Source organism: Geotrypetes seraphini, chromosome 6 (assembly GCF_902459505.1).
Source record: "Geotrypetes seraphini chromosome 6, aGeoSer1.1, whole genome shotgun sequence".
NCBI lineage: Eukaryota > Metazoa > Chordata > Amphibia > Gymnophiona > Dermophiidae > Geotrypetes > Geotrypetes seraphini.
This window is the reverse complement of record NC_047089.1, coordinates 121214006-121358184: the sequence shown is the minus strand read 5'-3', so window position 1 is coordinate 121358184 and position 144179 is coordinate 121214006. Positions and strand designations below refer to the sequence as shown.

The 144179-nt window shown below is 43.8% G+C and overlaps 2 protein-coding genes across 6 annotated transcripts in view; one reads left to right on the top strand and one right to left on the bottom strand.

Annotated features, from left to right (window-relative positions):
• Nucleotides 1-3253, top strand: part of TPP2 (tripeptidyl peptidase 2) — a 1323399-nt gene extending 1320146 nt beyond the window's left edge. For all 4 annotated transcript variants that reach the window (XM_033947626.1, XM_033947627.1, XM_033947625.1 and 1 more), the window contains one exon: nt 2471-3253. In XM_033947626.1, coding sequence (XP_033803517.1) covers nt 2471-2560 — 90 coding nt within the window. In that variant the 3' untranslated portion in view covers nt 2561-3253. The remainder of the gene's footprint in view (nt 1-2470) is intronic.
• Nucleotides 3254-46265: 43012 nt separating this feature from the next.
• On the bottom strand, nt 46266-116073 carry METTL21C (methyltransferase like 21C). Of its 2 annotated transcripts, XM_033950332.1 has the most exons (5): nt 115961-116073; nt 115652-115817; nt 103494-103636; nt 47111-47228; nt 46266-46916 (listed from the first exon to the last, which is right to left on the bottom strand). In XM_033950332.1, exons 2-5 carry the CDS (start codon nt 115716-115718, stop codon nt 46522-46524), a joined length of 723 nt encoding a protein of 240 aa, XP_033806223.1. In that variant the 5' UTR covers nt 115719-115817; nt 115961-116073; the 3' UTR covers nt 46266-46521. The 2 variants fall into 2 exon arrangements, with proteins under 2 accessions (XP_033806223.1, XP_033806225.1); XM_033950334.1 differs by having other exon boundaries at nt 46783-46916; nt 47124-47228; nt 115652-116064.
• Nucleotides 116074-144179: the final 28106 nt, after the last annotated feature.

The following is a 144179-nucleotide window of genomic DNA, read 5'->3' as shown; positions in this document are numbered from 1 at the left end:
AAGGTAAATCGTGCCAAACGAACCTGATTGAATTTTTTGATTGGGTGACCAGAGAGCTGGATCGAGGACATATGCTAGATGTAATTTACTTGGATTTCAGCAAAGCCTTTGATACAGTTCCTCATAGGAGACTGTTGAACAAACTTGAAGGGCTGAAGTTAGGACCCAAAGTGGTGAACTGGGTCAGAAACTGGCTGTCGGACAGACGCCAGAGGGTGGTGGTTAATGGAAGTCGCTCGAAGGAAGGAAAGGTGACTAGTGGAGTCCCTCAGGGTTCGGTGCTGGGGCCAATCCTGTTCAATATGTATGTGAGTGACATTGCTGAAGGGTTAGAAGGAAAAGTGTGCCTTTTTGCAGATGATACTAAGATTTGTAACAGAGTCGACACCGAAAGAGGGAGTGGAAAATATGAAAAAGGATTTGCAAAAGTTAGAGGAATGGTCTAATGCCTGGCAACTAAAATTCAATGCAAAGAAATGCAGAGTAATGCATTTGGGGATTAATAATAGGAAGGAACCGTATATGCTGGGAGGAGAGGAGCTGATATGCACGGACGGGGAGAGGGACCTTGGGGTGATAGTGTCCGAAGATCTAAAGGCGAAAAAACAGTGTGACAAGGCAGTGGCTGCTGCCAGAAGGATGCTGGGCTGTATAAAGAGAGGTGTAGTCAGTAGAAGGAAGAAGGTGTTGATGCCCCTGTACAGGTCATTGGTGAGGCCCCACTTGGAGTATTGTGTTCAGTTTTGGAGACCGTATCTTGCGAAAGACGTAAGAAGACTTGAGGCGGTCCAGAGGAGGGCGACGAAAATGATTGGAGGCTTGCGCCAGAAGATGTATGAGGAGAGACTGGAAGCCCTGAATATGTATACCCTAGAGGAAAGGAGAGACAGGGGAGATATGATTCAGACGTTCAAATACTTGACGGGTATTAACGTAGAACAAAATCTTTTCCAGAGAAAGGAAAATGGTAAAACCAGAGGACATAATTTGAGGTTGAGGGGTGGTAGATTCAGGGGCAATGTTAGGAAATTCTACTTTACGGAGAGGGTAGTGGATGCCTGGAATGCGCTCCCGAGAGAGGTGGTGGAGAGTAAAACTGTGACTGAGTTCAAAGAAGCGTGGGATGAACACAGAAGATTTAGAATCAGAAAATAATATTAAATATTGAACTAGGCCAGTTACTGGGCAGACTTGCACGGTCTGTGTCGGTGTATGGCCGTTTGGTGAAGGATGGGCAGGGGAGGGCTTCAGTGGCTGGGAGGGTGTAGATGGGCTGGAGTAAGTCTTAACAGAGATTTTGGCAGTTGGAACCCAAGCACAGTACCGGGTAAAGCTTTGGATTCTTGCCCAGAAATAGCTAAGAAGAAAAATTTAAAAAATAAAAATTTTTTTTTAATAGAATCAGGTTGGGCAGACTGGATGGACCATTCGGGTCTTTATCTGCCGTCATCTACTATGTTACTATGTATTACAATCTTGTTTCTCAAATTTTTAATTTAATCCAAACTCCAGCATGATCTGATAAAACAATAGAATCTATGCCAGCTTTGGTTACCTGTTGAACTAATTGATCTGATACAAATACATAATCTATTCTTGAAAATGATTTATGAACCTGATTTATGAAAAGGAAAATTCCCGAACATTAAAATGGAGAATTTGCCAGATATCTTTTAATCCACAAGATTGAACTAAATTATCCAATCCCATTGATTTCAAGATCCTACTTGGTTGTTTATCCAACATTGGATCCATAACAGCATTGAAGTCCCCAGCTACCACTATATTAGAGGCAGCCAGTGGCAGAAGTACCTGTTGAAGAGTCTTAAAAAAATTCTGCCTGATTCGAATTAGGGGCATAGACACAAAACAGCGTCAGAGCTTGTTTCCCCAAGATCATGTTAACCTGAACCCACCTTCCTGGAGGATCTGAAAAAATAAAATTAAATACAGCTGGACATTTCTTATGGATTAAAATAGCCACTCCCACCTTCTTACCCACAGCCGGCGCAAAAAAAACACTGCTTGACCCATACTCCTTCTAGTTTTTTAGATTCTCCCACATTCAAATAAGTTTCCTGTATCATAATATATCCGCATTTTGTTGCTTTAAGAAATTGAGTGTTTTCTTCCTCTTAACAGAATGATTGAGGCCATTAACATTTAAAGAAAACAATTTAAAATTAATTGCAAAATCTTAAAGAGAACCCCCCATAATAGTATACCAAATACACTATGCAAATACATCCTTTGTACAATACATGTCCTATATCCCTTAAACTCCCCTTTCCTCCCCCATTCCGTATCCCCCTTATCATATGATTACTTGAAGACATATATTTAGACTAGCAGCCATATTCTTCCCCCAGGAAACCCAACTCATTACCTCCCCATATCTTTCAATATCTGAAGAAAATCCATTCATTGACATTCCTGTTTAACATGCAGATTTTTTTTCTATTCTTCACAGCTGATGAAGTTACTTGGATGGTCTCATTGTGCATCGTTTACTGAAAATTGGCTTCCAGTTATGTATCCCCCGGATTATTGTCTCTTTTGAAATTGCAGTTGAGAGCTTATAATTTAATTGATATTATTACAAAGGTGGTGAAAAGAAACTGGTTTTGATAATTTTTATATAGCATGTTTTCTTCTAGTTTCAAAGGCTGTTGACTAGATTGTATTTATCAAGAAAGACACTGGGGTGCAGATTAATACTTGTTAAAACTGGGTTGTGATTGGCTGCTTGCATGAGTGGTAGATGAATTGCTGTTTTTCATGGCATATGTATGAAAACTTTTGCTATGAAAGCTTTTAAAATTGTTTATATTTTCTTTTGTATGACTTCGTAATATAATTTTTATCTTTAATAGCTAGGATTTTATTTATTAGTCAAGAAGCAGTAAACCTTTTACTGTATTACCATTTACATTTTTGAGACATATTCTCCATCTCAGTATATCATTCAATCACTAAGAGAATATGTGCTTTTTATAAATTTTGAAATAAGAATTCTAGCAAATCATTTAAGTGTTAATATGAGGTGCACAAAAGACTAAGGAAGGATAATCTTGTTCAGTTCCAAACATTTAATGCTTCTTAATCAGGTACTATAATATTATACATATGATTGTATAAGGAATACAATATTATGTGAATTTCAGCAGAATAAATGTGCAGATCAAAAAATTATATGCACTCTGATGCTTTAAGATTTTTTAAATAATTATAATAAAAGCAAATATGGAAAATCTTTAATTGTATTTCGTATTTTATAAGAATTGAGTGTTGTTAGCGAACTTCAACAAGCAGAGGAAGGAGGAAGAAGTCCTCCATTTTACCCCTGTTCGGCCCAACAACCTCCAAGAGAAAAAACAACTGCCCAACCCCTAGAAAATCACTTACAGCCGCACTCCCACATACTCCTACCTCCCATCTTTCACAATGAAAACAATACCACAAAAACAAACACAAGCTATCCTACTGATTACCCTGCTCCTAAACCAACTGGAAGGTGGCAGCAAACAACATCTCCCCAATACCTATTATCTCAACTACTAACAGAATTCACCACCCAGCCAGACGAATCACAGTGGACAGAAACATAAACTGCCAGACCTGCATTCACCACACCATCACACCAACAGAGGGAAGAAGACTGACAAACCCTTCCAAGACCAAACCACACCTTCACCCAAGATCACTCATCTACACAAAGACATCTTACAGTACCCAAACAGATTACATCACACTAACATTTGCCTACTTAAACATCAGAGCTTTAGGCCCTAAGACAGAACACATAAAAGACTGGATAGAAAACAAGAATCTAGACTGCCTCTTCCTCACAGAAACCTGGCTGCCATCAGAATCAGATCCCAGGATAACAGAAGTCTGCTCAAAGGGATACAAGATAAGTGGTCTGCAGAGAAAATAAAAGAGGAGGAGGTCTAGCCATCTTAGTCAGAAACGCCCTAAACCTAAATGTACTAGATAAAATGTCCACCCCATATATGGATCTACTAGCCTGCCAACTCTCAGACACCACACTCAAAGGATCCATAACCTCCATGCTCTGCTACATAACACCAGGGAACTGAAACACAGCAAGACCAGAATTTGAAGATTTTATTTACTAAAACTCACTAACAGCAACATACAATCTGATCCTAGGAGACTTAAACCTCCATCTCAAAGACCAATCCTCCAAACAAGTAGAAAACTTACTATCATACCTCAAAGCCTTAATATACAAGATCTTAGACCCACAATCCACACATGAGAAATGCCACCAACTTGACATTGCAGCCTTCATGATCCAACAGCCCATTCAACCAGAGATTCAAACCTCAAATTGAAAATGGTCCCAATTCCTCTGGTCAGACCACTATACATACTCCTGCAATATCAACTGGGCCAAAAGCAAAAACAAACCAAAAGCTCAAAAAACAACCTACAACTCATGTAAATACATCAAATTCTGGAATAAAACAGACACAATAATCCAAGATTGTAACCCCAAGGACTTCATCTCACAATGGTACAGTCTAAGTACAGCTACCCTGGATGAGCTAGCCCCAATACAAACAAAAACCAGAATCAGCAGATGATCAGACAAGTGGTTCAACAACGAACTACTCCTACTCAAAAGACAATGCAGACTAGAAAGAAAATGGAGAAAAAGTAATCAAGAGCCCACAAAAACAGCATGGAGAAAACTAAACCAACAATACAAACTAAAACTGAAAGAAAAAACAAAGACACACTACTTGAACCAAATAGGCAGGGATTCCCAAGACACTAAAAAACTATTCTAATTACTAAAAGAACTCACAGACACCAAACCCTACCTGGCCAATAACGTCACCCCTCCACCCTCAGCCGCCCTTTTAGCTGAATACTTCAAAAACAAAATCACAACTGCCAGGACTACCTTCACTGGAACCCCTACTCACCTAGAAGAGATCATATTGCCCTCCACAGAAAAAAAATCAGTTGCAGCAGACAGAACCTGGTCCCACTTCTCCACTATACAATGGTCAGACCTTAACAAACTCTATAAAAAATACAACCACGCAGCCTGTGACCTCAACCACTGCCCACCATACCTGTTAAAAACCTCCAGTACTTTATTCCACGCCCTCCTCTTACAATGGATACAAACCTTGCTCACAGATGGCCTTTTCCCGCAAGACCTCAGCAAAATCATCACCCCGATCCTTAAAGACCCCAAAGGAGCAACAGATCAGCCATCCAACTACAGATCCATAGCCTCAATACCACTTTATGTCAATCTAATGGAAGGCCTCATAGCTAAACTCACCAACTACCTAGAAAACCACAACTTACTCCACACTAGAAAGTTGCGCGGGGACAGAAATCCCACCAATCCCCGCCAATATTCTACCCGTTCCCATGTGGAATCCCACCCGTCCCCACCCATCCCTGCGAGGAATCCCTCCATCCCCACCCATCCACGTGAGGAATCCCCTCTGTCCCCACCCATCTCCGCGAGGAATTCTCTCCGTCCCTGCCCGTCCCTATAAACTTCAGAAATAGTTATTTCATTTAATTATGCTACTGAATTAAAGGCTATGGTAGAGACCCATTTACAAATAAGCAAATAGACTTTATTAATTTGGAACTATTAATTGGGAAGAATACATACTTTGTAAATGGGTTTCTACCAGAGCCTCTAATGTAAATATAAAATATAAATACTCAGCTGATGAGAACCCCCAAGCTGTCAGCTGAGGACTTCCTTTGCAGTTGGCCGGGGGTCCCTTTTGTCAAGCTTGGCAGGCAGCAGTAGTGTCCCTGAGTCACAGATGCTGGCATCTCAGTGGCTCATGGATGTTGTCAGCGACTGCTGTGCTTGGTGGAGGGGAGTTCTGGCCGTCTCTAGAGGAGGTCCTCTGCTGGCGGTGCTTGGGGATCTCCACCAGTCACAGCATGGGTTAGCAAGTACCAGAAATGCATTTCCTTTTCTTTTTAACACAATACAAAGACATCGTCTATATACATTTCCCAAAGCTAACATATTTTAGTCAATAAATTCCGTTCTTTACCTTTGTTGTCTGGAGACTTATTTTTCCATAAAGGTGGTCCCAGTTTCTTTTTTCCGCTTTCCCATCTTCTGCAAATTCTTATGTTGCTGTCCATTGGTTCCTCCTACCATGGTCCAGCATTTATCCCTTTCTCATCTTTCGTGCCTGCCCACCAGCCCCATGCCCAACATTTATCCTTCTATCACCCCTCTCCAGCACCATGCCACATCTCTCCCTCCATTCCCTTCACCACTATGTCCAACATTCCTCCCTCTTGCATCCATTTCAATCTGTCCCACTGTTCCCTTTCCACCACAATATTTATTCCTCTCATCTGTACCTCACTCCCTCCCTATGACCAAAAATTCTCCTTTCTTCCATTCCCGTGTACACAACTATCTCTTTCCCTCCCTTCCTTTCCCAAGTTCATGCCTTCTGTGTCCAAAAACGCTTCCCTCCCCCACCTCAGCATCTCTTCCTCTCCCTTCCTCTCTCCCAAGTCCATGCCTTCTGTGTCCAAAAACGCATTCCCTCCCCCAATGCATCTCTTTCCCTCCCTTCCTCCATCCTCTTTCCCAAATTCATGCCTTGTGTCCAAAATGCACTCCCTCCCCACCTCAGCATCTCTTTCCCTCCCTTCTTCCATCCTCTTTCCCAAGTTCATGCCTTGTGTCAAAAAACGCATTCTTTCCCCCTTTTGTGTTCCGCGTTTGCCTCCCAGCCCTCATCTGCAAGTAAATTACCAGCAACTTTCTCAGCCAAATGGAGCTCGAGCCGCGAGGCTTGTCTTCTATTTCCTGCCTGCACTGCCCTAGCACACATAGCTGACCAGAAGTCTTCCCCGATGTCAGCGCTGATGTCAGAGGGAGGGAGGGCTTTACTTAAGTGCTGACATCAGGGAAAACTTCCGGTCAGCTATGTGTGCTGCGGCAGGGCAGGTAGGAAAAAGAAGAGCCTCGCGGCTCAGGTTGTATCGAACCCCGCAGGATCCCCGCGACCCTAGGAGGTGTCCCCACGGGATCCCCGCGACCCTAGGGGGCGTCCCCACGGGATCCCCGTGACCCGAAGGGGGAACCCGCGGGATCCCCGTTCCCGTTCCTGTGCAGCTCTCTACTCCACACTACACAGTCTGGTTTCAGAACCAATTACAGCCCGGAGACACTATTGGGATCCCTCCTGGACACAGCTAGATAACGCCTCAGCACAGGCAGAAAAATGCTGATTATACAACTAGATCTCACCGCAGCTTTTAACCTGATAGACCATGACATCCTACTACAAATACTAGATTCAATAGGAATCACAGGTTAGGTACATACATGGTTTCAAGGATTCCTACAATTCAGGACTTACAGAGTAAAGTCAAACAAAGAAAAATTAGAACCGTGGTCCAACCCCTGCGGCATACCCCAAGGATCACCTTTCTCTCCCACACTCTTCAACCTCTACATTGCATCCCTCGGTACCTGCCTATACAGATTAGGCCTAACCTCCTATAGCTATGCAGACAACATCATCATTCTCCTTCATTTTGATCAATCAACGCCCTTCATGACAGACACACTAGACAGAGCACTAGAAACAGTAGCAACATGGATGAAAGAGCACAAACTAACTGAATCCTGACAAAACAAAATTCCTCCTCGAAAATAAAACCCCAACCATAACAAACCTAGTAATAAACTCAATCACATACCCCATTCAACCCACTCTAAAACTACTGGGAATGCTGATAGACAGAGGCTGTACCATGCAGCCACAAATCAACAAAACAATACAGAAATAATTTGCAGTCATGAGAAACCTAAGGCAAGTTCCAAAATTCTTCAACAGAAAACAATTCCAGCTCGTGGTCCAGTCCCTAGTCCTGGGTCTTTTAGACTAATGCAACATCCTCTATCTCCTCTGCCCCGCAACCATGATAAAACAACTACAAACAGTACAAAACATAACTCTGAGACTTATCTACTCACTGAGGAAACACGACTACATCACAGCGGCTTACCTCGATTCACACTGGCTCCCAATACAAGCAAGAATACTATTCAAATTCTACTGTCTATTATTTAAGACCATAAATGGAGACTGCCCAGCCTACCTGAACAACTGACTAATCCAAACAACCACAACCAGACATAGGAAAACCCACACTCCATTCACACACCCTCCAATCAGAAACGTCAAACGAAAAAAAATGTACAATGGCCTCCTGGCCACTCAAGCAGCAAAACTAGACTACCAATTCTCCAATTTACTGATCACGACCACAGACTACAAAATCTTTAGAAAATAAATAAAAGCCTGGCTATTTGAAGGGAAGTGACATCACCAACGAAGATGGCAGCCTAGAGCAGAGGCTCAGTCTTCAGCCGCTAGCTACCCCGATATAACTAATGCTGGCAGTGACTCTGAGCCTCTTCCGCTGGTGCTCGAGAGGGGTGAACTTACTGGGATTCCTGATCTCCTGAACGGAGAGCGAATGGGACAAATCTGACCAGCATTTGGGTGGCGGATCGTCAGCCCACTAACCACGTGGAGCGTGTGTGGCTCCTGGGCTTGCCTCCTCACGGCAGGCACACAGAGAAGAGGACGGCGAGAATGATATGAGCGGCACTTTGTGCGCAAGCTGCAGAACACACCAGAGCAGATGACCTGGATTGCGGAGATCACACGTTTGATCTCGGGCGAGTGCACTTCCGGATGGCCGCCTGATTGCTGGGCTGTGCGCTCTTCCTCAGCATGATTGTACAGTTCTGGAGCTGTACCCACAGTTGATTCGTGGTGGTCTCGTGTGGGAGATGACCTGAGCCCTGCAACAGCTCTGCCTCGTGCAGGTCATAGCCCTATAACTGCCTTCTCAGACCATTGGCGTGCTGGCTTCCTTGCCATTGGAGAACAAGCTGGTGAAACTACATGGCAGGTAGCAGGAGAACGGGACTGTTTTAAAGGCGGTTCATGGGATTGTCCGGTGGTGAGGAGCAAAGGTGCAGTTTGGCAATTGAAGGGCCAGACGGGAGAGACTCAGGTGCTGGTCGTTGGCCTACGGGGGAAAGCCGAGCAAGTGGCAAGCAATTGTGATATGGTGGTGACAGGCTCAGCTTTTTGGAGGGGGATGGAGTTTGGCCCATGTTGATGGGAGCTGGTTCCTTGCTTGGGGCCACCTGGTGACCTACCTTCCTGCCTGTGAGCAGACTCAGCCGGCCTTGTTTGTTAGTAAAGAGCCCCAGAATGGAGTGGTGGTGTGGAGAGTGCCCAGGAGACTTGCTACAGAGGAGGCGATCCTGACAGGAGATCCGGTGGAGCCGCGGAGACCACTGCTTCAACCACCCCATGAGCAGCACCTGCGACTCCCGAATTACCGCAACTGGCTGCCTGACGCGTAGGATGTCCACGAGGAGAAAGTTGGACAGCTACGGGTTTGCGGGAAAGAAGCAAGGAGCCCCGAAGGCATCGGGAGCAAGCCCGACGCAGGCAGCCAAGATGGCCCTGTCGGAGGCCGCTATGGGGGGGTGGCGTAGAACTCTAGGATCGGCTAGGCGGTGATGTGCAGGGGGGCTCCATGGAGGCGCCAGACTCCCTGAGAGATTTGCTGCTGGACATTCATAAAGAAATACAGTCCCTGCACCACGATGTCACTAAAGCAGTTACAGATTTAAAACAAGACCTGGGGGAGCTGGTGAAAAGGTAAGATGCGGTGGAAGCACATGTTAACACCAAGACTGAGAACATCATAGAAGTGAAGCAGCCAGTGGCAGGAGTACGTGCAGAGGAGTTGGCGATGTGGGACAAGTTGGAAGATCTGGAAAACAGATCCCGGCAGTGTAATCTCTGGATCCGGGGGGTGCTGGAAGAAAGTGCCTATCAGTATGCCCGCCAGACGGCCTTGGACATCTGTATAGACATCCTCACTAGTGCCTTGGCAGGTGAAGGGAGGGTACCGGAAATAGAAATAGAACGAGCGCATTGGACTTTGGGGTGCCCAAAATCCAACTTGCCCTGTGACATTGTTCTGTGCCTGGGCAGTTTTTGGGTGAAGGAGGACATATACCATCCAGTGCGGAAGCAGAGGGATTACAAATGGAATAATTTAAGGGTGGACATTTATCAGGATGTAGCAGCTGCAACCTTAAGAAAGCAGAGGAATATGCAAGCGGTGACCACCTATCTCCGCAGAGAGGGCCTCAGATATCCATTCACCTTGGCACAGACGGGGAGCGCAACAAGACGGGTTCATACAGTGGTGGAGGCCTGGTCGGTGCTACAAGATCTAGGTGCTCCTAACCTTCCTGAGAGGGGACCTGTTGGAGAGCGAGGGGAGGAGAGAGCTGGACCTTCCGGATGGCGGCGACAGACCAGAGGAGCGACGGCGCGGAGTGCTGTGAGCCAGTGAGCCACTGGGACAGCCCATGTGAGAGGGTTGCTGATACCACTGGACTTACCTGTTGGCCTGGGCGGCTTCTGCTGTTCGGAGGCTGTGGGGTACTTAATTGGGAGGTGGGCAGTGGGTGTGCGCTGGGTGAGTGTGTTTTTGGGAGGGTTGGAGGATAGGTAGGGGAGTCTGTGTGCGGAAGGGATTCGGGAGGAGGGCCAGTTGTGCTATAGAGGCAACTGCCAGCATGGGGCCTGCATGTTGGGCCTGGGTAGTCTGTTGCAGTCTGGCCAGGAGGGCTATTAAGGGGGGCTGGGCTGTGGTTGTATGGTGGGTGAGTGCTGAAGGGAGGGACGGAGGTTCTGTTGGTGAGGGTTATTTGTGGCGGGGACCCAGTTGGAGTGCATTGCATATATTTGGTGTACATATCTGGGGTGGTGGGGGTGTGCATTGTGGTTGCTGGGGTGGTAGATTTGCTTCTTCCTCAGGGGATCTTGAGATCTGTTTGGATGGTCTCGAGATGTAGTTTTGGGTTGGGAACTGGGGAGAGGGGATGATAGAGGAGGAAGAAGGTGGGTGGTAATGGGAGTTGGGGCGAGGGGTAGGGGAGATGGTACTCTCTGCCCAGATTTGGTAATGGATGGTCAGCTGATGCTCTGGTGGGGCCTGGTCAGGAGCTGGGGTGGCCGGGTCCCACGGGTACTGATGGTGGAGTATGTGGAGTGGTTAGTGACATTGGATCCTGGTTAACTTTGTCACTTGGAATGTGGGGGGGATAAACTCCTCCATTAAACGCTCTAAAATATTACAACAATTACAGTGCCATAAGGTGGATGTGGCCTTTCTCCAGGAGACCCATTTGGCAGATCTTGAACATACTAAGTTGAAGTAATGGTGGGTGGGGGAGTGTGTTGCGGCTTCTGTGAAGGGGAAACACAGGGGGGTAGCGATTTTGTTCCATAAGGGCCTCCTAGACAATTTACAAATTTTGGCTAAGGATGGGGAGGGCAGATATGTGCTGTCGAGGGGTGATCACGCAGCAGGACATGGTATTTTGCTGTGTCTATGCTCCTAATGAAAGTGACCCGGCATTCTATGCTAAATTGACCCAGGTCTTCCTGATTGTTGGGGGAGACTTTAATGCTGTTCGTGATTCTAGTTTAGATTGCACGGGGCCAGAAGGAGCTCTACATCAGGCAGGGGAGAGGGAGCTCCAAATATTTAGTGATAACCTGGAGTTAATCGATCCATGGAGGATGTTGCATGGCACCTAGAGGGATTACACCCATATGTCCCGTGTGCACAGTACGCAGTCCTGCAAAGACTATATTTGGGTGATGGAACCGGTATTTCGGAAGCTGGAGCAGGTAGATATAGGTCCATATACAATTTCAGATCACGCCTGGGTTCATGTGAGGTGGCAGGAAGGAGGGAAGCCTCCAGGAGTGTGGTGCTGGGTGTTTCCGCTCGCATTGTATGGGGATCTGAGCTATAGGGAATGATTGCTGGGCACGTGGAAAGACTACACACGGCATAATGCTCACACAGAAGGGGACCTTGAAGGGGCATATACTTCTTGTAAGTCTATTCTATTCCTACTTGTGTAACATAAAACAAAACTGCTGAAACAGTTCTTGTTTGTCAAGAGGCCACAAGGTCTTTTCTTTTTCTGTTCTATAGCTGATTAGTTTCGCCAAGATTACCCCCACATCTTGTGCACATCCTGTGCTGTGCTGTGCGTCAGGACTTAAATAAGAAGTATTGCTGGACCTTAGAGAAGACAGTATTCTATGCCATAGATGGAAACTTCCCCCCCTTATGTTTGCTACCTTTTTCTAGTTGCTTTAATGTATCCTGTTACCATATATGGTCTTTCCTACAGTCATATGTTAAAAAAACTGACCCATGTGAAATGCTATATATATATATATGCAGTACTCTGAATAAAGGAGATATCCCTTTGCATATTTGCATGTGCATTTGTGTGTGTGTGATTTCTTTCTAAAGAGGTGTCCCCGGATGCATCTGTAGTGAGGACAGCAGAACGAGGCTAATACAAATTGGGACCTGGTCGTTTCAGCTGGGGGCTCACCCGGGATTGGAGATTGGTGCCGGGTCTCTAGTGAGTGTCTGTTTTCTAGTGTTCACTGGTCTCTGCCCTCTTCCACGCCCTTATTTGATTATTGAGGCTTTTGGCAAGTCTCTCATGGAGTTGGGCTTTTGGGAAGTCTTTAGTGGTGGTTTTGGCAACCCCATAGATTATCTGTCCTTTTGGGAAGGACTGATCTAACTAATTCAAATCTGTACAGACTTGCCTGTTCTGCTGTTCTGGGGAAACTTTCTTGCATGTGCTTTTTCTTTCTATCGCATTGTATATTACGGTGTCTTGTTTATAAGGTCAGGTACGTAAGATTTGTGTATTACCATGCTGTGTTTTGTAATAGAGAAAGAAAGGAGACATTGTACATTTGTATATTGTGATATGCAGGCTATGCCAGCTAGGGTAGATCCTAGCCCTAAGCCAGTGGCTAGAACATATGACCCTCTGTCTCAGCAGTTTAAACCTCAAGGTGGTTCTTTTCCTGACATTTTTTCCAATTCCAGAAGAGGGAGCCGGGGAGTAGAATTACAGGCTTCCCCTCCCCCTTTCCTGCCCAAGGCTTCCAACCGGAAATGTGTTCCAGCTGGGGAGATTGGGCGGGGCTGTAAACTCCTGAACCTAAAGTCTGAGCAGTTAGTAAGGGAGAAGGAGGGTTGTAGGAGAGGAATCCAGTCCCAGGAACAGTTCCCTCTGGCTAGCTCAGAACTAGGAGCTCTGCAGAACCCCGAATGGCCGGAAGGCATGGAGCTTGGAGAAGCCGATGCAGTGCTGTCTCCCAGTTGCTCTGAGGATCCCCAGGATATGGAATTGGGCGTGGAACCAATCCTGGAAGGACAACCGATGGACATAACCGTTGCCAAAGCAGTGCCCGGTCGACCTGACTAAGAGGTACAGCTATTTCAGTGAACTTTGGGATACTGAATTGTTTTTTTCTGACTTTGTGTTTGTTTTGCCAGTGTGGTGTAGGGGAATTTTTGCCCCACGTTTGAGGTGGGATTGCGGGCTCTTTAATGTGGCATATATCAGCACGTGGAGCACACCACCTGGCCAGCCTTACTACCGGCTGACATAGTGCAGTGTTGAGACACTGTTCCTTTTGGGACATATTTTGTGTTCTAAGAAAAGCAAAAAGACTGTTTGTATTTTTCTGCGTAGTGCAGCCAAGGACTTTAAAGTTAAGACTCCTGAATACAGAGTCTTCCCTTTTCCTTTCTTTTGGGAGCTGTTTGGATTTATGCTTTTTCAATATGGGACTAGAACATTAAGCTGTTTTCCTTTCTTGTTTGAAAAGCTCCTTGATTTATTGGAAGGATTCGGAACCAAGTGTGTTGGCCCCTTCCTATAGTGGAACTTAATAAATCCAGTCCGGATTTTCATTTTGACTCCTCTGGGTTTTTTTCTTTTTTGTGTTGGGGAAAATCCTGAATGTGTATATCCTGACATTTCTTGTGTATCCTACCTTAGGTCACAAGAGCAGAATTATCGTCCCTGCATTCCTGGGCCCCTTGCCTAAGGGTGCGGACGACAATATATACTGTATATATCTATATTAGGGGAAAGAATAGGGTTGAGTCCAGATCTGGCTTGAGTTTCTTCTGTGAGCACCCTGCAATTGTGTGTGTGTGAGACGTGCCAGGGGCACGAAGCGAGAGGGAGTCCTTATTTGCGTTTCCATTATCCTGCGAAGGGCATGGGCAGAGACGGACAAAGCAAAAAGATTTCTGTTGAATGCGGGGTGACTCAAGGGGCCAGAATGGGGAGTAAAGCAGAAGTGAGAGACCTCCCCAGACAGCAATCCTCTGGAAAAGCCCTTAGAGAGGATCCTGCAGTGATAATGACAGTGTGTCCGGTATTAAGAGAAAAGATAAGAAGCAAATGATAAGTATTGAGACTCCACCTAACTTCTGGCCAAAGTTTAGTGCGGAGGAAAAATTGGCTATTTCAAATTTTACATTAGTAGGAGAATTGCAAGCAACACTAATGAAGCTAGAAATGTTTCCTGTTGAAAAAAACAAACAAAGGGGATTGCAAAGGTAAAAAAATCTGCCCATGAGACCCCTTAAGCTATTTATCTCCTCCCTGTAAAACCATCAGGGAAAAGGAGATGTTAGGAGAAAATAATTTGAGACGGTGCCTTACACAGAGATGGGAGGAGCTGAACAGATTCTTCTCTGCAAGATAGGAAGGGGGAGCAGTAAGCTGAAATAGATAAGACTCAGGAAGAAAGAGAGCTTTAGTAGTTGAGCCAATATGAACAGAATTTCCTAAAGCAAGGAAGAAAGTGTTTGCTTTAGAATTCAATAATTTTTACTAGTGCTTAGGACCCATTTTGCATATTTGAAAGGAGATTGTCAATTTTTTGTTTGTGTTGTGCTTAGGAGAAAGGAACAGGGAATTATTAGCAAACACTGCTTGGGTAATTATGGAGAATCAATGTTAACTGAGTTTGAATACTAATAATAAAAATACATAAAACCCAACACTCTTTGTGATAACTTAGCTAGGTAGACCTGTGGTTGTAGGAGCCAAGAACTAGTTTTCTGATCTACATAAACAATTTATGAATTAATAGTTTTAGGATATCTTTTGGCTTTAGGAGACATTAGAATTATTTTATAAAGCTGTGGATGTGTGACGTTTGCTAGCACCAATTTAAGGTGGCAGACCTTTCTGCATTGGTTATAAGAAATACTGTGCACCGTAATGTATGTTTTTATTTAGATTAGATTTTGATGTGACAGGAAAAACTAACACTATCGCCTGAATATAAAAAATCTAAGAATCGGATTATTGCCAAAAGTTACAGCACTGTGCACATTTTAAAGTTTGAAGAGGAATAGGAGCCAAGCACATTGTGGTTCATAATTTTAAAAAAAAAAACGTCTAAAAGTGTCCTAAATGGCTACTTGGACGATCGTCCAAGTACCCATAACCAAAGCTGGTTTTTAGACGTATCTAAAAACAGCTTAGGCCTTTCCCCTGCCTCTAAACGCATAGAGAGAAAAGAGGCGTGTTTAGAGGAGGGGAAAGGGCAGGCGGTGGGCAGGAGGTGGGCCGATCTACACCTAGGTGTACAACAGGTATAACCAAAACTGTAGGCAAGTTGCCTAGTCGGCACTTATACCTTTTTGACTTAGACGAAGTCAAACCAGGTCTAAGTGCCGAAAAAGGGGCCGCTGAGCTGATTGTGGCTGCTGCGATCAGCTCAGCAGCCCCAGCAACCTGCCTACCTCTCCACCGCAAGCATCGTGGCAGGAGAGATGCCTCATCTCCCCTACTGCAATGCCATCACTCCTCTACCCGAACTGCCGTGACCCTCGGCAGGAGAGATGCCCTATCTCTCCTGCCGCGGGTCGCGGCAGTTCGGGTAGAGGAGTGATGGCATTGTGGTAGGGGAGATGAGGCATCTCCTGCCACGATACATCACCCCCCCCACACACACACACAACATCGGGGCAAGAAGGAACCCAAGCCCTCTTGCCCGGTCGAACCGCGACCCCCCCTCCCCCGATGACATGAGCTCAAGCCCTCTTGCCCTGGCAATCGTGCCTCCCCACGCTGAGTACGAGCAGGCCAGGAGGGAGCCCAAGCCCTCCTGGCCCCGGCGACCCCCCCCTCCGATACGAATGGGCCAGGAGAGAGCCCAAGCCCTCCTAGCCCTGGTGACCCCCTCCTCCGACACGAATGGGCCAGGAGCCGGCTGGCCTGCCGGACAGGCGGGCTTGGTACCCCTCCGTCCGGCCAACGTTAAAGGTACAGGGAAGGGGGGTGGGAGCCAGCCGGTGGGGTCGCGGGTCGGTGGGGGGGGCCGTTCGGGGGGCGATCATTGGGGGTAGGGGGTTGTGTTGAGGGCAGGAGGGCCTGGGATCCCTCCTGCCCGTATTGTACTGGGGGTGGGGGGTAGGGGGTTGCCGGGGCCAGGAGGGCTTGGGCTCCCTCCTGGCCCAATCCAGTCGGGGGGTCGCTGGGGCCAGGAGAGCATAGGCTTTCCCCTGGCCCGTTCGTGTCAGAGGGGGGGGTCACAGGGGCCAGGAGGGTTTGGACTTCCTCCTGGCCCAATCCAGTCAGGGTGGTTGCTGGGGCCAGGAGAACTTGGGATCTCTCCTGGCCCGTTCGTGTCTGAGGGGGGGTCGCCGTGGCCAGGAGAGCTTGGGCTCTCTCCTGGCCCGTTCGTGTCGGAGGGGGGGTCGCCGGGGCCAGGAGGGCTTGGGCTCTCTCCTGGCCCGTTCGTGTCGGAGGGGGGGGTCGCCAGGGCCAGGAGAGCTTGGGCTCTCTCCTGGCCCGTTCGTGTCGGAGGGAGGTCACCGGGGCAAGAGGGCTTGAGCTCCCTCTTGCCCCAATATCATTGGGGGCGTCGCGGTTCAACGGGGCAGGAGGGCTTGGGCACCCTCCTGCCTGGATTGTTGTTGAGGGGGATTGTGTAAACCGGTGTTGTTTTTGACAGACACCGTTTACAGAATCCAGCTTTTAGGCGAAGGACTGGCTCCTCCTTCACCTAAAAGCCCTTGTGTTGGACATTTGGGGCTTAGGTGTTTTTTTGATTCATTATGGGCAAAAAGAGTAGACGTCATGGGGGTGTACTTGTAGACTTAGTGGTGATCTGGGCATTTAGTAGAGGCAGGCCATAATCAAAACAAAACTCCTTTTGGACGTTTGTTTTGATTATGCACATTTTCCCTGCTTCTGCTTTGAACGTTTAAGGACTTAGGCCTAAAGGGGACTTAGACGTTTTTTTTTTATTATGCCCCTCGTTCTTAGTTTATGGTTTTAGGGAATGCAATGTATTTTGCCTAAAATAAATAAAATAAGATATGCCAATTAGTTCTGAATTGGTTCAGGCTTTACACAGTCATGCTTGGACTGGATTAACTCTCCTAATCTTATGGTTTAGTGACATTTAGATAAATTCAAAGGAGCTTTAAACACAAAAAAACAAAATTTCCCTTTGCCCTATTGTTTTTCTTCCATCTATGTTCTCTTTCCTTTACTCCTTGTAGTTCTTTTTTCTCTCCTTGTTTCTTATATGTGTAATTATGTGTTTGTATGTTTTTGTAATTTTTAATCTTTATTGTTTTCATTTGTCTTTACCCTTCTTTTTATTGTTGTCAAAGGCTTAGTATTTGGAATTTAATCAAGTTTTTAACAAACTTGGAAACATGGTCAAAGAAAGCACTGGGGAAACAAGACAAGATACAGAGAAAGAGAAATTGGTGATGTTGAAAAATTACCAGGGGAGATGGAAAAAAAATTGGATTAGAAACATGGGAAAGGTTGCAGATTCAGGTTTGCTTTGTGGCTAATGTGGATTTGGTGAAGCAAGGAAGCATGATTGTTGCCGAACTTTGCAGACAGGATAGTGTACATTGATAAACAGGGTATGTGTCACGTGTTTGAAAGTATGTGTATGTATTATGTTCTTATTATAAGGGACATTCTAATTGGAATAGGCAGGAGTGAGTAAAGTTCCAAGTTATTTTTGTTTAGGTAAGCTCTTTGGGGTAGGAACTGTATAAAGCAACTATGAATTGACACTAATTCATTTGTTCTAGTGGAAAGTGCAATTTACTACTTTAATCTGTTAAGCCCAGTAGAGCTGCATTAGCATTGTTGTATAATGTTTCATTTTTTGTTTTGTTGTACAGTACACTGTACAAGTCTCTTTTACAGGTCTGGGAGATGCAGCTTGTTGGCAACTGATTTACCACCGGTATCTGGCAAGGGGCATTTCCCCTATCACTGTTATTTTTTTTTTATTTTTTTTTAACAGTGGGTATGTGTTTCCTTATGATGATGATGTGAAGTGTTTCTTCTTCTTTCTCTTAGCAGGCAGTTGGAATACATACAAATATGTCTAGTGCTATGTTCTATGATGTTTTTCTTCTTCCTTTTGTATAATTGTGTTTATTTTTAGATTTAAGTTCAGCCCTGCCTCCTTGATGGATGAAAGCAAGTTTAAGGCCTACTGGAGCTCTATGTTTGTGGCATGTAATCTCTGTGTTGTCTGTCTGGTTTGTGGGTACCCTGGAAAACATACCATTGGCCATTTTTGGAGTTTTTTATCCCCATTTTTTGCATTTTTGGTTTTTCCTATCTAAATTGCACAATATCTTTTTAGTTCTTGTTTTCATGGCCTGAGCACTGCTTAGTTAGGGGTTATATTATTAAGACAAAGGTTCTATACAGTGTTTATTCCATGGTGCCCACTGGATATGCTCAATTCACACTTTCTGACATGTTTTTTTCTTTTTTTGTGCCCTACACTGAGTATATCCTTAGGGTCTCTCTTGAATGCCTTACTAGTTGTACGCAACCCACACAAACTTATCACCTTGTCCTCTTATGAACATTGTATATCTGCATATTGTCTCTCATTTCCGTACTTATACCAAGTAAATGTCCTCCTTTGACTCACCTCCCTGGACTTCAGCTTCTAGATGATGATACCTGAACTCCTTTCAAGCTGGTGTGTCCTTCCCTGTCTGTGCAGACACCTTTCTCTCCGAGTATGCACCTTATCAGTTTAAAGAGACTGACACACCTGCAATGCCACATGCTGAACTTTTAATTTCTTGGACCGGAATAGTTTGCCGCCCAGCATACTGACCTTCCTCGTCCTCCTTGAACTTTGTCAGGCTTGCCTGTTCCTTCAGTCGGCTAGCCTGACAGGGAACAATATAGGACCTTGACATGACCTTGAGTTTTTCCTTAACCTGAAGATTGCTTTGTGTTTTACTTATTAGACTTCTCTCATTTTATTCTGGAAATGTTTGTAGCTAGCATCTATCTGGCTTTCGACAGGAACTGTTTACAAGTGTTTAGGTGTAACTGGCAGCTTGTGGTTTATCGCAACCCCCACCTAGTGCTTTAGCAGGTGCTGAGGGCCCCCTCATTACCCTCCTCACCCAGTGCCTTTGTATTTTGATGCATGCATGTTATTTGATGTTGCTTACGGTCATGGTACTGCCCCTCATACTGTTCCTCGATTGGCAGCATTATTATCTCAAATGTGTTCTATAGCTTAATGCCTTTCAAGCAATGCCCATGGGACTGTGTCTCATGCTATTTTCTGTTATGTTTCCCCCGTTTTTCTGCACATATGAAAGCAGATTTTGTTTTTCCTGTTACAGCTAGGACAGTTTGCTGAATCTATAGACCAGACTCTTAATGAAAGCAATTGTTTTGTCTGTGGTGGGAGAGCAGTGGCCATGAACACAGCTGGATATGCTAGACCTGCCTTCACAGAACCTCTCTTTCACGTCAGCCCCACGACTTCCACTGTGGCCTTGCGGACTTCCATTATTGAATCTTCAATTTACCAGGACCTCCTCTTCATGGAACTTCCTACGCCCGATGGCCAGCTCCTGATGGTTGATATTGGCTCTTTGGCCTGTTTGCTTACCCTTGGCTGCCTGCTCACCAGACTGGTACATGTGTACTTGGATCCGTCCCAGCTCCTTTCTGCTACTGCTGGCCGACGGCGAACGCCTGGGAGCCCCTGTGTTCGACACTAGGGGTCGCCAAAAGCGGTTAGCACTCTCTACCCCATACAGATTGGAAAATGGGGTGACAACTGGCCTGCTGAACGGATCATTTCTGCTTATGGACCTGCTACATGAGCCAAAGATGGCTCCTGGGGTTGTCGGACCCCAATCTACCTGCTCAACTGCATATTTTGCTTGCAGGCCGTTCTTGAACTTATTACGCTCAAAAAAATGTGTACTGCTATGTACCAGACTTGCCTGGCCCTAGATTACTTGCTGGCTGCAGAAGGTGGCGTCTGTGGCAAGTTCCACCTCTCTATCTGCTGCCTTGACCTTGATGATGATGGTACCGTGCTGGAGGAAGATGTGGACCGCATCACCAAACTGGCTCATGTTCCTCTCCGAACCTGGCGAGGCCTCCCTGCTGACTGACTCTTTCGCTCTTGGCTGACTGCCTTGCCTGGTCCCTGTGATTCCATGGTATGGTCAACTCTGCTGTTCATCGCTCTATTGCAGCCCTGGCTAGTAACTACCGGTCCCTACCACAGACCCCCGAACCTTCCCGGAAGCTTTGACCCCCCATGTCTATATTGCTGCTCTTGGTGTCCCAAGAGAGGTCCCCGATGGGTACAAGGCCAGGGATTAGGTACAAGCCAATGTTGCTTGGATTATGTTGTTTTTTTACCTGTTCATGTGTTGTCTCCTGCCTTAAATTGGAGGACCTCTCTGCTGAGCTCAAACGTAATTCTGGGTTATTTAATCCTTGGGATCAATACTCTAGCTGGATGCAAGAATGGGTTAAACACCTTCTTATTGAAATATATATCATAGGACATATCTGGAATATATCTCTCTCCAAGCTCATGCTGTGCACTTATGACGTCAAATGACGTAAGAGGGGATTGAAGGGGCATATACTTCTTGTAAGTCTATTCTATTCCTGCTTGTGTAACATATAAAACAAAACTGCTGAAACAGTTCTTGTTTGTCAAGAGGCCACAAGGTCTTTTCTTTTTCTGTTCTATAGCTGATTAGTTTCACCAAGGTTACCCTCACATCTTGTGCACATCCTGTGCTGTGCGTCAGGACTTAGATAAGAAGCATTGCTGGATCTTAGACAAGACAGTATTATATGCTATAGATGGAAACTTCCCCCGCCTCCTTATGTTTGCTACCTTTTTCTAGTTGCTTTTATGTATTCTGTTACCATATATGGTCTTTCCTACAGTCATATGCTAAAAAAACTGACTCATGTGAAATGCTATATATGTATATGTATGCAGTACTCTGAATAAAGGAGATATTCCTTTGCATATTTGCATGTGCGTTTGTGTGTGTGTGTGATTTCTTTTTAAAGAGGTGTCCCTGGATGCATCTGTAGTGAGGACAGCAGAACAAGGTTAATACAAATTGGGACCTGGTCATTTCAGCCCCCATTTTATTCTGGGAAGCTGCGAAGGCGGTGTTGAGGAGAAATACCCTTAGTTATAGTAGTCACGTTAAAAAAGCTCGAGATAGGGAAATTCTGCATCTAGAGAGGGATGTCACTAGGGCCTGGAGGGGAAGTATGGCCAGTCTGGCAACCCCATGCACAGACAGAAGTTGATGGAATATCAAGTAGCCCTCAATTCCCTACTACATCAGCGGGCATGCAAATCCCTTGCTTACTACAAGTACCAGCTTTATAGATAAGGTAATAAGGGGGGGAAACTATTGGCCTGATTAGTTTCTACCAGGACAGGCCCACATAGGGTTCAGGCCCTGAGGAACGAGCAGGGGGAGAGAGTTACAACCGACCTGGAGATCGGAGACATCTTTTTTCGCTATTTTAAGAACCTCTATGCCTCCCGTCAAAGGAGGGAGTAACGGCAGGCCCCTATTTGGATGGGATAATGTTTCCCCGTATCTCTGAGACAGACAGGGAGCATCTGAACGCGCCAATAATGCCGGAGGAAGTGTATTGGGCAATTGGGAACAGTCCTCTGCTGAAGGTGCCGGGTGAGGATGGCATGCACATTGAATTTTATAAAATCTTAGGTGAAGAGATCATCCAGCCGCTCACTTGGATGTTTAATATCATGGTTTACCGGAGGGTATGAACATGGCACGCATCTTGGTGTTGCCTAAACCGAATAAAGACCCCGAAAAACGGGCTCATGTCCTATTTCCTTATTGAATATGGAGGTTAAACTGTTAGCGAAAATCATGGCAAATAGGATGGCTGCTGTGCTTCTCTCCCTTATCTACGAAGCTCAGGTGGGATTTGTGAAGGGATGGACAATAGCTAAAAAATGTAAGAAAATTGTTGCTGTCTTTGGAACAGTGGGTGGTGTGCAATCTCCCATCTGTTCTGATCAGCTTTGATGCCAAAAAGGCATTCAATAGGGTCTGGTGGGATTTTCTTTATGATACTTTAGCGGCCTATGGTTTTGATGGGGTTTTTGTCTCGGCGGTGTGAGCATTGTATGCTCTTCCACAGACTAAATTAGTGTTGAAGGATTTTGAATCGGACCAGTTCCCGATTTCCAGGGGGATGAGACAGGGTTGCCCCTTATCACCGTTATTATTTGTGCTTACACTGGACCCCCTTATTCGGGATATATATGCAATGCCATCTATACGGGGATTGACATCGGAGCTACTGCTTTTAAGTTATCGGCCTTTGTGGATGATATCTTAGTACACCTTACTGATCCTTTGCCCTCCTTAACGGTCTTACTGGAATTAATTAAAGAATATGGTGACTATGCAGGTTTCCGCTTAAATTTGGACAAATCGGATGCATTAGCATCCTCTGTGGCAGTTCAGGCCCTAAGAGGGAATGGGTTTCCATTGACATGGGCGCCTGGGCAGTTTGTGTATTTGGGAACTTTGATGACTATGAAGGCTCTCCTTTTGTATCGCCTTAATGTGGATAAGCTTCAGCAACAGACGGAGCTCTTGCATTGCCCCTTTCTCTGATGGGGCACATTTGCTTGGTTAAGATGCTTATCTTTCCCAAATGGCTGTATGTTTTGCAGACTCTGCCATTGTGCTTGCTTATAAAGGGGTTACTCACTTCTGTTGGGTGGCCAAGAAACCAAAATTGCAGTTGTCTCAGTTGCTGGGGACTTGGCATGGGGGGATTAGGATTACTGGATGTACGGGTCTATAATTATGTGTGTTTGCTTCGCCATTAGGGAGATTGGGTGAATATGACCAGCAGCTACACCCCTCTTCAGATGGAACATGAGTTTTTTGCTCCCTATGATGTGTTTGCGTTACTACATAGTCCCCGGAGGGTATTGCCCTCTTCTATCTGACCAAGTGTAATATTTAGCACATTGTAAGCGGCCTGGCTTTGACTTGTGCAAGCCCTGGGAGGGGATCCGACGGTCACTGATCTCTTGCCATTGCAGGGTACTCCAGCCTTTCTTCCGGTAGGGAATCCAGGGAGTACCTGTCTTGGGGAGCGAGAGGAATCTCAAGTTTAGAACATATTTTGGGGGTTGATGGGGAGCTGTTGACCCTTGCAGATTTACTGGCTAAGGTGGGGGAGACCTGGGGAGTGCAGTTTGCATGTCATCAAGTGGAGTATTATTTGGGATCCCTCGACAGAACACAATTGCACATGCATTTGGGGGCCAAGCTGCAGGAGTTGTTTGTTCAGGAGGAGAGGTGTCCTTTTCAGTGTCTAGCATTCATGCTAGTTTGCAAGAGTTGCAATCAGCCAAGGACTACCAGATCATCCGGGGTAAATGTGAGGGGGTATTGCAGATTAATTTGGGACATTGGGATGTAGCCTGTATCTTGAGGGCGACGTCTGGGGTGACCCTGTGTGCTTGGTTGCGAGAAACGTATTATAGGGAGACCTTACGCGCCTATTACACTCATACACAGTTGTATTACAGTGGTGGTCTCCCTACACCACTGTGTCAGAAATGTGGGACGGGGGACATGCCTTTTGGTCCTGCCCCATTATCCAGTGCTTCTGGAGGCATATAATCTCTTACATGTCAGGGTTAATTGGGAGAGCCTTGCGCAGTACTCCGGCCCACTTTCTCTTGAATTTGCCAGAGGCTTTTGGCCATTTGCCTAGGGGGCATCGGGCTCTGTGTAGGAAGATGAGTTTACTAGCCAGGAAATGTATTCTTCAGTGCTGGACGGTCCCTGACCCTCCAGCGTTTTGGCATTGGCAGAACCAATTGCATCAGTTGGCCATCTGGGAGGCGCGAGATGCCGGAGGAGCTAGGAAGCAAAAGATGTTCTTGAATATCTGGGAGCCATGCCCATATCTGCAATCCTTGCATCCAAAGGGACGCAGTGTGGTTTTAAGATGGGTGTCCTAATCTGGGCGCTCAGTATGTAGGGCTGGGAGAACAATGGTGAGTACTGGTGGGGCGGGGTGGAGAGTACCACTGGGGGGGAGGGGGGATTGGGGAAGGGAGGTTGGGAATATTGAACGGTTCTGGCACTTAGTCGCTTGCCCTATGTAGAGTAGGAAGGGGGAGTTTGGTTGCTGTTACTCTTCTTCTACACATGCTTGTTATATTATTGTATATGATGCATCATTGTTTGTACTGTGCACCCTTGGGGTGCCCTGGTGTTGTATTTGCTGTTGTTTGTATCAATAAAAATTGTTTGAACCTAAAAACTTGGCTATTCAAGAAATCCTTAAAGACAAGAATCATCTCATTCCCCAATAGCAACCCGCTCCACTCCATAATACCATGGGAAATATCCAGATAATCCCTTATGTATTCCTAAATGTCCAAATAACTCCTTATGTAATCCGCCTTGAACTGCAAGGCAATGGTGGAATAGAAATCACTAATGTAATGTAATATTCAATGTTGTGGGAATGCATTGTGGGCAGAATGATTTTTTATAGGACCCAGGCCAGAAATTAATTCAACAGTAGTATCTACCAACCCCTCACTGACATTTTTCTCTTCCTCCTCCTCTTCCCCCCACTTCACACATGCACATACATTCTCTCATTGACTTTTCCTCCTTCCTCTGGCCCTACCATACCTCTTCTTCACCTTGACCCAGTTCCTTCACAATCCCCAACCCCAACTGGTCAGGCCGAAACTAGGCCCTTTCCCAATCCAAGTACTTAATACCACCCTCCAAAACATACCTCCCTGAAAAAACACCACCAGCTAAAGACTATCACTACCCTGGAACCCATCCCCGCATCGGACACCCACTCCATCTCTTGTGCCTACCTGAACATATGCTCCATCAGAAATAAAGCCCAACTAGTAAAGGACTGGCTAACTGAATCCTAACAGAAACCTGGCTCATCTCGGACAACAACATAATCATCCATGACAGCCTACCTAGGGGCTATAAGATAATCCCCCTCTCCAGAAACTTCAAAAGAGGTGGTGGAATAGCCATCATTCTTAAAGACCACTTCAGATTCCAGATCATTGACTCCAAATCAACTGAAGACTTAGAAATCCTCACCTGCAACCTCACAAAACATGACTTGACCGCAAACCTGAACACCACTCTGTTCTATATCCCACCCAACAAATGGAGTAACGCCAATGAAGACTTCTTAGAATTCCTCCTACTAAACACTTCTAAAAATAAACACAGCTTGCGACTTGGTGACATCAACCTCCACCTAGAGCAACAAGACACCCCAACTGTCAAAGAATTGTTCTCCTTAACATCCCTAGGATTCTCTGTTCCCCCCGGCCACTTCCCACTAGATAGGCCACCACCAAGACCTAATCTCTCTCTCATCTAAAGACCCCCACTCCTCGCACATCAGCCTAACAGAGGTAACCTGGACTGACACCATCTAGTCAGACCACCTGAGGGTCAACTTTCAAAAACTATGATGCAATCCACTCCCTCACACACCTACAAAACACAGGAAAGATATACCAATCTTCAGACCCTCCATTAATCCCACAGAATTTTGGTCCACTTTGATCTACTATCTAACCCAAACACTGAAATAGATTTCAACACTAACTGGATCACCCTCAGCAACCAGATTCTTGGCAAAATCACTCCCCTAAAGAAAGGCAAAAAAATACACCTTATTGATGGGTGGTACGACACGGAACTAGCCTCACTTAAAAGAAAGAGGGAAGAGGATAAAGCAACATGGCGATCCAAAATCCATGAGTACAAAAGAATCACCAAGGAAAAACGACATACCTTCTATTCTAACAAAATAGGATCCCCCACAACCAACAGCAAGGAACTTTTTATATTACCGTATTTTCGCGGATATAACGCGCGCGTTATACGTGATTTTACGTACCGCGCATACCCCTCGCGCGTTATATGCCTGAGCGCGGTATACAAAAGTTTTTAAACATAGTTCCCACCCCGCCCGACGCCCGATTCACCCCCCCAGCAGGACCGCTCGCACCCCCACCCCGAACGACCGCTCGCACGCGCTCCCACCCGCACCCGCATCCACGATCGGAGCAAGAGGGAGCCCAAGCCCTCTTGCCCGGCCGACTCCCCGACGTCCGATACATCCCCCCCCACCGGCAGGACCACTCGCACCCTCACCCCGAAGGACCGCCGACTCCCCAACAATATCGGGCCAGGAGGGAGCCCAAACCCTCCTGGCCACGGCGACCCCCTAACCCCACCCCGCACTACATTACGGGCAGGAGGAATCCCAGGCCCTCCTGCCCTCGACGCAAACCCCCTCCCCCCAACGACCGCCCCCCCCCAAGAACCTCCGCCCGTCCCCCAGCCGACCCGCGACCCCCCTGGCCGACCCCCACGACACCCCCACCCGCCTTCCCCGTACTTTGTGTAGTTGGGCCAGAAGGGAGCCCAAACCCTCCTGGCCACGGCGACCCCCTAACCCCACCCCGCACTACATTATGGGCAGGAGGGATCCCAGGCCCTCCTGTCCTCGACGCAAACCCCCCTCCCTCCAACGACCGCCCCCCCCCCCAAGAACCTCCGACCGCCCCCCCAGCCGACCCGCGACCCCCCTGGCCGACCCCCACGACCCCCCCACCCCCCTTCCCCGTACCTTTGGAAGTTGGCCGGACAGACGGGAGCCAAACCCGCCTGTCCGGCAGGCAGCCAACGAAGGAATGAGGCCGGATTGGCCCATCCGTCCTAAAGCTCCGCCTACTGGTGGGGCCTAAGGCACGTGGGCCAATCAGAATAGGCCCTGGAGCCTTAGGTCCCACCTGGGGGCGCGGCCTGAGGCACATGGGCCAAACCCGACCATGTGTCTCAGGCCGCGCCCCCAGGTGGGACCTAAGGCTCCAGGGCCTATTCTGATTGGCCCACGCGCCTTAGGCCCCACCAGTAGGCGGAGCTTTAGGACGGATGGGCCAATCCGGCCTCATTCCTTCGTTGGCTGCCTGCCGGACAGGCGGGTTTGGCTCCCGTCTGTCCGGCCAACTTCCAAAGGTACGGGGAAGGGGGGTGGGGGGGACGTGGGGGTCGGCCAGGGGGGGTCGCGGGTCGGCTGGGGGGGAGGGGGGTTTGCGTCGAGGGCAGGAGGGCCTGGGATCCCTCCTGCCCGTAATGTAGTGCGGGGTGGGGTTAGGGGGTCGCCGTGGCCAGGAGGATTTGGGCTCCCTCCTGGCCCAATATTGTCGGGGAGTCGGCGGTCCTTCGGGGTGGGGGTGCGAGTGGTCCTGCCGAGGGGGGAGAAGAATCGGACGTCGAGGGGGGGCATCAGGCTTTCAGGATGGGGACAGGACTTCAAGGGGGGACAGGCAGATCTTCAAGGGGGACAGGCAGACCTTCAAGGGGGACAGGACTTCAAGGGGGGACAGGCAGACCTTCAAGGGGGGACAGGCAGACCTTCAAGGGGGGACAGGACTTCAAGGGGGACAGGCACGGAGAGACGGGGCAGTGCACCGAAAGTCAGGGCGGGTGAACGGTGAGTCGGGGCAACCAGAGGAGAGTCGGGGCAGTGCACCGAAAGTCAGGGTGAGTCGGGGCAACCAGATGAGAGTCGGGGAGGGCAAAAGGAGAGTCGGGGTGGCCAGAGGAGAGTCGGGGAGAGCGAAAGGAGAGTCGGGGTGGCCAGAGGAGAGTCGGGCAGCATGCGCGTTATATGCCTGAGCGCGGTATAGAAAAGTTTTTGTACATATCATCGTGATTTCTGCGCGCTATACCCCTGTGCGCGTTTTACAATGGTGCGCGTTATATCCGCGAAAATACGGTAATCAATTCACTTCTTGAAACTGATCACCACAAAAGATTCTCCTCCACACAACTACCAACAGCTGAGAACTTCATTCTTCACTTCAAGTCAAAAATCCTCAATCTCAGAACTTCCTTCCAGAACCACCTCCCAACTCCCCCCAACAACTACACACACTCACCATGACCCAATACCAGCAGACATGAACTGGAGCCACTTTGAATCCTCCAAATGGTTCCTATTTCTCAAGCTCTATAATAAATACGCCAAAACATTCTGTTGCCTAGACAACTGCCCACCCACCATCATGAGAGCAGCCCCTAATCCTTCAAGGCTATGCTCTTTGATTGCATCGCTCATCTAATTGCAAACGGTAAATTCCCAACCTATCTTGGCCACATCCTCATCTCGCTCATTCTAAAGAACCGCAAAGACCCCATATCAACAACATCCAACTACAGACCAGTAGCCAATATCCCCTTCACCAAAGTGATAGAAGGCCTAGTCAAAGCTGCATTTACGAACTACTTAGATAAATTCTCAATACTTCATGAATACCATTCGGGATTCCGTTCACACCACAGCACCAAAACAGCCTTAGCCACTATCATTCATAACATCGCACAACTGCTAAGCTCAGGGAAACACACACTAATACTCCAATTCGACCTCAGCAGCACCTTCAACCTGGTGGACCATAACATCCTGCTCAACCGGCTAGACGCCATAGATATCTCAGGCCACATACTCAACTGGTGTAGATACTTCCTAAGAAACCGATCCTACCAAATCACCAGTGAACAAACCTACTCCTAGATTTGGATCAACCCTTGTGGTGTCCCCCAGGGCTCCCCTTTATCCCCCACCCTATTTAACCTATACATGTGTTCCTTGGGTCAGGAACTTTCCAAACTGAACTTCCAATCATATCTGCATGGATGACACCATGATCATCGTCCCCATCTCTACACTGTCAACCGAAACCAGACACGTCATCTCATCAATCATCAACCACGTGGAACAATGGTCAACTAACTCCAAACTAAAGCTAAACTCGAAAAGATCCCCAACAAACAAACCTACAGAATCGTCTATCAACCTAAATGGAACAAACTTCCCAATTAACCCTACTGTCAAAATCCTAGATATCACTCTAGGTCAGCAACTGACATTCGAAGCCTATACCAACATCCTAATCAAAAATTGCTTCCATTTATTATGGAAACTGCGCACACTAAAACTATACTTCAATTTCATATCATTCAGACTGTTGGTCCAATCTCTAGTCCTGAACTCACTTGACTACTGCAATATAATCTACCTAGGATCTCACAAGAAAAACCATCAAGAAGCTGAGATTCATCCAGAATACATCCATCCGACTAATCTTTGGCTTGAAAAAAATCTGACCACATCACCCCATACTACAAGAAATTCAAGGCCAGAATAATCTTAAATTTGGTTGCCTTTGTTTCAAGACCCTCCTCAGCACTGCACCCTACCTCCTGAAACACCTCACCCTACAGGACAAACTCTGCCTCTCTTGCAGTACTGTACTGTTCACATTTCCTTCTCCCAAAGGATGCAAATTCAAAATATTCCTCAACAGAACACTCTCCTTTCAAGCAGGGATCTGGAACAACACCTTAAGCGACCCAATCCTGAATGCACCTGTCAGCCTATAATTGCTAGTAGTCAGTATTTTTGATTGGCCTAACCGTCACCAAAGACCTATGGGGCATTATATCAATCTGACTCTGGAATGTTGATGCAGATAGACCCTAAATGCTCCTGCACAGAATTACATTACATTAAGCATCCAGCCAGACTAGATTGTTTATACTGGGAAATACAATAGTTTCTACCTATAAAAGCCTCCTCTCTGCAACACCCCCTCTCTCTCTATCTGGAACATCACCCCCCCCTTTCTTCTCTGTCTTTCCTCTGAACTCTGTAAGGCAGGATTGTAAGGCCGCTTCAACATTACCCCTCCAAACCTTACATTTGGGGGGCTAGTCTCAGTTCCTCATGATACTTTGAATTATAACCAAGATTGAGGAAATTTGGAGCATTCTGACATTGTTATTTTACCTTGGAAAAGGCTGAGAATAAAAATCAATGCATTGGAATGCACCAAGGACTTAAGGGTGTCAGCAAGTTTTTCCTTTAAACTGAGTTTCTTTGTTCTCAACAACCACCACCAGCTTCTTTCATTAAGAAGAGCTTACTTATATTGCTACTGGCCAGCTGCCAGACACTATTGTTTGGAGACGGTTGGTGACAATCTGTATGTACAAGCTAATACCCAAATTAGTTGAGACATATTTTGATAACTGTGACACAGTAGTTAATCCTTGGGATTCTTTTATCACTGTAGCAGAAGAAGTCTAGCTTGTGGTTCTCTAGGGTCAGAATAATAGATTGTATATCCAGTTGTGTCCTTATATTACGATTTTTTGGAAAGAAGTGAAGACTGACATCTAGATTGGTTGGGCATAGCATGGCATGACATTTTTCTTGCTTGAAATGCTATTGCACAGCTCTTGAAGATGAAACATACAGAAGTATAGAGCTCAAGTTCTGGAGATAGTTAAGACAAGGAAGCTGTCTCATACAGACACATAATAGAGTATGGCTACCAGGATGGAGCAAGCAACCTTTACTAAACCAAAAAAGATGGGCATACTGTTTTGTTTTTTTGTTTTTTTATAAAAATGTATATTTATAAGTCTCAACTACCCACCATTTAAGGGTATTGTAGATTCTTTAACCCATAGTAGGAGCTCCTTTGATAGTGTATTGCTTTTGATATGTTAGGCACTCTTGATTTGAATTAAAATTTAACATTATCTTGTATTTTTATTATATGCCCTTTCATTGTACCCTGCTTTTCATTTTCTTGGATTAGTTTTATATTTCAGATTTCTTCCTCCTCTTGTGTAGTTATAGTTTGATCTACTGTCAGATTTTCAAGATGATTATTTTCCTTCATAGTTTTCTTTATTTTCACTGAAAACTCTGTTTATTGTCAAAAGTAATCTTGATATGTAAATTTGAAAAATCAGTCATTACAAAATTGTTAAAGGCAGAGTACATCCTCAGTACCTAACTAAATGGAAGCTATAGTACTGCAGTCATTGCTGAGGTTTTCAACCCATCTTCTTGCAGCTGGTTCCTCAGGACTAGTAATAGAATGAAGAAGTGTACTCTGGACTATCATCTGAGCATCTCATCTTTCAGCAAATAAGAGCAATTTTCACATTGTAATCCTAACTGTAGGCACAGTACTTGCATACTTTAAATCAGTTTTCAATGAAAAAAGTTAATGTGGACATGAAAGAAAAAAGGATATGTACATATAAGCACATAAGCACATAAGCATGGCCTCTGCCGAGTCAGACCATAGGTCCATCACGCCCAGCAGTCCGCTCCCGCGGCGGCCCCCCAGGTCAATGACCTGTAGTGATCTATTACTCAAGAGCATTTTGTCTTGTATAGTAACCCTCTAATTGTACCCCTGGATTCCCTTACCCCTCAGGAATTCGACCAATCCCTTTTTGAAACCTAAAACCGTACTCTGCTCAACCACCCCCTCTGGAAGCGCATTCCAGGTGTCCACCACCCTCTGGGTAAAGAAGAACTTCCTAGCATTTGTTCTAAAACTATCTCCCTTCAATTTTTTTGAGTGTCCTCTAGTTCTTGTTGCTCCCGCCAGTCTGAAAAATCTGTCTCTCTCTACCTTCACTATACCCTTCATGATCTTATAAGTTTCTATCATATCCCCTCTAAGTCTCCTCTTTTCTAGGGAAAAGAGCCCCAACTTCTCCAGCCTCTCAGCATACGAGAGGTTTTCCATGCCCTTTATCATTTTTGTCGCTCTTCTCTAGATAAGACACTTCACAGAGGACATCAAACAATATAGCTAAAAGAGAAAGAAGGCAGTGAAGCATATTGGGATTGTAATACTGGCTATAAGACAGCATGATTATATGATGATTACCTTTTTGTAGGGAAGATGGAGACCATAGAAAAAGCCTGGTCCCTACTCAAGGACACGGTGCACAAAGCACAGAACCTGTACGTCCCCAGGTTTAGGAAAGGGTGCAAAAAGAATCGAACAAAAAACCTGATGTGGATAACAAATGTAGTGAAAAAGGTGATAAGTGACAAGAAAATATTGTTCAGAAAATGGAAAAAAGGACCAAACTAAGGACAACCAGAAGGAGCACAAAAGACACCAAAAGGAATGTCACCGAGTGGTTAGGAAAGCAAAAAGAGAATATGAAGAGAGGCTGGCGTGGGAAGCAAGAAACTTCAAACCATTCTTCAAGTACGTGAAGGGGAAGCAACCAGCGAGGGAGGAAGTGGGACCATTGGATGATGGAGACAGGAAGGGAGTGGTAAAGGAGGAAAAAGAGGTAGCTGATAAATTAAACAAGTTCTTCTCATTAGTCTTCACGAGCGAGGACACATCCAATATTCCAGAACCTGAGGAGATCATAAGTGGGGATCAGGATGAAAAGCTGGTGCAACTAGAGATAAGCCAAGAGGATGTCCTCTGACAGATAGACAGACTGAAGAGCAACAAATCACCAGGCCCGGACAGCATCAACCCAAAGATACTAAAAGAACTGAGAAACGAAATAGCGGAAACACTTCACCAAATATGTAACCTATCCTTAAAAACTGGGGAGATCCCGGAGGACTGGAAAATAGCAAATGTCACGCCCATCTTTAAGAAGGGATCAAGGGGTGACCCGGGAAACTACAGGCTGGTGAGCTTGACCTCGGTTCCGGGAAAGATGATGGAAGTACTGGTTAAGGACAGCATCTGCAAGCACATAGAAAACAATGGACAGCTGAGGGCGAGCCAGCACGACTTCTGCAAGGGAAGGTCGTGCCTCACGAACTTACTGCACTTCTTTGAGGGAATAAACAGCCAGATGGATAAAGGGGAATCCATAGACATCATTTACCTTGACTTCCATAAAGCCTTCGACAAGGTACCCCCATGAATGGCTGCTTAAGAAGCTGTGGAACCACGGGGTGCAAGGGGATGTCTACCGATGGATCAAACACTGGTTGGCAGGCAGGAAACAGAGGGTTGGAGTAAAGGGCCAATACTCAGACTGGCAATGGGTCACGAGCAGAGTTCCACAGGGGTCGGTGCTGGGACCGCTCCTGTTCAATATATTTATAAACGACCTGGAGACAGAGACGAAATGTGAGGTTATTAAATTTGCAGATGACACCAAACTCTGCAGCAGGGTTAGAACCACGGAAGACTGCGAAGACCTGCAAAGGGACCTAACGAGATTGGAAGAGTGGGCAAAGAAGTGGCAAATGAGCTTTAACAGAGAAATGCAAGGTCATGCATGTAGGGAAAAAGAACCCGATGTTCAGCTACAAAATAGGGGATCATTGCTAGGGGTAAGTAACCTTGAAAGAGAACTGGGGGTGATGGTGGACACAACAATGACAGCATCGGCACAGTGTGCGACAGCCTCAAAGAAAGCAAACAGAATGTTGGGTATCATCAAAAAGGGTATCACGACCAGGACGAAGGAAGTCATCATGCCGCTGTATCGTGCAATGGTGCGCCCGCATCTGGAGTACTGTGTCCAGTACTGATCGCCATACCTCAAGAAGGACATGGCAGTACTTGAGGGAGTCCAGAGAAGAGCGACTAAATTGATGAGGTATGGAAAACTTTTCATATGCTGACAGATTGGAAAAGCTGGGGCTATTCTCCCTGGAAAAGCGGAGACTTAGAGGGGACATGATAGAAACCTTCAAAATCCTGAATGGCATAGAGAAGGTAGACAGAGACAGATTCTTCAGACTGTGGGGAACCACAAGTACAAGAGGGCACTCGGAGTAATTGACAGGGGACAGGTTTAGTACAAACGCTAGGAAGTTCTTCTTTACTGAGAGGGTGGTGGACACATGGAACGCGCATGCTACAGGGGTTCAAGGAAGGTTTAGATAGGTTCTTAAAGGATAAGGGGATTGAGGGGTACAGATAGAAGTAGAGATAGGTTATAGGAATAGTCAGGGACCACTTCACAGGTCACAGACCTAATGGGCCGCCGTGGGAGCGGACCACTGGGTGCGATGGACCACTGGTCTGACCCAGTGGAGGCAAATTCTTATGTTCTTAATATCACAAAAAGTACATCATCTCAATCATTAAACAGACTTCATTTATATTCCCTTGGTATTTCCAATACACTGCTTTTGTTTCTTTGTGATCATGGCCTGCAAGCCTTCAAACCTGGGCAGAATAAGTGGGCATACCCTCAGTGTTCACAAATGTAGCCATTGATCAGTACATAGCATAATTAATTATATGTAGCATATTAGGAATCCTCGTACAGAGATAAAAGTGAAGAATGAATATGACATATCTTTTCATGAACATCTGCAAAGGCAGAACCATTTTGGGGATGCACTGTATGCAAGGTTAGATGTGCTAAGATGAAGCATGAAACAAGAGTTCCATTTCCCCTTGACTTGCTGTCACGTTTGTAGGACATGGTGAGATATGAGGTCATAAAAGCTCTGTAGACATTAACTAGCAAATTGTATGTAAGGGAAATCTGTGCTAGACCATCATATTGCCAATGCTGTGTATTAAATGGACCAGAGTTGATATTTGGTAAATTAGGGAAAAGGTTTTATTGTACACATTGACACTGATAACATATCATACCATTTCCAATGACCATATATTGTATATGTGCTTTGTTTTTGTGTATCTGTCTGTATGCATGTTGTGACTGAGAGGAGGATCAATTTGAAAGAACTCTGTAACTACTACATTTCGGTGCATCAACATTTTTATGTTGCAGAGACTACAACTACTTCTCCCGAGGAAAATTAGACCATTTTAGGAAGGACTTTATTTCTTTGAAACCCCCAGTCCAATATGGCCTGTTTATAACATGTGTCTTTTCACTAGCTCCGATTCCAAAGACAACTGATCGACTCCCCCCGAAGAAGCACAGAGTAATAGTCATTGGGGACCCCATGCTGAGGGGCACCGAGGGACCAATTTGCAGACCAGACATGCAATCAAGGGTGGTTTGCTTTTCTGCCTGGAGCCAGGATCCGAGATGTCACCGCCTGTCTAGATAGACTTCTCAAGCCCCAAGACCTCTTCCCCATGCTTCTCATCCACGTCGGAATAAACGACACTGCCAGGAACACCCCGGAGAATATACCTAAAGACTTTGGAGCCCTGGGTGAGAGGCTGAGGCAGACGGGTGCGCAGGTGGTCTTATCCTCAATCCTCCCAGTTAGAGGCAAGGGAAGAGCCAGGAATGAGCGTATCCAGAAGGCCAACGAGCGGCTACAGGGATGGTGCAAGGAAATGAACTTCGGATTCCTTAACCATAGAGAGGCACTGCAGGGACTTCAGGGACCAGACGGACTCCATCTAACCAGTAGAGGTAAGAACGTCTTTGGACGCCGACTAGCCTGCCTGCTTCGTAGGGCTTTAAACTAGGTAAGTTGGGGGAGGGTACCCACTCACATACCAGTGCAGTAAATAACTATCCTGAGGAGGTGTGTCACAACTCCACTTCTGAGTCTGAGGTAAGTACCCACATTACAAACAATTATTTAGGAGTCACACTAACTCAGGTGGGAAACTCCCCACAGGGACTTAGCAATCACAAGGTGTGGAGGGCTATGTATGTTAATGCACACAGTTTAGGCAATAAAATTATGGATTTGGAGACCAAAATAACGAATGCCGACCTAGACGTGGTGGCGATATCCGAGAATTGGTTCACGGACTCTCATGGGTGGGATATGGCTATATCGGGTTACAACCTACTTTGTCAAGAAAGAGAGGGCAAGTTAGGAGGAGGGGTGGCGCTATACACTAAAGAAGACATCAAAACTACAAGAATCAAAGATGTCAAGTTCACCGGAGAATCCCTCTGGGTAAACCTGGCCAGAGGCAACAAAAAGTGCCTGTATCTTTGTGTAATATACAGACCTCCAAGACAGCTGGAAGATAAGGACATTGAATTGGTCGAAGACATAGAGAATATTACTTTGCGGGGGGACACTGCTGCTAGGGGACTTCAATATGCCCAATGCAGATTGGAACATGCTTTCAGCAACAACCAGCAGCAGCAGAAGGCTATTATCCTCCATAAAGGGAGCACGACTCAAACAATTGGTATTGGAGCCCACCAGGGCCCAGGCGATACTGGACCTGGTACTCACCAACAGTGAAAACGTCTCGGAGATTATGGTAGGCGATAAGCAAGCCTCCACCGATCCTTTTCAACATATTCGTAGGAGACCTGACTCAGGGGCTTCAAGGAAAAATAACATTATTCGCCGATGACGCCAAACTATGTAACATAGTAAGTAGAATCAATTTGTCCGACAGTATGATGCAGGACCTGCTTTTGTTAGAACATTTGTCCTCTACCTGGCAGCTGGGCTTCAATGCTAAAAAATGTAAGGTCATGCACCTTGGCAACAAAACTCCGTGCATAACTTACACCTTGAATGGTGAGACCTTGGCTAGGACTACAGCAGAACAAGATTTAGGAGTGATCATTAGTGAAGACATGAAAACTGCCAATCAAGCGGAGAAGGCCTCATCCAAGGCTAGACAAATGCTGGGTTATATCCGTAGAAGTTTCGTTAGTCGGAAGTCCGAGGTCATAATGCCATTGTACAAAACCATGGTGAGACCTCATCTGGAATACTGTGTACAATTCTGGAGGCCACATTACTGTAAAGGATCTCTCGTACGGGGAGAGGCTGAATAATTTGTGGCTATACTCTCTTGAAGAACGTAGGGAGAGGGGAGATATGATTGAGACATTTAAGTATATCACCGGCCGTATCGAAGTGGAAGATTATATTTTCCTTCTCAGGGGACACTCGGCCACAAGAGGGCACCCGCTAAAAATCAGGGGAGGGAAATTTCATAACGACACCAGGAAGTATTTCTTCACCGAAAGAGTGGTTGATCATTGGAATGAGTTTCCAGTGCAGGTGATCGAGGCCAGCAGCGTGCCAGATTTTAAGAGAAAATGGGATGCCCATGTTGGTTCTCTAAGAGAGTAGAGTTAAAGGGACGGGTCATCAGAGTCGGGCTCTCTAAGAGGGAGTTAGGGGGGAGGGTCAATAGAATGGGCAGACTTGATGGGCTATGGCCCTTTTCTGCTGTCATTTTCTATGTTTCTAGTTTTTCTTCTATGCTAAATTTGGGCCTGTTCTAAACGTTTAGAGCAGGGGTGTCCAACCTGTGGCCCGGTCAAGGGTGATGCAGTGTTTTCCTCTGCTGCCCCCGGGTGTTTACCGTCTTGCCAGCTCCCTCCTCTGTCTTGCTGCAGTGTTTGCGCAGCCCAGAGAAGCCAAAAGGTTGGACACCCCTGGTTTAGAAAGTTATTTTGTCTCTAAAAAGACACTGTCTTGACCCTTTGGGGCCTAGTCTGCTCAGCAGTCATTCTGCAGTGACAAGTAGAGGACATGTATTTAGCACACCTGTTTCTTTTTGGGCTCTGGTAACTGAAATGTCTCTCTCATGCTGGAGATGGGTGTGCCAGGGAGCAAAATTTGAAAAAATTTGAAAATCTAACACCAAGGCACTAACATTTATATTAACATTATAGAGCCAGTTCTATAACTAGGTGCCAGTTAGGCCTATAAATACAGCTTGCAAAGCCCAAATTTTATCATCTGAGTGCAAGATTTTTTATACTGTAGAATGGTAGTGTAAATTGTCATCTACATGCCTACAATTAAGCGTGTCCACTCAACGCTATGTCAACAGCATGTGCAAATATGCACCTACATAAATATAGCACTTTAGCATGTATCTTACAGTTACATAAGTGGGAGCCTCACCTATGCTACACCCAAGAGAATACTGTAAGTTACATGCATACCTACTACATTTAGGCACACTAACATACTCCAGCTCTATGGCTGGTCTAAGTAGAAGTGCCAAAATATCAGACTCATTAATATAATGTTATGCTAGATTTTATAAAGGAAATTAGGTGACTGCATTCATTTATAGGATAGGCTCCTAGCATATGCCCTCTAGGTGCCCTGTTATAGAATTATCCTATTTAAGGGCACTTTGACATCTGGGCACCTGCGTTTATGTGCCACATGCCCACGTAAATGTATAAAACACTAGCACTTTTGGATGTGTACTGTTCCATTTATACTGTTATCTTAGCCAGTTAAGTGCTAAAAATTGGCACTTAACCACTAAATGCTGACTCTGTCCCTGGAAGGCCCCCAAAATAGTTTGTTTTGGCTTAGGCACTAACCAGGCATTTTCAGCTGCAGCATCCAGTTATGTACCACTAAAAATGCCCGGTTAGCCCTGGACAGGCAGTTTAAATGGCTAGAAACCTGTTCTGGCTGCCTAAATTGTTTTGAATAGCCTCACTGGGTCAGACCAATGGTCAATCTAGCCTAGTATCCCGCCAGCATAGTGAACAATCCAGGTCACAAGTACCAAGCAAAAACCCAAATAATAGCAACATTCCATGCTACTGATCCAGGGCAAACAGTGGCTTCCCCCTTGTCTGTCTCAATAGCAGACTATGGACTTTTCCTCCTATTCTATGTTTACACATTTTTTCTTCTTGCTCCTCTTTGCTTGCTGACATCTATTTCTTTCTCCTAAATGCTACTGGCCCTACTTTCCCCTTCTTCATCAACGTTTTAAGTTTAATAAAAAATTGATTGATCACCTATCATGAATTCTAGGTGATGTACAATAATATTTTTAAAAAAGGGGACAATTACAAGTTTAAAATATTTAACAAGACAATTGAAAACAAAAATGAACAAACGAGAAACAAAAAGGGAGATGGGAGAACTACAATAAAGTCTATGGTTCACCCTTCACTTTTAGCAGCCTCTAACTCTTTCCTCCCAATTGTTCCCCTACCCCCACTCCATATCTCCTTTAAAAGAATAATTCTATTTTGTTATAGCTGGTTGAACATTTCAAGGGGTCTGGCCTACAGACTATATCAATCAAAAAACTGTCTTTTGGTTGTAAAATCATCTATATCCCAGCTTAGAGGTGCATGCACAAAGTCTGAAGAAAGCAATTTACAATCATATATAACCTGGCCTTGGAAATAATTGACACAGATTCAGAATTTTGGTCTTTTTTCCCCCTAAGTTTCCAATCAACCACTGTATCACCTATAAAAACATTACCGTACTCTTAGTATTTAAAACCCTTTCCACCAATGATCCACAATTTATTAATAGAATGAATATTCCTTATAATACACAGCGCTCTCTCCGGTCTACTAACCAAAAGCTCATAGTAGTCCCTTCCTTGAAAGTTATTGGAACTCGATGACATGATATGTTTTCGGTGATGGCCCCGCAACTTTGGAACATTTTGCCTCAATATATAAGAGAGGAAAATGATCTTAGCCGTTTTAAAAATAACTTAAAAAGTTTTCTTTTTAAAGATGTTTTTAATCTTTAAATTTTACTTAAATCTTAAAGTATTTACCCTCCAGGTTTATACTACTTCCTCCCTAATGTTTTTTCCATCTATGGTTCTTTTTTTTTTTTTTTTTACTTTAAAACACTGAATTGGGGGGGCGTTAGAGAACCCGATCAATATGGAGGCTTGAGTCACGGTCTCCTGCCAACAGCTCCGCTATTTTTTACATTTCACTCACTATCCCGGGAAGAATTTGTGATATATTTCGATGTGACGATGCCTCAACCAAAGCAGGGTAAGATCGAGGCTGCTTTTGCAGGTTCCTCTGGTGCTAAGCGGCCAAAGCAAGATCCTCTGACGCCTATCAAAGGGGAAGCGAACAGGCCACGTGTCGACACCGAGCTTACGATCTCGGAACAGTTGCAGTTGATTTCCAATATGATGTCCGAAAGCAAGGACGATATTAAGGACATCAAGCAAGAGATTATGAATCTCACCAAAAAGCTCTCGACAGTGGATGCTAAAATGATTGTACTTGAACGGAAGTGCCTGCTCGTCGATGAAATTGCCACGAATCAAAAAATGGATCGCAGAGCTCTGCACGCGCTGGAGAGTCAGCTAGAAGATCTGGGTAATCGTGGTCGGCGCCATAATTTACGTCTAAACGGTCTCCATGAGGGGGCCGAGGGATCTGATGCCTGCAAATTCTTTAAGGATTGGTTACCCAAAGTGCTCTCCCTTACATTCGATAGGGCCTTGGAGGTGGAAAGGGCCCACCGGGTGCCGACTAAAGGCCCGACCGGCTCTCAGCGGGCGAGATCGGTGGTGATGAAGCTGTTACGCTTTCCTCATGTGGCCATGATTTTGGAAAGAATGAAATCCATCCACAAAATCGACTGGCAAGGTCAGACCATATATATTTCAGCTGATTACACAAAAGCCACAGCAGAAAAACGCCGCAAGTTTTTGGCCTTGCGCCCTCGTTTGCGAGCTATAGAGGCGCGCTTTGGCCTTTTATCACCAGCCTGCTTCAAGATTACTTATCAAAATAGAACTAAAACTTATACCGACCCTGACGAGGTAGATCGATTCTTGAAGGAGCAAGAAGACCTGCAGCGAATGGATACTTGACTGACATTGATATTTTGTTCTGCTTTATTCTCTCTTTGTGTGTTGCAGGATGTGTTCTGCAATCTGGGCTGTAGCTGTTGTTCTGCTCTATTTTTGGGTTGTGAGTGATTTGTTCTTTACAGATATATTTACTGTATTATACCATCACTAGTTTTTAAGCCCATTACATTAACGGGTGCAAGAGTAGATGTATGTATGTATGGTGTGTTGTTGTTTTTTTTTTATTTGTCTCTCTTCCTGGACGCTGTCTGTCTGTCATTCTTTGTGTTTGTGTCTCTCCCAGGTCCCCTGTCTGTGCGTCTTTCTTTCTGTCTGTCTCCCTGGCCCCCCCTGCTTGCCAAAGCAGCCCCCTTTCACCTCTCCCCCTGTTGTGCAGGTTTCACCTCTCCCCCTGTTGTGCAATGCCTGCCTGCTTCGTGGCCCCCCTTCTGTTCCTCCCTCCTCCCGATTGATGTCTGCCCCCAGCACAACTCTCCCCCCAAAGCAGCCCTCTTTCCTGCCTGCTCCATAGCCCTTCTTTTTCGCTTCCCCTCCCGTTCTTCCCCTCCCTCCATCCACCCATGGTTGCTGCCGCCGCTGCCACTCCTGTTCAAAGCGGCCTGCTTAGGTTCACGAACGGCTGTAGTGAACCTCGCAGGCCGCTCTCCATATGGTAGCATGTTCCATGTGGAGAACGGCCTGCGAGGTTCGCTACAGCCAGCCGCAAACCTCAGCAGGCCGCTTCAAACAGGAGCAGCAGCAGTTGATGCGGGAGGGGGGACTCGTGGACGTGTTCCCTACCGGACACTGCCGCCGCCAGCGCTGCTCCGCACCCCCTTCATCTTGCCCTCTGGTGCGCCAAGCCAGCGCATGCGCGTAAGCCGCTGGCCATGGATGGACACAGCACTTGTCAGCTACCCACATCCTCTGATTTGATTTGAGACATCCGACTCGGGCCGCCGCGGTCGACATCCGCCTCGGGGAGGGGGGGGAGGAAGAGAGAGAGCGGAGAGGCGGCGACGGCAAAGTTAGTGTAAGGAAGACGCTGCGTCTTTCAACAGGGAGCAGGACAGAGCGTAAGCCGCGCATGCGCACTTCCTATGTGTCGCTACAGCTCACGGAAAACCGGCGCACACATAGGAAGTGCGCATGTGCGGCCTAGCATTTTATTATATTAGATTGTGTTTTGCGGGGCTGTTGGGGGGGAGCTGTTGACTCTTTGCCTTCCTGTTGTGGTTTCTCTTCCCCTCCATAGGCCTTTGGGGCGCCTTTTGGGCGGGATGGTTACAAGGCTTGTGTCTTGTTGTCGGATGGGAATTGGGTGGTGGGTGGGGGGGTGTATGTATGTGTGTGTGTATGGGGTTTATCTATCTTTAAGTAGAACTCGGCAGTCTTTTCTTTTTTACTTTGGAAGCATGCAGTTGAGGACAGTTTCTGAGTGCACTGTACAACTTCTCTTTGTGCTACAGTATATATTGTTCCTTTCCTATGGCATCCTGTAATGTGTTATCTCTGAATATTAGAGGTTTGAATCACCCAATCAAGAGGAAGAAAATGCTATTGTTCTGTAAACATCATTTAGCTCAGGTGGTCTTTCTGCAAGAAACCAAGCTGAATATGCTAAGCTTAAGCGAGAATGGGTCTCTCATTGTTTTTTTTTCTCCGGCCGTTTCTTCCAAGGGTGGAGTGGCTATTCTACTTGCTAAGCGCCTCCAATACACCATGGTTCGTTCTTCCCATGACTCCCAGGGTCATTGGGTTTCAGTTACTCTGGACATTGCTTTCCATCGCTATACTTTTTTGGCACTTTATGCTCCTAATATTGCTGATCAGGGTTTTTTTTAGAGCCCTAGCTAAGGCGCTGGCTTCTATCTCCACTGACTATCTTATAGTGGGTGGAGATTGGAACTTGGTCCTGGATGCGCACTTGGATCGTCGGTCACGCTCAACTTACCGTCCTCCGCCCACACTTCCACTCCTGCTTAATATTATCAAGTCATTTGGCCTTGCTGATGTCTGGCGTCTTTTTCATCCTAAAGACCAGGAATATACCTTCTGGTCAGCACCTCATGCATCAGCAATGCATTTGGACTATTTTTTACTATCTCATCCGCTCATACAATCTGTTTGCTCCTCTTCCATACTCTCCTGTCCTCTTTCTAACCATTCCGCTATTTCTGTGTCTTTCAGTCTTTCCACTTCTTCTTCTCCTGCCTCCACCTGGCGATTGAATATTGCTCTTTTGGCAGACCCTAAATTCCTGGCTCAAGTTGAGACATGGACCGAGGACTACCTCCTCGATAATGACACCCCGGAGATGACTTGTCAGACCCTTTCGGATGCTTACAAGGCGTACCTGAGAGGTAAAATCATTGCTTACACAGCTTATCTTTACTTACTGATTTGGATACTCAAATTAAATCGCTGGAAGTCCGCTATCATGCCTCATCCACTGCTTCAGATTTGTTGCAGATTTGCAAACTCAAATTTCAATACAACTCTATTCTTTCTGAACGAGCTGGCATATTTTTTACACGAGGGGGCTTTATATTATGAACATCGAAACAAAGCGGGTACATTGTTGGCCAATTACCTCAAACAGAAGAAAAGAGCTAGCCGCATTAAAGCCCTTAAGCCCTCCGGATCCCTTATTACTGACCCCAATGCCATTGCCGATCATTTTCGCTCCTTTTATGAGCACTTATACACATCGGGAGTCAATCCTTCAGAGGAGGACTTTTCAGCTTTTTTTCAGGACCTGGACCCCCCTACGCTTCCACCGCAGCTTCTTGTGGATATTAATTGACCTCTAACTGCAGTGGAGATTAGCGAGGCCATAGCTGGACTATGCTCGGGTAAGGCTCCGGGAGGGGATGGATTCTCCTTGGGCTTTTATAAGTCTTTCCAAAAGGTATTGATTCCTCTGCTACTTAGGCTATATAATGATTTCCTGGAAAGAGGTACTAGTGGGGGCACCTTTGTCAAAGCGGATCTCGTGGTTTTTCCCAAACCCGGTCGTGATCCCTTGTTGCCTAAAAATTACAGACCCATTTCTTTACTTAACTATGATTGTAAAATCTATGTGAAACTTCTTGCAGAAAGACTTTCTAAAGCTCTCCCATTGCTTATTCATCCTACACAATGTGGTTTTGTGAAAGGGCGGTTGACCGCTGACAATTCCAGAGTATTTTGTCATGTGTTACAGGCCACCCGTAATACTTCCATTCCATTCTGTGTGATGTCCTTGGATGCCGAGAAGGCTTTTGATTATGTGGAATGGAAGTATTTGTTCTATACCTTGCGATGGTTCCAATTGGGGGATGCCTTTATAGATATGGTTAGTCTTTTGTATGTTAACCCCAGGGCCAGATTGAATGTGGACGGATATCTGTCTCCCTATTTCTCTCTGTCTAGGGGAACAAGGCAGGGATGTCCCTTGTCGCCCCTCCTATTCAATCTGGCCCTGGAACCTTTGCTGCGGCGACTAGATTCCTCTTCATATATTCAAGGTGTAATGGTGGGCCCCAATGAGGTGGGTCTCTCCGCTTTTGCGGATGATGTACTCCTCTATATCTCTAAGCCGGAGGATAGTCTCCTGGCTATTTTCAGTCTTCTCTCTACTTTTAGTGGACTTTCCAGCTACACCATAAATTGGGACAAGACAGAAGTGCTGCCCTTGAACTCTTATTGCACTTGGGCTATGGTTGCTCCATATGGTCTTACTTGGTGCTCTAGTGATCTCAACTATCTGGGCATTCATTTCTGTAATACCTGGCAAGATACGGTGGCCTTGAATGTCAAGCTGTTACTAACTAAGATCCAAGCACTATGTTTTCAATGGTCACCCTTACATTTAACATGGTGGGGTAGATTGGAGACTATTCGTATGATATTGACCCCTCAAATTCTGTATGTTTTACAGATGTTGCCATTACCCCTTCCACCTTCCTTGTTTAAGCAGTTGGACAGAATTTTGACTAAATTTCTCTGGAGTGGGAAACCCTCTCGCATAGCGAGAAGCCATGGAGTCAGGGTGGGGTCAATTTTCCACAGTTTTCTCTTTATGCCAATGCAGCCTTACTCCGAGGCGTTAGTAAATGGTTTATGCCTCAGACAAGTACCGTTCGGCCATACTGGGAGACACTTGAACGGGGTCTACTAACCCCTAGATATTTAGAGATTGTTTGCTTTTTGACTAAGGCTCCTTGCTTCCAGGATTGGGCGGTGCTTGCTGTTTCTCAGGAGGCATTGATAGATCTCGGGAGGACTTTACAACGTCTTATGTATACTAGTATCCACTCGCCTATCTGGGGTAACCCTCATTTTACTATTGGATCCCGTATGATATATTGGTCAACCTGGGTTGCATGTGGAATTTGGTATTTACGGGATTTATTGATCAGCGATACTTTGATGACCTCTCAGTTACAATCCGCTTATGTGGTGCCCTCACACCAGTTGTACCGCTATCTCCAATTATGTCATAGTATCTTTGCTGGTTTTGGTCCTGCCCTGGCTAAACTCCATCGAGGATCTTCTTATTTTGCTCCACTGTTGGCCTCCTGGAGTATTAAACCTCATGTTATGTCAGTGATATATGATATTTTACAGGTCTCAGGTACAACAAGCTCTCTTCCTAGTCAGAGATTGTGGACGCAAGACCTTCACTGTAACATTTCAGACTATCAGTGGGATCAGGTTTGGAGGTTCTGTAATAGACCCCTGCATTCAGCCTCTATTAGACAATCCTTGTTTTTTGTTCTTCATAAAGCACTTTGGACACCAGTTAAACAACAACGATCTTCACCGTCTTCCTCCAATGTGTGCTGGAGATGCCGGATGTCCGTGGGCACATTCCAACATATGCTTTTTGACTGTTCCCTTGTTTCTGGATTCTGGTCGGAAGTTGGAGATATTATGAGTTGGATTATCCCCTCCCCTGCTTCTTTGACTTACAACTTGGTGATATTGCGGTCTGCCATTTTGGAACCACCTCTTTCACGACATCATGCAGCTCTATTTGATATTCTTATTGAATTGGCCATCAAGTCTGTTCTGCTTCATTGGAAACTCCAGAATCAGATGTCAACATCCTATTGGTGGAATATGGTTCTCTCTGCTTATCAATATGAGTTTCGTGTGGCTGAATGCAGGGGTTCTACTTCAGTTTTTCAGTGTATCTGGTCTCCTTTGAAGCACTATTGTAGTGTGCTTCCTGTTTGACTGTACAGTGCTTCTCTCCTCTCATCTCCTTCTGCCATGCAACTATATTGCTTCCTACCCTAGGATATTTGTACATTGCTCTTGTTATTGTATGATAATCTCTGCCTTCTATGCTGATGTTACTGCTGATGCTTTTGACATTACTGGTTGCTTTGATTTGTTTTTCTGTTTGTATTTTTATTTTTGCTTCTGTTTTCTCCAATAAACATGATTGACTTAAAAAAAAAAAAAAAAAACACTGAATTGTAACTTCATCCCTCCATTCCTTGTGTATCGATTAGTCTGTAAGTCTGTCGGTCAACCTATCATTTTTAACTTTTAAATAGTATGTTTAAATGTATGTTTACTTTTTTTTATTGTAACTCGCTTAGCAAATTTGAATAAGCGATTCATCAAATTAAAATAAAACTTGAAATTTGAAACATACTGTGCATTGGGCATTCCATTACATATTCAATATGGTTCTTGCAAATGCTTGATCTTGTCTTAAATAAACTACTAACCTGAACAATTTTTTTCAGCCTCCAACAAAATTTATAAATTCAGGGCTACTTTTACCGAGTCGTTTCTTTTGAAATTTATGTGTTCTATCCTACTCAAACTTTGCTTTTGCTTTAAACAACTTAACTTCTAAGCTCTGAAATTCTGCTAGAAGTGATGTGTCAAACATATGCCTGAATTTTTCAAAAAACTCGACATCTGTTCTGAATCGGAACTTATTTGCCCATAACAGGACTGTCCCTGGATGGCATAAGTATTTCATTGTTGTTAATAACTGATCCAGAAATGCATGGTGGTACACAACATCAGCAGCTAAGATATAATCATAAAAACAAGAAGCTTGAGGAAAGTTTTGCTCTAGGTTTTCTCCCCACACCAATTCTCTCACATCAGGTTGATGTATGCTCCTTCCTTGTGTATTTCTTGATAGGTTGAATCTCAGATTTCCAAGTATATGGGGCTGATCAGTAGCAGTAACATAAGCCCCTATAAAAACAAAACAGAGGTGTAACAAAGGATTTTAATTTTCATGCCGTGTTCTTTTAGGGTATGTCACCCAACAAACTCAAAATCATCTGCAGAGAAGCAGAAATAATAACTTAGAAAATCGATTTCACTAGAGCCATAATAGAATAGCTTGGCCACTTTCTATTATACAGTACTTTAAACATTTTACCAACCTAAAATACTTGCCACAATTGACACCAATCCTGTTCCAGCACCAATTTCAAGTACCTTTCGGTCTCTTAATTCAAATTCTTTTTGGTTATCTTCTAAATATTGGCATAAGGCTGTTGCCTATAAGACAATACAAATATTTATCATTTGTAATCTTTGTCTTAGCTGTAATTTTAATTATATTTTGTAAACACAGACTTATCAATACATGAAAATTGAGTTTGAATCTCTAATGGGGGAAAAAAGACAATGTCAAAGTCACTTAAATGGCTAAGAAAGATGAAAACTTTGAAAATTGTCCTCCCTCAGTGCTGTTAAAAGTATGTTTATTGTGGTAGAATGTGTGCTTTTAGCTGCAGTAACAGAAGGCATTCCTTGGAGTATGTTTAGATCAAGGAGGAAAATAATACATAGAGATTATGGGGCTCATTTTCAAAGCAAAAAAAAATCTTAAAAAACCATCATAAAGCAGCAGAAAGACATATATCTCACACAAACAGCTAAGTTGTGCTTTTCGAAACATGGATTTGAGATTTTTCTCCTCAGATCATCCAAATTTCAAGGTGGTATGTTGGGAGCATGTTTTGGACAGGACTTGGGCATTTCCAAAACCTAGACATTTTCCTGCTATAATAGGACAAAATCAAAATATCTAGGATAAAAATTTTTTGTTCACTGCAAGGCTGCATTATTCTGTGGTGTTACAGATTTGGAGCAACAGTTTGTTCGTTTTGCTTTAGACTAGAGAGTTGCGCGGGGACAGAAATCCCCACCCGTCCCCGCCAAAATCCCACCCGTCCCCACCCATCCCCGTGAGGAATCCCTCTGTCCCCACCCGTCCCCGCGAGGAAACCCCTCCGTCCCCACCCGTCCCCGCAAGGAATCCCCTCCGTCCCCACCCGTCCCCGCGAGGAATCCCCTCCGTCACCATCCTTCCCTATAAACTTCAGAAAGTTATTTTATTTAATTATGCTACTGAATTAAAGGCTCTGGTAGAGACCCATTTACAAATAAGCAAAGAGACTTTATTAATTTGGAAATATTAATTGGGAAGAATACATACTTTGTAAATGGGTTTCTACCAGAAACTCTAATGTAAATATAAAATATAAATACTCAGCTGATGAGAACCCACAAACTGTCAGCTGAGGACTTCCTTTGCAGTTGGCCGGGGGTCCCTTTTGCCAAGCTTGGCAGGCAGCAGTAGCGTCCCTGAGTCACAGATGCTGGCATCTCAGTGGCTCATGGATGTTGTCAGCGACTGCTGTGCTTGGTGGAGGGGAGTTCTGGCCGTCTCTAGAGGAGGTCCTCTGCTGGCGGTGCTTGGGGATCTCCACCAGTCACAGCATGGGTTAGCAAGTACCAGAAATGCATTTCCTTTTCTTTTTAACACAATACAAAGACATCGTCTATATACATTTCCCAAAGCTAACATATTTTAGTCAATAAATTCCGTTCTTTACCTTTGTTGTCTGGAGACTTATTTTTCCATAAAGGTGGTCCCAGTTTCTTTTTTCCGCTTTCCCATCTTCTGCAAATTCTTATGTTGCTGTCCATTGGTTCCTCCTACCATGGTCCAGCATTTATCCCTTTCTCATCTTTCGTGCCTGCCCACCAGCCCCATGCCCAACATTTCTCTTTCTATCACCCCTCTCCAGCACTATGCCACATCTCTCCCTCCATTCCCTTCACCACTGTCCAATATTCCTCCCTCTTGCATCCCTTTCAATCTGTCCCATTGTTCCCTTGCCACATTTCTCACTCTCATCTTTTTCTTCCCTATCACATTCTGTACCTTCCTCCCTACGACCAAAAATTCTCCTCTTTCTTCCATTTGCCATGTGTACACAACCATCTCTCTTTCCCGCTCATTGACACACCCACACCCAATTCTCTCTTTCTATTCCCTCCCCCACCTCAGCATCTCTTTCCCTCCCTTCCTCTCTCGCCAGTTCATGACTTCTGTGTCCAAAAATGCACTCCCTTTCACCACTTCATTCGAGTCCAGATAACAGCAGGGGTTGGAGGCAGCCTGCAGCAAGCCATATGTAGGCGACCCAGAAGTCTTCCCCCGAAGTCAGAGCCGACATCGGAGGGAAGGCTTTGCATCAGTCTGGCGGTGGCTGAGGTGTCAGGTGGGAGGGGGTAGATACTGGATGTAGGAGGTGAGAGGAGACAGACTGTAGATAGAAATGGGGAGGGATCAGACACACTGCATGAAAGGGGAAAGATAAGACAAGCTGGCATGCCTGGGGAGAGAGAAAAAGACAGATGATGGATGTAAAGAAAAGGAGAGGGGAGGAAGACATTGAATGGAAAGGAGGAGAAGGGGAGGATACAGGTGGAAGGGAGGAAAGAGAAAGATGAGCAGACACTGAATAGAAGGGGGAGAAAGAGAAATGAAGCAGATGCTGGGCTGAAAGGGGGGGAAAGATGGGCAGATGCTGGATGGAAGGGGAGAAAGAAGGGTGGATGATGGATGGGATGATAGAGGGGGCAGAAAGGAGGAAGAGAGGAGACGGATCAGATGCTAGGCAGAAGCAGCAGACAGAGGGGCAGATGCTGGATGGAAAGAGGAGGAGGGGAAGATGCTGGATGGAAAGGGACCTCAGGTCAGCATCTGAATGGCCATGCAAGTCTACATGGGTCCAAATGGTGCCACACACTGCTAGACCCCCCCCAGTCCATTGTGCTTTCTAGAAGCCAGTATTATGGTGCAGCCTGGTCCCTGCTAGGTTTTCTCCCCCTAGATTGGGACAGACTGTGCTTTTGCCAGCAGAGACAGAGTGGTGAGCCTGCATGATGGCGCAAACTAGCCCCCCTCCCCACCCCACCCCACAAGTGTCCTCCACCCAGAACAAGATCGAATCTGGGTTCCCAGTGGCTGAGCAGTGAGCCTACCTAGGCATCCCCTACCGAGAATGGAACCAACTCTGCATTCCCGGCCTTTGTATGAGGGAGGTCTGGTGCCCCAGAGTAAGAAGACTTAGAGCAGGGGTGCCCACACTTTATGGGCTTGCGAGCTACTTTTATAATGACTAAGTCAAAATGATCTACCAACAATAAAATTTAAAAAAAACACAAAGCACAATGAAAGGCAGAGAAAATGTTAATTATTCATATTCCGGGTTTTTTCAAAGAGACTCTATGCAATGTCACCTCGGTAACAAAATACAAAAATAGACAAATACACCCCCTCCCTTTTTACTAAACCACAATAGTAGGTTTTAGCACAGGGAGTTACGCTGAATGCCTCGCGCTGCTCTCAATACTCATAGGCTCCCTGCGCTAAAAAATGATATTGCGGTTTAGTAAAAGGGAGCCATAGTGCAAAATATAGACAGCAGATATAAATTCTCAAAATAGACACATTTTGATCACTAAATTGAAAATAAAATCATTTTTCCTACCTTTGCTGTTTGGTGATTTCATGAGTCTCTGGTTGCACTTTCTTCTTCTGACTGTGCATCCAATCTTTCTTCCTTTCTTTCAGCCTCCTGTATGTTTCCTCTCCTCCAGACCTCATTCTCTCCCCCAACTTTTTCTTTCTGTCTCCCTGTTCCCCCTTCTTTCTGTCTCCCTGTCTGCCCCCTTTCTTTCTTTTTCCGTGCCCTCCTCCAAGCCACTCAGTTTGCTGCCACCGCCATCGGGGAATAGCCCCCAAGCCACCGCAGTCCCAAGCTTTCCCTGCAGAAGCGTCGCGCTGACCAGCATTCCGCTCCCTGACGTCAATTCTGACGTAGGAGAGGAAGTTCCGGGCCAACAAGGCATTTCTCCTCATTCCATCCAGCCTGAGCCCCATCTCTCCTTGATCCAGCATTTCCCTTCTGTGTTTGTCAGAATTACCATTCCACCTATTTTCCAGCATCACCCTTCTTTGTGTCCATCTCACCTATATCCCTATCTCACCACTTTTTCATAATCTTCATTTGTCTCTGTCCTTGTCTTTACCCCATGTTCACCATTTGCCCTTTCAATGTCTATCTCCCCGCCCCCCACTTTTTCAGCATTACTTCTATGTCTCTATTTCACCTCCCCTTCATGTCCCCTCTGTATCTCTATCCTTATTCAGTAGGTCCTGCTTACCCTTTCTCTTCTTTGTGTCACTATCTCCATTTTCAGCTTTCCCCCCCTTTTCCTTTGTTACTGCACCCGGTAGCCAGAATCTTTCCACCCTCCCTCCACTCCGGCCCAGCCCAGTATGAAATATTTCCTTTTGTTTCCCTCCCCTCTCTCTTTCTCTCTCTCTTCTCCTCCCTCACCCACGAGTCCTGCATCTGGCCCTCTCCCTTCTACCTGCACCTGGCAACACCCCCCTGCTCCGCGGCTCTCTTCAGCAACTCATCAGCAGCGGTGATCAAGACAAGCTGCCGACATCGAGGCCTTCCCTCTACGAGTCCCGCCTTTGTGGAAAAAGGAAGTTGAAACAAGCGGGACTCGCAGAGGGTAGGCCCCGACATCAGAAGCTTGTGTCGATCGCTGCTGCTGATTTGCCGAAGAGAGCTGCGGAGCAGGGGGTGTGGCCGGAAGCAGATAGAAGGGAGAGGGAGATAGGAAGGCTGTAGAAGCTCCGGAGCATGACACCGACCCCGGCCTGGATGATTTCTTTTTCAGGCTGCTGCTTCTGCTACCGCTGCCACCCCCCACCCGAAATGACAAAAACAGCCTAATGCCCCGCGTCGGCGTCTTTGACGTCGGGGAGAGGAAGGCTGATAGGCCCGGTAGATCGGGACGGCAACACGAGTCTATCACGGAGCCCGGGATGGGCTCTGCGATCGACTCACGTTGCCTTCCTGAACTACCGGTTGATCGCGATCGACGTGTTGGACACCCCTGACTTAGAGCCTTAGCGCACGAGACTCCCACGGGGATGAAAACAGCCTACCTAAATTCTGGTGATGCAGGCATGCAGCTTACAAGTCCGGCGTCGCAGCAGGAAATAGCCATGCTGAGCAGTGAGCTCAGCACGTACACAGATCAAAGCCTTGCTTGCTGATTGGTCCGGCGGCACGGCTATTTTGGATTAATAAAGACCATTGGATTTATCAGATGAGTTGAAAGACACTTTTTTGTGCACCAATCTGATTGGACATTTCCACTTTGCTCTTGCCTGTTTAATTTTTGTGGAATTGCTTCCCCTGTTTTATTTTGGACAGGACTTGGGCATTTCCAAAAGCTAGATAGGACAAAACCAAAATATCTAGGATAAAAATTGAGATGTTTTGATCTAGACCTGTTACAATCACAACTAAGTTACAAAAAGGTATCCTAAATGACTCTCTCCCATCTTCACTAAATTATGAAGTTGACAGTACAAACCAAGCTCTATATGATGGCTATTTCTAGTAGCAAGCAGGCCCCAGGAGTAGTCTAGTGGTCAGTGCCGTGGACTATATAGAAAGGGACTCAGGGCCATATCCCACTCTAACTGGTATACTTGTGTAGAAAAAGTGAGCCCTCCAAAACCTACTAAATACCTGTTGTATCTACATATACCGTATTTTCGCGGATATAACGCGCACCCGTGTAAAACGCGCACACGGGTATAGCGCGCAGAAACCACAATATTATGTATAAAAACTTTTGTATACCGCGCTCACGGGTATAACGCGCATGCTGCCCGACTGTCCTTTCGCCCGCCCCGACTCTCCTCTGGCCACCCCGACTCTCCTTTCGCCCGCCCCGACTCTCCTCTGGCCACCCCGACTCTCCTTTCGCCCGCCCCGACTCTCCTCTGGCCACCCCGACTCTCCTTTCGCCCTCCCCGACTCTCCGTGCGCTGTCCCGACTCTCCGTTTACCCGCCCTGCCCCCCCCCGGCAGGACCACTCGCACCCCCACCCCGAAGGACCGCCGACTCCCCGACAATATCGGGCCAGAAGGGAGCCCAAACCCTCCTGGCCACGGCGACCCCCTACCCCCACCCCGCCCGACGCCCGATTCACCCCCCCCCAGCAGGACCGCTCGCACCCCCACCCCGAACGACCGCTCGCACGCGCTCCCACCCGCACCCGCGATCGGAGCAAGAGGAAGCCCAAGCCCTCTTGCCCGGCCGACTCCCCGACAATATCGGGCCAGGAGGGAGCCCAAACCCTCCTGGCCACGGCGACCCCCTACCCCCACCCCGCACTACATTACGGGCAGGAGGGATCCCAGGCCCTCCTGCCCTCGACGCAAACCCCCCTCCCTCCCTCCAATGACCGCCCCCCCCAAGAACCTCCGACCGCCCCCCCAGCCGACCCGCGACCCCCCTGGCCGACCCCCACGACACCCCCACCCCCCTTCCCCGTACCTTTGCTAGTTGGCCGGACAGACGGGAGCCAAACCCGCCTGTCCGGCAGGCAGCCAACGACGGAATGAGGCCGGATTGGCCCATCCGTCCCAAAGCTCCGCCTACTGGTGGGGCCTAAGGCGCGTGGGCCAATCAGAATAGGCCCTGGAGCCTTAGGTCCCACCTGGGGGCGCGGCCTGAGGCACATGGTCGGGTTTGGCCCATGTGCCTCAGGCCACGCCCCCAGGTGGGACCTAAGGCTCCAGGGCCTATTCTGATTGGCCCACGCGCCTTAGGCCCCACCAGTAGGCGGAGCTTTGGGACGGATGGGCCAATCCGGCCTCATTCCGTCGTTGGCTGCCTGCCGGACAGGCGGGTTTGGCTCCCGTCTGTCCGGCCAACTAGCAAAGGTACGGGGAAGGGGGGTGGGGGTGTCGTGGGGGTCGGCCAGGGGGGTCGCGGGTCGGCTGGGGGGGCGGTCGGAGGTTCTTGGGGAGGGCGGTCGTTGGAGGGAGGGAGGGGGGTTTGCGTCGAGGGCAGGAGGGCCTGGGATCCCTCCTGCCCGTAATGTAGTGCGGGGTGGGGGTAGGGGGTCGCCGTGGCCAGGAGGGTTTGGGCTCCCTCCTGGCCCGATATTGTCGGGGAGTCGGCCGAGCAAGAGGGCTTGGGCTCCCTCTTGCTCCGATCGCGGGTGCGGGTGGGAGCGGGTGTGAGCGGTCGTTCGGGGTGGGGGTGCGAGCGGTCCTGCTGGGGGGGGGTGAATCGGGCGTCGGGCGGGGTGGGAACTATGTAGAAAAACTTTTGTATACCGCGCTCACGCGTATAACGTGCGAGGGGTATGCGCGGTAGGTAAAAACGCATATAACACGCGCGTTATATCCGCGAAAATACGGTAGGTGACACCTGGAGGCTTGATGGCTATTGTAGTGATGCATAGTGAGGTATAGTTGGGTTTGGGGTTTTTTCTTCCTGTTTCTGGAGGCATCACCAAACATATACTGATTGTCCAAGGGGATAGTGTAAGCGTTGTACCTGGGACCTTTTATGTGAATTTAACTGCAGTGCCCCTAGGATCCCTCACTGCTCTGAGATGTTTGGCCAGTCTACTAAGAATCCCAATGGCTTGTTTTTATGTGTTTTCCCTGGATCTTTTTATTTGAAAATGGTACCTAGAGAAATATGCACAGAGCACAAACTTGTCTAGAAAAAGGCAATTTTTGAAACAAAAAGATATGTTTTCCTGGTTTGAAAATCACCATGTTTGCCACTCGATTTTGGGGTATTTTTTCACAAAATGTTCCAAATTGGACTTACTGAATTGAGTGGCTTGAATAGCACTATTTATGAGTGGAGGCAATATTTAAAACATAAACCTCAATTGGACTTAGACATCATATTGAAAATTCCTACTAAGAGGAGTCCTGTTCATCTTGATGCTAGATCTGACCAAAGGGCATTGGCAGGTACCCCTCATTCTGACTGTCAAGGAGAAAACAGCCTTTACAACGCTTCAAGGCCTGTTTCAGTGTATGGTGCTACTTTTTTACTTTCAGAGGCTCATGTGATGTTTCAACATGTCGACTGCTTGCTGAAGTGGTATTGTGGTTATACGGTTGCTTATTTGGAAGCAATCCTGTAGCCAGGACCTGCCCACCAGGGAATGCAATGTCCTCTCGCATTGAGGATGTTTCTCTAGGGGTTTCTGCCCAGGAGGGAAGGGCTAGGACAGACATCCTAGTGGGAGATTCAGTCATTAGGCATGTAGATAGCTGGGTGGCTGATGCATCTATTGTCCACATTTGCTGGGTGCAGGACCTTACTGCTCAGTGCAGACTATTAAGATGTTTTGCAGCATTGCAATGGACTTATGAAGCAAATCAGTAGTTGCTTTAATGTGTTACATTTCAAGAACACCGCAGCAACCACAACTGGATGTCAGGGGGCACTGTTGCCTGTAGCAGTCACTATACATCAACTGCTTACTCTATTTTTAGTTTTAATGCTCAGATATTTTAAGCATCCTGTTTCCGTTCTGTTTCTTCCTATATGATCAAGCATGCGAGTGCAGAGCCTTTCAGAGAGCACTAAGCCAAGGAGATCAGATCATCACATCGGTGGAGAAAAAGCACTGTTCCCCCACACCTCATATGCCTCTCCTCATCTTATATAAACCCTTCCGGTACTCACTGCTTCCTGCCTGCCTTCACAGTATCTCTAGACTTCACCATTCTAGATCTGAACGGTTCCTCTAAGCTACTTGTTTCTCCTCCCCTACTCATATCCACTTCTTATGACATCATGTAAATATTTGAATATTTTACTGTATTAGCTGTAGAATCTTTTCTGTTTTGAATGATAAGTATTCCCATAGTTCCATGACAGTTTAAAATCAGTTTCAGCAACCATTTTAATATCATATAAAGCCAGTAATATTAAAGTAATTCTGAAATTCTCAAAATTTTTCCAGATCAATATAAATAAAGAGTAGTAAAAATGAAATCTTTTCCATTAATATAATAATCTTTAGTTCATAGGTGTTTCCTGAGATGATATAAATTCCTTAAGTTTATCTGGATCTTCAAACTGATGAAACTTTTCTTTGTATGTGACTCTCATTAGCACTGGGTAGTATAATCCATACTTAGCTCCGATGTCTTTCAGAGGTTGTCTGAGTTGTAAAAATTTCTTTCTGATTTGGACAGTCTCTTTAGCAAAATCTGGGAGAAAGAGCAGCTTAGAATCTTTGTATGTCAGATTTTTTGTTTCTTTTGCAGCTTTTAAAATATCCAATACTTGTTGGAATCTTAATAATCTCAATATTACAGGTCTTGGTTTTTCTTGATTTTGAGTTTTTTTCATTCCAATCCTGTGTGCTCTCTCAATTTCTATTGGACTTTTTAATTTAATTGGAAGAATTTTTAGTAATACATCTTCTAAAAGGAAATCATGTTTTCCCCTCAGCTCCTTCCTTTAATCCAATTATTAAGTTCCGTTTTCTAGATCTGTTTTCCAGATCTATCATTTTTTTATTCATTTCCTTTAATATGTCATGATCTTCTTTGTAGTTTTGTTGCATATGTTCAATTGTTTCCATTCTGTTTTCCAACTTGTCCATTCTGTTATTTAATATATCAAACTTGTTGTTCATAAGGTTCATCGCTTTCTTCATTTCAATTAAATTGAAATTAATGTTCCTTAATTCTTCCATTACTTCTATTATATCTAAGGCATCCATAGTCAAAGGAATCCTGCTGGGAGTCTATGAATCTTCTTTTAATCTTTTAGTCTTTCCTGCAGATTTAGCTAGACAGATGTACCCTGGAAAATCACAATTATTTTTAGAGGCCTTCGAGAATACCACCAGAAAGCAGTACGGCTATCTCTTTGTGAATTTAAATATCACAACACCTGAGGCTTACAGATTGAGAACGGATATCTTCCCTCCAGACTGGACAATGGTATATTGTGTAAAACCACAATCAGCCCGTAAAAGGCTATGAATACATAACCAGATGAATATTTGACTAAAAAAACTAAAACTAGCTTAAAAGATATTTGAAGCATTGAAACAAACTATTCAAATTCTAACAGCAGCAAAAAGCACCACTAGTCTTCAATATGCAGTGAAACAATTACTCATCGTACCAGATTTGTAGGAACATAAGCAGTATGAACAATGAATAGTGTGGACTTTTATCGTACTATCATCTGATTTTTTTAGATAAGTGACTGTATATCATTTGTCATGGTGGTGATGGGGAACGTTAGAAGTGCGATGATGGTTCCTATCATTTTCTTCATTCATACTGGAAAAATACAAGGCACTGAGCACTTCTTTCATTAATCATAAGTTAATACCTTTGTACTTTTGGTGGGGTTTAACACAGGCATTTATTTTAATTTTGAAGTCCTGAAAATTTTGATAAGTCTCTGCTTATACCCATCTTTCCAGACCACAGAAAATATTTGAGATTTCACATAATTCTGCATTTTCAGTTTGCAGCCCTTTCATTTGGATTGGCAACAGCCCCCATACTTTCACCAAGGTTATGGTGGTGGTTGTGGCTCATCTCTGGAATATGGAAATTTAGGTACATCCCTATCTGGATGATTGGCTGAGTAGAGCCCCATCTAGGCAGGACTGGTTGATGGCAGTGTAACAAGTATTGGAATTGCTCCAGCAGTTGGGATGAATTGTTAACTTCAAAAAGAGTCATCTGGAATGGACCCAGACTCTGGAATATCTGGGAGTTCTTTTTGACACAGCTCATGTTTTTCTTCTGGAACCATGCAAACAGAAGCTGCGATAACAGATCCTGTTTCTCTTGGTGATGCATATTCCTATTGCATGATATTTTCTTCAGGAGTTGATCGCCATGGGCCAGGGCACACATACATCCTCTTGAGGACACTCTTCTGTCTCAGTGGTCTCTGCAGAGGCATTTGCTTCAGATGCAGCTCCCATGGACAGGGACAGCAAGGAATAGCTTACCCTGGTGGCTTTAGGATACCTCCTTTTCAAAGGGAATACCTCTTTGAATATCGGAGTAGGTGTCTCCCAAGTCCGATGCCAGTCTTTTCAGCTGGGGAGCTCATCGTGGGGACCACTTGAGTCAGGACCAATGGACTCACCATCAGAAGAAGTGGTCCATAAATCAGCTAGAGTACCGGCCATCTGGCTGTCCTTGAAGGTGCTGGAAAATATCATCGCAGGCAAAGCTGTAAGAGTATTCTCTGACAATGCTACAGCAGCGGTGCATGTGAACAGATACAGAGGCACCAGAAGCATCCCTTTACGCCTAGAGGCTCAGCTGCTCTTCCAGTGGGCAGAAGTCCACCTTCAGACTCTTTCTACAGCCCATGTCACCAGAGTGGAAAATGTTCAGGTTGACTTCCTAAGTCGTCAGTTCCTGGATCCGGGGAAATGATTGCTCTCTCTCAAAGGGCATTTGATCTCATTGTATGCTGCTGGGGTAGGTCAGTGATGGATTTGATGGCTTTCGCCAGAAACTTGAAAGTGAAGTGCTTTTTCAGTCGAAGAGAGGAACCAGGAAGCATGGAGTTGGATGCGTTGGTCCAGCTTTGGCCACACAATGGTTTTCTTTGTGTCTTTCCCCCTTGGCTCATAGTGGGCCAGGTCTTTTGCAGGATCACGACTCATCCAGGTCTTGTGATCCTAGTGGCCCCAGACTGGCCTCACTGTCCATGGTATGTGGACTGGTATGTCTTCAGTGGGACAGGAGCTTGAAGCTGCCTCTTCTCAGTCAGAGACAAGTCCCCATCAAGAATCCACAGCACTTTGGTCTTGAACGCAAGGCTCTAATCTACAAGATGTGGTTATTGATATTCTCCTCTGGGCTAAGAAGCCATCTACTATAGTGGAATATTCTAAAGCTTTGAAGACTTTTCAATAGTAGTGTGAAAAGGATCAGGTGGAGCTACTACAGGCTCCTGTTCCAGTCATCCCAGCTTTCCTTCAATCCAGACTGGAGAAAAGCCTTGCAGTAGCCTCCCTGAAAGTGCTGGTGACTAGGCTCTCCTGTGTCCTGATGCAGAGTTGCAGGGTTTCACTGACCCTATTTTATAAAACTCCAGCATTTATTTATAAATTATTAATTCCGTATATTTCAAATAGAACACTGAGATCTAATGAACAAAATCTACTGACGATCCCATCTCTTAGGGTTGTTAATACAAGACGGCAATTCATTTTTTCAGTCACTGCTCCTCAAATTTGGAATTCTCTCCCTATTTACTTAAGGGAAGAACGTAATCTGGAGAAATTTAAGAGTAATCTAAAAACTTTTTTTTTTAAGGATGCTTTTGATAATTAGTTAACAATCTGCTGGTTAAAAATTCTCATTTCATTGTGTTTTGTTTTCCCTGCCTTTCGTTTTTTACCCTGATTGTCTTACTTTTCTTTAAGAAATTTGTATTTCACCCTCTGTTCTCCTTGTGTTTACTGTTTGTTAAGTATGTCTTTTAGTCCGTTTGGATGTAAAATTGTTAACGTTCTGTACTTTTCCCCAAAGATTGTAATTTTTTTTTTAAATGTTCATCACTTAGAAATGTGATTAAGCGATTAATCAAAGATTTTATTAAACTTGAAACTTAAACAGCTTATCTGCAACATCCTTTCCCTTCATGGAATCTTAACATTGTCCTAAAGGGCCTTACCAAAGTCCTATATGAGCCACTTGGAGTCACTTCTCTTTTGATCTCATGGCCAAAATTGTGTTTTTGGTGGCTATTGTTTCAGCGTGACATATTTCAGAGCTGCAAGCTCTCTCCTGTAGGGAGCCCTTCCTTAGAATTATGTGTCACTCTCCTTCCTGTTCCCAAATTTCTTCCGAAGGTTGTGGCTGATTTCAATGTCAACAGAAAATAAGAAAGAACTATACTATATATAATAAGTTAAATAATAACCCACAAGGGGAAATATAATAAAGGTCCCTAAGATAATAGCATCATATTAAAATTGTGGAGAAAAAAAGAGATCTCAGAGAAAATGCCCATATATTTAAGCACAATACTGTCCTGTATTCAGGGCCAATCACAACCACTGGTCTCCAGAAAAAAGCTCCACAAAGTCAAGTCACAGGTTGCCCATTATCACATAAACATATTTTGATGCACTTATTCTTCTTAAACAGAGGGATACCAGGATATAATACACAATATCAAAAAAACAATCCAGAACACTTCATAAATCTAAATTAAAAAAACAAAAAAGAAATAAAGCTAAGGCACATTAATGCTGAACAATTCAGTCAGACACGACAAAGGCCCCTTTCTCCCCTACCTACATGTATTCGACAACTTTCATTGTAATTATTTTGCTGATTGTCCAGCTCTTCTTATTTTAAACTGCCTCGAATTACTATGGCTTTGGCAGTATATAAGAATAAAATTATTATTATTATTAAACGCTATCTCAAGGGCCCTAGCTTCTAATTTTCTCCACTGAAGAGTTCCACTGAAGCAGCACTCAAAAAAGGAATATAAATGTCCCAAAAAAGCTCCATGTCAACCAGGAAATATGTCTGCTTGCTTTTCAATCTACAGGCTCAGACAAGCAGGATAAAATTTTGAGGAAGCTTGATGTGCGGAGAGCTTTGCTCCTTTACTTGGAAAGGACCAATGACTTTCACCTTTCTGACCAATTTGTGCTTACTGGGCAGTCTCAGCATGGCAGGCTGGTGTCCAAGGCCTCTATAGCTAGATTAATTCACATGGCTATCTCTTCAGTGGTAAACAGCCACCACTGTTTCTCAAGATGCATTACACCAGGGGTGTAACCTCTTCATGGGTGGAGCCTCAGGCAGTTCCTCCCACAGAAATTTGTAGAGCAGCTACCTGGTCTAATCTGCATACTTTTTCCTGGTTTTACAGAGTGGATGTGGTGGCTTGAGAGGACACCACTTTTGGGTTCTCGGTTCTATGGGCAGGCTCTGTCCTTCCCTAGACATCAACCATTGCATTGGTATATCACCAAACGTATGGATTCCTGAATGGATGTAACAATGAAAGATTAGGTTCTTGCCTGGATAATCTTTCTGTTAATCCTTTCAGGAATCTGTTTAGCCCGCCCTTAATATTTACTGTTTCACCTGGTTTTCTGCCTTGGATGTTTCTAGATTCCATGCTTGGAGCTCTTCTCCTGTCAAATGGCTGTATGTGAAGAAATCAAAAGTGTATTCTTCAGTCTCTGGATCCTTATTTGTTAGTGGGTAATTCCATGTTAACTGGCCCAATTTCAAGAAGGGTCCCCACTTTGCATCATCTGTGGATTCAAAAATGTAGCCCAAATAAAGAGGCTCCTAACTCTGGACCTAGTTGAGACCATGTTCCAAAACTTTGGATATCTTCATTAAAGGTCCCAATGTAAGCTCTGAAAAAACTTCATCAAGTTCTGAGATGGTCGAGTGGGGAGCTCTGAAACACTTGACGTGGAATGACTAGTGCTAGTTGCACTCAGCAGGTTGGTTTTCTAAGGTTGTTTATACAAATTCATTGGTGGTCTAATTCTTGTTTCTAAGTTATAGAACAGAATTTTGTAATATATTGTCACCGGTGGGCTCAGGGCAATGGGTCCAGGGCTGCCGGGACAAGGAAATACTCTTGTGTGCCGCTGCGGGCGACACAAGGAAAAAAAAAGTCAGGTTTAGTGGAAGAAACACAAGTGAATGCGCAAAAGGAGAAAGAAAATCCAACGTAGTCTGCAGTAAACAACAGCAACCAGAAAACAACAAACAGACTGCAGACAATGTACAAGATGCAGGCGTTGTTTATTAGTAAATGCAGTAACATATACAACCTTATAGCAAACCAAGGGTCCCTTGGTTGGCTATAAGGTTGTATATGTTACTGCATTTACTAATAAACAACGCCTGCATCTTGTACATTGTCTGCAGTCTGTTTGTTGTTTTCTAGAAACACAAGTGAACCAGGTAGGTGAAAATCAAAATCAGAACTGGATTTATTTTCCAGAACAAAATAAACAAGTTGCTTCACTCTTTTGTTCTTAAACCAGTGCTCAAATAGGTCAAACATAAACTTTGTCAGGATTCAGCACAAACAGTTAAGTCCCAAAACATCAGGTTTGGTAAAGTTTAATAGTCTTGTAGTTGCACAAAAAGCTTCAGAGGGTTTTAAACCCAAAACGGGAAACCTTAATTTTAAGCAAAAAGGATTCTTCATGAAATCAAAAGTTCCAGTCAGTAAGGTTTCACCCAACAAAAATAACCAATAAAAACCAAAACATAAGTCATTACTTTTCTTAGGAAGACTTGTGCTTGTATCAGTGCAGGGCACTGATTCCTCCAGCAGCAGCAGTGCTGGGAAAGGTGGCGCGCTCCACGTGGTGATATGTTGCCAAGCTTTTGGCCCTCTATCCCACCTCATGTACATGGGGCAAACCCCACCACCTTAGTTGCAAACAGTCATCCTTCCACAAGTAAGAAAAGAAAAAAAAACCACAGCACAACAGGATAAGTCCAGCACAGCACTTATCAAAAGGATTCTATCCTGCTTTAGACTCGGCAAGAGTAGCAAGGCACAACTTCAAAAATAGTCCCAATAATCCACCACGGATATTTGTAATCCAGTTAAGAGTTTTCAACACTTGCCTTGGACCAGCATATCTCCATAGGTTGGACGCCGTTATGTACCTCAGCAATCTGCTCCGGCTCCAGTTCCATGGCTTGGAATTCCTCAGGTGGGTCAGCAGGTAGCTCTGCTCCGGCCTCAACAAGCTCCATGCATTCAGGCAAAGAACAGCCCTGAGCATTGTACCTGCCCTTGTTCCCTCAGTCTCTCAAGCAGCTCAGACCTCTGGTTTAGGAGCTGGCAACCAAGCCCCAAACCCTCAGGTGTAGAAGATATCTGGTTACTTCCTCTGGGATTGCGTGGGGGAAGGGAAAACTGCAGCTTAGCCTCAAGAGTCCCTCTACTGGATACAGAAGGAACATCAGGTGAAATGCTAAACTGGGGTTTAACTTGGGCTGGTTGGGAACTGTCTGCTTTTGAGATAGGTCTAACCCTAGGGCCAGACCTAGCAGGCACAGTCTGCCTACCACAATATGTAGGGTCATTCCCCGTTCCTGTCCTCCTTTGTTTTTTGTTCCAGTGGAGCTCAGTTGCTTTGGAAAGTAACTGAAATGGGATGTTGGGTTCTGCCTCCATGAGGGAGGTGTTCAAAGCTATAAGTATTCACACTTCTGCAACTTCATTTCACAAGAACGGATTCATCACCATGCATATGGACTCCTGAGAGAACTAACAGAAAGAAGATTATTCATGTAAGAACTTAATTTTTCATTCTTTTCCTATTCCTAATTGTAGGTTACTCATTGTAAAACACCTTGATGAACTTCCCAAAGGTGATGATATATCAAATTTCTTACTAAACTTGGAATGTATGAACATTGTGGGCAGCAGAAAAATTATAATTATTTCAAGAGGAGATCTATTATGCATGGATTAATGAGTCAATGCCAACATGGATTTAGTCAAGGGAAATCTTGCCTCACAAATCTACTACATTGCTTTGCAGGATTGAATAAACACATGGATAAAGGTGAGCTGGTAGATATTGTGTGTCTGGATTTTCAATTTGACAAAGTACCTCATGAAAGGCTCCTGAGGAAATTAGTAAGTCATGGGAAATGTAGTAGAAATTAAAGGCTTATTCTAATCATCAGTTTTAACAAATCCCGCTAATGGAATTTATACTTCTTTAAATGTTTTACTATGCCCCAACTGTACAGAATACATTTTTCCATATTTATAATATTGGTAAAGAGTTTCCCACCAAAAGTTAAAATTCAGCCTGTCCCAATTCTTCCAATTCCTTGTTATTAATTGCATAGCTATCCCCGTCATGAAAAGAAGAAGTCTGTTTTTATTTGCACCAATTGGACTTTTAGGGCTCCTTTTACGAAGCCACGTTAGTGGTTTAATGCGCGTAATAGCGCGCGCTAAACTGCCGGCCATGCTAGACGCTAAACTATCCAACTTTTGCAAATAAACTGGGATCCAGAAAATTCTGTGTAACAAAAAAAACTGTTTGTCTCATAAATGCTGATGCTGTATATCTCATCCTCCAAGTCCAAATCCGTGGCCTCAAATTTCATCTCATTTCTTTTCCATTGCTCATACTATTTCTTCCAATTTTTGTTTTTGAACTTTTGAATTTTTCATCTCCTTTTTTTTTGTTTCCTCTGTTTTCATGAACTTTTGAATTTTATCTCTTTCTCATTCTTGCCATTCTTTCTCTTATAACTTAAAAGATTTATTTCCTTTTTTCATAAACTACTTCCTAGATCTTATTAATAATGGTTTCTCTCGGAGCCTTAGGGAATCAAGATGGCGTCGGAGTGAGTCGAGCTATCAAGTGGCTCCTGCTCTGTTCGGCATTTTCTTCAATTTTTCAACTTTTCCTTATAGAATTTACCTGCTATGCCTAAGCGCAGGGGTAAGCAGAGGAGTGTGCTTCCTGCCTTCTCTTCCACTTCACTGACTCGGCAAGCGGCAATAACATCCTATGTTGTCCCAGTTGGAGAGGGCGCATCCGCTGACCGAGGAGGGCAGACCTCAGTCCTGGAAGGCGACGTTTCGCTTAGCCCCTTTGGGCCCGGAGTTCCTCCGCGTCCCGGGATGATGTCGGGGACGCCCTCAGACGCACAGGAAGTGCCGGAATTGATGTCTCCGGCGGCGCTGCAGGTCTCACCCCTGACCCCGGATGGAAACCACAGCTTACTGACTTCCTTACAGTCAGCATTGGAAACAGGAGGACCTGAAAGTCAGCGGGAAGCGGGGAAGGTGGAGATGGATCCTATGGTGGAGTCCCCCGGAATAGCTACCCCCGCTCCCCTGATTAAACCAGCGGTGATTGACATGGAGGCATTATGGAGCGCTATGGAGACTTTACATAAGGTATGCTCCCAAATTGTACTTTCCACACAAAATACTAATAGTAAATTTAAAACTTTTGAAGAGAAACTCCAGCAACAGTCTCTTAGAATAGACAAATTGGAGAAATCTGTGGCAGATGGGAAGATTACTACTAATTTACAACTTAAGGATAAAGTTTTAATTGCTAGGAAAATTGAAAATTTGGAAAATGCTAATAGGAACTTGAATTTGAGACTTTTAAACTTTCCTGTTTCCAAGTTTCAATCTCCTAGGGATCTATTTCATTCCTTTTTGAACACTGTTTTGAAATTTCCTGAAAATAACATGCCACCATTACAAAAGATATATTACTTAAATTTACCAAAGGAGGATAAAGATAAAGGGAACGCCATACCGGGAGAATTGGATCTCACTGGTATGCTGGAGACATCGCAAGAAGATTTATTGACTAGAGCTACTTTATTGGTAACTTTTGTCTTTCTTCAAGATAAAGAAGCAATTCTTCGTCTATTCTATAGGACTGAAAAGGTGGAATTTCATGGATTCAAAATTTCTATATTTCCTGATGTATCTAAGTGGACACAAGCCAGACGTAAGAAGTTCTTGGCTTGTCGTCAGTCTGTTTTGAGTTTAGGGGCAACTTTTCAATTACCCTGTAAATGTTGCATCACTTATCAGAGTAATAGATATATTTTTTATGAACCCGATCAACTGCAGTTTTTTCTTGAAGGTAAAGTAACCACAAGAATTCCAGATACCTCCATGGAATCAACCCAGCAGGCCATTAGTTAAATAACTCCAACTGCACTCTGTTATTTGTATTGTGTTAATTTAGTTTATTTCTTGAAACCAACTACCCTTGGAAGTGATTGATTCCTTCTCCTCTCAGATTGTGGACTTTACTCATAGTGACTATGTGGCATTATTTTATAATTAATATTTGTTTTTCTTATTGGATTGTTATATTTCCTTCAAGTACTGATTGACATGTTAATTTGTAAAAGTATAAATAAATAAATAAAAAAAATAATAATGGCTTCTCTCTTTTACTGTGCTGTCCTTGCCAAGAAGTCTCCCTTGTACCATTCAAATGCAGTTGTTTCAGGCAGATAGCTAAGTCGCGCGTGGAATCTTCTGGAGTCAGAAAGCTTGCCCAGCCCAGGGTCTGTCCTCAAATTTCATCTCATTTCTTTTCCATTCTTCATAATATTTCCTCCAATTTCTGTTTTTGTATTTATGAATTTTCAGCTCTTCTTGCCATTTGTTTCCTCAGTCTTCGTGAATTGCATCCTGATCATTGTTAATGAAATTTTTACTGCTTTTCCAATCATCATATAATTTATTCCAAAATTTTCATTCTTTTATATTTAATGGTTAGCCTTTCATTTTCTAATTTTACTGTTGTTTACTCTTTTTCAATTTCTATATGTCACAAAATCAGGAAGCAATATAAGACTCCCATATTAACAACACCTTAACATAGACAAAACTGTAAAAAAATATATACATATCTTAGATATTGAAATGTTTCACCATAGCCTCCATCACCCCATCCGCACAAACCACCACAATGAAAAAACAAAACATTATACTAACATTTCCTATTACCAAATCAAAGGCACTATTATAAAATAATTTCTCAACATCATCTAAAGGCAATGTGAATTTTCCAAAATCAAATCAAATCAAATAGGCATCAAATTGTTGAAGCAGCTGGCGGCAAAATAAATGTAAATGATTTCCAGCCAGTGTTTCTAAAGATGTACAATGTTGCAGGATACGCTAAGATAAATCACATTTTTCTTTTCACTAAATCAGTGCATATGGGGGGAAAATTCAACGCTTCTTTGATAATGAAGCAGAGTAATCTTGAAATAGTCAAATTTGAGCTCCATCAAAAGTCAGTGATTCTTTATGTTGGCAGTATTGTTGAAATAATGCCACTTCATGTGCATAATTATGCACTTTAGCTATAATTACTTGTGGCCTTTGACGGTTATCCAGCTTAATACCCACCCAGTGTACCCGTTCTAAATGGAGAGGGCCAGTACCTGATGGAAACATCAGTTTTTTTAAAAAACAGTCCTCTAGCAGAAACAATGAGTTTCTGACACTGTCTCTGGAATACCCACTACCCTGATGTTGTCTCTTCGTGAATAATTTTCAATTTCCTCTAGTTTCCTGTAATTTTTTTCTAAAAGATTTGGTCAGTAAGAGCAGCACTTTTGTTAAAGATAACGCTCACTTTTTGAATATCATTTCATCTATCCCAGTGGAAGATTTCCCATTTTTGATGGTAACCTTGGACGTTAATTCACTTTATACTGTAATTCCTCAGGACTCTGCAATTCAAATTGTTAAAGAAGCTCTTCTTTCTTCCCCAAGGCCATTTCTTATTCCTCCAGAATTTTTAGTGCAATTAACGAGGCTTGCCTTGAAAGAAAACTTTTTCATATTTGACAAAGAGATGTATTTACAACTTTCCGGAGTTGCTATGGGAGCAGCATTTGCACCATCAATCGCCAATCTATATATGATTGACTTCGAGAACACATGGATTAGAAACTCTCCATTTGAATCCAAGATCTACTCATGGCATAGGTATATCGACGATGTATTCCTATTGTGGAAGGGAGATTTTAGAGAACTTACATCATTCCACACATGGCTTAATAATTGTGACAGTAATATTACATTTTCAATGGAATCATCTACAGAACACATTCATTTTTTAGATGTTGATATCTGTCAAATCAAGAATTCATTTATTACAAAAGTTTATATTAAACCAATGGACAGAAATACTTTCCTTAAGTTTGACAGTTGCCATCCGAGGAAACTGAAGGAGAGTTTGCCATTTTCTCAAATGTTAAGAATCCGTAGGAATTGCATACAATTGGATGAATATAATAAACAATCAAGTATTCTGCAGGATAAGTTCTCCTCTCGTGGGTATCCTATTCATGTGTTAAAACAAGCAAGACGTCGTGTCAAATATATTAATAGAGATCTTCTATTACAGACTGGGAGGAAAAACACTCTGGAAGATGATGCTGAGACCTGTGTGTTAAGATATTTTTCAAATAGTAATAAGGTTGTGCAGATTATTAAAAATAACTGGGATATTATGAAGCTTCATCCAGTTTTTGAAAACAAGAACCTTAGAATTGCCTTTTCTAGGAATTCAAATTTGAAATAAATCTTATGTCCATCTACCATGAAAACCGATGTAATAACTCACAATATAAAAGGTCATTTTAAGTGCTTATCATGTAGCATTTGTGATATTACACTACAGACCAAGATTTTCATCAATCCACAGGACAATAAATCATATTTGTTAAAGCATTTTACCAACTGCAGAACCACTTTTATTATATATGTCATCATTTGCCCATGTGATTTGCTTTATGTAGGCATGACTACAAGAGACTTGAAAACAAGAATTTCTGAACACAAATCCAATTTAAAACGTAATAGATGTTCAGAAGTCATTGTAGAACATTGCACTGCTTTTAAGCATACTTTTAACGATCTTCGCTGCTTAGCAATTGATCATGAGCCTCTAATTCAACGAGGAGGTGATAGGGTAAAAAGACTTAAACAATGCGAATTAAGATGGATACATAATCTTAACAGTATACATCCTTTTGGTTTAAATACTACAGTGGATTGGTCAGTATTTTTATGACTGTTTGCTCTTAATCTTTAAACATTCTGTGCTTTGTTTTTTAAGAACTATGATACGAATGACTGACAGGGAGAATATTTTGGTCCAATCAGATCACTATGCCGGTTTTCTCTACTGCGCATGTGCTGGCGTTCTATGTTTATAAGCGCCATTTTTTAGCTAGTAAGATCATGTAAGAACGATCTGAATTGCTTGTATTGAAGTAAGTACGTTGCGCTTGTATTTTAGACAATCTGTCTGTTGCACTCACGAAATGTACTATAATTCTCTTTTTGTATCTTATTTTTTCTTTAGTGTGTTATCCAAAAACCCTGACGAAGCTGCATGATAGCGGCGAAACGGGTCCCGTCGGATAAGATAAGATATACAGAGTTATATGGGCATGAATAATCTTGCCGTTTCTCTATCTTTTTTGAACTTAAAAAGATAAGTGCCATCTTTGGCTTATATTTTGTATCATTTGGCTGACTATCACATTAGCCCTTTGAATGACAATTGAATCTATAGTTTTGGCTGACTATCATATTAGCCCTTTGAACGACAAATCGAGTCAGTCTAGTCAAAGCACTAGCCTAATTTTGAGCTAGCGATTATCCACTATACTAAGTTCTTTGAATTATTTCATCAGTATAGTTAGGAAATACTTAAAACGAATGAGTTTATTGCACTAGCCACTTTAAAATCTGTTTAACTGTAGAGTTACATTAGCTTATTGCACTAGTTACTTATCTGTTCAACTGTAGAGTTATTAATATTGTAAAAGCATATGAGCCAGTATAAATCTTTTTGCACAGTTTATAGCACAATTGTATTAAAGCATTAGTCACTTTAAAATAGGTCAATCAAAGCATTAGTCACTTTAAAATAGGCCAGTCATAGCACCAGCCACTTTAAAGTTAACATTTTGATATATTACAACTAATGCATCAGTCACTTTAAAATCGTAGATTGCGCTAGTCACTTTATGCACAGTTTTTTAATAAAGTACTTTTTTACTAATTGAGATGTAGGGAGATTTAGCTTTAATAATTATGTTGATGTATTTAGTCAAACCATTATATAATATTAGTGAAGGTTTTTATGATCAATGAAAGATATCCACGCCACTATTCCATATTGGATGATATCATTATGATCCTTGGAGTGGCAATTCTGAGATCTTTTCCTTCACTTAGATAATCTTCATTTAATGATTTGACTAACATCAATTTCATAATTGCTCTCTTGATTAACTTTTTTGTGGATCCTATTCTGATTGGCCCAGGCGCCTTAGGCCCCACCAGTAGGCGGGGCTTTGGTACCGCTGGGCCAATCCGACCCCATTCTTCGGTGGCCTGCATGCCGGACAGACGGGTTTGGCACCCGTCTGTCCGGCCAATGACAAAAAGGTACGGGGGGTGGGGGGGTCGGGGGGTCATCCGGGGGGGTCGCGGGTCGGCTGGGGGGCCCGATCGGGGGTTCTGGGGGGGTGGATGTTGGGGGGGAGGGGGGTTTGTCGAGGGCAGGAAGGCCTGGGATCCCTCCTGCCCGTAATGTAGTGGGGGTGGGAGTAGGGGGGGTCGGCTGGGCCAGAATTGGCTTGGGCTCCCATTCGAGTCGGGGGGGTCGCGGCTTCAACGGGGCAAGAGGACTTGGGCTCCGTCTTGCCCCGATCGAGTCAGGGGGTTGCGGCTTCAACGGGGCAAGAGGGCTTAGCCTCCCTCTTGCCCTGATGTTGTTTGTGGGGGAGTAGTGATCCATCGCAGCAGGAGAGATGCCTCATCTCCCCTACCGCGATGCCATCACTCCTCTACCGGAACTGCCGCAGGTCGCGGCAGTTCGGGTAGAGGAGTGATGGCATCGCGGTAGGGGAGATGAGGCATCTCTCCTGCCGCGATGGTTAGGTTGCCGGGCCGCTGAACTGATGGTGCCAACGGCCATCAGCTCAGCGGCCCCTTTTTCGGCACTTAGACCTGGTTTTATTTAGTCTAAGTGAAAAAGGTCTAAGTGCCGACTAAACTGTATTGGTTATACCTGTTGTACTCCTAGGTGTAGGTCGGCCCACCTCCCGCCCACTGCCCGCCCTTTCCCCACCTCTTTTCTCTCTGTGCGTTTAGAGGCAGGGGAAAGGCTAAGTTGGTTTTAGATACGTCTAAAAACCAGCTTTGGTTATGGGTACTTGGACGATCAGGCTTTTTGATCGTCCAAGTAGCCATTTAGGACACTTTTTAGATGTTTTTTTATTATTATTATTATTATTATTACCCCCTTAATGTAGATCTCAAGATCTACAGAAAATCAGATTTCACCCATTCATATCAATGGAAAAAATGTAAAAACTGCCTCCGCAAAACCGGCTTGCCCGATTTGAACGAAACTTGGTATGCGGATCCCTCACTACCCGGGATGATATGTTCTGGGGGTCTCGCGGCCCAACTGCACACATGGGCGGAGCTACAAACAGAACTTCAGATTTCACCCATTCAAGTCAATGGGAAAAATGTAAAAAGCTGTGGGACCGATTTGAACTAAACTTGGTATGCTGATCCCTCACTACCTGGGGTGATATGTTCTGGGGGTCTCGCGGCCCACCTGCACACATGGGCGGAGCTACAAAAAGAAAATCAGATTTCACCCATTCATGTCAATGGAAAAAATGTAAAAAACTGCCATTCTCACAGTAATTCCAACTACCTGGGGTGATATGTTCTGGGGGTCTCGCAGCCCACCTGCACACGTGGTCGGAGCTACAAACAGAACATCAAATTTCACCCATTCATGTCAATGGACAAAATGTAAAAAGCTGCCATTCTCACTGTGACCAATTTGGACGAAACTTGGTATGCAGATCCCTCACTACCTGTGTTGTTATGTTCTGGGGGTCTCGCGGCCCACCTGCACACGTGGGCAGAGCTACAAACAGAAAATCAGATTTCACCCATTCATGTCAATGGAAAAAATGTAAAAAGCTGCCATCCCCTACAGACGATCAGGCTTTTTGATCGTCCAAGTAGCCATTTAGGACACTTTTTAGATGTTTTTTTTTAAATTATTATTATTATTACCCCCTTAATGTAGATCTCAAGATTTTTGCACGAGTATTGGCAGATTGATTGGCATCTCAATTACCTCTATTAATAGGAGAAGAATAGGTTGGTTTTGTGAGAGGTCACCAGTCTGTTATACATGTCCGTAAAGTTTTGGCTGCATTGGTGAAATGTCAGGCCACAGCAATATCAGGATTGTTGGCAAGTCTGGATGTGGAGAAGGCCTTCAATTGAGTGGAGTGGTCTTTTCTTTTTTCCACGTTGTCTCATATGGGCTTTACACAATGGTTCTTGGATTGTTTAAGAGTCTTATATGCTAGTCCTAGTGCCTCTATAGTTAATGGGACTAGATTCTCTTCTTTTGTTATCTAGCGAGGCACTCATCAAGAATGCCCTCTTTCTCCACTATTGTTTCTTCTCTACTTAGAACCTCTATTACGAACTTTGAAGAAAGATGTTCATATAACTGGTCTTTCTATCATGGGTCATGAATTTAAAGTTTTAGGTTTGCAGATGACTTGGTTATTTTAACTAATCTGATGCTTTGTCTTAATTTGGATTTCATTCAGGATTTATGTTAGACTATCATATTATGTTGAACTATCATAAATCTGTGGCTCTTCCATTTCACTCTAGTCTACTCATTCTTTGGCCTGGTACTTTCCCTCTTACTTGAGCACCTGGGAAAGTTGTTTACTTGGGAATTATAATACCATAAGATATTTCTCAGCTTCATGACCTTAATATAGCACCCTTATTGGATAGGACTAAAACTTGTCTTTTAATTTGGCGTCATTTTCCTATTTCTTTAATGAGTTGTATTGCATTCTATAAAATGATAGTGTTGCCACAATGGTTATATGTTTATCAGTTGTTACCTCTCTTTTTCCCAAAAGATAGAATTATACTTGAACAAACTGATTTGTGGATTTATTTGGAGGAGAGTTCTCACTTTCTCTTTGATAAGGGAGATTTAGGCATGTTAACCCTGTGATGTTTTGTAGAGGCTTGTCATATGCGTCATATCCATGACTGGTTTCTGTCCACATCTTATTTTTCATGGACTAAAGTAGAAATACATTTTTGGAAACCATATCATTTTAGTTACCTCCTTTGTACTCCTCGTGTAGTGGCTGTTGTTATGGGGAATATAAAAAGACAGAACCATTCAAAGAACAAATTAAATTGTAACAAATCTTTCTCTTCACTTTCTTAAAACAAGTGATACTGACAGGAAAAAGCCTCAGAAAGCAGAGCAATTTATCTCATATTGGAATTTCTTCCAAGAGAAGAAAAAATTTTTCCTCCTGATGACATCATAGGCTTGATCCCGTCCTTCCTACCATTACTTAAAGTGTCAATTCTATTACTTTATTAATAAATTAATTACTTTCTTATTCATATCTTCTTATTTAATTTAACCTAACTCTTAAACAATTCATCAAATTTTAGTATATTAGTATTTTAATGTTTTGATATTTCATTAAATTTCTTTAAAAATCTCAACTAATTACTACTAAAAGTTAAAAAAGAACTACAATTAAGCTGAACACTCAGGACCAGCAACATTCGATATTTTAACTTTTTTAAAGTGTGTTTATGCTTCAAGTATTTTCCAGAGTATTTCAAAAAGGTGTCTCAGTGCTTTATTTCAACAAAGTGCCTCAGTGCTGTAAACGATTTTCATTTAGTGCTATTTAGCTCAATTCATTATGGTTACTTCATTGCTTTTCAACTCTCTTTGTTTAGTCGATGCTTATCAGCTCATTTGAATTATGCTACTTCAGTTTTGTAGATCATTTCCATATCATTTCATTTCATTGTATTTCATTTAAAGGTATTTCATTTAAAGGTATTTCATTTAAAACTCATGAAATTTAGAAAATACTTAAAGTGCTTGTGCTTATATATCAAAGAATTCTCAGCTAATTAAGTATTACATCAATTGATTTAACATTTCCTGTTTTCTCCAGGTTCAAAGTACTTAGCTTATAACTTTGCTATTTTTGAAACTGGAGTGGTTGCTTTGTATTCACTATCTTTCCACAAAGCCTTCATTTCACGGGACACATTTACCCACCCGCTGCATCAGGGATATAGCATTAGCAACACTACAAAGGGAAAGAAACAACATTGCTTGACTTATCAGCAAGCTTATCAAGAGTTTTTAATTTAATCAGCTCTTTACCTGCTTCACTTTAGCTGCACAATGCATAAGAACATAAGCAATGCCTCTTCTGGGTCAGACCTGAGGTCCATCGTGCCCAGCAGTCTGCTCACGCGGTGGCCCAACAGGTCCAGGACCTGTGCAGTAATCCTCTATCTATACCCCTCTATCCCCTTTTCCAGCAGGAAATTGTCCAATCCTTTCTTGAACCCCAGTACCGTACTCTGCACTATTACGCTCTCTGGAAGCGCATTCCAGGTGTCTACCACACGTTGGGTAAAGAACTTCCTAGCATTCGTTTTGAATCTGTCTCCTTTTCTCCAGGGAAAAGAGACCCAGTTTCTCCAATCTCTCAGCGTATGAAAGGTTTTCCATCCCCTTTATCAGATGCGTCGCTCTCCTCTGAACCCTCTCGAATAACGCCATGTCCTCCTTAAGGTACGGCGACCAATATTGGACGCAGTACTCCAGATGCGGACGCACCATCGCCCGATACAATGGCAGGATAACTTCTTTCGTTCTGGTTGTAATACCCTTCTTGATTATGCCTAGCATTCTGTTTGCCTTCTTAGCGGCCGCTGTGCACTGTGCCGTCGGCTTCATTGCCATGTCCACCATTACCCCCAAATCCCTTTCTTGGGTACTCTCATTTAATAACATCCCTCCCATCGTATAGTTGTACCTCGGGTTTCTGTTTCCCACATGTAATACTTTACATTTTTCAACGTTGAACTTCATCTGCCATCTCGTCGCCCAGTCCTCCAAAGCCCCAGGTACGTTAGATAGATTGTGAGCCCACCGGGACAGAGAGGGAAAATGCTTGAGTACCTGATTGTAAAACCGCTTAGATAACCTTGATAGGCGGTATATAAAATCCTAATAAACTTGAAACTTGAATCATTCCCCTAGTTTGTTCAAGTCCCTTTGCAATTCTTCGCACTCCTCTTTAGTCCAAGCTCCACTAAATAGTTTGGTGTTGTCCGCAAATTTTATTATCTCACACTTCGTCCCTGTTTCTAGATCATTTATGAATATATTAAATACCAGCGGCCCAAACACCGAGCCCTGCGGGACCACCCTCGTGACCCTCCTCCAGTCCGAGGAGTGGCCTTTCACTCCTACCCTCTGTTTCCTACCCGCCAACCAGTTTCTGATCCATCTATGTACGTCTCCTTCCACCCCATGGTTCTTGGAGTAGGCGTTCATGGGGCACCTTGTCAAAGGCTTTTTGGAAATCTAGATATATGATGTCTATGGGGTCTCCTTTGTCCATCCGTTTGTTAATTCCTTCGAAGGTGTGCAATAAGTTTGTAAGGCACGATCTCCCCTTGTAGAAACCATGTTGGCTGGTTATCAGAAGTTCATTTCTTTCAAAATGTTCATCGATGTTTCCTTTTAACAGTGTTTTCGCCATTTTCCCCGGAACCGAAGTCAGACTCACCAGTCTGTAGTCTCCCGGGTCACCTCTTGATCCCTTTTTAAAGATGGGCGTAACGTTGGCTATCTTCCAGTCCTCAGGGATCATGCCTGTTTTCAGGGATAGATTGCAAATTTGCTGCAGTAATTCCGCTATCTCCTCCTTTAATTCCTTCAGAACCCTTGGATGGATTCCGTCCGGACCTGGGGATTTGTCAGTTTTTAGTTTTTCTATCTGCTTGCATACATCTTCAAGGCTCACTTCCATGGATGTTAATTTTTCTGCTTGATTTCCATTGAAGAATTGTTCAGGTTCCGGTATGTTGGATGTGTCTTCTTTGGAAATACAGACGAAAAGAACATGTTAAGTCTTTCTGCCACTTCTTTCTCCTCCTTCACCACTCCCTTCCTGTCTCCGTCGTCCAGCGGTCCCATCTCCTCCCTAGCCGATTGCTTCCCTTTAACATATCTAAAGCGGTTGCAGTGTCCCTTCGTTTTCTGCCTTTGTTTTTCAGCGGCGGAGGGCAGGAGGAGGAAGCCACGAGGAGGTAGCCAGGGGAGGAAGGCAGAGCAGGCAGGAGGAACCGGGGTCGCGGCGAGAGGTAGCTCCGCCCACCCCCACCGCGTCACAGGTCGCGTCGGCGCCCGGGCTCCCCTTTAAGAAGGGAAGCCAGGGCACGAAGCAGACCTCAGCGGTTGCAGTGTCCCTTCGTTTTCTGCCTTTGTTTTTCAGCGGCGGAGGGCAGGAGGAGGAAGCCACGAGGAGGTAGCCAGGGGAGGAAGGCAGAGCAGGCAGGAGGAACCGGGGTCGCGGCGAGAGGTAGCTCCGCCCACCCCCACCGCGTCACAGGTCGTGTCGGCGCCCGGGCTCCCCTTTAAGAAGGGAAGCCAGGGCACGAAGCAGACCTCAGCGGTTGCAGTGTCCCTTCGTTTTCTGCCTTTGTTTTTCAGCGGCGGAGGGCAGGAGGAGGAAGCCACGAGGAGGTAGCCAGGGGAGGAAGGCAGAGCAGGCAGGAGGAACCGGGGTCACGGCGAGAGGTAGCTCCGCCCACCCCCACCGCGTCACAGGTCGCGTCGGCGCCCGGGCTCCCCTTTAAGAAGAAGGAAGCCAACGGCGCCCAGCCGTTCGGCGCGCGGCAAAGGCGCTCGCCTTAGCGAGAGCGCCTTTGCGAAGGAGCCTTTCGAGGGAGCCAGAAACGCCAAGTAATTCACTTTCTCTTCTTTTCTCTTTTCCCTTTTTCTTTCTCTCTCTCTTACCCACAGCAGGAGCACACCAGCACTTCACAAGAGCGATGGAGGACCCAGGATCCCAGAGGTACTTTCCGGTATACTGCACAGAGTGCAATATGTACGACTACCTCCCTTTGGGAAGACGGGAGTACATATGCAGTCGGTGTCAGGAACTGGAAAGCCTGAGGATGGAGGTCGGCAGATTGAGGGTCAGGGTCCAGGAGCTAGAGGGACTGGAGGAACTGCGCACCACAGAGGAAACGAGCTGGTCTACCCAGAACACAGACGGAGCAGGCCCCATTGTGGACCAGGTGAGGGACCTCGAGAGATTCATTGAGGAGGCCTATAGGACGATGGAGGAACGGGATCAGCTGCAGCACAGACGGATGTCGGTAGACGAGACCCAGGATCCACAAGGCGATACCGGGGAAGGACCTAGCGGAGGGTCAACGCAAGAGGAGGAGACCACGACTCACCAGGACCCCGAGGGAGAGACACCATACTACACCGAAGACACGGACCTGAGGCAGAGGAGGTTGCTGAGGAAAGGGAAGTCTGCTATTGTGGTGGGAGACTCGATCTTGAGAGAGGTAGACAGTCACGTAGCTGGAGGAAGGGAGGACCGGCTAGTGACTTGTCTCCCAGGGGCCAAGACACGAGACATCACTGATAGGATCGAGAGGATCCTGGACGGAGCTGAGACAGAGGAGACTGCGGTAATAATCCATGTCGGAACAAACGATGTGAGCTGGAGGAACTTCAGCATGGACGCACTGACTGACCAGTTCAGGGTCCTGGGACGAAAGCTGAAGCGGAGCACACGGAGGATAGCATTCTCGGAGATCCTGCCTGTACCGAGAGCAGATGCAAAGAGGCAGGCAGGCAGACCTCCAAGCTGTGAATGCATGGTTGAGGAGATGGTGCCAGGAGGAGGGCTTCCGCTTTGTGAGGAACTGGACGTCCTTCTGGGGAAAGAGCAAGCTCTACCGGCGGGACAGCCTGCACCTGAGCACAGCGGGAACCAGATTACTGGCAACCAATTTGAGGAAGGAGATCGAGAGGGCTTTAAACTGAGGAGAGGGGGAAAGCCGACAGCTGATCTGATGTTGACGCTTCGGACAACAGTATCCAGAACAGATGCTGAACGGGCTGACTGCAGGGAGGAAACAGAGGGACCGGAAGATCTCCAAATCAGACAGCGAGGGAAACATCAGGCAAAGGGAGCTTGCTGGGAGAAGACTAAGGGGCATGGGGACACAGGGGGACTGGGTGGCATAAGGGCGAAAGCCAAGGGTAATATAGAGGTACCACAAGGCGAGGGGGATCAAACAGAGGCTCAAGGGATGATAGCCCAGGAGGGGGCCGGTAGGGCTAGAAATCCCAGAGGAAAAGCGGGAAAGTGGGGTGGCAGGAATGTGGGGAAGCTGAAAGCTAAGAGGGTAAAGGCTGAGGGTAAAGCAGAAACACAGAGAGCGGGAAAACTGCCAGAAATCCAAGGGCAAGTGGCCCAGGTAAATGCAGAGGTGGAAGAAAAACGACGGGACCTGCGATGCTTATACGCAAATGCAAGAAGCCTCACAGCCAAGATGGGTGAACTAGAAGTCATGGCCAAGGGAGAGGACTTGGATATAATTGGAATTGTAGAAACCTGGTGGACAGAGGAAAATCAATGGGATGTAGCGCTGCCGGGGTACAAGCTCTATAGGAGGGACAGGACCCACAAAAAGGGGGGAGGCATAGCACTATATATAAAGGACTCTATCCACTCGGTCGGGATGGATATGGCAACGAAGTCAGAGGGGCTGGAATCGATGTGGGTCAAATTACCGGGAAACAAGGGTGCGGGCATAAAACTGGGGCTGTACTATCGACCACCTGGTACGCCAGAGGGAGTCGGACACGACTTGGAAGCGGAATTGAGACAGGAGTGCAGGACTGGAAATGTAACAGTGATGGGGGACTTCAACTACCCAGGGATAGACTGGAGTACGGGTCACTCCAACTGCACTAGGGAGATAGGATTTGTAGAAGCTGTGAAGGACTGCTTCATGGAGCAACTAGTCAAAGAACCGACGCGAGGGGGTACTACTCTTGACCTCATCCTAAACGGATTAGGGGGGCCTGCAAGAGGGGTAGAAGTGGGAGGACCACTAGGCAACAGTGATCACAACACGATTAGATTCACATTAGAAAGAGGGACACCCATATTTAGGAGGACCGCAACAACTGCGCTGAACTTCAAGAAAGGGAACTACGTTGCTATGAGGGAAATGGTGGGGAGGAAGCTCAGAAACATCTTTAGGATGGAGACTGTGGGAAGCGCCTGGACCCTATTCAGGGACACCCTGCAGGAAGCACAGAGAATGTACGTCCCCAATTTCAGGAAAGGCTGCAAGAACAAGCGATCAAAGGACCCGGTTTGGATGTCAATAGAAGTAAAGAGGGCGATAAAGGACAAAAAAGTATCTTTCCGGAGATGGAAAAAGGACCCAACAGAGGAAAATCACCAGGCGCACAGGAAATGCCAAAAGGAATGCCACCGGGAGGTTAGAAAAGCAAAAGGGAAATACGAAGAGGGGCTGGCCAAGGAGGCGAAAAACTTCAAGGCATTCTTCAGTTACGTTAAGGGGAAGCGACCAGCGAGAGAGGAGGTAGGGCCGTTGGACGATGGGGACAGGAAGGGAGTGATTAAGGAGGATAAAGAGGTAGCTGAGAGGTTGAACACGTTCTTCTCGTCGGTTTTCACGAGCGAAGACAAATCTAATATACTAGACTCAGAGGAGCTCATGAGTGGGGAACAGGCTGAAAAATTAGAGCACATAGAGGTAAGTAGGGAGGATGTCCTCAAACAGATAGACAGGTTAAAATGCGGCAAATCACCGGGCCCGGACGGGATCCATCCAAGGGTTCTGAAGAAACTAAGACAGGAAATAGTGGGCACAATACAACATGTTTGCAACCTATCCTTGAAAACTAGTGAGGTGCCAGAGGACTGGAAATTGGCAAATGTCACACCCATCTTCAAGAAGGGATCGAGGGGTGACCCCGGGAACTACAGGCCGGTGAGCCTGACTTCAATTATAGGGAAGATTGTGGAAGCTATGATCAAGGACGGCATTTGCGAGCACATCGAGAGGAATGGCCTACTGAGAACAAGCCAGCACGGATTCTGTAAGGGAAGGTCGTGCCTAACGAACCTTCTGTACTTCTTTGAGGGAATAAGCAGTCGGGTGGACAATGGGGAGCCCATAGACATCATTTACCTCGACTTTCAAAAGGCTTTCGACAAGGTGCCACATGAAAGACTACTTAAGAAGCTGTGGAACCACGGGGTGGGAGGGGATGTGCACAGATGGATCAAGCACTGGTTGTCGGGAAGACTGCAGAGGGTTGGAGTAAAGGGTCAATATTCTGACTGGCGGGGAGTCACGAGCGGTGTGCCACAGGGATCGGTGCTGGGGCCTTTACTCTTTAACATATTCATCAATGACCTGGAAAAGGAGGCAAAGTGTGAGGTTATAAAATTTGCAGACGATACCAAACTGTGCGGCAGAGTTACGACCAGGGAGGAGTGTGAGGACCTACAAAGGGACCTGGACAAGCTGGAAGACTGGGCAAACAAATGGCAAATGCGCTTCAACGTGGACAAATGCAAGGTCATGCATATAGGGAAAAAGAACCCGTTGTTCAGCTACAAATTAGGGGGGGTATTGTTGGGAGACAGCAGACTCGAGAGAGACTTGGGTGTGCTGGTGGATGCATCACTGAAGCCATCTGCACAGTGCGCAGCAGCCTCGAAAAAAGCCAACAGGATGCTGGGCATCATAAAGAAGGGCATAGCAACCAGAACACGGGAAGTCATCATGCCATTGTATCGAGCGATGGTGCGTCCACATCTGGAATACTGCGTTCAGTATTGGTCGCCACACCTCAAGAAGGACATGGCGGTACTTGAGAGAGTCCAAAGGAGAGCAACGAAATTGGTAAGAGGGCTGGAACACTGCTCATACGCCGAGAGGCTGGATAGGCTGGGGCTCTTCTCTCTGGAGAAAAGGAGGCTCAGGGGAGATATGATAGAGACCTTCAAGATCATGAGGGGCATAGAGAAGGTGGATAGGGACAGATTCTTCAGACTGAAGGGGACAGCAAATACGAGGGGGCATTCTGAGAAACTGAAGGGAGACAGGTTCAAAACAAATGCAAGGAAGTTTTTTTTCACCCAAAGGGTCGTGGACACTTGGAATGCGCTACCGGAGGAAATGATCAGGCAGAATACGGTACAAGGATTCAAACAGGGATTGGATGGATTCCTGAGGGATAAAGGGATTGTGGGATACTGAGGGAGGAGCTGGGATGTAACACAAGTATAGGAAGTTAATCAGGTAATGAGTATAAACTAACCTGGTCGTGCATGTGCAAGACCGGAGGGCTAGGACTTCGATAGGAAGGCAGGACTTAAATGGGAAACCAAGGTGGCAAGGGAGCCCCTTCTGATGATTCAGACAGGTCTTGACCTGTTTTGGGCCGCCGCGGGAGCGGACTGCTGGGCGGGATGGACCTGTGGTCTGACCCGGCGGAGGCACTTCTTATGTTCTTAAGAACGGTTTGAAATTTTGTGATTCCCTGGCTAGCCTCTCTTCATACTCTCTTTTGGCTTTTCGAACCACTCGGTGACATTCTTTTTGATACTTCCTGTGCTCTTTCCAGTTCCCCTCAGTTTTGTCCTTTTTCCATTTCCTAAATGAATTTTTCTTATTGCCTATCGCTTCCTTCACTATTTTAGTTATCCACGCCGGGTCTTTTGTTTAACTCTTTTTGCACCCCTTTCTGAATCTGGGAATGTACAGATTTTGCACCTCGCTCATCGTGTTCTTGAGAAAAGACCAGGCATGTTCTTGAGAAAAGACCAGGCATGTTCTACCGTTTGCTATTTATTGGAAGTGTTCCTAAGTTTCTTCCTTACCATTTCCCTCATTGCTTCATAGTTTCCTTTCCTGAAGTTGAAAGTTGTTGCTATGGTTCTCTTTCCTTTCGGTATTCCTACCTCAACCTTGATCATATTATGATCGCTGTTTCCCAACGGTCCCACTACCTCTACTTCCTTTGCAGGTCCCCTTAACCCATTCAGGATTAGATCCAGAGTGGCATTTCCTCTCGCTGGTTCTCTAACAAGCTGCTCCATGAAACAATCTTGTATAGCCTCTAGGAATTCTGTCTCCCTAGCGCATTTTGAGCTTCCAAGACTCCAGTCTATCCTGGGGTAGTTGAAGTCTCCCATAATAACCGTGTTGCCACTTTTGCATTCTCGCTTCATCTCGGCTTCCATTTCGTCATCGATATCTCCGGTTTGCCCGGGTGGATGATAGTATAGGCCAATCTTTATTTCAGGCCCTTTCCATCCCGGTATTTTAAGCCATAGCGATTCCAGCTTGTTGGTCGTCTCTGCTGTGTCCATTTTTGTCGATTGTATGCTTTCTTTTATGTATAGGGCTATTCCACCTCCTTTCTGTCCTGACCTGTCCTGGCGATAGAGCTTGTACCCCGGCAGTGCTGTATCCCGTTTGTTTTCTTCATTCCACCACATTTCAGAGACTCCAATGATGTCTATGTCCTCTGCATTGGCCATGGCTTCTAATTTCCCCATTTTGTTTCTTAGGCTCCTTGCATTAGTATATATGCAATTTAGATCCTGGTATTTTGTTGTCTTCATTTCCTTTCCCAGTGCTTCGGACTTTAGTTTTTTCTCTTTTGTTACAATCCTTCTAACCTCCTCTTCTGGGTTAGTCGACTCCTGTAATTTGTCCATTGTTTTTTCCCAGCCTTTTTTCCCCTCGGGATCTTCACGGGATACCTTCTTCCGAATCGTCGACGCTTGGTCGACTGTCTGCTTTCCCCTTCTTAGTTTAAAGCCTGTTCTATTCCTCTCCTGACGTTGTTTGCTAGAAGTCGTGTTCCCGCCGTGCTCAGATGCAGTCCATCTCTCCTATAGAGCTTGCTCTTGCCCCAGAACGTTGTCCAGTTCCTCATGAAGTGGAACCCTTCTTCCTCACACCATCTCCTCTTCCACGCATTTATTGATTGTAGTTCCTCCTGCCTTTTCACATCTGCCCTCGGTACTGGTAGGATCTCTGAGAACGCTATCTTCTGGGTCCTCATCTTCAGCTTCCTTCCCAGAATCTTGAACTGTTTTATCAGTGTGCTTTCTCTGTAGTCTCTCCTGCTGACATCGTTCGTCCTGATGTGGATCATTACTGTGGTCTCTTCCATCTCTGCTCCTTCCAGGATCTTTCCAATTTTGTCCACGATGTCCTTGGTTCACGCTCCTGGGAGGCAGGTCACCAGTCGATCCTCTCTCCCTCCTGCTATGTGGCTGTCCACATGCCTCATGATCGAGTCTCCTACTAGGATCGATGACTTTCCCTTCTTTATGTTTCGCTTTGGTCTCTGGTCAGTGTCCTTGGTGTGCTTCGCTGCTTCCTCTCCTGGGCATCGACTAGCCATTTTCTCCCCCTCATGCGATGTTCCTCTGTGGGTGTCTTCTATGAGGTCATCTGCTTCTTGTTCTCCCTTCCATGTTGGTCTTGGTGTAACTTCATCGTTCATCTGAAGTTCGTTTTCTTCCACTCTCCTGTAGGCTTCCTCAATGAATTTCTCGAATTCCCTGACCTCCTCCTTAATGTGTCTCTCATTCATGAAGCCTATAGCTGTCCTGATTGGGTCCTCTGTAATGTGAAGTCCTTCCAGCTCCTGTATCTTGACCTCTAGTCGCTTTACTTCCTTCTTCAAGCTTTCCAGCTCTTGGCACCGACCGCATACATATGACAGTCTGTGCAGAACACTGAAAAGCTCATCTTCTGGTTTCCCTCAGCTTCCATTATCGTTCTCTTTCTCTCTCTCTCTCTGCCTGCTGCTGGTGTCCTCTATCTCTGTCTGCTGCTGGTGTCCTCTCTCTCTGCCTGCTGCTGGTGTCCTCTCTCTCTCTGCCTACTGCTGGTGTCCTCTCTCTGCTGCTGGTGTCCTCTCTCTCTGCTGCTGGTGTCCTCTCTCTCTTTACCTGCTGCTGGTGTCCTCTCTCTCTCTCTCTCTGCCTGCTGCTGGTGTCCTCTCTCTCTGCCTGCTTCTGGTGTCCTCTCTCTCTCTCTCTGCCTACTGCTGGTGTCCTCTCTCTCTCTGCTGCTGGTGTCCTCTCTCTCTCTCTCTCTTTGCCTGCTACTGGTGTCCTCTCTCTCTCTCTGCTGCCCAGAGAGAACAACACTAGATTTATCTACAACACTGAAGTAGCATAATTGAAATGAGCTGATAAGCAATGACTAAACAAAGTGAGTTGAACAGCAATGAAGTAGCCACCAACTTCAGACCCATTGCCAACATACCCTTCTTCCTCAAAATCATGGAAGGCCTTGTCAACTGGGACCTCATGTCATACCTCGAGAATTTTGGCATCCTTAATGACTCCCATTCTGGATTCCACACTAACTACAGCACGGAAACTGTCCTAGCGTCACTAACAGACTACCTCCTCCAACTACTCTCCCAGGGAAACAGCGCTCTTCTACTCCAGTTCGACCTCAGTAGTGCCATTGACCTGGTAGACCATGACATTCTGCTTAGTTGCCTCGATTCTATAGGCATTTCGGGACAGGTACTAACTTGGCTCACAGGCTTCCTAAAAAACCTACTCCCATACCTGGGCCAATCCCTGTGGAGTTCCTCAAGGCTCCCCCCTATCACCTTCCCTATTCAATATCTACATGGCTTCACTGGGACACATACTATCTGCCCGAAAGCTGAAATCCTATATTTATGCAGATGACATTACAATTGTCATCCCCATCTCCTCACTGTCACAAGAAACAGAACTGCACATTCTTCAGTCCTGAGTGTTGTGACAAATCTAGCTCTCTTTCTAGCTTTGGCACAGGGTTAGCTAGGAAGAGCATTAAGACTCTATGCAGGAGAGCTGACCAGGTTGGCCTGCCGATTATGGAAGCGTTGACTTTCCTTGTACCGACATTGAGCCAGACAATGACTGCCAGGGAGATTTCAGTCCAGTTGCAGGTTACTCTCCCAAGCCTGTTATTTGATCTCAAAGGAACTCAGGAGCTAGGAAAGTACTGCTCCCAGAAGGCCAGAGTCATAACAGGAAGCTGTCACATAGGCACAGCTGCAGAGAGTTTTCTCCCTTCCCCCTCTTCAGAGCAGGGAGGGGCGAATTGGAGGCTGTTAAAACCAGGCAACTGAGACCCAGGGAGGGGGAGGAGCAGAAGAACTGGGAGCGTGATTTCTCTCCCAGGCTGAATGCTGAGGAGTTGGGAGAAGAATGTGAAATGGTGGATCTTTTAGAAGAGTCTGAACCCACCATTAAGAGCCAGTTGGAAGTTTGTGAACCGATGGATATTGGTTTGACCAGTGAACCTTAGGAGAGGTTAGAGATTATGGACACAAGCTGAGAGGTGGGAAGAATTTTGTTATTGTTTCTTACCTGTGTGTTCTGGCTTGGTAAAATCCTGAGGCTAAGCTTTATGAGTGTACAGCAGAACTTTCTGACTTTGAAAAACTAACCTCTGAAGCATTTTGTTATATTGTTTTTGCTCCAAACTGCTTGAACCATTTAACTACAGAGTAGAGAATGACACGGTGACAAAATTCATCACTGTTCCCGTCCCCGCGGATAACCGCGGGAAATAATCCCATGTCATTTTCTAGTGTTTATTTCAACCTCAGTCCTTCTACAGCAGTGGTCTCAAACTCAAACCCTTAGTGGGGCCACATTTTAGATTTGTAGGTACTTGGAGGGCCGCAGAAAAAATAGTTAATGTCTTATTATAGAATTGATAACTTTGCATGAGGTAAAACTCTTTATAGTTTATAAATCTTTCCTTTAACAGTTAAAGGAAAGATTTATAAACTATAAAGAGTTTTACTTTATGCAAAATTGTCATTAACTATTTTTTTCTGCGGCCCTCCAAGTACCCTATTTTTTCTGCAGCCCTCACATTTAAAGTTTAATATCTTTCCTTTCTCAAAACTGACACATTTCAATCACTATATTGAAAATAAAATCATTTTCCCTACCTTTGTTGGCTGGTGACTTTATTTTTCTCTGCATTTAACTGTTTCCAGGGTCTTCTTGTCCTTTGACTGGTTTTCTCTCCGTCTTCACTTTTTTGCCTTGCATCCATCTTTGGCATTGACTTAATATTCAATTTTTCTGCTTTCTTTTCAAAATCTACGTTCCCTTCCCTTCTATCTCTCTCTTCTTCTGTCCCTATTTCCTTGGTCTGACATCTCTTTCTTTCCTTTCTCTCCCTTTCTCCTTCCTTGCTTTCCCCTGGTCTGGCATCTGTCTCCTTCCCTCCCCCAACTTTTTATTTCTTTCACCCTGCCCCCTTCTTTCTTTCTCTCTCTATCCATGCCCCCATTCTTTCTATATGTCTGTCTTTCTCTCTCTCTCCGTGTCCCCTTTCTTTCTTTCTCCATGCCCTTTCTTTCTGTCTTTCTCTCTCCATGCCCCTTTTCTGTCTTTGTCCCGTTTCCCTTCTTTCTTTCTGTCTCCCTGTCCCCCCTTTCTTTCTTTACTTCTCCCTGCCCTCCCCCAAGCCACCACCATTGGGGAACAGGCCGCCACTGCTGCAATCAGGGAACAGGCCACCACCGCCGCAATCAGGGAACAGGCTGCTGCCACCACAATCGGGGAACAGGCCAGTGCCGAGGTCTTAACTCTCCCTGCTTATCTTCCCCAGCGCGGGGCCGACCAATTCACGCCCCCCGATGTCAATTCTAACGTCGGGGAGGAACTTCCGGGCCAGCCAGGCAGCGATTGGCTGGCCCGGAACTTCCTCCCCGACATTAGAATTGACGTCGGGTGGATAGAATTGGTCGGCTCCGAGCTGGGGAAGATAAGTAGGAAGAGTTAAGACCTCGGCGCTGGCCTGTTCCCTGATTGTGGCCGCTGCAGCCTATTCCCCAATTGCAGCAGTGGCGGCCTGTTCCCCGTTTGCGGTGGCTTGGGGGAGGGCAGTGGGACGGGAAGCAGATTGGGGACCCCTGCTTTAGGCGAGGACAGATCGCGGGCCGCAAAATAGTCTCTGGGGGGCAGCATGCGGCCCACAGGCCACATGTTTGAGACCGCTGTTCTACAGCATTCTTCAAAGCAAAGCTTGTGGGTCAGTGGTTGTGGCCATTCATACTCTGATTCTTCCCTCTCTCCTTAAAGAATGACATGAAGATGGTTCCGCGGGGACAGGAACGGTGATGAATTTTGTCACCATGTCATTCTCTACTACAGAGAACCTGCTCCTTACGCTCCCCTCCACAGCTGGAGAATAATTACCATTGATAAGGCTCTGCAGAGAATGTCAGCTTCCGTTTGCATAATTCCCTAGCTGCAGTCAGCCTGCACCAGAGTGTCAGTGTGGATAGTGTACTTTATGATTTTGGAAAGTTTTTTTGTCATGAACTTTGTGTTTTGTGCTTCACTGCTTCACCATTGAAAAGAACATTGCTAAAACTTACCACTGTCCTTGAAGGCTGGTGAAGAGGACTATGCTACTGGGACTGAAGTCCAGCCATGATTCTGATTTTTTGTGGTTTCTTTATTTTTCTTGATTTTGATAACACATTCATTCTAGTGCTGGTAAAGCCAAGGTGGCCAGATTGCCCCTGTTTTGTATACTTTGAGTTTTGAAAGAATGTACTGTAGTATATTACAACCTCCTGGTAAATACCAGAACTTTCTGACCCAGGGTCAGAAATAAAAGTACATCTTTATTTTTGAACCTGTTGGGTGTGTGTGTGATTTCCTTACCTGTCTTCACTGTAAACATTGGACCATTGTTTTCACCCTAGGCAGTTGCCTAGATAGCCTGAAGGATTCCCTGGTTGAAGGGAACATGCTGGGAGCAGTTACGGTTGCGGTGAACCCTGCTCGCTGCGGTGATCAGGAGCCTGCAGGTTGCGACAGTGTTCAGCTTAATTGTAGTTCTTTTTTAACTTTTAGTAGTAGTTATGAGATTTTTAATAAATTTAATGAAAGTTAAAGAAATTTAATGAAGTATCAAAACATTAAAATATTAATATACTAAAATTTGATGAATTGTTTGAGTTAGGTTAAATCTAATATAATAAAATGCTAGGCCGCGCATGCGCACTCAAAAGTCGTGTTCCCTGATCCGTTGCGGACATGAGAGTGCGCATGCGCGGCCCCGGCTGCGGCGGCGGCTTTCAAATTAAAAAAAAAGTTACCATGGCGGCACAAGTGCGCATGCGCGCTAGACAAGCTTCCCTGCTCTCCACCTCACAATACTAAAGTTTCTTTAGATGCGGACGATCGCCTCCACAAGCCTGCTCCCAGCCAGCCGACAATCGCCTCCATAAGCCGGGACTGGGGCACAAAGAGAGCCTCCTTCCCCCCCCCCGGAACGAACCGAAAAACTGACCCCGCCGCCCGGGACCCGAGTCCTTTGCCACCCCCCTTCCCTTCCCGCGGGCCCGACTGGCGATTTAAGCAGCGTGTGCAGCAGTCTTCACACGTTGCTTCGGGCCCTTCTATTGCCCTGATTTGCTCTGCCGCGTCTCTGATGATGTCATCAGGGACGTGCCAGAGTAAATCAGGCCAGTAGAAGGACCCGAAGCAGCGTGTGAAGACTGCTGCACACGCTGCTGGAATCACCAGCTTTGTAGTCGGGACCGTGGGAAGGGAAAGGGGGGTAGAGGAAATGCTAATGCTGCTGCACAGGGCACCCGTTAATGTAATGGGCTTGCTTTCGGGAGGGGGTAGAGAGACAGAAGGGGGCCAGGAGAGACAGTCAGGCATGGAACAACAGATAAATACAGGTAGGCAGGGGGCCAGGGAGAAAGACAGAGAGACATACAGAAAGAAAGACAGGGGGCCAGGGAGAGAGACAGACATAAAGAAAGACAAACATAGGGGGCCAGAGAGACAACAGATAAATACAGGTACGCAGGGGGGGCCAGGGAGAAAGACAGAGAGACATACAGAAAGAAAGACAGGGGGCCAGGGAGACAGATAGAATAAACAAAGACAGACAGCAGAGAAAGAGAGAAAGAAACCTCCCCCCCCAGACAAATACTAGCCAAGGATAGAGAGAGAGAAAGAAAGAATGACAGACAGGGAGCCAGAGAGACAGACAGAAAGAAAGACAGACAGACAGACATCTATTCTAGCACCCGTTAATTTAACGGGCTTAAAGACTAGTTAAATAAGAAGATATAACTAAGAAAGTAATTTATTAATAAATTAATGAAGTAATAGAATTGATACTTTAAATAATGGTAGGAAGGATGGGTTCAAGCCTATGGAAGAAATTCCAGTATGAGATAAATTGCTCCGCTTTCTGAAGCTTGTTCCTTGTCAGTATCACTTGTTTTAAGAAAGTGAAGAGAAAGATTTCCTACAATTTAAGTTGTTCTTTGAATGGTTCTGTCTTTTTATATTTAACTATTTAATTAACCATTTAGTTCTATAGATTGATTGCTGTTATGGGGAACCCATATTATTTTTTTATTGCTCCATTAAGATCCGCATGAAAATAGGTCTATGGTCAGATGGATCTGGACTTTCACTCTACTCCTTTGTTACCTATTTGTGGCAATGAGTCTTTTCATCCTGGTATGACATCAGTTAGATTTCAAATAGTAAGGAGAGGACCTATTTTTTTTATTTGTATCAGCTTCTTAATGATGATGGTACTTTACTGGACTTCTCTCAGTTGTGTACTACTTATGTCTGGATTAACTTAGATATATTTTCATATATGCAACTCAAACATTATATGAATTATTTATCAACTTCCAATTTACTTATTAAGGTATATGAGCTTTTTTCAGAAGTATTTTGGTTAGAAGCTCAGCTGATAGTACCATTAAAATATTTCAGAAACTCTCTTATGGATTTTTCTTCGTCAGATTTGGAGTAAAGAACTATAAATCACATTACATGGTCACAATATATATCATTTCTTAAGATTATTATATAGATTATTACCTAATATATATTTCAAAATTGGATATACATTTCTTTGTCATTTATATATAGCGCTTTGGTGTGCCTGTCATGCAGCACTTGTCTCTGAAGGTTCTTGCCCCAAATGTGGTCACCTTAAAGTCAATATATCTCATATGTTCTGGTTCTGTCCTTGGTTGGATAAATTTTGGTCTACAATTTTTTTTTTAGAGTTGGTGTAATGTGTAATACTAAATGGCATTTTAACAGTTATAGCTTATATTGGTTATTTGATTTGAAATATCCTATTCCTTATGGACTTAAGGGTTTTCTAAAAAGAGCCATACTTTCAGGCTTGAAGGTCATTCTTTCTCTTTGGATTGAACCATTATATCCTACTTATAGTCACTGGCGTTCTAATATGCTTCATCTTTTAATTATGGAAAGTATGTCTTTTTCTGAATGGGAAACCAAGAAGGGACCAGTGTTTACACTTTGGCAACCTTTTTTAAACACATTGAGGGGCATAATCAAAAGGGACGTCTAAGTCCGTTTACGTCCATCTCGCAAGTCATCCAAAGTAAAAAAAACAGTTTAAGACACATTTTCGAAAGATATGTCCAACTTTTTTTTCATTTCGATAATCGTCTAATTATACGTCCTGCCAATCTGATCATCCAAGCCACTAAATCGTCTATCTTTATACCACATTTTCGTCCAACTTTCCGTTCAAGTCCAAAACACCTAGAACAAGCCCTGTTGGATGTGTGAGGGGTCTGCAAAGTGATGGACTGCACACCCAGACATGCCACCTAAATAGTGAGGTACTTTACAGGGCACTGCTGTGAGCTTCACAAAAAGGGTGCCATGTCTTCTCCTCCCTAAAGCTCCCTTATAGGTTATGATGAGCCCCCCAAACAACCTCCAGAATCCCCTAGACCCACATATCTACCACCCCAATAGCCCTTATGGCTGCAGGAGCCACTTATATGCCAGTGTAAAAGGGTTTTGGGGGTGTATAGGGGAGTGCACATGTTTAAGTATCAATGGAGTGATTACAGGGGCTTATGAGCATGGGTTCTCCTCTCCATAAGTCCCTAACCCACCCCCAAGACGACTTAAGCTGCCTCTGGGCTGGATGACTAGGCTTTCCTATGACAGGCAGCTAGGAGATGATGGTCTGGAGGCTGAATTTTAAAGTTATGATTAAAATTTTTATGGGGGTGGAGGGGGGTTGGTTATCACTGGGGTAGTGTGTGGGGGTCTTTTTTATGTGTTTGCAGTGCTTATCTGGTGACTTTAGGTGGATTTTTGTGACTTAGACCATGTTTTACATGGTCTAAGTCACAACGTCCAAGTTCCGTCTAGGCTCTGTTGTAAAACTTTCGGTTATACATGCTGTACGACTAAGTCTAAGCTGGCCCACGTCCCACCCAACTCCCGTCCTCGACACGCCTCCCGAAATGCCCCGTTTACCTTTGGTCGTTCAGCGGCACTATGAAGGCCTAGGTCGTTTAGAAATACGTCCAAAACTGGTTTTTATTATCGGCACTTGGACGTTTTTGAGAAATGTTCGTCCAAGTGCCGACTTAGGCTAGTTTTTGGACGTTTTTCTCTTTTGATTATGAGCCCCAAAGATAATCTCCAACAGCAAGAAGTCGTGTTTTGATTGATAATTATTGATTTTTTTTAGCAGTTCTGGGAGAGGGGAGGGAAGATGATGTAGAGGGGGTTGATTATATTTTAATATTGTATTGTTATAATGTTTACATTTATAATGATTATATTATTATAACGTGTATTTTGTTGATATATTATACATTGACATTTCATTATAATGTTTGTAGTTACATTTGAAAACTAATAAATACAAATATAATAAAACAAACAAAAAAAATTCTACTTGCATTCAAAGTTCAATCTAATCACACCCCCTTGTTTATTGACAGGCTTTTGATCCTGTACGAAACTTCGCAATCACTTTGTTCATCATAACAATATCTTCTATCAGTCCCCTCTGTTCGACAACTATTCTACAATACAACACGCAAGACTTTATTCAGTCACCCACAAGACTTTATTGCACCCACATTATGAAACGCCCTCCCCATTGCCTTGAGACAGGAAACTAACTCTGATAATTTCAAGTCCAGCCTTAAAACTTTTCTCTTTAAAGATGCCTATGAGATTTAGATATAGGGTCAAACGCATATGAGACTCAGACAAAAAGGCATATTCCAGACATTCCCCTTCTCCCTGTCATTCTTGCTATTCCCCCATCTTTTTATTTTTAAATAATGTAATCCCACCCATCTGTTTCCCTTTTGTACCATGTCTCGTCAGTAATATCTTGTGGTTTGTATTTTTATTTCCCTGTTTTTACTTAAATTTTAAATTTTGTATGATGTTAACTGCTTTGGTAATTAAAGCGGTATATCAAGCCTCAATAAACTTGAAGGTAATGTTCTATTGTGGATTAAAAACTAGTTAAAAGATAGAAAACAGAGACTACGGTTAAATGGTCAGTATTCTGAATGGAGAGGAGTAAATAGTGAGGTTCCCCAGGGTTAGTGCTGAGACTGCTGCTTTTTAACATATTAATAAATGATCTAGAAATGGGAACAAGTGCAGTGACTGAATAATTTTGTGTTATCAGCAAATTTAAAAGTTAAATTGCAAAAGGACTTTGAGACAGATAATGGCAGATGATGTTTAATGTGAGCAAGTGCAAAGTGATGAATGTGGGAAAGAGGAATCTGAACTATAGCTACATGATGTGCAGTTCCATATTAGGAGTCACCACCCAGGAAAAGGATCTAGGTGTTATCATTGATGATATATTGAAATCCTCTGCTCAGTGTGCAACAGCAGTGAAAAAAGCAAATACGTAGAATGTTAGGGTTATCAGGAAAGGAATGGAACACAAAAATGAGAATGTTATAATGCAGTGGTCTCAAACTCGCGGCCCGGGGGCCACATGTGGCCCGCCAGGTACTATTTTGAGGCCCTCAGTATGTTTATCATAATCACAAAAGTAAAATAAAACCATTTCTTGACCATATGTCTTTAGCTATAAATGACAATATTATTATTAAGACTTGGCCAAAAGGAAAGATTTATAAACTATAAAGAGTTTTACCTCATGCAAAATTGTAATTTCTTTAATAAGACATTAACTATTTTTTTCTGCGGCCCTCCAAGTACCTACAAATCCAAAATGTGGCCCTGTTATAATGCCTTTGTATTGCTCCATGTTGTGACCACACCTTGAATACAGTATACAATTCTGGTCACTTCATCTCAAAAATGATATAATGGAATTAGAAAAGATACAAAGAAGGGCAACAAAAGCTATAAAGGGGTTGGGACAACTTCCCTCACTTCCCTAGGAAGAAAGGCTAAAGTGGCCAAGGCTCTTCAGTTTGGAGAAGATGCTATATCTCTTGGGAGATAGACCTGAGTTCTATGGACGGAACTTAGGCACTCTTTGGACATTCTTCCGGAACTTAGGCACAGTTTGGATGTCCTTAATGAGATCTGCTAAACGGGGCACATCAAAACAGATACATTGCATGCAAACCTATTTTGTGGACAAATAGCAATGTTATTTGCTAATTAGAGGAAAAGATCCATTAACTGAAGCACAACACATAAAAAATATAACTTTAGTTTTCTTGCTAAAAAGCTATCCCTTTTTTCTGACTAAACAGTGCTCCAATCAGCTCATTCTTGATAGCAAAGAAAGCACATGACAAAAATATATATACACTCCCCCCCTCCGTATTCGCGGTTTCGTTATCTGCAGTTTCGATTATTCGTGGGTTTTCGTTCCCTGACTCCGCCCCCTAATTTGCATCACATAGGAAATCACTGCTCACCGGCGGGTCACAAAGGAAATCGCTGCTTCCGGCAGTTTACGGAGGAAATCACTGCTCCCGGCGTTGTACGTTAGCAAATTGCAGGTCAGGTTATTTGTGATTTATTATCTTTTTAAGGGCTATTTTACCGGAAAACTGCAAATAACATGTGAAAAGTTATTCGTGTTTTTTCGGTATTCACTGCCATGCTGTTCCCCCTACCACCGTGAATATGGAGGGAGAAATGTAGATTGCATGCATAACTTCATTTGCAAAAGCTTAAAAACAGAAAAAAAAACCAGACACAGACCTTAGCATGGCTTCTACTTCATTGCAAATGGAGGTTTGCAGCTGCACAATGGTGACCTCATTGTGAGATCAAGGTGCACCTACAAGGTAGAATGCCACAATTAAAATATGTGGTGGGGAGCTGAACTTATGATCTCTGGAAGAGGAGCACAGTGCTTTTACTTATTGAGCTATAGCAATTTCCAGATAGGTGTCTATGACTGCCCTGTAATATGATAGCTTAGAGATCTGCTAAGCTATCATATCACAGGGCAATCAGAGACACCTGATGAGACAGTCAGAGACACCTTGATGATCTCACAATGAGGACACCATTGTGCAGATGCAAACCTCCATTTGAAATGAAGTAGAAGCCATACTAAGGTCTGTATCTAGGGGTTTTTTTCTGTTTTTAAGCTTTTGCAAATGAATTTATGTATGCAATCTATATATTTTTGTCATGTGCTTTCTTTGCTTACAAGAATGAGCTGATTGGAGCACTGTTTAATCAGAAAAAAGGGTAGCTTTATAGCAAGAAAATTAAAGCTGTTTTTCATGTGCTGTGCTTCAGTTAATGGATCTTATCCTCTAATTAGCAAATAATATTACTGTTTGTCCACAAAAATAGGTTTTGCATGTAATATATTTGTTTTGATGTGTCCCGTTTATGTGGTGCCTTATTAAATGTATTTTGAGCTTAATAAAGCAAAAATAAAACCCCAGAGAGCTATTTAGCAGATCATATTAACCAAATTGTGCCTAAGTTCTGTCCATAGAACTCAGATCTATTTGAAGCCCAAACTAAGCTCAAAAGTAGACCTGGTTTTCATATACCTACAATATAGGCATGATATGGACACCCTAGGTCACTCACTATTGTGCAAAGAACAAAGAACCGGCGTGGCTCACCGTAGAGGTGATGGAAGCGATAAGAGACAAGAAAACTTTGTTTAAGGAATGGAAAAGGTCAAAAACAGACGAAAACTGGAACAAGCACAAACAACATCAACACAGGTGCCAAAAGAGACTATGAGGAAAAAATAGTAAAGGAGGTGAAGAACTTCAAGCCGTTCTTTCGATATATTAAGGCAGGGGTGTCCAATGTCGGTCCTCGAGGGCCGCAATCCAGTCGGGTTTTCAGGATTTCCCCAATGAATATGCATTGAAAGCAGTGCATGCAAATAGATCTCATGCATATTCATTGGGGAAATCCTGAAAACCTGACTGGATTGCGGCCCTCGAGGACCGACATTGGACGTTTCCCCTGTATTAAGGGGAAACGACCCGCGAAGGAAGCAGTGGGACCGTTGGATGACCATGGAATAAAGGGAGCGCTAAAGGAGGACAAAGCAATCGCTGGCAAACTGAACACATTTTTTGCGTCTATATTTACCGAAGAAGATGTACACAGTATACCGGAACCCATGAGGCTATATGCTGGAAATGAAGACGAAAAGCTGACAGGATTGATAGTCAGTCTAGAGGAAATGTATAGGCAGATTGATAGACTTAAGAGCGACAAATCCACGGGACCTGATGGCATCCATCCGAGGGTCATCAAGGAACTGAAAGGAACTGCTTCAACTAATAAACAATCTGTTAATCAAATTGGGAAAGATTCTGGAAGACTAGAAGGTGGCAAATGTTACTCCGATCTTCAAGAAAGGTTCGATGGGAGATCCAGGAAACTACAGACCGGTGAGTCTGACCTCGGTACCAGGAAAGATGGTAAAGTCGCTAATAAAGGACCGCATCATTGATCACCTTGATGGACATGGGCTGATGAGGACCAATCAGCACGGTTTTAGCAAAGGTAGATTGTGTTTGACGAACTTGCTGCACTTCTTTGAGGGAGTAAACAGACAGGGGCAACCCGGTCGATATTGTATATCTGGATTTTCAGAAAGCGTTTGACAAGGTTCCGCATGAATGACTACTTTGTAAAATTGTGAGCCATGGAATCGAGGGTGAAATACTCACGTGGATTAAAAACTGGCTGGCGGATAGGAAACAGAGAATGGGTAAATGGACAATACTCAGACTGGAAAAGCGTCACCAGTGGGGTGCCGCAGGGCTTGGTGCTTGGACCCATGCTCTTCTTTATAAATGATCTAGACGGGGGTCACGTGATGGCTGGAACCTGAACGGACGTCTGAGCACGGAGCTCCGCTCTTCATCCCCCACTAAGCTCCCTTTTCTCGGGCCGACGCCAATAAATTTTTACCTAGTACAGTTCTTGTCTCTGCCGGTATACTGGTGCTGGGCTGAGGATCGTCCGGTGCGTCTCTAACTCTGGCAGCGCGTGGGATGCCGACTCGATTGATAAAGGCCCCAAAGAGCAGCGTGGTCCAGGCACACAAGATGGCGGGGACCCAAACGGAGGCGGCGGTAGATCGCTCCTCAGACGAGGTGTTGCATGTGTCCATGCGGCATTTATCTCAGCTGCTGGACGACAATCTAGCCAAACTGCACGCTTCCATGGATGAGCTAAAGGATGCGCTGGCTGGCCTCGTGGCTCAAATCCAGCGGGTGGAGGAGTGTGTGTCAGCACAGGAGGATCGGGTGACGATCGCGGATGGCCGACTTGACTTTTTGGAGACCCGCGTATGCCAGCTGATGGACCGAGTCGAGGACCAGAAGAACAGGGCCCGCAGGAAGAATCTTCGACTTATAGGGCTCCCAGAATCTGTGAAAGATTCTGAGCTTCTCCGCGTGGTGGAGAGTTGGCTACCGAGGGAGCTGGGGGCCTACCTGAGCAAGTTGGCCCTGTGGTGGTAGAACGGGTCTATCGTGTTGGGCAGCGTCGAGATGGAGATGGGCTGGGCTGCCCAAGACTTGTGCTGGCAAGATTCCACAATTATGCAGTCAAAGCGCACCTTTTGGATCTGTTCAAAAAATCTAGAACTTTGTCTTACGAAGGGGCCAAGCTCATGCTGTTCCAACACTTCTCTACCAAGGTCGCAGAGCAGCTCAAGGCCCTTACACCATACTGCTCGCAGTTGGTTACGCGGGGGATCAGATTTGCTTTTCTATATCATGCCAAGGTGAGGCTTACTCATGAAAATCGGTCCCTTACCCTGAGCACGGCGGAAGACCTGAAGAAGTTCCTTGAGAAGCTGCCAGCGCAGTAGGGTTGCTGGTGGGCTCCTACTTTGGCCTCTTTGATTTCTACCATCAAGACTTCTTGGCCTTGCGGGAGTTTGATGATGTTTCTCTTCTGCTCGGGGCTGGCGGGGGCCTTTATCTTGTCTCCCTGACTGGCATTGGAGTGCCCCGAGTTCTTCCATTCTATACACTTTTGTGGATGCCAAGCTGCCTTGAATCCATGTCTGTGTGAGAGGCCTGCATTGAGGGGTCCCTTGGCCTCTGGACACCTGGCCTGGGACTTTGTTGCATGCAGAACCTTGAGTTTGGCGAGTCTGCTGTTATTAATGTTCTTTTTGCACTTCTGTGTGTTTACCTTTTTTCCTGTGTTCCTTTGGCCCCTGGTTCTCGACGGGGGTTCTTCTAGTTTCTCTTTCTGGGGGTTTGGTGGTGGGAGGGGTGGTGAGAGTGTTCGTGTGTGGGGGAGATATGCAGCTGGAGGTTGTGTTGGGGTTTTGGATGTGTGTGGGGTTTGGTTGGCTGTAGAGTGTTTGGGATGAGTGGGGTAACTGGGGGAAGCAATGGGGGAGGGTAGAATTGGGGATAGAGAGTGGTTCTGGTGGGTTGGGGAGCGGGGGTGGGAGGCGCCTGGGGACTCTGATCAGTACTGTTATTCACTACAAGTGGGTGGTGAGTCAGTTTGGCTGGGAGACCGACGATACTGCCCTGTCTGGAATGCTGCATTTTTGGAGTCTGATCACACCCACTGTTCTTATGAGTTCTGTTAAGATTGCCAGCTTCAACATTGATGGCTTGCATTATCCGGTGAAACGTAGCAAGATGTTTCAGTACTGTAAGAAATTAAAAGTGGATGTCTTAATGCTCCAGGAGACTCATCTTAGCGCATCTGAGCACGTTAAGTTGAAGAGGGACTGGGTTGGGGAAGTGGCCTATGCTTCATACAATAACAGGCAACAGGACATTGCTATCCTCTTCCACAAAAAAAATCCATGTACTTTACATAGAGTGATACAAGACCCTGAGGGCTGATATGTGATTTGGGCTGGGGTCTTTTTGGGGAAAAAAATATGTTTTTTGTTCCCTTTATGCTCCTAATGTATACTCTCATTGATTTTTCTCGGTATTAGTGGCTGCTCTAGCGCCTTTCTCTGGGAAGGGATTTTACTATTACTGCTGACCCCCTTATTGATTGTAAGCCTCCCAAGCCTAGGTTGAAAGGGGGTGATCAAAAAGGAGTGAACTTTGTAATGCGACAGCTGGGTCTAGTTGATCTGTGGCACACACTCCATCCTACTGAATCTGACTTCACCTTTCACTCCATAGTCCATGATGTTCACAGTCACTTGGATTATCTGCTGGTGGCTCCTCCCCTGTTGGCAGGCATATCCCGAGTGATGATCGAGGATGGTGTTCTGTCTGATCATCACTTGGTTTGGCTGGAGCTCATTGATACGCAGGGGTCCCAGAGGTCGACCACTGGTTGGGGTATGAATCCCACGCTATACGAGGATGCTGAGTTTAGGGCTTTTCTTGAGCAGCAGTGGGATTACTTTATAGCTGAAAACCCAGCTTCTGATGTTTTGGAAGCGGTGTTTTGGGAAGCCAGCAAAGCTGTCTTGCATGGTAAGATCCTTGAGTATACTACTCGCAAATGCAAAGCTTGGCACAGCGTTTGGGTGCGGTACAAGGGGATCTACATAATCCTGGTGCCACTGCCGTTCGGTCCCAATATTTCACTTTAAGAAGACAAATTAACAAGCTATTGGCGGACGGAGCCCTTAGAGATATCCGGATGTATAAGTACCGCCTCCACCGGTGGGGAAATAAAGCAGGTAAACTGTTGGCCTCCCTGATTACTGCAAGGGCTCTGAAGCGCATTATTTCTAGGATTCGGGCACCCAGGGTGATCACCCTGGCAAGCATACAACAGAGCTTTGTTGACTTTTACAGGGCTCTGTATGATAGGGGGACTTGTGACACCGAACAGAGGACTGCTTTCTTTCAGGACTTTCAGCTTCCTTCTATGGGGCAGGATCAGCGAGAGGTGTTGAATGCCCCGGAGCGCGGATTTGGAATTCAACAAGTTATCAGGGCCTTGAAATTGGCTAAAGCGCCTGGGCCTGATGGGCTGGGCTCTGAATATTATAAGTTGCTGGGGGCTTGAGTGATGGGTCTTTTTCAAGCTTTGTGTGGGGTCCTTTGTTGGGGGGAGATGCCTCCACCTGGACTTACTCATGCTCATATTGTGGTTCTCCCGAAGCCAGGTAGGGCGGAGGATCAGTTGGGGTCTTACCGGCCCATTTACTTGCTCAATCAAGATATTAAGCTGTTTGCTGCTATTATGGCTGCTCGTCTGGGTCAGGTCTTGCCCAGACTGATTCATCCGGATCAGGCTGGTTTTGTGCCGGGCCGATATTCGTCTGCTAATGTGTTGCGTGCGCTCTCGGTGCTGCAGAGTCCTGGACTTGTGGGGCAGCATCCGGGCCACCAGAGCGCATAGTTAGTCTGGACGCTTAAAAAGCATTTGACAAAGTGCTGTGGGATTACCTCTTTTGGGTTCTGCCTCAGTTCGGCATTATGGGGAGCTTTTTGGCTGGGATTTGCTCGTTATATGCTCATCCTACTGCCCAGATCTTGATTAATGGGGAGCTTACTTCTTCTTTCATGCTAGAGAGAGGGACACGTCAGGGTTGCCCCCTCTCTCCTATGATATTTGTTTTGGCCCTGGAGCCTCTCGCGGCTAAATTCCGCCAGAGCCCCGCTGTGCGCAGAATTCGGATGGGATCCCAGGAATTCAAAATTAACTTGTTTGCGGATGATATGCTCATCTTTCTGGGGGATGCCGAAGAGGGGGTTCCTCGGTTAATAGAACTTATTCACCAATTTGGAGTATTTTCTGGGCTGCGGATTAATTTTGATAGGTCTGAAGCTCTGGCGGTCCGCCCTCCGTGTGCTTTGTGGCAAGATCCTTCCTTTCTGTTGCAATGGTCTAAGGGTACGCTTAAGTATCTGGGGGTTTATTTACACGCAGACCCTGGGTTGGTTTACCGGAAGAACATACTCGATAAATTGGATGGTGTCCGAGCTCTGTGTAAGAGGTGGATGGAATTTCCCCTCTCATTTCTGGGGCGCATTGTCCTTATTAAAATGGTCCTCTTGCCGAAGCTCCTTTACCCTCTCCAACTGGTGCCCCTTTGGATTACACAGAAGGATGTGCAGGCTTATAAGGGGGTTGTTTCTTCTTTTGTATGGTGCTCTTGTCGGGCGAAAATTGGGTATAATAAGTTAGTTCGGGGGCATGAGCAAGGTGGTGCGAATTTGCCCGACTTGCGTCTCTACAATGTCGCCGCTATGATGCGGTGGGTACATGAACTCTATACGGGCGTTGATAAGTTTGCTCCGGTGGGGTTCTGGTACCTCTTGTTGGCCCCAGTGTCAGTTTTTAACCTCCTTTGGCATGGGGCGGGGCCTTGCCCTTCTATGCTTCGACCCTTGTGCATGGCCTGGTGCTGGTGGCGATCTTCTCTGGGGACAGCGGTGGGTCCTTCACCTTTTACGGAATTTGTGGGTAACCCTAAGTTTCCTGCTGGCTCGTTGCACACATTTTTTGCCTCAGCTCGGAGGTCTGGATGTCGTTTTATGGGGCAGGTTGCTGAGCCCCCTCTTTTCTGGCGTGTCGGGACCGTTGGGGCTGGACTGAGGGGTCTGTGCTCGCCTATCTACAGCTTGGTAGTTACTGTTTGGCGCTTCTATCATCGGCAGGTAGCCTGCCCACTTTCTCTCCCCTAGATCAACAGTTTATGTCCACCCCCTGTGCATTTAATACGCTCTCGGAGTGGTATAAACTGGGGAAGGAGTGGAGGTCCGGGCGGATTCTCAATGCTATGGCAGAAGCTTGGACTTTAGCCTTGGGAGAGCAGGTTTCTGCTGGGGAATTGGCTTTGTGTTTTCAGGAATGTGCATCTGCCTCCGCTAATGTGAGTTTACATGAAGTACATCTTCAGATCCTGCACCAATCTTATCTTACACTTTGCAAAGGGCACCAGATGGGGCTATGGCCTGATGACTGTTGCCCTCGCTGCCCGGCTTGCCGGGATACTTTGGTACATCATTTTTTTGAATGTTCTACTGTGGGGCCCCTGTGGATATCTGTGCTTCGGGAGCTGGAGAGTGTTATTGGGAAATCTTTGGACTGGTCTTACAAGACGTTGCTGTTGGGTGTCACGAGTCTCTTGGTGTAGGCGGGTATTAGCGAGCCTGGGGGCGTTTTCTTTTAGTGGCTTTGGGAATCACTAAAAAACTTATTCTTTGACACTGGGTTGGAACCACGCAACCCACAGTCCAACAGTGGCAAGTTAATATGTCTCAGATGGCTGGCTGGGAGAGGCAGCATCACCGGGGGGCAGCTAGTTGGAAATCTTGATTGCTGGAGTTCTTTTTAGTGCTGGTTGGAGTCCCGGGGTGTACGAGATGGGTGGAGGGAGGGGGGAGGTTTGATTTTCCATTCAAAAACAGGATTTTGCATGGGAGATGCTTTGCTGATGATTTGACTATTTTATTTCTGTATTTTGTATGAGCCCTTGTATTATATATTCTGCTGTTTTCTCGCTTGGTTGCGTTTTGTATTTTCTCTTGTGCAATGATCCTTTAATAAACATATAAAAAAATAAATAAATAAATGATCTAGACATTGTTATGATGAGTGAGGTGATTAAATTTGCGGACGATACAAAGTTATTCAGAGTAGTGAAGACAGGGGGATTGTGAAGATCTGCAACGTGACATAATCAGGCTCGAGGAATGGGCATCAACATGGCAGATGAGGTTCAGCGTGGATAAGTGTAAGGTGATGCATGTAGGTAACAAAAATCTCATGCACAAATACAGGATGTCCGGGGCGGTACTTGGAGAGACCTCCCAGGAAAGACTTGGAAGTTATGATCGACAAGTCGATGAAGCCGTCCACGTAATGTGCGGTGGTGGCAAAAAGGGCAAACAGAATGCTAGGAATGATAAGAGGATCACGAACAGATCGGAGAAGGTTATCATGCCGCTGTACCAAACCATGATGCGTCCTCACCTGAAGTACTTCATCCAGCACTGGTCGCCGTACATGAAGAAGGACAAACAGAGGAAATTGAGAGGGGGCATGATTGAAACATTCAAGGTACTGAAGGGAATAGACTTAGTAGATAAGAACAGGTTGTTCACCATCTAAGGTAGGGAGAACGAGAGGGCACTCTCTAAAATTGAAAGGGGATAGATTCCGTATGAATGTAAGGAAGTTCTTCTTCACTCAGAGAGTGGTAAAAAACTGGAACGCTCTTCCGCAGTCTGTCGTAGAGGACATCACCCTCCAGGGATTCAAGTTAGACAAGTTCCTGCTGAACCAGATCGTACACAGGTAGGGCTAGTCTCAGTTAGGGCGCTGGTCTTTGACCAAGGGCTGCCGCATGAGTGAACTGCTGGACACGATGGACCACTGGTCTGACCCAACAGTGGCAATTCTTATGTTGTTATGATGCCCAAATTGAGTCATTGCTCAAACTACAACCATTCGACATCTACGCCTATTGAGTTAGGCATGAGTTTTAAACATGGGTGTCAATAAAATTGTGGCTGTGTCTGCGTTTGGACACCTAAGTATCAATTATCGCTTGTTAAGACCCTTAATTGGCTCATTAACTACTTAGCCTGGATGCCTAAAGCACGCCTAACTTTAGGTATGACTTAGGCGCTCTTTATAGAATCAGGGCCAAAGTGCTTGTTCACTCCTTCCCAAAAAAACTAAGACTAGCGGGTATGTATTTACGCTACTATGGTAAATTAAAATAGACTACAGAAAATATTTTTTCACTCAACATGTAATTAAACTCCGAAAGTTGTTGCCAGTGAATGTGGTAAAAGTAGTTAGCCTAGTAGGGTTTAAAAATGTTTGGATAATTTCCTAAAAGAAAAGCCCATAAGCCATTATTAAGAGGGACTTGGGAAAATCCACTACATTTTTCTGTTACTGCTAAAACATTATCATCATATGTGGGTCCTGTTAAATTGCCTATGAGATTGCATTTGCTCTATGATTTTGTTAGTTTTAAGAAACAATTGAAAGTTTTATTGTTTGCTCAAATATATTTTGGGGTTTAGTAATTGTCATTTTATGGAGAGGGTTGATTAAGTATATGTGATTTTTTAATTGATTGTATGTTTAAATAATAAATGCATTTGATATTTATGTAATTTACCCCCCTCCTTTACTAACCGGCAGTGACAGTAACTGCTCCAACCCTCATAGGAATTCTATAAGCTTCAAAGCAGTTACCACCGCTGCTGACGCTAAAACCCATCCTATGCGTTAGTAAAGGAGGGGGTTAATTTGTTACTGCCTACTTAACAAGCAAGCTATAAATTTTAGAAGAAGCAAAATAAATAAAATCTGTTTTGTTGTTTTGGGATCTTGCCAGGTACTTGTGACCTGGATTGGCCACCGTTGGAAACAGGATACTGGGCTTGATGGACCTTTGGTCTGTCTCACTATGGCAACTCATATGTGTACATCAGGGCTCAGTGAAACCTCACTGCCTAGGTAGGAGCTCATCTTTGGCGTTGCTCCTCCAGTTTGAATGCCCTGAATCTGGGTTCCCTAGAAGCCCCAAATCAAGGGTTGTTGAGCACCTGAGGTAGTTGTAGAGGTTGGAGGGGGCAACCACACCTTTCCTTTCCTCTTCAGTACACTCAGAAACAAGTGGGACCAAATAAAGGGGAAAAATAATTTAACCAGAATTGGAGCTTCTTAGTTGCATTTCCATCAAAATGTCATCTTGGATCCCCAGGACTATTTTTGTTAAATATTAACACAAACAAAACCATTAGCTTGTGCTTTCATCATGTCCATGTTATTGTAGATGGGTTTCAACCAAAGTACTAATGGGAGGTAGCATGCACTAAGTTATACTTACGGCTGGCCATACAGTTGCTCCATAATCTCCAATTGATTCTTGAATAGTAATTGGGTAGCCTGCATACCAGAAAAATTCTTTAGTCAATGATGAATTGACTTGTCTTGAAGATTTAGGAAATAATGTGGAGTCACTTAAAAAGTCTGTAGAAAAGGAAAAGATAAATGTGTATTTATATTATTGATACTTTATCAAAATATATACTATGCATTGCACATGGCGGTTAAGAAATTATGTAAAACTCCTTATTTAAAAGACAGGAAATAACTTCTAGGAATTATTGAAATTATTTTTTAATTTCAGTGTTAACCAATTTACTAGAATTGTCATATAACAAGTGAACAGTTCCTCTATCACAAACAGAAAACATTATTTATTTGATTTATAAACCCACATTACCTAAATATATAAGAGGTTCTTTTAGCAAACTGTGGTTAAAAGGGACCACAGGGGTAAAATGGCTGATTTTTCTATTTTCAGTATTAATGGCCACATGCTACATTTCGATATTGGTAGAGCCGAAGCAAGACTGACATCAACTGATATGGTGTATATATATATATATTTTATCCCTGATGAAGCCTCGGGTGAAATGGGACTCATTTAGACTGTTATTAAGGTAGGTGTCTTTTTCCTGCTGAATATTTAATCATAAGTTTTGGCATATTAAAATTGGAATTATTTTTGAAATTGCACTTCACATTTTAAATACACTTTGGTTATTGGAAAAAATAGAAGCACTGCTGAAAGGATAGTGAAATTCCTAGAATTAAATGGGTTACAGGATCTGAGGCAACATGGTTTTACTAAAGATAAATCATGCCAAACAAATCTGATTGAATTTTTTAAAAAATCTTTATTAATTTTTCAAAGCTAAGAAAAGTGTAAAACAATATACATACATATAATAACAATTATAATAAGCACTAATAATCAATCAATGATAATACAGAAAAATAAAATCTCCTCCCCTTCCAACAAAAACAAACAAAAGAGATATCCCACCCCCCACCCTCCCCTGGATGTGTGTGCTAAAACAACAGTAAAATAAAATAAAATACAACTATAACGAAGCCATAAAAGATGTCAGTGGACCCCAAACTAACTTAAATATCTTATTGTGCCCCAGCATGTCAGCGTTCATCTTTTCATACTTATAACCTAGGCATATATTCACCCACCAAAAAGTAAAACTAAGGCTATTGCAGTTTTTCCAATTGCGAGTAATCATTTGCATTGCTATCCCTATCATAGTAAGGAAAAGCCTACATTTATATTGGTCCAATGGTGGTTTCCTATGCAATAGCATCCCACATATGACTACATCATATGTCAATGGAAGCGATGATTCAAGTATGGTATTAATCTGTTCCCATATTGACCTCCAAAAGTTGGGTATCAAAGGACAATAGAACAACAAATGATCCAGTGTCCTTATGTCTTGATGACAGTGCCAGCATCTATTAGACTTAGAACTATCTAACTTTTGTACTCTAACAGGGGTCCGAAAAGATCTGTGTAACAAAAAAAACCAAGTTTGTCTCATAGAAGCTGACACTGTACACCTCATCCTCCAAGTCCAAATCCGTGGCCATTGAGAAGCAGAAATCTGCTGCTTAATCTCAATGCTCCAAATGTCTCTCAGACAGTTTTTGATTTATTGTTCAAATATTCTGATATTAATTTATACCACTGGGCAACCTGATGTCCTAGGAATTCCATCTAGAAGCATAGGCCTGGAAAACTATACTGATCTTTAAAATTTCACCAATCAGGGAATCCCTTCTGAATGGCCTGCTTCAACTGCAACCTTTTATAAACTTGAGACTTTACTATGCCAAATGATTGTTGCAGTTGTGAAAAATCAAGCATTCTCCCATTTGATATCACGTCATCTAATGTACGTATACCTGCCTGCATCCAATGCTTCCAGATGATCTTAAACTCGCCAATTTGAATCTTGGAGTTCAACCATATAGATTGACACGTGGATTGTTGTATTGATATAGATGCTAGCTTGTCAAGGAATTTTAATGTTTTCCATATATCACAAAGAATACTATTGTCCTTATAAATCCTTGGCATCTTGATACTCAACATATGGCATAATTGCAATGGGGACATGAGTTGCCATTCTAAATAAAGCCAATCCGGCAGATGCTCCAAGACTTCAGGAAGGATCCAATACATACCCTGACGCTGAATAAATGCTTGATGATATGTATAAAAATTTGGAAAATTTACCCCACCTGCCGCAATTGGTTTTTGTAAAGATACTAAAGCAATTCTAGCAGTTTTACCCAGCCAAATAAAATTAGTAAGAATACCATTTAACTTTTTATAGAAGGACCCTTGAAAATAAACTGGCAGCATACTCATTTGGAAAACAAACTACAGGCAAAATCATCACCTTGACAGTTTGGACTCTCCCCCACCAAGAAAGATGTAATGGGTTCCAATGCGCACACATTTCTTTGACTTTCAGCAATAAAGATTTTTCATTTACTGTCATTGTGTCTTCCAAAGTTTTTTGAATCATAATACCCAAATATTTTATTCTCCTTCTTTCCAAAGGAAAGGGAAGGGATCAAATAATCCTTTTGCACAATGTGGGGCTAATAATCGAAAGAGAAAAACGTCCAAAAACCGGCCTAAGTCGGCACTTTGATGAACATTTCTCAAAAATGTCCAAGCGCCGATAATAAAACCGGGTTTTGGACGTATTTCTAAACGACCTAGGCCTTCATAGTGCCGCTGAACGACCAAAGGTAAACGGGGCATTTTGGGAGGCGTGTCGAGGGCGGGAGTTGGGCGGGAAATGGGCCGGCTTAGACTTAGTCGTACAGCATGTATAACCGAAAGTTTAACAACAGAGCCTAGACGGAACTTGGACGTTATGACTTAGACCATGTAAAACATAGTCTAAGTCACAAAAAACCACCTAAAATCACCAGATAAGCACTGAAAACACATAACACAGACCCCCACACACTATCCCAGTGATCACCAACCCCCCCATAAAAATTTTATTCACAGCTTTAAATTTCAGCCTCCAGACCATCACCACCTGACCGCCTGGCATAGGAAAGCCTAGTCGTCCAGCCCAGAGGCAGCTTAAGTCGTCTTGGGGGTGGGTTAGGGACCCATAGAGAGGAGGACCCATGTCCATAAGCCCCTGTAATCACTGCATTGATACTGAAACATGTGCACTGCCCTATATGCCCCAAAACCCTTTTTTACTGGCATATAAGTGGCTCCTGCAGCCATAAGGGCTATTGAGGTGGTAGATAAGTGGGTCTAGGGATTCTGGAGGTTGTTGGGGGCCTCATCATCACCTATAAGGGAGCTGTAGTGAGGAGAAGCAATGGCACCCTTTTTGTGAAGTTCAAGCAGTGCCCTGTAAGGTACCCCACTATTTAGGTGGCATGTCTGGGTGTGCAGTCCATCACTTTGCAGACCCCTCCCACATCCAACAGGGCTTGTTCTAGGCGTTTTGGACTTGGACGGAAGGTTGGACGGAAATGTGGTATAAAGATAGTGGCTTGGACAATCATATCAGCAGGACATATAATTAGACGATTTTCGAAAGTAAAAAAAAGTTGGACGTATCTTTCGAAAATGTGTCTTAGGCTCTTTTTAACTTTGGACGACTTGCGAGATGGACGTAAACGGACTTAGACGTCCCTCTCGATTATGTCCCTCTGCATGTTTAACAAGAATCTCCGATTTACTCCAATTTATTTTGTATCCAGAGAATTTACCAAGCCTATCTATCAATTCCAGTAAATGTAGAACGGTGGATTTGGGATTCCTCAAATGAAGCAAAATATCTGCATAAGCAGAGATCTTATATTCCCGACCTGCATAAGGAATCCCCTGTATCTCCTTTGTCTGCTGTATCGCCAACAAGGGTTCCAGAACAATGTCAAAAAGCAAAGAAGACAAGGGACACCCTTATCTAACTCCCCTCTTCAGACAAAAACATTCAGAAAATGTATTATTAAGCAAAAAAGAGGAAAGTTAAAATTGTGGCCATTATGGATGAAAAAGGTAACAAACATACTCAAATTGGAAATATTTTTAAAAATTTTTGGAATTTTATAAAGCTTTATATTCTTCTGAGCTTTATTCAGATAGAGAACTTGAAGGGTTAGAATTAGAGAATGACACGGTGGTTGTTACCTGCTGAAATGGTGACAAAGAAAAAAAAAGTCACCACCAGTACGGGGACAAGGTCATTCACTGCCCCGTACAATATACCTTTCAGGATAGAGCATTTCACTGCCTATGTACAATCCAAAATTTCCTTTTCCATTTATCGCTACATATTATCAAATGGTCAATAGCTAGGTATGCACCAAACGGGGTTTGTTGCTCAAAGACATTCTTCAAATAACACCAGGCTGGCTTTTCACATGTTAAATTTAACAAAAGTCATAGATGATCCAGCCTTCTCTGTATCCTTGGATGCAGAGAAGGCCTTTGATCGGGTGGAATGGACCTTTTTGTATCAAGCAATGGAATGGTTTGGTATCGGTACAGGATTTATACAAATGATTCAAACCTTGTATAGTTCCCCTTCTGCCAGATTATATATAAATAATACTTTTTTGGAACGTTTCTGTCTGGAGAGGGGAGTTAAACAAGGAGGTCTGTTATCTCCTTTGCTGTTTGATATTGTTTTGGAACCCTTGTTATTAGCTATACAACAGGCAAGGAGATCCAGGGTATTCCTTACGCGGGTCTTGGATACAAGGTCTCTGCTTATGCAGATGACATATTGCTTCATTTGAGGAATCCTGAAACAACCATTCCATATTTACTAGATTTGATTGAAAGATTTGGAAAAATTTTAGAATATAAAATAAATTGGAGTAAATCAGAGGTTCTTCCGCTTAATGTAGATTGTTTGATTCATTCCCCTTTCTTTGGAAGAAAGAGGGTATAAAGTATTTAGGAATTTGGATTTATAAAACGCTGGAAGAAAAGATGAAAGTAAATGAAAAATCCTTATTGAAAGGAACCCATTGCTGGAGTAGGTTTTAACAGAGATTTTGGCAGTTGGAACCTAAGCACAGTACCGGGTAGAGCTTTGGATTCTTGCCCAGAAATGGCTAAGAAGAAAAAATTAAAAAAATTAAATTGAATCAGGTTGGGCAGACTGGATGGACCATTCGGGTCGTTATCTGCCATCATCTACTATGTTACTATGTTACATTACATCTGTCTTGGTGGGGGAGAGTTCAGACGATTAAAATGATGATTTTTCCTGTGGTTTGTTACCAAATGGGTATGTTACCAGTGTTTTTTCAGGGGTCCTTTTACAAAAAATTAAATAGTATTCTTACAAAATTTATTTGGCTGGGGAAAGCAGCAAGAATTGCTTTAGTATCCTTATAAAAGCCAATTGTGAAGGTAAATTTTCATAGGTACCATCAAACCTATATAATGCGTCAGGGTATGTATTGGATCTTCCCCGAGCTCATGAAAAATCTTCCAGACTGGTTATGGTTGGAATGGCAACTCCTGTCTCCATTGAGATTATGTCATGTTTTGAGTATCAAGATGCCTAGGCTGTATAAGGACAATAGAATTTTAATAGACACTTGGAAGATATTAAAATTTATTAATAATGTAACAGATATTACAATTCATAAATCCACTTGTCAGTCCTTTTGGTTGAACCCCAAGATTCAAATTGGTGGGTTTAAGGTCATCTGGAAGTACTGGATGAAGGTGGGCATACGTACTTTAGATCAGTGTTTTTCAACCTTTTTACACCTATGGACCGGCAGAAATAAAATAATTATTCTGTGGACCGGCATCAGTCCGTGGACCGGCAGTTGAAGAACACAGGGCTAAGTCGTGGGCCAGACCCCGCCCATCTCTACCCAATCTCCACCCCAGACCCCGCCCCCATAATAGTACTAATTGCACCTTGCAAGTCCTGTGCCTCATCTGGAAACCTTCCCTCTGACGTTGCAACGTCAGAGAGAAGGCTTCCGGTTCAGGCGCAGGATGCCCGTAGGAGCCACTGCCCGTGGCTTTGTGCACTGAATCAGTTAGGAAGAGGGAGCTGGCTCAAAGATAACGCCGCATCGATCGCACCGTGGACTGGCGGTTGAAGAACACTGTTTTGGGCCTGATGCATGTGCTGGCCCTGTGGACCGGCAGGATATTTCTGTGGACCGGCACTGGTCCATGGACCGGTGGTTGAAGAACACTGCTTTAGATGATGTAGTATCAGACAGAAAGCTGCTTGAGTTTTCACGACAACAAGAATTTGATATTGCTAAATCTTAGTTATAGGTGGTTGCAGTTGAAGCAGGCCATTCAGGAGGGGTTCCCTTACTGGAAAAATCTTAAAAATCAGTATAGTTTGTCGTTCCTGTGCTTCCAGGCGGATTTCCTGGGTCACCAGGCTGCTCAGTGGTATAAATTAATATCTGGATTTTTAAATAAGAAACCAAAAATTGGTTTTCGTGACATTGGAGCATTGAGATAAAGCATCAAATTACTGTGTCTCAATGGCCACGAATCTGGACTTGGAGGATGAGATGTACGGTCGGCATCTATGAAACAAACATGGTTTTTCTTGTTACATAGAGTATGTTGGACTCCGGTTAAATTACAGAAATTAGAATAGTTCCAAGTCTAATAGATGCTGGCACTGCCATCTTGAACCTGCGACATTGGATCATTTATGATATTATTGTCAAGTTTCAAGTTTATTAGGATTTTATACACCGCCTATCAAGGTTATCTAAGCGGTTTTTACAATCAGGTACTCAAGCATTTTCCTTCAAGCATTGTCCCTTGATACTTCAATTTTGGAGATCTATTTGGGATCAGGTAAACAAAGTAATGGAAAATCCAGTGGCATTAACATATGACACTGCTATTTGGCACTTTGATGAGAGCTAAAAGCCAAATATCATCTCATAATAATAAACTATTTATTATGACAGGGGTTCCATACAGCTTATTTTAAGGAATTGGGATAGACTGAACTATACCTTTTGGTGGGAGTCTCTGTGTCACGTTTTTAAAATGGAACGTATTATGGCTATACAACAGGGACATTACAAAAAGTTTCTGAAGTTTTGGGAACCATTCACAAAATTTTGCAAAGAGTGATTATTGATTTTGCCCTTTGGTCATGCACATCCAGGGTGGGTTGGAAAATATTTTTTAATTCTTTAATTTGAGTGCAATTTTTTTTTTTTTTTTTAATTCATTTTCAAAATTACATAAAGTGTAAGTACATATTCAATCAGATAATCAATACAGATATCACTTACAATCTATCATTTGTTTATTACATAACTTCTTACCCCTCCCCCTCCCACCCCTCCCTACCACATAACCAATAATCATATAAATACACATCAATACCACAATCCCCACCCTACCCTTTTAAACTGATATATTTAAGGGAAACATTTCCAGTTACTCTGTACAATATCTTGTCAATGGTTTCCACACATCCTGAAACTTCTTAAAATATCCTCTTTGCAATGCAATGAATCTTTCCATTTTATAGATGTGACATAAAGAATTCCACCAAAAGGTGTAATTCAATCTCCTCCAATCCTTCCAATTATATGTAATTTGCTGAATGGCAACACTAGTCATTATAAGCAGTAATTTATTATTATTTGCAGAAATTTGACTTTTTGCTCTCATTTCCATACCAAATATCACAGTATCATAGGATAATGCCACTGGGTTATCTAATAAATTATTAATTTGGTCCCAAATTGATTTCCAAAAATTCATAATATATGGGCAATAAAACAATAAATGATCTAAAGTTCCTGCTTCCAAATGCCAATGCCAACATCTATTAGACAAAGAACTATCTAATTTTTGTAACTTAACGGGGTTCCATAACGCTCTATGTAACAGAAAGAACCAAGTTTGTCTCATAGATGCTGACACCGTACATTTCATCCTCCAAGACCAAATTCGTGGCCATTGAGATGCAGTAATTTCATGCTTAATCTCAATGCTCCAAATATCTCTTAAACCACTTTTTAATTTCTTTTTATTAAATCCGCCTAACACTTTGTACCACTGGGCGGCCTGGTGACCCAAGAAGTCTGTCTGAAAACAGAAATTCCAAACTGTGATGTTTATTGAGGTTTTTCCAATCAGGGAACCCCGCCTGAATGGCATGCTTCAGTTGCATCCATCTAAAGTTTTCTGATTTATTAAGACCAAATTTGTTTTGCAACTGTGAAAATTCAAGCATGGTATCATTAGAAATAACATCATCCAATATTCGTATTCCTGCTATCATCCAATGCTTCCAGACTAGTCTCTCCCCGCCAATTTGGATCTTGGAGTTAACCCATATAGACTGTTTTGTAGATTTATGAATTGGAATAGATGTTAAATTGCGTACATATCGCAATGTTTTCCATGTATCTACTAGTATGATATTATCTTTACTGTAACTAGGCATTTTGATACTGAGTACCTGGCATAAACGCAACGGAGACATGAGTTGCCATTCTACCCATAACCAGTCAGGGAGTGTTTCCATGAGTTCTGGGAGGACCCAATACATACCATGGCGCAAAATATAGGCTTGATGATACCTATAAAAATTTGGAAAATTTACCCCTCCCTCCGAAATTGGTCTTTGTAAGGATACCAGAGCCACTCTAGGAGTTTTATCCAGCCAAATAAATTTTAAAAGAATACTATTTAATTTTTTATAAAAGGACCCTTGAAAATAAACCGGCAACATTCCCATCTGATAGCAAATCACAGGTAAAATCATCATTTTAATAGTTTGGACTCTCTCCCACCATGAAAGATGTAAAGGATTCCATTGCTTACACATCTCCATAACCTTCTGTAATAACGATTTTTCATTTATTTTCACTGTTTCGTCCAATGTATTTTTAATCCAAATACCTAAATACTTTATTCCCTTCTCCTTCCAAAGAAAGGGGAAAGAAACAAACAATCCTTTTGTACAATGAACATTGAGTGGAAGAATTTCTGATTTATTCCAATTTATTTTATATCCTGAAAATTTTCCAAAATTCTCAATTATTTCAAGTAAGCAAAGAATGGTTTTCTCAGGATTTCTCAAATAGAGCAATATATCATCCGCATAAGCCGAGATCTTATATTCCCGATCTTTATGAGGAATACCCTGAATCCCCTCTGTTTGCTGAATGGCTAATAACAAGGGTTCCAAAACAATATCAAAAAGCAAAGGAGATAAGGGACAACCTTGTCTAACCTCCCTTTGCAACTTAAAACCTTCTGAAAAATTATTATTAATATATAATTTAGCAATGGGGGAGCTATACAATGCTTGAACCATTTGTATAAAACCTGAGCCAATACCAAACCACTCCATCGCTTGATACATAAAGGTCCATTCAACACGATCAAAAGCCTTTTCTGCATCAAGTGATACAGAAAAAACTGGATCTATTAAGGCTTTGGATAAATTCAACATATGTAATGCAAGCCTAGTGTTGTTAGAAGAATGTCTTTGAGCAACGAATCCTGTTTGGTGCATACCAATAATAAAAGGGAGAGCTTTAGCCAAAAGTATAGCCAAAATCTTAGCTAAAATGTTCCCATCAACATTAATTAACAAAATAGGCCTGTAATTTGACACCAGTGTGGGATCTTTATTTGGCTTTGGCAAAACTATAGTTAACGATTCAGCCATGGTACCCATAATACAACCTTTATTAAGTTGAGTCTGATATAAATTTAATAAATATGGCAACAGGGTAATTTGAAATGATTTATAAAACTCCACAGAATAACCATCTCCACCTGGAGTGGATCCAACTCTAAGGGACTTCAGTGCTGCTTGCAATTCGTTTAATGATATTGGCTTTTCTAAACTTTCTTTTACATGCTCAGGAATTTTCGGTCCTTTAATTAACTTTAAAAATCTCAAACCATCCTTTTCTTTATCTAAATAAGTCTCAGAAGAATATAAGTTTTTATAAAAATTTAAAAATAGTTTTAAAATCATTCCAGTTTGAGAATAAGAATTCCCCCTTTCATCTTTAATCATTACTATCTTTGTTTTCCGTTTTTTTGCTTTTAGATAATTTGCTAACATTCTTCCCGCCTTATTTGAATTTCCATAATACACTGCTTGTTGAGAAAATAAATATTTTCTAATCAACTTAGAGGAAATTTCATTATATTTCCCTTTCGCTTTCATGAGATCTTGTAATACAGAATGTTCCCATTTCTCAATTAATTTTGACTCTAGTATCTTTATTTCTTGTTCCAAATTATAAAATTGTTTTTTAATTTGTTTTTTAAGATATGCCGAAGAAGAAATAATTTGACCTCTCATAGTTGCCTTAAAAGCATCCCATAATGTTTCTATAGAGATATCTTTCGTATTATTAATTTGAAAATATTCATTTATTTTCACTTGCATTTCCTCAATAAATTGAGTGCAATTTTTGAATATGAGTTTGGTGGGTGATATATCTATTTGACATAGATTACAATTTGATTGATTTTAAGTGCTTTTGTAGTGTAATATGTTGCACTTATGTATGGCTTAAAAATGAATAAAGATATTAAAAAAAAAAAAATGTTCAATAGCTATAAAAAAAAAGCTAACAATGGCTACATTCCTAGATGTTATTGAAATTCTAGCCTTATCTAAAACACCTATAATTGTAGCTTCTAAATGAAATTATGCATCTCACCATATGAATTTGACCTCTGGGAAGAGAAAAAAATGAAGATGCATCCTGTTAATAATTCAAATATTTAAACATTATTCTATTGTTCTATTTTTCTTGATTGACTTCCCCCATACAGGAAGATACAAAAGGTTTATAATAAAATTCATATACCAAATGATTCCTAATTTTAAACAGGACCTACAAGAATCAGTTTTAGTCCTTAAATGATGAACTAATATTTATACCAAGGCATTTATAGAACATAAGTTATGCAATTTATCATATATCACAATTCTTTAAGGTGAAGGATAAAATTCACACACACACACACCGCTGTAGTCAGCAGGAGAGAATGTGAAAGAAAAAAAAATAGAACAAATTAGATAATAGCATATTAAATAATCACCCTGGCCAAGATCAATCAGGACAACCCCTCCTAAAAATGCATTTAAATAAAGTTAAAATTAGAAAGGCATATAACACATAACAGATACATTTAACATTATAGGTGTGTACATAATGTTGTCCCTACATAGGAATAAGGGTAGGGTATATTAACTAAATAATCAGCTATCTTGTTTCAGACATCAAACCATAATATTTTGCTCTATGAAGGAAAAATATGTACAGTACTCCCCTGATATTCGAGGGGGGGGGGGGTTCCGTTCCAGGAACCCCCGTGAATGTTGAAAAACCGTGAATACGTTTTTTAGCAGGGGAGATAGGAGAGGGCAGCTGAAAAGGCAGGAGATAGCAGCCGGAGTGCCAGCGAGTGAAGGAAATAACTCACGGTATGCTCCGACCGCCTCTTCCTGCATTAAAGTCGGGCCTCACCAATCAGGAGCAGCGTGTCAAAGCAGCTTCTGATAGGTGAGGTCCGACTTTAATGCAGGAAGAGGCAGTCGGAGCATACCCCGAGTGATTTCCTTCACTCGCCAGCGCTCTGGCTACTCTCTCCTGCCTCTACGGCTGCCCTCTCCTGTCCGGTCATTTGCGGGCGGAAAATACCGCAAATGACCGGGACCGTGAATCACCGACCGCAAATGACCGGGGGAGCACTGTACTCTGCAAATTCTGTTGTTTATACTTTGCTGTGTGTTACAGGTTACTGAAGGATCTCTATTATTCAGCTATAATATCAGTGTCTTTTAAAGCCCTAACTAAAAGTGTATCTAATATATATATTGGTTATGGGGGCCATATTAATTATGCCCCCCCCTTATATTCTGCATAATACAATTACCACCTCATAAGATGCCCTGAATAGAAATCTCGAAAACAAAAAAAAAGAGGATGTAATTAAACATATTCTCAACAACAGCTGCTTCTAAGGTCAGGTTACACTATCCAGCTCTGAACAAATGATGTCTATTATTATTATAAGTGCAATTAGCTGTATAACTACTGCTGCTCACTGGAAGTGATAAGGGAAAAGAATATAGGGGTAGAGTTGTTTTAAAGCCTTACCATGCATGCTTTTGCGATTGTCTTTCTTTTCATTCAGCTCCTCCATAGCGAGGTTGCAGGATCCCATGCAGCCCAAAGCACCAGTGTGCTGTTAGATGTTGAATCCACTTTGCAGAGTTTTATTGCCTGACTCTGCTACAAGCATGCAGTAATTTCATCTCACTACCTGCCAATTGCAATGAAAGTCTGGCATGAAGATATTGGAGGTAGATCCTAGGATTAATTTTTCCTTTAATTCCTGATTCTCCATAACTATAATTTGCATTGCAAAGTTCATCTGTCCCCAACCATTCCTGCCCCTAAACTTACATTTGTTGGCTTTATAGCTGCATATTACAAAAGCTATTTGCCTGTTTTTTCCAGCTCTTTTTATATATCTAAGAGAGCTGTCTGCAGCAAGAGATTGGGTAACAAATGAAGTTCCAGTACTGTATTTTGGTACAATTTGCACAGGAGCTATATTAGTCCTGGAAGAAACTGGATTCTTTGTAGGTGGTGTTATGCACAGTATTTTGATACCACATGGGCAGGAATTCAAATTTATAATGTGTCCCTGCTGGAAAGATAGTTAGGAAAAAGAAGACTGTATCTTGTTGCTGCTGCTTCATCCAACCCACTTCATGGCCCATCTTTTCCTCCCCCACCTCAGTTTGCTTTCTGGGCTTCCCTCTGTAAGTAGGAGAGCAACTCCTATCAGCAGCTGTCTTCTCTGATGTCCTGCTTCATTTCAATCTCACCTCTGAATTGGGCAGGGCACAGTGGTCAAACCATGAGACTGAATCTGGCAAGCAGAGGAAACAGCTACCGGTACACAGCATTGTCTTTCTGTCCACCAAAGGGATGCTCAAGGATTGAGTGAGAGGAGGGAGGGAGAGAGAGAGAGGCTAAGGGGGCCGGTGATCGGGCAGCAGAAGTAAGAACAGTGCTTTTCCTAACATATTTTCCAGCAGGGATAACTATTAAAATTGTGTCACTTCAAATGTTAGTAAGTGACCACTCCTTACCAACAGAGAGGAAGATGGTGATGGATTATTTTGTCTAGACTAAAAGGGGGTCTGGACAAATCCACCCTATTTCCCATTCTCTAGTGCTTTCTTCCTGCTCCCTCCCATCCCAGTCTTCTGCTCATAACCGCTTTCCCTCTCCTTGATCTTTGGTTCTTGATCCTTTCTTCATCCTCTAACCCAGTATTCTTTCTTGTAAGGGCCAGGAGCCATTAGTGGATCTTATTGACCCTAAGTGCAGCTTCATGACTTTTTTCAAAACACACCTTACCTCCCCTCTCTAGAAGCTTATAGCTATTCTCAGTAAGCTTGAGTTGCATAGTTCTTGAACTCCCATGTGATTCTTGCAAAACTGTGAGAACAATATGAGACTCTTGATTTTAATTGGCCCAAATTCATTGAGAGTCATACAATATTGAAAGAAAACAGAGAGGAATGGAATAAGGTATGTGGAGAGAGTGTTGGGGGGGGAGACAGTCTGGGGAAGTGAACTGGGGGAGCAGGAAAGTGTAAGATGGGAGCAGAGATTGTGAGGTAGTAAAATTTGTTCTAGTTATATGGGCAGCTCGCTAAATACACACTGTCTTCCTGCTCTAGCCTTGCAACCCATCAGCAGCAATGCTCTCAGTGTGCGTATATGCTGAGCTCACTGCTCAGCATGGCTGTTTCTGCCATGTTGCCGGACCCGGACTAGTCTCATCATGAAATTTCATTGGTTCTGCTGCGGCACAATGGACCAATCACAAATGACCTCAGAGTTCCTAAGATAATTTGTGATTGCCCTGTTGTGCTGTAGCAGAACCAATGAAATAAAAATCTGCAAACTCCGTTGCTCAGAATACCTGTCCAAAATAGCCCATTTGTGGAAAAAAATATCCCAAAAACCCGCCACCCACCCAAGCCGTTTATTTCCCGCTGTGGGACATAAAAAGTAGCCTAATTGGGCGGGAAAACCGCCATAAGACAATCTGAGTATCCAAGGCAGGCATGTCATTGGATGGGATTCTACCATACCTAGGAAAGCAGAGAGGTGGAGGGTGGGGATGGAGAGGAGAGGAGGATTATTGGAGAAGTTGGTTCCTTGAATAGGATGCCTACTACTTAATCCAGCAACTTCTAGGCTCTCACAGTTGTGCTTTGTTTTGTTTTTGCCAAAGTGGCCCTCACCTGGGGGATATTTTATTTATTTATTTAAAAATTTTCTATACCGCTCAAGAACTAAACAGTTTGCATGAGTTAAAATAAACAATAATTATGACAATCTTAAAATCAGGGGAGAACTATCTTTTCTTTTCCAAAAAACTGTTAAGTCATAAGAATGCGGTGACAAGGGGGGGGGGGGCAGATCCAAGATGGCTGCACGCTAGTTTTGGCCTCTCTTACTTCTCTCCTAGGTGCTGACTAGTACCGCTGCAGATATTGCCTCTTTTACGAAATGCCTCATACTAAGAGGAAAGGCGCTGTTAAACCTGTTTCCTCCCAGTTTAGCAGTCAACAGACCTTGGAGTGGTATTTGACCCAACTTTCAACCCATTTGTCAGGAGAAGGGGGTCCTGATAAAAGACGTAGACGATGGAGCATCTAGTCTTCTGGGACATGAAGAATCTCTGTCCCCTCCGGATTCCAGCATGCCACTGTGTCCGGCGTTAAAATGGGTTGCCCCGGTGGTGAATCCAGGGACAAAAGTCGCAGAGCTGGACTCAAGCTTGGAGGAAGGAACGCCCAAGGAAGTGAACACCGAGCAATCTGGAGCGGTGGCGGACTCTTCACCACCTATAACTTCTCCGGTGGTGATTCTAGAGATCATTTGGCAGGCCTTGCAAAGGATGGATGGTTTGCTGATTAAATCAACTCAAGAGGTTCTTAGGGCTCCTTTTACGAAGGTGCGCTAGCGGTTTTATCGCACGCACCAGATTAGCACGCATTATAGCGCGCGCTAGCCAAAAATCTACCACCTGCTCAAAAGGAGGTGGTAGTGGCTAGCGCGCGTGCTATTCCGATCGTTAAGCCCCTAATGCACCTTCGTAAAAGGAGCCCTTAATCTCTCAGAAAAAGTTGATCATCTTGCTAAAAATGCTGAGAAAATTCAACGAGATTCTACTGAACAAAATATACAGGTTAAATCTGAGATAAAAGATTTAAAAGAAGTAACAACTTTGATAAAAGACAAGAACTTTATACATCGAAAGTTAGAACAATTTGAGAACTTTAACAGGCGGCTCAATATTCAAATACTGAATTTCCCTAAATCATTAGCCATAAGCCCAGTTGAATACTTTACAAAATATCTGATTGAAATTCTTAAACTTCCTCAACAAGGTATTCCTCCTCTTAATAAGATATATTACATGCCAACTTCTGTTTCTAAGGCTACTGATGAAGGAAATATAGTGCAAGGAGAAAAAAACAACTGATTTAAAAGATTTATCTGCTATATTAGAAGATTCCCTCTATGAAGTAAAGGAAAGAGCAATATTACAAGTTTCCTTTGTATTTGAGCAGGACTTGAATTCTGTTATGAAACTTTACTTCCAAAATTCTCATTTGACTTTCTCTGGACGAAGGATTTGGATATGTCCGGACATATCAAAAATTATACAGGATCACAGAAAGGAATTTCTATCTATACGTGAAGAAGTTAAAAAGACTGGGGCTTCCTATTTATTAGCATACCCCTGTAAATGTTTAATCCGATAGCTGGGGATTAAGTATACCTTCTTTGTACCATCACAACTGAGAGCCTTTCTAGATCTTGAAAAGATCTCTAGTAATTAATAGAACTGGAATACATAGAATGTATGGGTTTGGTTAGTGTAGTCAGCTTTCTTATATAAAGGTTTTCTTTTTCTTCTTTTGAATCCTCTCCATGGGTTTATGCTTAATTGTGGTCTAAGAAAAGGAAAAAATATTTTGACCTCTGAATTTTTTCTTTGTGTAACCTAGTTTACTTATTTTCTGTATTGCTGTAACAAGTGTTTTACTTGTATGTTATTGCAAATTATATAAAAATAAAATAAAAATCACAGTAGGTGGAGGAGGAGCTTAACTAAGATGGCGTCTTGAACGAGCTTGCCAGAACGCCATCGAGTCTCTTTTCCCGGGACTTTCCTTCTGATCCCGGGTCACAACCGTATCCAACAGGCCCGATGGACGCTTTTGTCAAGCGAGGGCCTAAAGAAGATCCGGAAGAGAAGACCTCGATTCAGAGGGAGAGCATATCGGAGAGCTCTCTAACCTCTCTCGAGGCGGCTAGCCTCTCTCCAGAAGAGCGGAGAACGCCAGTGCGGCCACTCCCCCGACTAGTGCTTCAGAGCATGGGGAGCGAGGGGAGTTCAGCAGCAGCCTCTAAGGGCTGTGAAGAGGAGACCGAAGTACAGGCATTGCAGAGGATTACAGCTGCTTCAATAGTACAACTGCCACTGAGTGTTCCCTTGGAATTGGCATAAGGTACTCAGGGACCCATGTTGGACACTTTGTCCTCAATTATGGTGAAAGCTAAAGATTTGGGCTTTAAAATTGTAATAACTCCATTGCAGAAGCCCCCCCGTTATAGACTTAAATTCTATTTGGGAAGCTATTTCAACATTACAATTATCTCTGGGATCTCAATTGCAAGTGTTAGCTTCAAATTGCTCTGGAATGCTATCGGAGACAGCAGTACTGCAAAGTAGAGTGGATAAATTAGAGAATATAGTCATGGAACAAGGAAAAAAATTGGATTCTTTGGGAGCACAAAACCAGCTCCTGATGAGAGAAAATGGAAACATTAATTTTAAAATGGAAATACTAGAAAATATAACAAGAAAACAGAACTTAAGATTGATTAATTTTCCTAAGTCATCTACTATCTCAGCTTTGGACATGTTTAAAAGGTATCTTCTGGAGATTCTGAAGGTCCCACAAAATTCTTTTCCACCTATTACAAAGATTTATTATATTTCCTTGGGAAAGAAGAAAACTTTGGAAGAACAACAGGAACCAGCAATGGACTTACTGGACTTATTTATTAGAGTCATCAGGAATATAACAACTCACTGTAGCTATACTTTTTGTCCAGTTAGCACTAGACTCAGATAGAGATTGGCTTCTAAAGATGTTCTTTAAACAAAGATGTACTCTTTTTCAATCAAAAAATTTTAATGTACCCAGACATATCTAGAACAACACAAAAAAAGAGAAAACAGTTTTTGCTTTTGAGACCCCAGGTCTTAAAACTAGGAGCTACTTTTGTATCCTTGTAAATGTTTGGTTAATTATAATGGAGCTAGGTATATTTTCTTTGACTTATCACAATTATCTAGATTTATTGTTGAGAAAGGTGTGGTAACAGCAAGTACCCCTACCAATAGACAAGAATAAACTCGTAATTAATTTTAGGCCCACTTCAGGATGTCCACTAGGTTTCCTATGGATTTATCCTAATGTTTCTCCAATTTATTTCTACATCTCCTTCAATTATTGTGGACTAACAAGCAGTTAGATTTTTATACTATATATTTTTCCTACTTATATTTCCATGGAAACTGTTGATTTCATGATTTCTGTTATTATAGAACTATATGAAACTTAATAAATAATTATTGACTCCAAAAATAAAATAAAAAAGAATGCGGTGACAAACAATCTTGAATTGAAACCAATCACTACATTGTCGCAACTGACCCACCAAAGCATTCGATGACTTTGTATTGTGACCATTTCACTGTCCGTGAGCACCTCTTGTTGTACACCGCCTCGAACTATCATGACTTTGGCATATAAAAAATAAAATTAATATTATTATTATTCCACATCTTAAAACCAGCTATGCTGAATGTCATTACTCTGTGTTTGCATAGTAACCTTGCTTCCTTAAGGTCAATAAATTTTATTTTCAGATCATAAAGATCTGCATGGTTTATAGTTTGCAATGACTTGTAGAAAATACCATGGTGTTTGATGGTAAACAGTTTGATGGATCACAGAAATAACCTTGTGTTGTACTCAAAATAAAATTGGTAACCAGTGTAATTTATTCAAAATTGGTGACATCCTAGCTACACCCAAAATTAACCTAGCCACAGCATTTTGTATCAATTGTAACACTCTTCCTCTTGTCTTAGAAATTCCAAGATAGAGTGTGTTGCAATAGTCCAACCCGCAATGCCACCAATCTTATTTCTATTTCTTTCCTCCCCCTGCTCTCTGCCCTTCTCTTGTGCTTTATGGAATGCCCACTCCATTCCCAACAAGCTTGCCTATATACATGACCTTTTCATCTTTTGATCTCTCCATTTGCTTGCATTAACAGAGACCTGGATTTGTCTGCTGACTGTACTGCCTTGTGTCATGAAGGCTACCTTTTCTCCCACACGCCTCACCTGGTTGGTCAAGGAAGAGGTGGAGTACTATTCTCACCCTCTTGCAGATTTCAACCCCTTCTCCCACCACCATCTGAATGCTCTTCCTCCTTTGAAGTCCATTCCATCCGTCGTTTTGCTCCCTTAACTCTCCAAGTAGCAGTCATCTACTGAACCCCCAATATGTCCCACTCTTCCTTCCTCACCAACTTTGACAACTGGCTCTCCTCCTTCCTCAAGTCCTCGTCCCCTTCTCTCATCCTCAATGACTTCATGTCAATGACCCCTCCAACTCCTTTACCTCTAGGTTCCTTGCCCTAACATGCTCATACAATCTCTGTTCACACTCTCCAAGGTAGGGGATAGATTCTGTACAAATGTAAGGAAGTTCTTCTTCACCCAGAGAGTGGTGGAGAGCTGGAATGCTCTTTGAAGGGACACGTATCATGTACCTTGGTAGTTTTCCTTAGGCTATGTTTTGAAGCTGTAAAACCAGACCCTGTTTGTTTTTCCTTCTCTGAAATAGTACAAGGACATTTATGTTTGAAAAGATGTGTTCTTATTTTGTTGTGAAGTGTTTTCAATTGTTTTTATAAGCCGTATTTGCAAACAGCTTTAGATAAGAAAAAGGCAGCTCTGCTGACCACAGCACTCTTTGGACTTCAGTCTTCATGTGACCTGTGTCCATATATGGTTTGTGTTTACGTCACATGCTGACAACACTGATTCATGTAGAATGATATAAAAGAGATGTAAAGCTGACAATAAAGCGGACATGTTTTGGAAGATGATTTCTTGCCTCTACAATATGTCCCCATATGCATCTGACTTCCAAATGACAGAGAGAAAGTATGGGGCAGGAATTGGGACCTAATACTTTTCAGTTGGGGGCACGTCCGGGATGGGCAGATGATATCACCGATATTTTGTGAGTATTTCTGAATTTTTTCTGTTCTTTAATACTCACTGGTATTGGTGACCTGTTCCCACCCTTTATTTTAAGTTCAATCTTTGGGTTCTATTACAGAGTTTTTTTGGGAAAAATCTCGGGGTACTTTCGGTAAGCGCCCCTCGTGAATATAAGCAGCTGCCATTCTTTCGGGAAGAATGAAATTATTTATAGAACCCCCCTACCCACTCTGTCATTTGTGAGGTTAAAAATTTTATAGAGTATAAGATTTTATTGTCTCTTATTACTGTACCTCGCTTATAAGGTAAGATAAGCAAATATTTTTGCATTGTTATATTGTTTTTGTAATGAGTCATAAAGGCACTTAGGATTCTCTCCCTCCTAGACAGATGAGACTTGTAAGGCTTATGTTGCCTGTGTGTGTGTGTGTGACATCCTTCCTTCAGCTCACATCTCTCTGTGTCACTAATCCTTTCCCGTATACGTTTGCACTGTTTATATGTTTAACACTGAGGTAGGACATGCTGTTATGTGGAATGAATTGCAAGCGCTGTTTGAATCAGTCTAAGATCTTTCCCTCGTAGTTTGCTTTTGAACATACAATAGTTTGACTCTGACTCATATTTTTAGTTCCTTCTTAGGCTGCTACCCTTTGCTTTGAAGGAAACTTCTGCCGTTTCTTGTGCTGTGTTTCTGTGTCTTTTGATAGCCCACCCTATGATTTCTGTTGCTCCAGTGATCTGTTCTGTCCTGGCAAAATTTTGTTTTGTTTTTAGAAGATTAGCCAGTTGTGAATTTTCTCTGTGCTTATTTGGATATCTAGTTAAGAAATGCGATTCTGGTTTTCTCTTTCTGACTGAAAGCCATATTTTTCTATTTTGACAGTTTGAATTATATAATGCACAAATGCACTTTGACTGCCATACTAGTTCTTGTTCTTTGCTTTCATTATCAGGGTCCGTGCATGAATGCTTTTGCCCCTTCCCCCAGACTTCTCAGTTTGGGCTTCCACTGATAATGTTGTATTTCATGTACCCCCTATAGTGTTTCTTTGAAGTTACTCATTCTTGTTTTTATCAAGCAATACGGTGATGATTCCACTGCTTGTCACTTTTCTTTCCTCCGGCATTATCAAAACCACCATCAATCCTGTTGTCAAAGCTGATGGCATCCCCCGCTTCGTCCTAGACTTTAGGGCTGTTAATGTTTTGGTAATTCTCATTGCACCCATTGTCCAGATGTTCCTTCCTCTCCTCCATTCCACCGGCAGCCAATGTTTTTTTTTCTGTCATTGTCCTAAAGAAAGTTTTTTTTTGGTCCCCGTTGGTGAGGTTTTTCAGCCCCTTTTTGCCTTTACCTTTAAGCAACAGTATACCTGGTGTGAAATGCCCCAGGGCTATGTTGACCCCCTTGAGGTGTTCTTCATTGTCCTCCGGGCTATTCTACAGTCATGCACTGCCCCTCATGGTTCTGTCTTCATTCTGTACCTCTTTTTGTGTTCCATAATTCAGGAGACCTGTCAGGCTGATAGTTTGCACCTTTTACAATGGTTGTCTGTGTGTGGTCACAAGGTGTCATGAAATAAACTGCACTGGTGTAAATCTGAAGTGAAATACCTGGGTTTTGTCCTGTCTCATGGTCAGAGGAAAATCTGCACTTTCCACATTGCTGCTGTTCTGGGTCTGTCCCGCCCAGCTACCAAGAAAGACATGCTTACTTTTCTTGATATGATTGGTCACTGCTGCCAATGGATCTCTGCTTGTTCCTTCTATGACCAGATTCTGAGACAGACCCTGGTTTCTGAAATGACTGCTCTTATCAGATGGACTCATGAAATGTTGGACATTTGAGATGTGCTTTGGTTTCTAGCCCAGGTCTGGGTCTTCCTGCTTATGCCCATATGTTTTATCTCTTTGTTTGGGACCATTGTAACACCATGAAGGGAGAACATGGCGGTAAGTTACGCTCTGTTGCCTTTTTTTTCTATAGTCACTCCTGTTCAAGTTCATGGCATGCTTGCCTGCTTGAAAGCCCTGGCTGCATGTGCTATGGTAGTAGAGATGGTTACTCCTCTTACCCTTGGTCACCCCACTACCCTTCACACTTTTCATGATGTCCAAGCCCTTCTTTTAAATAGGCTCCTGGGTCTCAAGGGTGAATAGGATTCTCTTCCTCTCTTTTTTCACAGCTTTAGTCCTTTGTTACCCCCCTCTGAACTTGATGCCTGGCGTTTGGCGGGTGCCCAAAGCCGCCCTTTTGGATGGACTTTGGTGCAAAGAGGGGAAACCCTGGATACCAGCTGCTAGCTCTCCCTTATTCATTGCCCAATATCATGGTATTGGTTATTGTAGTGCTCGCTCGACATTTTAACTTCTTGCTAGTGATATTTTCATTCCTGACCTTTTGCTCCTTGATACAGATATATATATAGCTCGATAATTACAGCTGGCATGTTTGTGAATTGAAAACAAATTGGAAAACACAATTCCTTTCTAGTGTTTTAGCTGAAATTAGGATGTTGCTAATTTAAATGTTTTTTCTTTTTCTTAGCAGTAGTTTGGATATATACATAGCCATCCCAGATCAGTTTTGGCACAGATATTTCTAATGTTTTCCAAGGGTCCTCTTTATCACTGCAGAGATAGAGACGCTCCAAAGAGACATTAGCTTTATGCCTTTTTCCAAAAAATGAGATGGTTATGATATACATTATTGTTTATCTTTGTTTTGGTTTTTTATATCAATGTGTTTATTTGCAGAGTTAAATTCAGCCCTGCACACTTGACAGATGGAATAATAGCTTCACGTCTAAAACTTTATGTTTTGTCTGTGTCATGTCTATTTGTTTTAGTTTAGTGGGTACCCCAGGATACATCACATTGGCCATTTCTAGAGCTCTTTTTCCACTTCTTACTAGTCTAACTGCGCAATGTTCTTTTACTTATAGCTTTCATATTCTGAATATAGTTTAGTTAGGGGTTATATGTTTAAGAAAAAGTTTAACTTTATACAGCGTTTATTTTGTGATGTTCCTTACATATGATCCATTCAGTATATATTTCTGAATACATTCAGTACATCAGTATGGTCTCTCTGAAGTGCATAATAGTTATATGCAGCACGCAAAAACATATCTTTTTGGATTGTTCAATTAAGAACCTTAAGTAACTGAGTATTGTTTCTCTTTTGCCATAGCTATACCAAATAAATGTATTGGTATCTCACATGTTGCCACATTCAGTACAGGCAACATGGTTTCTCTCTTGTTTTCTATCTCTTATTTGGATCACATTGGAGTACCGCTGCTGAATGATATTTGGACTCTTTTCCTGGTGTATCTCTTTCTGTATGCACAGACATCTGGCTGCTCTCCCTTTGAGATTCTCACGGGATGACCTTTCCCCGCCCCATGGGTAGACAAACCCTCAATAGTTGAGAGTAGTGATCTTCCCTTGATACAGGAGGAATACGTCCAAAAGCTCATTGAAATATTAGGGCTTGTTCAAAGAAACGTGTCTTGCACTTCTCCTTTCTCTCCACAGATTCCTACCCATTTTTTCCAGCCTGGTGATTGTCCAGAAGCTTTCCATGGATCGGAAGCAGACGGATTTCCCCTTTGGCCTTCCCACTACTGTGATCGCTGTGACCAGGCCCGCTTCACTCACTGAGGAGTTTCCTGTTTGGATCCACGCTAGTCACTTGAAGAGGGTTAACCTAAAACCCCAGAAGCAAGTCTTCCCTGCGCAGATTTCACCTCCTCCAGTGGAACAACATGATGATCTCATTGCAGCATTCTACCAACTTTATCATTCTCTTACTGGCAACGCTGCTGCTAGTTTTTCTTCCTGTATGGATCACTTCTAACTGGGTCTACAGGGATGATGTGTTCTGGGTCCACGACACTTTCTGCCCATACTCATCTGTAAACAGCACCCCCGGCACCTCTTTGCGACTAAGACGTCAAGCTGGACTACTCCCTCGCAAAGGCTGTCCTTCAATTGGAATTCAGAAAGATAGACAGTATGCTACCCTTTGTTATACTTCCAGCAGTGTACATGTGGTCACCTTCATTTTTGAGTATTGTGACATTGTGGACTGTTCATCAATTGATATCCCAAGGCTGTGCCATTGGTCCTCAGAGATTCCTAAAACTAAAGACATATGTATATATATGTGTTACTGACTCACGTTGGGGGGATAAGTGTGCATTCTGGGGAGCGGTAGGGTGGAATAGTGATACTGACTGGGCTTATAAACCAGAAAGTACTCTGAAAAAAGTGGACCAAAATGGTAAATCACTGCTTACTTGTATGACCCTTCATAAGGTTGGAAACTGTTATAGGAAAAGTGTTCCTGCACAAATTATTAAGCTTTCTCTTACTATTGACAACCCTAGACCTACTGATGAAGGTATGTACATTATGGGCATGTGGTTTAAGGGTGGGTCTAGCTATCCGACCCATCAGTTTTTCTTACGGGATCTATCTACCTCCTCTAATTTTACCTATCCCCTTTGTGCACTGTGGTGTTCTAAATACCTTTTGCTGCCTGGACAGAAAAAGCTTGATATTGCCGTTACCATCTATAAGGGTAATTACACATGTCATGTTTCTAATCTGACACAGGGTAGTTTTGTAGGTAATTTACCCCCAGGTTATTGTTCTATCTTGGCTCATAGGTATGCCCCATTGTTGCAGCATCAGATTTTCACCCTAGGTGATATTTACTGGCTCTATGGAGACTTTTGGCTCCCTGTTCAGCTACCCAGCCAGTGGATAGGCCAGTGCACTTTAGCTAAGGTTACCATGCTCCTGCATATTCTTTCTGAAAGGCATCCTTCCTATTCACATGTTTTTTCCTCTTTTCTGTCTCGATATAAATCTGATCGCATGTATACATAGATGCTATAGGGGTCCCAAGAGGGGTCCCAATGAATTTAAGGCCCGAGCTCAGGTTAAGGCTGGGTTTGAGTTCCTTATTCCCTTTGTTACTATTAATAAGAATGTTGATCGGATTAGTTAAATTTATTATAATCAGCAGTGCTTTGTGAACTACTCTAGGGACGCCTTGCAGGGTATTGCTGATCAATTAGGCTCCACTTCTCAGATGGTTTTCAAAATTGTATGGCCCTGGATATGATTCTAGCTGAGAAATTCTTCCCAGTACTTTATGGTGTTGCACTTTTATTCCTGACAATATAGGTCCTACTATGGCCATTCAGAAATTAGCAGACCTCTTTGCTGAGCTCAAATGTAACTCTGATTTATCTAATTCTTGGGATCAGTACTTTAGTTGAATGCAGGGTTGGGTAAAAGACCTTTTTATTGTTACAATCTCTCTTATTATCTGCACTCTTGTCTTTGACTGCTCATGTACTGTGTTATTCGTATTACAGTTCCTAAAACTCCTCCTCAAGAGACATATCTAGAGTATCTCTCCCTCCAAGCTCATGCTGTGCATTTATGACGTCATTTTCATGACGTAAGAGGGGATTGAAGGGACACGTATCATGTACCTTGGTAGTTTTCCTTAGGCTATGTTTTGAAGCTGTAAAACCAGACCCTATTTGTTTTTCCTTCTCTGAAATAGTACAAGGACATTTATGTTTGAAAAGATGTGTTCTTATCTTGTTGTGAAGTGAATTCAATTGTTTTTATAAGCCGTATTTGCAAACAGCTTTAGATAAGGAAAAGGCAGCTCTGCTGACCACAACACTCTTTGAACTTCAGTCTTCATGTGACCTGTGTCCATATATGGTTTGTGTTTACGTCACATGCTGACAACACTGATTCATGTAGAATGATATAAAAGAGATGTAAAGCTGACAATAAAGTGGACATGTTTTGGAAGATGATTTCTTGCCTCTACAATATGTCCCCAGATGCATCTGACTTCCAAATGACAGAGAGAAAGTATGGGGCAGGAATTGGGACCTAATCCTTTTCACTCTTCTAGAGTCTGTTGTAGGGGAAAACACCCTCCAGAGCTGGACAAGTTCCTGCTAAACTGGGATGTACACAGGTGAGGCTGGACTCATTTAGAGCACTGGTCTTTGACCCTGGGGGCTGCCGCGTGAGCAGACTGCTGGGTGTGATGGACCACTGGTCTGAACCAGCAACGGCAGTTCTTATGTTCTTGCTGTTCTTATGTCTTATGTTCTTATGTCTTGCTGTGCTCCAGCACCCCTACACACTAGAAAGGCACTGCTTATACCTAATTCTATCCTCCAACTGCTCAACCACCAAATTCTGCAGTACCACACTTCCCCTCTCTGACCATCACCTGTTAACGTTCACTATTCATCATCATACCCCCCCCAGATCCAGCCCCAATCACCACTAACACTTTCAGAAACTTTCAAGCTATTGACCCCAGAGCCCTTTCCACTGTTGTCTCATCCTTCTCCTCAACTACTATGTTACACAAGACTGTCAATCTAAGCTGTCCTCTCTTATAATACCATTCTCACCTCTGCTCTAGATACCCTTGCTCTTCCAACCTCACGTCCTATCAGGTATGCCAACCCCCAACCCTAGCTCATCCCCCGCATCTACTACCTGTGCTCATGTGCCCATTACACTGAACATCTCTGGCTTAAATCCCATGAGTACACCGACTTCATGCACTTCAAATTCATGCTGATATTACATTACATTAGTGACTTCTATTCCGCCGGACCTTTACCTTGCGGTTCAAAGCGGATTACATAAGAATTGTTATGTTCTTAATACATAAGCTTATATAGGAACATTTTCTAATTTGCTCAGGAGTAGATTGGTAATGTCGGTGGAGTTTGGAACTTTGTTGGTAAAGTTATATTGGTTTTATGTGTTTTTTGAATAGTAAGGTTTTTGTTTCTTTTTTGAAAGTTTTGTAGTCTGTGGTTGAAGTCAGCAGATTGGTGAATTGTCGATTCAGTTTTGCTACTCAGGAGACATGATCGAGGCGTTTAAGTATATTGCCGACTGTATCGAGATGGAAGAAGAGATTCTCTTTCTCAAAGGACCCTCAGCCACAAGAGAACATCCGCTCAAACTCAGGGGCGGGAAATTTCATGGCGACACCAGGAAATATTTCTTCACCGAGAGAGTGGTTGATCCTTGGAACGAGCTCCCGGTGCAGGTGATCGAGGCAAACAGCGTGCAAGAATTTAAGAGCAAATGGGATGCCCATGTGGGATCCCTTAGAAGGTTAAGCCAAGGGAACCTGTCACCAGGAGTGGGATCCCTAGGATAGTAGACTTGGGGGTGGGTCAGTAGAGTGGGCAGACCTGATGGGCTATGGCCCTTATCTGTCGTCATCTTCTATGTTTTTATCCAGGCGGATGGTCTGGAATCACTATGGGTTAAGCTACAGGGAGGAGCAGGAGCAGACATTAAACTGGGTCTGTACTACCGCCCACCTGGACAACCGGAAGAAATCGACCAGGAGATGGAGGCTGAACTGAAGCAGGTATGCAGAAGCGGAAATGTGGTGGTGATGGGGGACTTCAACCATCCTGGGATAGACTGGAGTATTGGGCACTCAAACTGCGCAAGAGAGACAAAATTCATAGAAGTCACGAGGGACTGTTTCATGGAGCAGCTGGTCACGGAACCAACAAGGGGCGATGCCACTCTTGACCTAATCTTCAACGGACTAGGGGGGACAGCAAAGGAGGTGGCGGTATTACCCCCGCTAGGTAACAGCAATCACAACATGATCCAGTGCAGGCTTGAAATTGGATCATCAAAGGGGAAAAGAACCACAACGACGGCACTCAACTTCAAAAAAGGAAATTATGATACCATGAGAAAAATGGTGGGAAAGAAGCTCAAAGGCAACATAGGGAAGACGGATTCCGTAGAAAAAGCCTGGACCTTATTCAAGGAGACTGTGCACGAAGCACAAAGCATATGCATCCCCAAGTTCAGAAAAGGGTGCAAAAAAAATAGAACAAAAAACCCCGTGTGGATAACAAGTGCAGTGAAGAAGGCGATAAGTGACAAGAAAGCATCGTTCAGAAAATGGAAAAAAGACCAAACAGAGGAGAACCAAAAAGGACACAAAGAACACCAGAAAGAGTGTCACCGAGAGGTTAGAAAAGCAAAAAGAGAATACGAAGAGAGAATGGCAAAGGAAGCAACAAACTTCAAGTCATTCTTCAGATACGTCAAGGGGAAGCAACCGGCGAGAGAAGAATTGGGACCATTGGACGATGGAGATAGAAAGGAAGTTGTAAAAGAAGAGAAAGAGATAGCTGACAGGTTAAATGAGTTCTTCACGTCAGTCTTCACGATGGAGAATATAACCACCATTCCAGAACCCGAGGAGATCGTAATAGGAGACCAAGACGATAAGCTGGTCGATTTAGAGGTAAGCCAAGAGGATGTACTCAAGCAGATTGACAGACTAAAGAGCGACAAATCGCCGGGTCCGGATGGCATTCACCCAAGGGTACTCAAGGAACTAAAAGACGTAATAGCGGAGCCACTTCGACAGATATGCAACCTATCCTTAAAAACCGGAGAGATCCCGGAGGATTGGAAAATAGCAAATGTCACGCCCATCTTCAAGAAGGGCGCAAGGGGGGACCCGGGAAACTACAGGCCGGTGAGCCTGACCTCAGTCCCGGGAAAGATGATGGAGGCACTGATTAAAGACAGCATCTGTGAACACATCGAAAAAAATGGGCAGCTAAAACCGAGTCAACATGGCTTCTGTAAGGGTAGGTCATGCCTCACAAACTTATTGTACTTCTTTGAGGGAGTGAACAGCCAGGTGGATAAAGGGGAATCTATAGACATCATTTACCTTGACTTCCAAAAAGCCTTCGACAAGGTGCCACACGAGAGACTGCTTAAAAAGATATGGAACCACGGGGTACAAGGGGAGGTCCACCGATGGATCAAAAACTGGCTGGCAAACAGGAAGCAGAGGGTTGGCGTAAAGGGACACTACTCAGACTGGAAAGGGGTCACGAGCGGAGTTCCGCAAGGGTCGGTGCTGGGACCGCTCTTGTTCAATATCTACATAAATGATCTAGAGGCGGGAACTAAGTGTGAACTCATTAAATTTGCAGATGACACCAAACTATACAGCAGGGCTCAAACCAAGGAAGACTGCGAGGATCTCCAAAAGGATCTAACGCAGCTGGAAAAGTGGGCCGAAAAGTGGCAGATGAGCTTCAACGTGGGGAAATGCAAGGTCATGCACGTGGGGAAAAAGAACCCGATGTTCACATACAAAATGGGGGGAACACCACTAGGGGTCAGCAACCTGGAGAGAGACCTGGGAGTGATGGTAGATGCAACACTGAAGGCATCGGCGCAATGCGCCACGGCCTCAAGGAAAGCGAACAGAATGTTGGGTATCATTAAGAAGGGTATTACGACCAGGACGAAGGAAGTCATCATGCCGCTGTATCGTGCAATGGTACGGCCGCATCTGGAGTACTGTGTCCAGTACTGGTCGCCGTACCTCAAGAAAGACATGGCGGTACTTGAGGGAGTACAGAGAAGAGCGACTAAACTGATAAAGGGAATGGAAAATCTCCCATATACCGACAGATTGAAGCAGTTGGGACTTTTCTCACTGGAAAAGTGGAGACTTAGAGGAGACATGATAGAAACCTTCAAGATCCTGAAGGGCATAGAAAAAGTAGACAGGGACAGATTTTTCAAATTAAGGGGCGCCACAAGTACAAGGGGGCACTCGGAGAAATTGAAAGGGGACAGGTTTAGAACAAACGCTAGGAAGTTCTTTTTCACTCAGAGGGTGGTGGATGCATGGAACGCGCTTCCAGAGGCTGTTGTAGACAAGAAAACATTAAATGGTTTCAAAGAAGGTTTGGATAGATTCCTAGAAGAAAAAGGGATTGGGGGGTATAGATAGGTATAGACCATTGCTCAGGCAATGGGCCTGATGGGCCGCCGCGGGTGCGGACCGCTGAGCAGGATGGACCTATGGTCTGCCTCAGCGGAGGCAACTTCTTATGTTCTTATGTTCTTATATTTTTTTCATTTGACCTTTTTGGTTGGCGGGTGTGCGAATATTGTGTGGGTTCTCCTGTGCCTGATTGAGGTGGAATGAGTTAGTCGATTGTTTCAGTAGGAAGGGCTGTTTCCGTTTATGGCTTAGAAAAGTAGGCAAAGGAATTTGAAGTGTATTCTGGCTTGTATTGGGAGCCAGTGTGAGTCAGGGTAGTCCTCCGTGATGTGGTTGTACTTTTTCAGAGAGTAGATAAGTCTTAGGGCTGTGTTTTGTCTTGTTTGGAGTTGTTTTATCTTTGTTGTTGGAATTGTTTTCTGTCGAAGAATTTTCTGACTTGTCTAAGGTTTCTCATAGTGGCGAATGATGTTTTTATAATTTTGTTGATTTGTGGTTGCATGGTGCAACTTCTATCAGCACTCCGAGGAGTTTTAGTGTTGGTTGAATGGGGTATGAGATTGAGTTAATTTCTATGTTTGTCAAGGTTGGGGTTTTGCAGTTTTCAAGGAGGATGAAGTTTGTTTTGTCTGGGTTAAGTTTTAGTTTGTGTTCTTTCATCCATGTTGCTACTGTTTCAAGTGTTCTGTGTATTATGCCTATCATGGATGGTTCAAGTTGGTCGAAGGGGATGAATATGGTGATATCATCTGCATAGCTGTAAGAGGTAATACCTAGTTTATCTAGGTAGGAACTTAGGGAGGCAATGTATAGGTTGAAAAGTGTGGGAGATAGGGGAGATCCTTGTGGCCCTTCACATGGGTTGGACCAAGGATCCAATTTTTCTTTGTTTTGACTCTATAAGCTCTGGATTGTTAAAACCATGTTAGAATTTTTCCTGTAATTCCTATTGCATCTAGAGTTTGTAAGAGGATGTGGTGGTCTACTAGATCAAAGGCTGCAGAGAGGTCTAGTTGTATGATCATCATTTTTTTTCCAGTGCAGAGGTGTTGTCTCGCGATGTCCATGAGTGTTCCTAGTAGGGTCTCCATGCTGTAATTGGTTCTAAAGCCGGATTGCGTGGGGTAGAGTAAGTTGTAATCTAGGTAAATGTTTAGGGATTTAGCTACTAGACCTTCCATTAGTTTGACATATAGTGGGATTGAGGCTATAGGTATATAGTTAGATGGTTGGTCTGTTGCTCCTTTGGGATCTTTTAGGATTGGAGTTATGATGATTTTGCTGAGGTTTTGTGGGAAATGGTCGTCGGTGAGTAGGGTTTGTATCCATTGTAGGAGCAGAGTGCGGAATATCGTACTGGAGGTTTTCAGTAGGTATGGTGGGCAGTGATTAAGATTGCAGGCTGCATGATTGTATTTGTTATATAGTTTATTGAAGTCTGACCGGAGTAACATTAGCTAGAACCTCAGTAGAACGAAATTTTGGAGTAATCATCAGTGCAGACATGAAGGCTGCCAAGCAGGTAGAGAAGGCCACATCCAAGGCAAGGCAAATGATGGGATGTATCAATAGAAGTTTCGTCAGTCGGAAACCAGAAGTCATAATGCCACTGTACAAAACCATGGTGAGACCTCATCTGGAATACTGTGTGCAATTCTGGAGGCCACATTACCGTAAAGACGTGCTTAGAGTCGAGTCGGTTCAGCGGATGGCCACTAGGATGATCTTGGGGTTCAAGGGTCTCTCGTACGAAGAGAGACTGAGCAGACTGTGGCTCTATACTCTGGAGGAACGCAGGGAGAGGGGGGATATGATTGAACATTTAAATACATCACAGGACGTGTCAAGGTGGAAGACGATATCCTCTTCCCCAAAGGACCCTCGACCACAAGAGGGCATCCACTTAAACTCAGAGGGGGGAAATTTAGTAGTGACACCAGGAAGTATTTTTTCACGGAAAGGGTGGTAGATCACTGGAATAAGCTTCCGGTGCAGGTGGTCGAGGCCGCCGGGGTGCTTGACTTTAAGAATAAATGGGACATGTATGTGGGATCCCTACGTAGAACGAATCACTAGCATCTAGACTTATTGGGGTGGGTCAGTAGAGTGGGCAGACTTGATGGGCTATAGCCCTTTTCTGCCGTCATCTTTCTATGTTTCTATGTTTCTAAGTGGGACCAGGTTCTGTCTGCTGCTATCGATTCTTTTTCTGTGGGAGAAGTTGAGATTTCTTCTATGTGAGTCGGTGTATCATTGGACGTGGATCTGATATTAGCGATCTTATTTTTGAAGAATGTGGCTAGCGCGGTGGCTGAGGGAGGGTGGAGTTGTTAGTGGTCAGATATGGTGAGGTGTCTGAGATCTTTTAGTAACTGGAATATCTTTTTTGTGTTTTGGGATCCTTCTCCTATTTGATATCATTCCAGTCTGCCCTCTTGCTGGCCAAACAAGAATACTATATCCATTTAACCACTTCTCTTAGCTCCAATCCTTGCCATCTCTTTACCACACTAAACTCCCTTCTCAAAGCAATCTCACTGCCTATCTACCTTCCAATTTCTTCCCAGACAATGTCAGAGTTCTTCTGCAATAAGATTCAAAAGATTCACCTTGACCTCTCAACCAGGCGGATTCCCCCTCCCTTCCCTCCATCTGCCCTTTCTACTAAACTCCCAACACCTGCCACTCTCTCCTCTTTCTCTGAGATCACTGAGGAGGAAACCACATATCTTCTCTCATCCTCCAAACCCACTACCTGCTCCTCTGATCCGATTCCCACTTACCTACTTGTTGCTATCTCGCCCTCTGTCATCCCTCCTATCAGTCACATCCTCAACCTATCGCTCTCCACTGCAACTGTCCCTGATGCCTTCAAACATGCCGTTGTCACACCCCTCCTCAAGAAACCCTCACTGAACCCCACGTATCCCTCCAACTATTGCACCATCTCCCTCCTCCCCTTTTTATCCAAGTTACTTGAACATGCTGTTCACCACTATTACCTGGATATCCTCTCATCTCATGCTATTCTGGATCTGCTTCAGTCAGGCTTTTGCCCACTGCATTCCATGGAAACTGCCCTTACTAAAGTTTCCAATGACCTGTTCTTGGCCAGATCCAAAGGCCTCATCCTTCTCGATGTCTGCTGCCTTTTGTACTGTTGATCAGCTCCTACTCCTTGATATGCTGTCCTTTCTGGGATTCCAGGGCTCTGCCCTCTCCTGGTTTTCTTCCTATCTCCCCATATGCAATGGTGGTTCCTCCTCCACAGCCTCTCCACCATCAATTGGTATACCTCAAGGCTCTGTCCTGGGACAACTCCTTTTCTCAATCTACACTTGCTCACTTGGAGCGCTGATCTCCTCCCATGGCTTCCAGTATCATCTCTATGCTGATGACTCCCAGATCTACCTCTCTTCACCAAATATCTCTACTGAAACCCAGACCAGAGGGGTCGTGTGATGCCGGGAGAGTGAACGGACGTGTACCTCCACAGCTCTGGTCCATGCTACAATAAAATCCAATCCGAACCCCTCAAACTTTTCTTTTCAATGTCGCTAATCAAGCTTTTTTTTTTTTACTAAACTTGCCCAACAGAACGTGCAGCGATCTTTTTGGGTGTGCAGCGACCGAGCTATGGCTGCTAAACTACAATGCGGAGTGAAGGACAAACAAAGCACTGGAGCCTAAGATGACGGAGACCTAAGAGGTACCTAAGTTCACATTAGAGGTGGCTGTGGTGCAGGAGTTGGTGCGCTCCCTCACCCTCAAGATAGAAGATAAATTGGCCAAAATACATGTTTATGGAGGACATTAAGGAGAGTCTAGACTCCCATGGTAGCAGATTACAGCACGCTGAGGATCGCATAGCCCAGCAAGAGGACAACACGGCCAAGTTTCAAGTTTTATTAGGACTTTATATACCCGCCTATCAAGGCTATCTAAGCTGTTTTACAATCAGGTACTCAAGCATTTTCCCTATCTGTCCCAGTGGGCTCACAAGCTATCTAATATACCTGGGGCTATGGACAGCATGGCCAATTATGAAGAACACCTTTGAACCCTGGAAACTGCCATTAGGACCCTGTTGTAGCACCTTGAGGATCACAAGAACAGGGGCCGACGCAACAACCTTTGCTTTATTGGCATTCCTGCCTCTATCCATGATGTTGACCTCCGCAGCTGGATTTTCAGGAACCTTTGGCGCCCTTATCCATAGAGAGGGCTCACCGTATGGGACAGCGATGAGATGACGATAGAGGCTGTGTCCGGTGATAGCTCGTTTCCTTAACTTTGCGGTTAAAGAAAAAATTATCTCCCACTACCGCAAAGCCCGCACCTTGTCTTTTGATGGCACCAAGATCCTCATTTTCCAGGATTTCTTCCCCCCAGGTTTCCAGTCGCCACAGGGCCATGGCACCCTACTGCAATGAACTATTCAAAAAAAGTCTGCTTCTCTTTGCTTTATACAGCATGGGCTCATGTCTCTCACAATAACAAAATTTTCTTTTTGAACACGCCCGAGGAGATGGATCTTTTCATCAAGAAGCTGCTCGCTGCAGGGAGTTAAGTATGTCTTCTTTATACCAGATTATGTTTCTTTATGGATCTGAAAAATCTGGCAAGGGGGAGGTTCAGAATTTGTAGAACAGTAGTTAAGTTATGGGGCTAAGCTGTTAAACCTTTCCAATTTATCTTTTTATTTTCTTTCTTTTTGAGGATCTCTTTATTGTAGTCTTCTCCTTCAATGTAGTGGTCTGAGAAAGACTGAATATTTACCTTTCTTATTTAGCAATTTGCTGTAATTCCTTCTATATGATTTCTTTCTGTTTTACTTGTAAAAAGAGGGTTCTTGTGAAGTATATTTAGGGCCTCTTCAATTAAACTGTGCTAGCAGTTTCTAGCATAGGGAGCTGCACTGAATGGCCTGTACTGCTCCCGATGCTCATAGAGTTCCTATGAGCACGGGCCATTCAACGCGGCTCTCTGTGCTAAAAACTACTAGTGTAGTTTAATAGAAGAGGGGGTTAATTTCAAATAAAAAATTAATTAAAAAAAAAAGAAGCTGCCCGCTGCGCTGAATGGGGACCTGCCAGTGCCTTGAATGTCTTCACTACCTGGCAACATCTGTTTGTTTACAAGAGAGCCATGTCTCTAAAGGGCTTTATTACTGCCAGTCTGCAAGTCTTGGCCTGCCAGTCTGCAAGTCTTGGCCTGCCTTATTAGACTCTTGCCTTTCTGCGGAGGGGCCGGGAAGGGTCTGTTTTGACCTGTTTCTGCCCTATCTATTCTGTGCCCGGCCACCTGGGCAGGTGGTGGACTTTGGTTGCTCAATTGGTCTTCCTAAAGTTTGCAGAGTTGAACTGTTCAGAGGCCGGTTTATTGGCATTTATCGAGCCTCATATGAGCTATCAGGTTGGGTTCATGGGTGACTTCAGGCTACATTGTGCTTTATTTGATGGGGTTTGGCTCAGAGCTGATCTGTATAATGTGTGTTGGGATTGATGAGGGTAGACTGGGGAGTCAGGGAAGGGGAGGTTGGTATGCGTGGGGGTGGGGAGTGTATAGTGTATGAATGTTGTAGCATGGAAGTGGGTTGAAAGGAGTGAGCAGTTCTACAGTATGTGATGTTTGACCTGGATGCTCTTCAGTTGGGAGGGGGGATTTAGCTGGGACATCCCTGCCCCTCACTGGTATTACAATGTCTTTCTTGGTAATGTTATCTGGTATTCCTCTGCTATGGTTCAACTGATTTCCCTTAATGTACATGGGATTTCCCTTACATGTACATGGGATTTCCCATGTACATGTAATTTCCCTTAATGTACATGGGATTCATTCCCCCATCAAATGTACCAAAATATAGGATTCCAGAACTTGGAGGCAGCAGAAATGGCTTTGTAGCTGTGAAGCTCCCATTCCCAGGCACTCTTTTGGCGATTTTCAGCTTTAAAATTTATTTCCTTAGAAGCAGTAAATGGAAATGGTGCATACCAGAATGAATCAGATAGAATCCCGAATGGAAAAAGTGGAAAATGAGCAGCTGCAATGTAAAAAATATCACAGGGTTCTTCAAGAAATGGAAAAAACGGATGGTAGATTTTAAAAACCGGGCATGAAGGAACAATGTGAGGATACTGGGATTAAAGGGAAGGGTGGAAGGAAAGAATATTAGAACTTTTCTAGAAGTCATACCAAAAATACTCCCCCTTAACTTAAAAGTGCCATTGGAAATTGAAAGGGCACATAGGATCCCAGGAAGGAGACCTAATGGTCAGTCGAGACCCAGACCGATAATATTTCGCTGTTATGTTTCCAGCATGTTATAGAAATTTTAAGAGTGGCAAAGCAGACAAAAAATCTGACTTATAAGGATTCAAAGATTATGTTTGTCTTGGATTTTGTGAGTGCAACAGTGAATCTTAGCAAACAATTTTTACCATTGAAGCAACAATTAAAGGAGATTGGGGCAAAATATGGGCTTTACTATCCTGCTCTAATGAGGGTTACTTAAAGTTCTACCAGTTTGAAGACCCTGAAAAGCTGCAGGAATTTTTGTCTCAATAAGAAACACCGATGAATTGAATGGATAATCCTGTCAGCTGTAATCAAATCTTTATTTATTGATTTTCTCTAGATTTTGGGGAATTAAAGCTGAATTTAATGTTTTTGTACTATTTATTTTAATATATGGAATTGGATGTTTTAACTGTCACGGAAACACGAGGACAGTTTTTTTCTCTTGTGATAAGCCTTGTGATAGGAGAGAATTTGATCTCTAAGAAGGAAGTTTCAGCCCACTAGGTCAATTGGGAAGCAGATTAGTACTTGACATCAGAGGAAGGTTAGTGACGGTGGGGAGGTGGGCAGAGTTGGCAGCGCAGCCTACGGTAAGCAGTGAAACTGGGATTGAAACTGTGTTTAAAAAACAGTAATCATTGCCCAGTTTGTGGATGCCACCCCTTCACCCACCTTCGTTTCATGTGGTTCCATCACAATGCCCTTGAGTGCCGCAAATCTTGGTGTCCACTTTTGCAGCCACCCATGCCGGTGCCTTGCTCGGCCCTCTCTGTGCCCTTTTTACACCACCTGGTACGAGGAACCCCAGTAAGATGCGAGGCGAATTGGGCGCAGCTCAGCCCCCGGGCTTTGGAGGTGGCAGTTAAGGCCACTGGGGCTCGAAGCTCAAAGCGGTGCAAGGCCGCCACCGATCAATGTGCTGTGTCTGTACTGCTAAATGGAAGTGACGTTGCCCGGGACCGCAGCCCTGAAGCCAGCTCCCAGCACTTCTGGTTTGTTGATGCTGTCCTCAACGGGTGTGTTCTCTGCCAGGGGCTCGGCTACTTTCTGTGCTCCAGCCATCAACATCCATGGCCCGGAGGAAGATCAGGTCAAGCCGAACTTGGCAGCTGAACTGGAATTGGAAGAGGGATCAAGCTGCTTACGTCTCTATAACAATAGAAACCACAAAAGCAGTGAAAAGTGTAATAGACTCGCAGAGCGACCCAATCTGTCTAAAGCACCAAATATTTAATCCAAAATGTAATATAATTTGTGAAGGAGGGGTCCTCAGTGTGAAGGATAAGCGAAGGGAGAAAATTCTCCAGTGCTTTACACACACTGGTGAAGATATAATAACCTCCACCTGCACACCATCACTGAACCCCTCTGATGTGCTCAAATTAATCACACAACAGTGAATGAAATAATAAAGTGATAAATTAATCACAACTCTACAGTGCTAAAATGAAGACAGAGTAGGACGCTCTGGGAGTCCCCCAGCTGACTCCTAGGTGGAAAAAAAGCAAACTTAGCTTGATGGCATGGTCCAGGAAGCTGGGTTAAATATTTGGTGCTTTAGACAGAGTGGGTCGCTCTGCGAGTCTATTAGACTTTTCACTGCTTTTGTGGTTTCTATTGAGTATCTCTTTGGAGTATTTTTTTGAGTTATTGTGTATTTCTCTATAACAGCACAGCCGGGGGCAGGCACTTTTTCCTTGCTGCAACCCACAAAATTTCAATGTAAGCAACAAGAGGAATGAAAGATTAAGAGCATGAGTACTGAGAAAAGGCTAAGGAGGAAATCCAGAAACTGTTGGAAAAATAAATCAAGAACAAGCTGAGTCAGTCTAAGATCCATGAGACAAAAAGAAGACAGCTAAGGCGGGAAATTTAAAAAAAAAAGGCTGACAGAACTGCCTCTTTGCAAGTTTCCACAGAAAGTAAAGGTTCTGCTTTACAGCTGGTGTCTGTGCTTCTCAGGAGTAAAGCTCAGCGGGCAGTTAGCTCTCAACAATCTTCCATAAGTCTGGCTGAAGTTTGGTGCAGGTTCAAATCGTCAAGACTATTTTCAGATGGGGGACGTGTCCGAGCTCTAGACAAGATGGACACCTGAATCTTGTTCTCCTCCTTTATTTTCCTGAATTTTGAAATCCGGACTTATATTATTCAGCTATAGAGAGTATTTTTCTAGCTGTACTAATAGCAGAGAATGTCAGCATCATAACCAAGTAAGATGGATGTGTCACCCAGCTCAACTGCAGGTCTGAAACAAACTAAACCAGACTAGAGGTCTGCACGGGAATGGGGATCATGGGTCCCGCGGGTTCCCCCCCTGACCCACGGGGATGAAAACAGGCCTACCTAAATTCTGGCGATGCAGGCATGCAGCTTACAAGTCTGGTGTCGCGGCAGAAACAGCCATGCTGAGCAGTGAGCTCAGCACATACACAGCTGAAAGCCTTGCTTGTTGATTGGTACGGCGGGGCGGGGCTGCAGGACCAATCCCTGCCAAAATCCATGCCAAAATGGGTGGGATTTCTGTCCCCGCGCAACTCTCTAAACCAGACCCACCAACACCAGAGAAACTATCACCTGTAAAGAAAGCTGCAACTACTAGTGATATAGTGCTCGATGAGCTTCGAGCCCTCAAGGACCTAACAACAAAGCACTTTGAAACTACAAAGGAACTAAAGGATGATCTGGCAGAGATCAATTCTTCCCTATCAAATTTTCAACTAAGAATAGAGAAGCTTGAGACCCGTGCTGACTCTACTGCCCTGGAATTCTTTACCTTACCACTTGAGACAAGAAGTCAATCTAGAGAAATTCAAAAGTAACCTGAAAACCTTTCTATTTAATGATGCCTTTATAAATTAACAATAATTTCATCATAAATCAATTTCAAGATCAAGCTTTACTATGTTATATTGTAATTTTTATAATGTACATCGCTTTGAATTAAGATAAAGCGATTAATCAAAACTGAATTAAACTTGGAAACTTGGAAACTTGGAAATGGCACAGACAAAGCCTTACAGACAAACATATTAAAAAATTCGAGCAAGACCTAGAAGACCTGGCTAATCATAGCCATAGGAACAATCTTTGCATCATTGGTTTAAAAGAGGGAATTGAGGGAAATGATATGAATGCTTTCTTGAAGAAATGGCTGCCCAAAGTACTTCCACTGGATCCCACATGCGATATTGATATTGAACGTTCTCACCGGGTGCCCTCCCACATGAAACAGAATCAGCCCCCCCGTGTCCGATCGTAGTCAAGCTCCTGCACTTCCCCTCAGGCTCTCCAAATACTTACTGCAGCTAGATCACACTCCAGTCTTGTCAATAGAAGAAAAATCTTCATAGTCCCAGTTTTGGCTCCAACAATCTCCAGAAAAAGGAAGTCTTTCCTTGCACTGAGATCGAGGCTAAAATCAATGAGTGCCCGTTATGGTCTCCAATATCCAGCGCGTATGATCGTTACTATAAATAATTCCACTAAAGTTTTTTACTTGCCCGATCTTCTACAAGAGTACCTGGATCAGATCCAATCGAAGAGACTGGGAATCTGATCAGATTGTTCTATTTCTGGCTGTTTGATCTCGCCTGGGGTTAGCCACTGGTTTGGTTGTTGTAGTCTGACAATCTTTTTTAAAATACTTTGGAATTTTAAAATTTTTCTCTCAAGTTCATGCTATTAATTGTAGGCTTTTGGCACTTTCATACTATAATGTGTTTTTACTATTTTTATTAGAGCTGTTTACTTTTAGTTCTCCCATGTATTTCTGCCACCATTTTGACACGTTTTTTCCCTTCCTTGTCTCCCATGTCTTTTCCCGCGCTTGCTCTGACTCCATTTTCTTTCTGATGACTTCTTACGCTATAAGCATACCAACCTTAAATTATAAATTACATAGTTTAACTCTATTTTTTTCTCTCTAGATTCCTCTCTAATACTTGTACGTGTATCCTCTTTCTTATCTCCCTTGCTTTTATTTCTCTCTATACACCACATTACGAATTGTTGACCTGTGTCCTGCACTGGAACTTGTAAATGATGTATTTTACTCACAGACTTATCATTTCTTAATGTGTCTGTATTTCACCTCTGATGTATTTGTTCGCCGTTGTTTTGTTTTTTATTTCTATACACATGTCATGCTCTACTCACTGTTCCTTTTTTTTACGAGCTTCATTTTTACTGACCTTTCGCAGTTTGCACTTGATATACTGAACTCTGGTTTTATAATTAACTCATACTATATTGTTCATCTTATCCCAATACATGTTTTTCTTGCAATTATTATAATCATATGGTGGTTTTATATATAATTCATGCTTTTATACTGTCATCCCGAATGAACTCCTTTTCACCTTTAAGATATGTTGTTTTCTACATAAGGTTTTTTACCATCCTATTGCCGCTTTTTTCTATTTTCCTGGCTTCCTACCGGTCTCCTGATTTTTCTGTTTTCTAATATAGTAACCTTTATTTTTATGCTTTCCACGTAGTGACCTATTACTGTTTATGCAACACATGAATTCAGCTAATATCGCATTTTTATCGATATGATATGGTTGCTTGTCACCACTTAACATCCTGATTTTGACTGTTTTTAATCCTTATTACTATGAATTATACCCAATTATTCCACATAAAAATTAATTGAACATTCTGTCCTTAATCATATTGATCTGTGTTACATCGCTTCTTGAAATAATGACAATGCTTATTTTAAGTACACTGATGAAATTTACTTATTCACTCAAACAGGAATTATTTATCATCTTTGTTTCTTACCTGTAATGTTATAGAGCAGTGATGGCTAACCTTTTTGAGCCCGAGTGCCCAAACTGTCGCACAAAACCAAAGAATTTCCTCAAAGTGCCAGCACGTCAATTAAACCTTAATAACAAGATTTTAGTATCTAAAAACTCTTTATAAAGGTGCCTGAACTATGTAACATCATTTTTAAAGGTTGGAATCTTTGTATTGTCAGAGAATCAATTTGATTCACAATCCTTTGGTTTTCATTTCAATTTATTGGCAATTTATAATGTTTTAATGATTTCATTCATGGGCCGAATACACACATACTTTTCTCTGTCGCCGCACTCTTTGAC

Excerpts from the sequence above, each read along its gene's own strand:
- METTL21C (XM_033950332.1), bottom strand. The coding sequence starts at position 115,718 with ATGGGATCCTGCAACCTCGCTATGGAGGAGCTGAATGAAAAGAAAGAC. Across the intron at positions 103,637-115,651 it reads CAATCGCAAAAGCATGCATG|ACTTTTTAAGTGACTCCACA; the intron begins GTAAGGCTTTAA and ends CCTTTTCTACAG. Across the intron at positions 47,229-103,493 it reads GAGCAACTGTATGGCCAGCC|GCAACAGCCTTATGCCAATA; the intron begins GTAAGTATAACT and ends ATTGTCTTATAG.